Source organism: Triplophysa rosa, linkage group LG20, assembly GCF_024868665.1.
Source record: "Triplophysa rosa linkage group LG20, Trosa_1v2, whole genome shotgun sequence".
Lineage (NCBI taxonomy): Eukaryota > Metazoa > Chordata > Actinopteri > Cypriniformes > Nemacheilidae > Triplophysa > Triplophysa rosa.
The window spans coordinates 4,741,548-4,872,129 of NC_079909.1; the positions used below are offsets into that span (position 1 = coordinate 4,741,548).

Sequence of the window (130,582 nt, forward strand, 5' to 3'; positions counted from 1 at the left end):
GCAAATAATGACAGATTTCGTTTGTTGGGAGTGGGGGGGTAAGCTTTTGCTTTAAGCCATTTACAAGCTTTCAAAACAGATATGACACAGGCTACTGATTTTTAACTGTTTTGAAAAATGATTACATCCATTTAAGAGGAAACAGTTTATTATATTTTTCTTTAAATGAGTTTGCTGTTGTCTGTGTACTGCACAGTTGACATGTTACAGAGAAGAGGAAATGTCACACTGAGTCTGCACAGGACGTGAGTGATGTTATGACGCATCCAAACTAAATCGGTCCTATTATAATCAACAAACCTGCATTGATTGCTTTTAATTTTTGTCATTATACATTTAAATTACCTCTGACTGTCAAAAATGTGGCCTGGTAATTTAAAACTGCAGTCGGTAACTATTTTAGCTAAAAATAAACAAAATAATGAAGATCAGTGTTTAGATCTTACTCTGTTTCATAACTGTAAGCCTAAAATAATGATTTGTATGTTGAGCTGCAACTGAAAGTGAGCTGCAAATTTATGTTTTAAACAAAGATGGCGATAGAGAGGCAAAAGTTATGGATTGCAGCTTTAAATCATATTATATTTCTATTCAAATGTGCATGTACATGCTGCTTGAAAGTTGTGTCAAATTGTTTTGCTGTTGTAAAACAATTAATGCAAAGTCAGTGTTTTGTAACTTTTCTGTAAAAATATACAAAAAATTGTGTTTAGAATTGTCTTCTTATCTTGCACTCAATTACAGTTACAGATTGCAGCTTTACATTGAATAAATTAAATATTGTATTTCTATTATATTTCTATCTTGTGTGAAACCTTTTTGCTGTTCTGTTTGCTTTTTTTCCATTTAAGGTAGTGGTATCTTCATTTCTTCTAGCTTTTTCTCTCATTGTATTGTTTAACCTGGAGCTCACAGCCCACAAATCTTCTGGGGTAGTTACTTCGCTTGTAGACACAGCGATAGAACATCAACCCAGTAATGACGGTAAGATGCTCATGTGCGCTGGTAGGAATAATAATATCCATTTCATATTTTTCATGACCTCTACGATGTCTCAGACACAAGATTTAATTTCATGCATGTTGTTGGAGAGATTTTATGTTTAATATTTCACACATGTTTGCATTTGATTTGTCAAATTTAAGTGAAGTACTGTACGATATAAGCGTGTGTGAGTGAGCATGCAGGGCTTTGAGTTTGTACAGTAATCTCTAAACCACAGGGGTGCTGTTGCCAATATGACACTCATTGGTGAGCTGTTTTATTACTCTATCTGTAATACAGTCATACATCTGTTCCTGCTAACTGTACGATTCTCAGATAATAAAATGTGAAAAATCTGATTGGAGCCAAAAACTGAAAGGGATCTTACAAAAGTGATATGGACAACATAGGAATCAATAGATAAGCAATTAAAATAATACTGAAAGCATGTTTAGTTGAAAACACTTCAGTTACAGAAATAAATAATAATAATAGCAACAACTATCATTAATATTATTATTATTGTTGTTGTTAATATTATTGCTATTGTTATTATTGTTATTATTAGGGATGCACCGATACCGAAACCAGTATCAATACCGGGCCCGATACTTAGCTCATGTACACATACTCGTAAAAATGCACCGATACCAATGACCGATACCTCACGTGACATAACTTACAGAACTGCCTGTAATATGTTGTGAATTTTGGTTTGAAAGTTTGTGACAAGCTCATAAAATAATTTTTCATGATGTGTTTAAGGTGGAGGTGTAAGTTATGCTATTTAATTCGTCTCACTGTTGTGAAAAGGTACAGGCAACAGAATCGGCGAGTACCAGAAAAATAATATTGGTACTCGTATTCTGTCTTTAAAAAATGGTATAGTGCATCCCTAATTATTATTATTATGCCGTTGTTATTATTATCTTGTAACTGATCATGTAATACAACTACTGTAATGTCCATCTTTTAAAAAACTGTTTATTATTTTATCTCTAACAATTTGAAAGAGGCATTTTGTATAATACAATTGTATAAAAACAATATGTACAGTATAATGTACTTAACACAAATTATAATCATAACACAATCTACTACAGACTAACCTTAACCTTGACCTAGAAGAGAAAAAAAAGATATATAGTTTCTAAATATTTTCTTACATTTGAGGACATCATCAAAATAAGGTTTTGTCAGCATCAACAAACTTCTGTTGCCAAAAAGTAACCCCATGCACACACGCACTTCTGTGCTCCTCGAGCATATCTCCAGGAGCTTGTGAACTTGTTGAAAATAATCTCCTGAGGAGAGATGAGCTCCTGCTGTCCCATCATTCCTTTCTCTCGACTCCTTCTCTCCACCTTTCTGCTGTCATGCTTCACCAGCTCATCTGCCTCCATTGCTGCCTATGAATCTAAAGTGAGTCGGATTTAGCTCCGCCCCCCATTGAGTGACAGCTCAAAGTGGCTGTTGCACGCCCGCCTCGCTTCTTACTGTAGCTGTTAGAGCTCATCAATAAGTGATTGACATCTTCACCGGTACAGGGGAGAAAAGTTTCTCTATTGCATGGAATCATGTGTCAGAAGTCATGATAACCATTTAACTATACAATCATATTTATTGTTATACTGTACGTATTAAAATATTTTTATTTGTTGTATTATGGGGCTGAATGAAATCTTATGAGATCGACTTGGATAAACGCATGTATGATTTCCAGGTAAATTTGAAGTTTTCCAAGGTTTTAAGGAAGCATCTTCATTTTGTGTGTTTATCCATGCCGTGGCCTGTGGCATCCTCTCAGGGGGTTTAATAAAACACTCTGCTTTAGAATTGTATGTATTGTAAAAAGAGCTACATATATTTTTTAATTGCATTAATTCAAATAAAATCTATATGGAGTAACTTTAGGTCTTTTCACAGAAAACATACAACAAAGAAAAATCTAACAAAAACACAACAATCTCCTTTTTCATTGTTCTTGAGTTTGATTATGTTTGATGTATGATAATTCATAATGTACCAAATTTCTTTTGTTCTGGCTTTATGTGCAGAATAAATCTGGAGTCGACATAAAAGTGTACAGTGTGAAAAAAATGGAATCATTAAAGCAAATTAAGCTTTTATAAAGAAAACTTTATGTGTAGTTCTGCACAATAAATCTCATCATGCCTCATTAATCTGTAAAAAACAGTAATTGTCTAAAAACTTTTTGTCTTTGTTTTGAACTGTATTTTTTACATTTCCCATCCATTCTGAAAGTTCAAAGTAATTATTTAGCTTGTGAAAAGTTAAATAAACTAAAACAAATTTTATTTGTGAACTTTGTGTTTGAAAATGTGTGCTTATGCGTACTATTTAAGTTAGGCTTTGAAGCCCAGATACATAAAACATATGACAGGCATTGTTGCACCATTAGACTGCATGTTTAGGATACATCAGGTAATATGGTAGATGTTTCTCATATCATTTATCAATTAATTAATTGTGTTTCTGTGTTGGCATTTAATGCCATATTTTATTATAATCCTGTTTCCAGACATATTTTTTACCAGTAAAACAAGCCAATTGTTTTTGAGAAAATTTGAGTTTTAAATTTAATAAAAGAGAATATTTAAAATAATAATCATGTGTGCATACTTTCTCTCTATCTCTCTTTCTCTGTACGTATTAAATCCAGCAGTCAAACGTAATCAACCTATCTAAATACTGTATGCACAAACCCCCCCTAATAATTATTACAAAAATAATCAGGGGAAAATAAATTATTTGTAAAGTATTGGTGTGTAGACGTGCTCCATTAGAAAGTAATAGTGTCCTAGCTGTTTATTAGTTTATTTAAACATCTTTTTTGAGTTTTCTCAGTCTAAACTTCCTGATGTCGCTGTTATTTTCTGCTTGTACATAATTACATTTATATAATAGATTTGAAAGCTCACTTATAATACAATTTCACTCCCGGTATGAAGGCAGTGACCTCTTCCACGTGTTTCACGTCAGAATAAATGAGAAATTAGACACAACACTCTTAAATGGAGTGAAATGGTGTGTAACAGGTTAAAACGTGCCTTTGCTCTCTGTAAAACACAATGAAACAGTCCCTGAATGAAATGAAACCATTAAGCTTGGAGACACATTCGGCAGGGTAATGGCTTCCATTAGAGCATATTAGACTTGTCGTTTTTTCATCTGCCTTAATTTTCGATTGATTCAGTTTCAATATATTTTAGCGCCACTTCAATGACTGTATATTGAGATATTATTTGAAGGCTGATTAGAGACTTGTTCTTCGTGGAATTAAAGAATACCATAAAATCCTTGAACACGTGGTTTTGTATTGAAGGGAAATAACTCAGTCTAATGGTACAGGGCGACGCCAAGCTCTTTCACTCCTGTAAAATATTCTGATGTCTTAAAATGTTAATGAACATCAATTAATTGCTCGTACAGACCTCAGTAGAGCTGTTAAAGTGAACAGACATCTGTCTCATAAAATTGCAGCAAGTTATCAAATGCTTTACATATTCAACAAAACAAAATATTAAGTGCTTGAATTTGCCACTGCTGTCTGTCTTATTCTGCCTACGGTTATTTGTGTTCTTATTTATTTGTAGCATGTTTGTTGTTGTTGTTTTGTTTTATTTATTGCGGATTTAATATTCATTTTTCAATTCATATATAAACTTGTAAAAATTCACACATACTATAAACTTCAATCAAATACATTTCATGTTAAAGGGAATAGTGGATGTTTCCTTTGAGTGCACTTACCAAGACAGATACTAAGGCTAAAAAATTGACAAGTCACTGCCAAAAGTGATGTCCAACTTTTCTTCATTTGTATATGATTAAAGATGTAACCTTTTGTATTAATGTTGCATAGTTGGAGGAATTTAAGGAGCATTGGCAGAACACTTGTACAACGTTTTTGAAGACAGCTCAGGAGATGGCTACAAAGTTTTAGCACAAATATTCACAACGAATAAAATTGTAGTCAGTGTTTGCTTTATTTCATAGAAGCTTTCTGTTTTTCTATGCATTTTTATACAAATTCAGCGTTAAAACAAGCATATATATTTTATATTACTGACACATGCTGTTTTCTATTAACTGCTGGTGGGCATAGAGTATTTCTTAAATTTGATTTGTTCAAGTCAATAAAGGTGTGTATCTGTTTTAATACAAATTGAGCTTTTACTTCCTAGCTGCATTTGCTAGGAGTAGGAATTAAGAAAGATCAATGTTTCTAAAGTTTCAGGACAAAAGCACATTTACTTTATTAAATCTCTGCACTCTTCTTTTTTTGTACACAATTTATCAGTGTACATTATTTAAAAGAAAAACAATCCTAAATACCATTTCACTTGTTAATGTCACGCTCTCTAGTTTAAAAAAATGTGAATGGCTTTTTATATCGACAACCCAAAAATGAAAGTTCAACAGAACAAAAAAAAAGATACAATATTTTTTCCTACAATGGTAGTAGTCAATGGTGTCCCAGAAATGTCAGTTGCTAACATTCTTCCAAATATCTTTCTTTGAGTTCATCAGACCAAATACAGTACATGTATACAGGCAGTGTTGGGTAAGTTACTCTGAAAAAGTAATTAATTACTAGTTACTAATTACATATTCAATAGTGTAATTAGATTACTGTACAAATTACTCTCTCCAAAAAGTATTTAGTTACTTATTACTAATTACTTTCTATATCCTATATCAACCTTGATTAGTTAAGTGATTTAAGGATAGACATGAAACGGCTTATTTAATTCATTCAAATAAATAATATTAAACTACATAAAGTAGTATTATTAACTGACCAAAGTATTACAAATGTGAGAATTATACATTAAAGCACAGATTTCAAAGTTAGACTTTGAATTTTGATGTCAAATCCACTATTGCACACACATATCACACAAAGTATTTAGTTTAATTACATCAGAAGTAACTGTAATTAAATTACAGGAAAAATAACAGTAATCCCTTACTTTACTTTTTCCAAGGGAAAAGTAATTAAATTACAGTAACTAATTACTTAGTAAATAGTTACACCCAACACTGTATACAGGTTTGGAGCAACTTGAGGGTGAGTAAATGATGACAGAATTTTCATTTTTGGGTGGAGTATCCCTTTAACACAAATGTAAAATAGAAGAAAAGATGATATAACACAGACATCAGATTTTTATCAAGTGTCATTGTAGTATATGTGAAGAACTCTATTGTAATGCAAAGAGCATGATAGTGTATGATACTGGAGCCATTTGCTATTCTTGGATGCTCAGAATGTCATTCTTTACATTAATAAGCCGTAATTCTTTTTACTGCAGCTTTTGAAGCATCAGCGAAAGGGCACCGGCGACATCAAACTCACTATAATCATGAACAAATCTCAGCAAATGAGTGCAGTCAATTTAAAGTGACAATTTACAGCTGTGTTGTGACATCATAGTGGGAGACAGACACGAGCCGAGCGCACAACATGACATTTATTGAGAGGGTAATTTTAGACTCGTCCCTTTCACACCGCAGTCAGCAGGACCACACGGCACTCACAGTCTGCACTGAGAGAACCAATCTGAGCATTTTTATAGATTGTTCTGTTATATATCTTGTTCTGTTAAACACAAAAGAATATATTTGAAAGAATTTGGGAAAACAAACACTTCTGGGGCACCTTGGGCTACCATTTTTTGACCACCCCAGAAATCTCAGGTGCTAACCTTCTTCTAAATATCTTTCTTTGTGTTCAACAGCACAAAGAAATTTATACAGGTTTGGAACTACTTGAGGTTGAATAATTAATGACAGAATTTTCATTTTCGGGTGGACTATTTCTTTAAACTATATGTCTGGAGTCAAATTTTACTGCTCACCACAGGGCCGCATTAATGCACGGGTTTACCTGGGCTTGAGCCCAGGGCCCCGGGATGAGGGGGGCCTCGGTGATGAAGAAAAAAATGATGGAGCGTCTATTTAAGTTATAATAAGTGCAAAAGCCCAACCTGTTGGTAGAAACTATTTACATTCCGCTCAGCAATATCTGATTGTAATAGAGAAAGAGTAAGAATGACAACATTGGAAAGAGCGACTCTAGTGGCCTAAGATGTAAGTTACCATCATTTTAATAAATATAATGATGTACACTGTGTGATTTTGCATAATGTTTAAGCCACAACAATACTGAGGTGCAAACAGTAGCTGTCACTATTTATAATCATAAATAGCATCTAACTACTATTTACACTTAATCCAAAGAAAATACAGCTATTTTATTTTGCGTAAAGCATAACAAAGTTAGGAAGGAAGACAGGTTCGGCTTTACTGGGGCTTGTGCGTTTATTTACTCTCCGACAAAGTTCAAAACAAAACCTGCTCTTCCTGCTCATGTTCCTGCACTTGCACAAACATTCATAAACAAAGACAGTTGGTCGTAGCTCTCTTACAATGTTCAGCATACGCGCACAAGTCCTCACACTAGTTTCTCTCTCTCAGCATTCTGCTTGTTGGCTGCTTTTTCTCTCCCGGCTTCCGAAGCCACTCACTGCAACAAGTCAGGTGTGTGTTATTTGCACTTATTACACGGCTCGTTGGAATGCTTGATTCTGATTGGCCAGTAGCGACATTTGCAGGTTCGTTATTCCCAGATAACAACCTCTCAAAACTAATAACACGCAGTAACCCGGATGCAGCAAATCATTTTGACAGTTTTTTGACAAATTAAATATAAATATGTTTATATATTTATAATATTGAATAAAATGTATGACATTATATTTACAAATGATTAAACCAAATAGCCTGTTCGTGACATTTGAATATATATGTTTGGAATGACATGGGGGTGAAATATCTCTTTAAATTTGATGTTTCAGAAGCTATTTATAATTTAATTAAATACCTTGTATTTTGTACCATACACTTTAAAATACTTTGATGGTTAAATCTAACCTAAGGGGACATTAAAGGCAACTATTGTACAAACAGGCCCTTCAGACATCACTCTTGGCCAATACTGTATAAATTCATCTTTCTGACAAACATATACATAACTTATAGTCTGTTACCCATTTAAAACTATCATGTGACAAAGATGAATAAATGAAAGAATCATCATTTCTGAGTTAACTTTTCTATGTAAAACATGTTTTTAATTTCATTTCTGTCTGAGAGAAACAATTGCCTAATTAAATGATCATTTTTATTTCATCTCAGTGCGATGATATCTGAGTGAGCACTTAAAAAGGTAACTTGCTCGACACATCTGCAAAGGTGTGCAGATTTTGCGCTGATAACATACAGTCGTCTTTTATCAGCGTATACTGCAGTCAATGTTCAAACACACAGAAAGTGACTTATTTGCCAAATTAATGTTGAAAAGAAAAAAAACTCTGAATATTTTACAGAAGCAACCAGGACTGCAGTGTACCCTGAAGCCATTTTCATTTTTTGACTTTTTTTCTTATAACCATCAACAGATCATTCAAATGCAGGCAGATTTTTCACGTCGCATTGATAAATCCCAGCTGCATTGTATCAATGCCGTATCATAACCGACATCTACACAGACACCTGAAACTCAATAAAGCCAAAGAAAACCACAGAGAGATTATTCGCAGTGATCACCTGCTCGCCCGGTCACCTGGTGCTCTCTCGCCATCAGCAAGGCAATATGCGATCAATATTCAGCCAAACAGCACACCTGCATTCAAGGTTGTGCTCCAAACCTGATTCATTAAAGACAACAGCTGCAGAGGCGTAGCTACATGGTACCATGGGTGGCCACGGCTACCCCTGAATGATGGATGGCCACCTATCTGGCCACCTCTGTTGTGCGAAGCAGTTTTAAGATGTGTGTCGGAGTTTAAGGAGAGCTGCGCAGATCATTTAGAATATGCACTGAAAGTAACGCGAGAACTCTGCTAACCGCTTCGTGACAGTGTACTGTCTGTGTACCATTGAAGTTCATAGCGAGCAGAAGGATCAGGTCAGTAAAATCAGTCTTGTTTAACTGGATTTCATTCTTTAATTACATTTTCGCGAAAGTTTAAGTTGGGGTACTGCGATGTTTATTTTCTATAAAAAATACTAACTTACTGCAAATGATAGCTAGCAAATAATTTTAAAATAATGTTAGCACATGAAAGCATTGCAAATAAATTGTTTACTTTACGTTCTTTATGTATGTTTTTGACCAGCAAACTATGTGTAATCGGTGTAAATTACAGTAGAAGTTAAAGAATTTCTGTCTGTAAGGATTTTTTGGTCACCCTAATAAAATCACTGGGTCTTTCCTGGCCACCTCAAAACAAAAGTTCTGGCTACGCCCCTGAACAGCGGTGTCTAGTTTCGGAAGGCTGCGTCCTCCGGAGGTCTCATTTGAAGCCTGATACGTCATCGAGGCTGTCTCGTTTCATAAAAGCAGGCAGGACACTCCGTATGCACCCTTCTAATGCGACCAACTTTCACGAGAATTTGGAGGACACATGAGGTGTATCCTTCGTTGCTAGAGAATTCTTTGCGTCGTCCAACATAAGTTATTTGAATAAACGGCAGCGGCTGCACATTCAATCAAATATGTGGTGTATAAATGTTAACAGTTTACAATTTGTATCACTTTTTTTCTATCTTGGCAGGCATATGTAATTAGGTTTACAAGCATTTAGTGATTTTTAAAACATGTAAGGCAAATTTTTTTATATTAAGTCCCACAGGTGTGCGACTGCAACGTTTTGTCATAGCAACATGGTACTTCCTGTGCAGTGTTGGGTAAGTTAATCTTAAAAAGTAATTAATTACTAGTTACTAATTACATATTCAATAGTGTAATTAGATTACTGTACAAATTATTCTCTCCAAAAAGTATTTAAGTACTTATTACTAATTACTTTCTATATCCTATATAAACCTTGATTAGTTAAGTGATTCAAGGAGAGACATGAAACCGCTCTTTTAATTCATTCAAATAAATAATATTAAACTACATAAAGTAGTATTATTAACTGACCAAAGTTTACAAATGTGAGAATTATACATTAAAGCGTGGATTTTAAAGTAAGACTTTAGATTTGGATGTCAATTCCACTATTACACACACACATATATTACACAAAGTATTTAGTTAAATTACATCAGAAGTAACTGTAATTAAATTACAAAAAAATCGGAGTAATCCCTTACTTTACTTTTTCAAGGGGAAAGTAATTAAATTACAGTAACTAATTACTTAGTAACTAGTCACAACCAACACTGTTCCTGTGTCCATTTCTGCCAGTAGGTATGTCCTACGAAGGACGTCTCATTTAATTCTCCGTATACCGCATCCTTCAGGGGTGAGACCTCCGGAGGACACTAGCTGCGTCTGAATTCGCTCACTTGTTTACTCATTCACCATTCCCTACATAGCGAATGCTAAATAGTCCACTATTGAAGTGAATGTAAATGAGTGAACAATTTCGGACACTGACGTAATATATCCTGCGTCTGACAGTACTGTCGCGGACATTCGTCATAACGTGTGTATACACCTGTGTGGCTTTATAGATTGTTTTGTAAAATGGTAAAGTTCATTTTTACATTATTTGTCACGTGTAGGCTATTCGTTTTTAAAGAGAACAAAACTAATTTTTGCCACGTTTATGTACAATTACACGTATTACGTTTCATAAAATTACTTAATATATTTAAAATAAAAAAACTGCTATATATAACATTCATTTAATTTAAATGTTTATTCTCAAAAAGTAGAAAAAACTGTCAACAAGAACGAACACAAGTGTGTAAACGTCAGAGATGGCAAAAGTACACACATCCTTTACTTAAGTAGAAGTACAGATACTCATGTTTAAAAGTACTCAAGTAAAAGTTGAAGTACTGACTAAACTTGTTTACTCAAGTAAAAGTATAAAGTATGGGCTCTAAAATGTACTTAAGTAAAAAGTAGCCAATACTACTACCTGTTTTAGAGTCACGCTCGTACCTCACAACTGAACTACCATTATGTAGAACACAAGCATAAAAAAGACTGATGGAATAAATCTATTTGCCACTACCTAGGTAGTGGAAAAAAACACAAATTTATAATACAATTATGATGTAAGATAAGAGTGTAAAGGACAAGCGTATTGATAATAATTGTGACAGAATTCCCTTTGTCTCAAGTTCTCAACCATAATTTTAGCTATTCTTTGTGTTGCCTTCCGCCTTGGTCCGTGGCAGCTTCTTAGACTACTAGCCTATGTCTGCGATGCGTAATAGCCAGGAAATGACTGTTTGGTACTGTGATTGTCAAAACATTTTATAACAGAATTTCACTGCTTTCAATTTTAGATTAACTGTCCCTTTAAATTTTAAGCACAGACCATTCATGGACATATCATTATACAAAGGTTGTAGACACTTGGGAGATCTTGTCAAAAAGAGAAAACTGAGAAATAAAGAGATAATTAATTAGGCAAGTCAATTTACTTGGTAACCATTACTGTTTTTCTCGATTGGTTAAACACATTTCTTGAAATTATGCCTTGCTTTAAAATATTAAATGTTTAGCCTCTTACATTGTACGTTACACTCGTTCAACATTAAAACTGATGTCAGTGTTGCTAGATTAGGTGGATGATTTCCAGCCCAAAGGCTCACTAAAACCTACTCACTCCAACAAAAACCAGCCCAAAATTTTAACTTCCAAAATAATGTGATAGTATTTTATTGCAATGTCAATCAACGTTGATAAGGATCGTTTTTTATTTCCTTATAATTTTAATCATGACAAGATGAAAAAATATAATAAAAATCAGGAAAATAGATCAAACAGATCAAACAAGGCAAATGCATTAAGAAAATTAGAAAATAAGACTAATAGGATATGTCCAGAAACCACTTCAAATGGCAATCAGGAAATTAGCGCATTTTTGTGCAAAAGTGCCCACTATAATTAGTTCATCGAAAGCAACGCAATGAGCAGGTATTTTTCACTCGTTCATGAACTTAACGCACACACGATAGCAAAAAATATGCAATTCATACATACTAATGAACAACAGCAACAATAATGCGCTTAACTTAACGAGCTGCCTTAACTTCTGACAGAGCTACAGTACATCTTTCGTGAAGTATATGTTTGTAGAACATGCGAATAGCTAAATAGCTAAATTACATATTTAAAATCTGGTCCTTTCGCGCTAAAAAACCCTACCATTCACGAGTCACCACATGATGCAGAATATCACGCTCGAGATCTGAGAACGGTTACTCCGTCTTCTTTGATTTGATTGGTCACCGCTTTGCTCTGTAAACAGTAACTCCCGCCTTCTTACATTTGATTGGCTAGTGGCCACCTCACACAGCGCTTCGGCTTTTAGGCAGACCTATCATTAGGTTGAAAAAGTCACGCAATGACAAGAAATAATATTGATTGTGCATCAAATACAGATTAAAACGAAAGTAACGAGCATGGTTTGAAAATGTAAGAAGTAGAAAGTACAGGTATTTGCGTAAAAATGTAAGAAGTGAAAGTAAAAAGTCGTCAGAAAAATAAATAGTGGAGTAAAGTACTGATACCAGAAAAATCTACTTAAGTACAGTAACGAAGTATTTGTACTTCGTTACTTCCCATCTCTGGTAAACGTACATTCGTGGCATTAACGGTCACTCTCCTCAAGCTGATTCTAATCAGACGGTTGATTCGCGTTGTATCATGGGAAATATGAGTGAGCGAGTAAACATAGGATGTACACTCAAAATCAGAATGCGTTGTGGGTAAAAAAGTAGTGAACAAATGTAGGGAATGAGTTGTTTACTCAAAATTCGGACAACACTACAAAATGGCGGACGCCCCATAGTGCACTAGGTCTAGGAGCGAGTTCAGACACAGCTCTTCTGTCCCTGAATGATTTTTCAAAGCCTGAAATATAAAAAAACGTGCTAATCTGCAGCACATTCTTAAGCGTGAAGCAAAAGTGGCAGAAGTTTCTGTATTACAAGAAATAATGGGTTATACAATCTCTTGGAGGGAGGGTTTGAGCATCAGTGACATATAAGGATTTCTAAATTATTAAAATCTGCCAAAGAAACGTAATTAATCTGTTCAATTTTGAAAAAAATAAATAAATGAATGTTAAGTAATATAACCTTCAATTAAAAAGCAATAAAATAATATCTGTACACATCACACACGAGCACCTGAATCATAATTTTCATTATTTCATTTGTGATGTTGCACAAAGTACTTTGGCTTTCTTTCATAGAGAAACTTCTGAGATGTTAATATAGCTTTTGAAACTTGTTTTAACCTTCAGAGAGACAAGCGCAGAACTTTACAAACTGCATGTAGTGCAATATAAGTTCTGGCCGGTCCCTCATGCACTGGCCTCTCGCTGGAGCGCAGCACACTGTTCACAGCCTCATGATGAGGGTTTATATTGCAGCACATGTATCAGCTTACATTGGCTTCTCACTTTCACGTGCATCACTCATCTAAAGAGGATAAACACAGCAAACCGCCGAGACACAACCTCAGGTAAACACTCTCTCACTTTTAAATGTATTCTGTCAGTGTCACACACAAACAAATCACCAGTGCATAAATAAAAACGTCATTGAACCTTCATTAGACAAAAATTCACATTTATTTTTTGTTAAACAAGTGTTGAACTTTACATCCTTTTGATAATGGGCTCCTTAACATGTTTATCATGATGGGTTCCTTAACAATGCTTATGAGAATGAACTACGTCAACCAGTGCTGTAAAATATTCACAAAAAGACTTTCAAACTATCATTTTTCGCAGAATAATTTAATAAATAAATATCCAAGCCCTCCGATCGCTACATATTTCATGCGTTGCACAGATTTGCACAAAGTAAATTTGTGCAAGGCACAAGATCTTGGGAATCTTCAACTAAATGAACAAAAGCAGCAAAACATCTTTTTTCAGGAAGGGATCAGCACCTGGCGTCGCCATTGCTTTCTTTCGTGCATTTGGTAAAATCCATTAAACGCTCTTCAAAACTCTGTACAGTCATCTTTTCGAAAACTCTTTACATTTAGGGTTGCCATTATTTATTTGTATTTTACACAATCCATACAACAAAATATATATTTTTGTTCTTTGCTATATCATAACCCCCTATGCTTTCGATTAAGACTGAGAAAATATAAGGCCTGGGGTTTGATTGCTAGTGGTCATGTGAGATATTGTTGATGGTTGTGATAAAGATCCGGCCAGCAAAATTTTTATTCAAGTAGGGCAATCTCTGCATGTCTTTAGGGTCTGGAATTTCGATTTTTGAATAATAATTATAATAATAATAAAAAACTGCATTTTAAAGAGAAATGTGAACATATGTACAATCTTTATGTATGCACGTATGCACTGGGACAAGAACTCTGTAATATTTTTTTGGTTGGTTTTCATGTTTTTATGTGAAACTGTATTCCTATAACCAGGCCCACATGGAATCTGTGCACGTGGAGAGCTGGAACATTGTCACAAAGTTGAACACATCCCCCACCCCTTGAGTGTTTCGTTTATTAAATATTCTTGGTAATTCGATAATTTATTCATCTACCGACAAGCGACAGCAAAAAAATCATTTCCATGAACAGCATATCTGTCTTGCTTCCTGTATAAATATCTAAACATACATAAGTTCAATTCAATTTACATAAGAAGGAAAATTGTGTGCTTTTTTTACAGAAAACATATCAATTCGGTTTTTCAATTGTTCTTTTTCAGATTTGCCAATGGGTAAAACAGGACAACAATACTGATTAAGAAATGAATTTTTACTCTGTTTAATACATTTCACAGAATTCCACCCGTCCAAAAAACCCAGCACCCCCCCAAAACAAAAGATTCCATCTGGGCCGGCTATGACTCATCCGACAGCAGCGGTTCATCTCCAGCATATGTGCAGTTATGTGGGAGGCTAAAAACAGGAAGATCTCTTGGCTGTCGGTGGATGGGCGGGGCTGTGTACATGGTGGGCGGTGCTTGCAGTTCGTTTGAAAATGACCAGCTTTAAAGGCTTGTGACCAGCTGCATTTGTCCCTCCCGTACGTCCCCCTCGGGGACACAGTCGTCTTTCGCGACGGGGACGATGAGGCCCTCGCTACTGTCTCTGCTCATCTGGTAATACGCGTGCAGATTCTGGCCGGACCCCAGGTTGGGCATGCTTTTATAGTAAACGTCCTCGCTCGGACTGTGTTTGGCGGGCGACAGGTCCTGCCCAACGTCCGGGCTGCTCTCCGAGAACGGCGAGTCTCTGAGGTTTGGCATGCTGGTGTACACCGAGTCTCTGTTGGGGGAGGGCAGGGCGCTCTCGGCGGGAGGCGGGAGTTGGCTGATGAAGCCGTGGGCTTGCGGAACAGCCGCGTCGGGCCTCGCTCTCTCCTGCGTGTGGTACAGGAGCGAGTGAGTTCGCTGGGGGATGAGGGGGGCTTCTAGCGTGCGAGGGTGCGTGTGGTGCAGCCCCAGACCCCCGATTTCGCTGTCTCCGCCCACCTGCACCAGGGACGACGTCTCGGAGACGACGGGCCCCTCCCCTCTGCCGATCCCGCCCCCCCTTTTGGTGCTGATTCGCGACTCGGCGGCCCTGAGGTGGTTGTGCACAAGCTCAGAGATGATCATCTTTTCGAAGGCAGTGTCGTTGAGACTGAGCCCGCAATCCACCACCTGCACGCCGTCGCCGTAGTTATGAAGTGAGTAGCTGTTATTAAAGTTACCGTTGAGTGGTAGAGTACCGAACGTGTTCATGTCTCTGCCGCTGATCACCGAGTGTCCTGTAAAAACACAACGAAAAGAACAACTTTAGTCACGTTTGCTTAAGTAAACACGAAAACTAAAAATGTTTAATGCTGTTTAGAGCCCACGTTTTGTATTATAACCATGAAATCCGACAATCCGGCGGGGGAATTCACAACAGTTAACAAAACAATTGTCATAACATTATTACAAAACAATTGTCATTATTTTCAGCGTCGGCGAAAACAAACGAGGTTAATATTGCTTTAGATTAACGTTAATTTACTTTGCGCTATTACAAAAATAAAGCAGGAGGTGTTTGGAAACAATAAAATAACATATGTGTACATCATATGATTATGGCATGCAAAATTGGCAGAGAACAGTGTTATAACTGGGCACATATATAATTCAGGTGTCTGGATCGCAATGGAGAAGCAATATTCCTGGTAAAGTATGTTGTAATCGGCTTCATTCTCTACAACTGTACCAGCTTGCAGAATGAAAAATCTGAGGACGATGATCGGCACAGATTTTTTGGCCTTGTTTATATCGTTAGCTAATTCGCATGATCTTTTTGCGAATCAGGTGCCGGAATGACGTCGACGGCGCACGCAAGCATATGAGCGCAACCGACTCCTAGCGAACTCCCCCTCGAATTTGTGGTTCCAAATTATTCTCAATCAAACGATTCTGAACAATTTCGAAATGCTGATTTCATCTGCATCCCAAACAGCATTAAAAATGACTCGGCAACATCACACACACACAGACGTAACAGAGACACAGATGTGTATTCACAGATGGGAGAGTGGCGACGCTCACAGAATTCATCACGATCAGCTTTCGTTTGAGGCGGTTAAGAAGGTGGGGGGAGGAGGGGGGAAAGAAACGGAAAAAAGCCAAATTAGAGAAAACACAAACAGCCATTTCTCACACTACAGGGAGCCGACAGAAGCGAGAGCATCCAACAGACAGGAGAGAGAAAACTCACTCTGCAACTCACATCAAGTCTGTCTGTTCAGGCCAGCAGACCTGAGCGCTGCTGATGAACGAAAAGAACACAAAACAAAAAGAATGATTTATTGTACAACATGATGAGCCGTCACTCACGGAAGGAAAGCAAAATTACAATTTTAGCGCAAGCAAAGGGGTTCAGCAAACGAAATTAACATCACAATTAAGGCCTTTTCCCTCAGTGAAATGTCACAGGTGTGGGTTTATTCGTCACGTGGTAATTTGAGCTGGTGGTCTACGTTCGTTAATGCTTAACTGCGTCTGAAGAGAGCTCGGGACGCGGACGGTTTTCAGAGGCTCTCCAAAGAAATGAGAAGAGAAAGAAAGCAGACAGCAGATGGAAAGAGGGACGGTCATTTGAGGAATGAGATTTCTGCTGGATATCGAGACAGGAGGACTGAGGGAACAGGGGGGCTTTTAGTGACAGGATTCTTTACCAAAGACAACTTATGAAGAGACAGACAGATGTGTTAAACGGGAAACATTGAGGCAGTTTAAGAAAAGATGGTGCCAGAAGAAAATACATACATAAAAATAAACCAATAACAAGCTTTTACAGTAAAAATAAAGTTTTAGGAAAAAACAGATACTCTGACTGTCAATTTGGATCGGACGACGTTTGTAAATTTCTGCGGAATGCACAACTTTTTAAAATCTCGACACAACATTTCCATCTATATAAACTTAAAACTGCTATGAAATGTATTTGTTATGTATTTAAATAAATGCTGCAATATTAACTAGTATAATATACAGTATGCTGTATTAAATGAAACAAAGCTTGTGTTGTTTCTTGTCTGTGGTCTACCTGTTTTTAAATGATATTTGGCAATATATGTGACCCTGTCTGTGAAATTCAGGCTAAAGTCTCATCATAAAATGCTGATATTAGGAGCATCAAATTAAATGTAAAAAATAGGTAATGTGTGTTTATTCAACCCAGTCTCAAGGCAGTTCGTGGCATAGGCAGGAAATTTGGAATCTATTGATTCATGTTCATGGACACCAATTTCCCCCTTTTTTAGTGTCACTCAGCATGAATTTTAATACACAGACCGTGTGTATGTACAATTATATATTTATAACCTGATATCAAAAGAAGTCGTGCATATTTAAAGTGGTGGCTAACCAATAGCGTGTATTAAAACATGTTAGACTGAAAGTCGTGCTGACTGACATGAAAAAAGGGGGAAATTCGTGTCACGAACACGAATGAATAGATTAGAGTTTGTGACAATGTCACGAATTACCTTGAGACTGTGTTGGTTTATTACTATAAGCGGTAGATTACATGACACACTTTGGGATACAGTACTCGTGTTTCTCTTCATAATATGATAAATGTTGAAATTAATTATTTTATTGACAGGTTTTATTTTGCACAAAAAGTAACTTTAATCTTTTGTGTGACCTTACTGAATATTAAAGATATGAATATTAAATAAAGATGTGAATACTAGAGATATCAAGGGTATATTTTCACAGAATTTTCTTTACGTTATGTAGAATGATTTTATAAAGAAAAAATACATCAATAATAATGTTTCTTTAGTTGCTCCAGTGTATACAAAATGTTGCGATGAAAGACATTATTGAGAAGAATTAATAATTGTAATTACAGACATTAAAAGTGTATTTATTGAACATTGGTGTCTTTTATCCTTTTGCTGTCTGCAATGTTTCTGCAACGCAAAAAGCCACAAAATGTCACGCATTACAGTGATAAACCTTTACCACGGTTAAAAGAAAAGCATTTTTCTTTTACAAACGTCGCTAAGCAGAACACAGTGTACCATGGTAAATCACTGTAACACGTGGCCTCTTGTGTGTTATTGCTTAAATCTAAAGTACCGAGAAGAATTCAACAAGAAATCTTTTTATATTGAAGACATTGGTCTCAACATCTGCAGCCATTCAAGTGCGCAGAAACTCTTTGGATGAATTCAACTCGACGTCCAATTTTCTGTTTTGAATGTTAACCGAACAAAGAGAGAAAGCACTCCACGGCTGCTTTCAGTAAAAATCTTCATCGAAAATGATGCGTGTACATTTAAACTTCAGGAAAATGTGTGCGACGCGCATGCATCGTGCCAGCATCCCGGAGAAATGCAGCGATGATGAGAACATCGGCGCATGGTCGCTAACATTTGCTCATTCTAATGATCTTTGAATCATGTGCTAACAGTATGTGAATGATCTGCTGATGAGAACTGAGTGTGCGAGAGCTGAGACTGCTGCTAAAATCATTACAAAGTACAGGCAAATGTAAAAGTGATGGCATACTTGTCTCTCTGTAGGTCACTGAGGAAGTGCAGGAAGGGAAAAGAGAAAAGATGAGAGTTAACAGTGTCATGCAAACCCACGTTACACCACAAACGCTATTTACAATTGAATTCATTAAACAGAATTATTACGAGTATATTCTATCATATATCAATTTAAAAATATATATACTTTTGGACACTTAAAGCTGCTAATTCATAACTTTTGCTTCTCTATCGCCATCTCTGTTTGAAACATAACATTGAAGGTTACTTATCTGTTTGTTGCATCAAATTCACTTTTACATGAAAATGTTATTTAAAATAAATATTGTAAGCGAACTATTGCCAGTTCAAGCAAGTAGATTTTATGTACTGTACCTGCTGAAAAGCAATTTCTTTTTTAACCAAAAAGTTACGGATTGCAGCTTTAAGATACATTTAAGTTTCAATGTCATTGCATCAGGCAGCAAAACATCATAACGCAAAGACATTCATATCTCCACATACTTTCACTGTACATCACAAAAGCCTCATGCATTAAAACATCCCCAGTGCTGTTAAATCACCCATTGAGCTCTGAGCAGCCAATCAAATCATCACAGGCAATTTCTCCAAAACTTCCAGAAACGTCTCTGATTAGTCTGGGTGATTTCTCAGCATAGAGGAGCCGCTATTACACAGTCTTTATGAGACGTCATAGCAGCACATGCTTCAGATCAGAAAGAGCAAGAGACAGTGTAGCGATTAGTAGTCACACCTGGTGAGTGAAAGACCGGCACCGTCGGCGTGTTACATACGATAGTTTCAGCCAGTAATGTGTTGTAGGGGTTATTAGTGCCCTGCGGTCTCAGCAGAGGGTTAGTAAGAAGATAATTGCCCGTCATTCCTGAAGCGACAAAACATAAGACGACAAACAATATCATGACCTGAGAAGTCCATTAAAAAATGTCACGAACAAAATACGCTGAGGATGTGTGTCTGAATTTTGAAGATGAAACTGAGAAAACACGTACGCTAGCTGCATCAATATTAGGATTTTAACTAAAGCAACTTGACTAGATCAAATTAATATCTATTCGGCACAATTGTTGTTTTTTAAGAAATGAATGTCAGCCGTTTAAAAGCAAAATAGTCTATAAAAATTAGCCTAAGACACCTTTAGTTGTTAAGAGGTGCGTAAATAATTATACTTCACAAAATGTTTTTAACGACGTTGATATGACGTAAATACAACGTTCAAATGTATTTTACTCCTTTATCAGGCATTTACAATCATACAGACACAGAATTAAATTTAAATTACATTTTCGATATTTTGCAAGTTAGTGTGTGGAACTTTCTAAGCAAAAATAGTAGAAGTGCTTGAAAGTGCGATCAGCGTGCTAGGTGCAGCTCTTTTATATTCCAGCCTTTTGGCGAAAGAGTTCTACACTAGTTCCTAAATTAAAACTACACCTTTTCTCCCGTTTTGTTTGTGTGCGAGGACATTGAAGCACAGAAATAAAAATGCCAGCGTTTTGTTTGTTTGGCTTTTTTTGGTGAACAAACGCATGCATGAAGGCAGCGGAGTGTTTTAGAGCAAGCCAAAGCAAACGGCTCTGAATAATGCAACCTTACCGCAGGTCATCTAGAGTTGAACATCATCTTCTCATCACATGCATTTCGGCCCTGGCTAAATAATAAATGACAGTTTTTTTCTCCTAAATTCTTGAAAGAGCTGAAGAGTTTTTTTACTGATTCATTATTGGGAGTGTGTAAAACAGGCCCAATATGGGCTTGTCCGATCTTTTGAGACCGGACTTTCAGGGGGAAAATTCACAACAAAAAAAAGATGTCAGATTAGGAATTGTGTTTGCGCCGTTTACTGATTTTCAAAATTCCTTTAGTGAACAAAATGGGAATAAACAGCACTAATAGGAGCTACAATTCATTCTTAGTGAATTTCCCCCTCAGTATAAAAAGTGAAATATTCAAACTTCCAATAGACGGAAAGCATCCGTATTTCATACAAAGTCTCCAATAAGCTCACTCAAAATCCATTTTCTCTTTCCACAATGACAGTTAATGGCTCCAGTATTGTTGGCTGTACAATGACGTGATTAAATATGGAATAAATTACATACTCCAACATTATTATGACCAAAGTGCTTCAATTAAACATGGTCGAATGACCGTATATCGTTTAGTCTCGTACTGTCACTTGAGAAAGAGTTTCCATGAAATCCACTTGAACTGTTTGTGATGCAGGACTGACCTTGATTTAGTGTTGATGTGCTGTTGATATCTCCTGAGATGAAAGAAGATTCGGACTGTTTTCTCACTGTGTCGTTCCACATTCTTCTGATTCGACTCTGTTAAATGAACAAGCGCCCGTGAAACACAATTACTCAGAGCTAATTACTGTGTTTTGTTTGGGGCCAGAGTTTCACTTTTGCAATTTGAGTATTTTGACATTCACATTACAACATTGATTAAATTACATAAATGACTGGTCCTGGGTGCTGACTGGTCAATAAAAACATTCCAGTCATGCAAAATTACATAGTGTGTTACAGCACGGCACACACGGAGGCCATCCATTAACCCTGGTATGAAGCAGGCTGTTCATAATAAGCACAACTGGATATCTTTAACTTAAAGGTGCAGCGAGTTATTTATAAGAAACACTGTTGATATATAAGAGGGATGCCTAAACAAACACACCTCTGCCTTTATAGCTCCACCCCTAAAATAACAACAGTTGCTCACAAAAATATGTTTGTTTGGCAACAAATGAACAACTCTCATTTTTATAGAATATTGTAGAGTTTTTTTTATAAATAACTTATCTGTACACTTCATTCTTTTTTTTAAAACTCATGTTCCCTCATAATATTTAATTAAATAACGTTAACGTCCTCCCCCTTCAAATCGACCTCTCTTCACTTCCTGTCAGGAGTAAAGGTGAGAGGGGGCGGGGCTATCGATGACTCGTTTCTTAATGATTGGACAATGATCCAATCAGTTCTCCATGGACGAAATCAACTCCCACCCTACATTTTTTTCTAATTTCAGAAGCGGTCTCATTCGGATGTACGCCACTATACGGAAAAGAAGATAATCACTATTTCTGTTTCGTTCGCTCCGAAAATAAAATTTCAATAAAAATGCATTCGTCAATTTTATAGCATTAGAAATCACTTTAAACAGCAATGAAGCAATCAAGCAATAAGTTAATATAGGTTGCTTTATCGTGAAAATAGTTTAAATTGTGTTGTTTGGCCCAACATCCAGCCGAGCCAAGAAATTGACAAAATAGCCTGGCATCTCATGCCTTATTGCTTAACTACCCTAATAAACTCATTATGCAGTTTTAAATATATACGTGGATATGGCATGTGTTATAGCGTACCTGAACGCTCAGTAAACACAGCTCATGATACGATACACTACGACATACCGCAATAAGTTAAAATGTAAAACAAAATCTAAAATGTAAAACCTATGCGAGTAAACCACGAGCGTCAAGTCGCAGCCAAGAAACAAACTAAACACATAAAAGATGCTCCCTAGCAGATGCTCTCACGGTTTCTTGTACCAACGTCTCTCGTAGCTGAAAGTCACATTAAACCCGTGGAAACGAAAACAATGAAAACTGGGTCAGTAATGTTTGTACCTGAGTAGCAGAGGAATAGCGAGCGCTTGTCCGCGTCGTCGAGGTCTTTGTGGAGCTGTGAGAGCTCTCTGTCGGTCTCCCGGTGCAGCAGTACGTGTGACGGAGGCATTTGCTGTACTCTCTCCGAACCTGCGGTTCAAAGGGACGTGTTTTTGCATAAGCTTTCTAGCGCGCGCCTCGTTAAAGTCTCTGTATATCGAGAGCTACTCACTTTCTTCTGAAGGAGACAGTGGAAGGTGAAGATAAACATGCCCTGGAAGGTGTTAAATATGGTGAAGAGGTATGCCAGCACCACAGACGACTCGCTGATGAAGAACAGCCCAAACGTCCAGGTCAGGCCCAGGAGACAGAGGAGAGCAAAGCCGCCCATGACCCACGACCTTAAAGAGCAAACGAGAGACAAACAAACGGCGTTAGGAAGGGACGTTTTCTCAAACAAAAATGAATTGCAAGTAAAATATTAGTCATACGGTCAAATACAGGTCCTGAAAATAATTTGGACTGACATGTTGGGAAATGCAGTGGAACACACCGCTGGAAATTTAATCAATCCTGTATGAAAGGGGGATTATCATAAAGAAGGTTTTAATCAGTACCGAGGCAGTGGAGTGTGGAGACTAGTTTTGCATGCCGCACTACTGGGTAAAAGACGCATGGTACTAGGCTGCATTCACACAGAAGGGAGAAAGAAACTGCAATCATCTCTGATTGGTCCGTTTTAGTGAAGGAGGCGCTGACAACAGGTCTCGGCTGGCAAAGGAACCAAAGAGAGCTTGCTTTCATCAGAAGAGAGATGAGAGATGAAATGAGAAACGATGATGTGAAAGCATGAGGAATGTGAGGATATGTGAGGATTTGAGGACATTGGGGATGATGGCATGTTGGAGGGTTTTGGGTATGAAGGTATGGGGTAGGATGGGTTTGGGATATGAGAGTATGGGAACATTGGGATATAAGTGTTACAGGGTAAAAAGGTATAACGCTGATGTTAAATGAGATGTATCAGGGCCGGGGCTAGGGGGGCATAGCCCCCCCAGATTTTTCTTGGGCCCTCCAAAAATATCCAGCTGAAAATTAAAATAATACAAAATAAATACTTATTATTAAATATTTAATAAATACTTCTTTGTATAATCTATTAAATAATGATCTATCAGAAAAATGTAAAAATGAACCGGCCCTGGTAGGCATGAAGCATATTAGAAGAATGAGAGCATAAAGATCAAAAGACCATGAGGGGACCAAGTTAAGATGACAATGTATGATGGCCCGAAGTGGCATTAACATTAGGAAACCAGTAAAGCCAAACAGACAAACAGCACAGAGAAACACACTTCTGGAAGAACCCAACAAACAGACAGTACAGTCAAATGAGGGGGGAGAAACCACGAGGCGGTGGCACAGACGTCTAAGCTAACGCTCTTACTTGATAAATGGTTTATTATCTTCATAGCTAGAGAGCGCGGCCAGCAGAGGAGAGAGACAACATTATATCAGGCAAATCAGAAGGGTTAGCATAAACGTCCAAATGTAAGAATTCTCAAGACGAAAAGAAGCAAATAAAGCTGGACAATGCAAAAAAACGAGTTAGATTTTGAATTCGATTTCTGCATGAGAAAAGACAAAATGTGCTGAATTAACATACTTGTCCAGGGTATGGCTTCTTAAAGACAACATGAAATGACATTCGCGATGCAAAGCACTTCTGGAATTCGACTTTTGAAACCGGATATTTGCGAGTGTGACGTTATGTTCTGCACAGCAAAAAAATGAACATTTTATTTTATGTTGTCTTGTTTTATTTATATGAATTAAGAATTAAGTAAACAAATCTAAGAAAAATATACTTGCATTTAGGTACTTTTTTCTTAAGTACCTTATTTTTTTTCTTAATTTTTTGGTTGTTTTAAATATAAACTTATTTCTTATATTTTCTTTCATAAAACAAGAAAAAAAATCTTAGGTCACTTTCCTTGTCAAATAAATGTATCTTGATTTGACAATTTTACATTTATTCTTACTAAGAAAATATTTTTTCGAGACAAATGCTTTTATCGTTCACTGCTATGTGTCAAATGTTGTATTTTACATTTAGTCAGTAATTGTTTAAATCTGCAGCATCGCATTGGCTAGCCCCACCCACTTTTTTGCATAGCGAATGCTCATTGGTCCAATTCAGCTGGAAACACATCAGTTCGCTTGGTTAAGCAACATAGACAATAACAATAAATTTAATTTGAGTGAAAAGCAAATAAAAAAATATATATCATTTTTTTGTTTGTAAAATAATGACTAGCGACATTTATTAAGAAAGCAAACTGAGTCCATTTTGATTTCATGTTGTCTTCAAAACATTTCATGACTGCATGACAAGATCCATCATAAAACGTTACCACCACATTTTACTTTCTTTCTCTACGCTAACAGCCGTATAAAAGTTTGATTTATCTGCACCGTTGTACGCTTTTGGGGGCTGATCCACTAAAGGGGTTCTCTCAGGTCAAATGTTCCAGTACTTTGTCTCTGTACAATATTTAAGGTGGAAGTAATGTTTTATGAGCGGCCCTGTAAGGTGTGATGTACACTGAATCTTACCCAGGCAAATCAGAATTATAATAGCCATCGCAGACGCGATAATTACTGGTTTGGGTAAGAGAACAGACAGAGGACAGAGAAAGAGAGAAAAGGACAGAGAAATAACAAGGAGAGATGGGAAACAGAGAAAAATGAAAAGACTTGCAGCAGATTAGCATGCACGCAACATGCCGCAATAAGCCCAGAGTTTAGAGGACTGTTTCATGTTGCCCTGTGGTGATGGGTGGAGAGAAATTTACACAACATATGGCCGACACAATGCCCACGAGCAACAGATTTGTCATGTTTGCTCTTCATGTTTGCATCATAGTTAAATATAATTAAATACACATTTTAACCCAACGGCTGTGTGTTATGTTTAAAAGGTTGAATAAAATGCAACCACTATAACACATCACATGCAAGATATATACTTTACAAAAGCATCCCTTACAAAAAAGGACACTCAAGTGTGCTAGCATTAATGTATTTTAGTGTGCTAGTGTACTTTTTAGTGTACTAAAATATGAAAGTATACTATCAGTCTACTTTTGGTGCACTTATCAGAAAAAAAACTTCATTCTTCTCAGAAATATACCTTAAATTACACTTGAGTGTACTTGACGTATACTGTCAGAAAAGCACAAGTATATTGGGCCTATAGGTGTAATCTTTTGATCAAGATACTATGGTTTACTAGCATTAAATAATACGTATAAGTATACTTATACGAAAGTATGCACAATATGCAAACTACTAAACTATTAGTTTACTGAGAGTATACTTCAAATTGTCCTTTCATAAACAAACAAAATATGCTACTATAAAGTGCTCAAAATATGTTAATATAAAGTATTGACCTAGCTAACTTATTAATAATACGTTCAATTGTAGTATACTTAAAAGTACAAATAAAAACAACATATGCACTTAAACTTTTATGAACTAGAACTAAAGTATGCATTAAACTTAAAGTATGCTTGAAACGTATGCTTTTATAAGCTAAAAAGTAGGCCAAAGTTGTCAATAGTAAACTGATATTAGTATACTTACTACATAAAGCATACTCAACATCTACCTAATAAAATAAGATTGAATATACTAAATAAAACTTTAAGTATACTTCTTTTAAGAGATGGTACAAAATCCAACTCTGAAACTCACAACGTGAGAGAGGAGGTGTTTAAATTGACTGTAAACCAAAACTAAATATTGCATCAGCCAGTTTATATTTTTGCAATCGTGTTATGAAACTCCTATTAAAAATGTCCAAATGCATATTAAAACCCGATATGTGGGCGTTTGTAATATTCAAACGATAAAGATGAAATAAACGTCACAACTAAATATTCTTTCAATCACACTGGACACCAAAGCGTTCACTGTTCATGGAACATGTAAAGCGCCTTCTGAGCAACGTGCATCATAACATTCTCTACACATAAATACAATTGAATAAACCCATAAACCTCACATGAGCCAAAGCCTAACAAAGATAATTGCATAATTAACAACAATACCAAAACATGTCACATATTATCAAACACCAGTAATCTGACATGCACTGACACGCCAGCAGAAAGAAACCAAGAAAGTTGTGTGTGGTCAACCCGCACTGTTTCTCTGTACTGTGTTCTCTGCCACAGAACGAGATCTGCCTCTTTGTGAAAGGAAACACATGGAAGTGCTTCCACACACACATCTGAATACAGGGAGCTGTTCCAAAAAAGAGTTTTGTGGTCACTGGAAAGGAAGCCCAGCGCAGAGGCTGTCTCCATCATTACGTGCTTCTCTGGCTGCCGCTCGCATTAATGGACGCCGTGCACCTGAAGAGAATAACATCTGTCTGGACACCATCTCAATTTAGTGGATGCACTTAAATTCAGCCGAGCGAAAGCGACGAGGCTTTACTCACTATGTACTTTGTGATGAAGGAATGGGGTTCGTTCCTGTTCTACATTTCAGATTAGCGGCGGCACACATTCGCAGGAAATGTCGCGGGAAAAATCCTGACTTACTTTATGTGCTCCAGGCGACTGGAATCGGGTTTCAGCGACGTGGAGTGTTTCATCATTTTGTACATCGTGATGAGCAGGAACACCAGATTGAGCTGCGGGAAAGCAAAAGGCCTCTGTTAATAAATTCAAGCAAAGTTAGGAGATGAGATAAGTGAAGTTTTATTGGGAGCATTAATTGAAAACGGCCATCTAAGGGTCCCTTCAGCCAGCGCCTAATGCAATAACCATCTGGCATATTGCAGGACGAAGCCGAGATGACTGGCGCCAAATACAGTGTCATTCCATATCAATGCTAGAAAGCAAAAAAAGGCAATAAACCCGTTTCACCGCAGAATGAAAACACAAATAGTTCAGAGAGGCTCAGGGACCACACATCGGGAAACGGATATTTGAGATTTCTATAAGAAAAGAATAATATATGAGCCTAAGGAACAATTCAGCATTATACATCTCATCTGCAGACTTGTGAGCCACACCTGTGGTTCCAACAGAAAGTCATTTTGATTCATTTCTCATGTAGTTTCAAAACTACAATCATGCACACTACATATCATTCACCATTTCAACACCCTCTATATAACACTAGATGAAAACACAACAGATTGTAGCATGAAAGATGTTTACGTGTATACTTAGCATTTTTTTGTGGTTTATCCGAACAGGATGACAAATCCAATTTCGTTTTCAACGTTCTCATTTTTTGCCGTCTGCTGGACCTCCGGCATGTTTCGTGGCACACTGTGTAACAGAACTTCCCAAAATCCACACTCATCATGATTTCGGACGCCGGTGACGGCACATTTTCTGGTCTAATCCATTTTGTGGAGCACAGACAGGCGAGGACGCGGCAGTCTATCATTTGCGGCGGCTGCTGTAAGTGGCGGTGTCACGGAGCTCAAACGAGCTCTTCACTTCAGCTCCTCGTTCAGCCGCGCGAGCTCATCATTCCGCCATCAAAACAGTGATGGCGATCAATAACGCGCCGCTCGCGCAATCAACCGCCAGCGCTTCACAGACCTGCCGCCTATAGACGGATCGCTTCACAGGACGGGTGCCATTTGTGTCCGTTATATGCCTATGGGTAAAAAATGACTTCTGGAATAAAAAGCTGATACTGGATTTTGCTACGCGTTTATAGAAACAATCTTGAAACGTGTTACGAAAAACAGTTACTTTATTTTGATTTTTTTAAGATGGCTTTTTTGGCCTGTCTCTGTTTTTTCCATACAGTATACTGTATATTTGAAGAGTTTGGTTCCAAAATGAGATAAAAATTCAAAAATCATGTTTTTATTGTGTTTTATTGTGTTAGTTAGCTGTATTTTTGAGTTATTATGGCTTAAACCAAAACAAACCAACTGCAGTTTGATTGATATTAATTGCAACGCACAATAAAAAAAACTGATTTTTGAATATTTATCTCATTTTGGAACCAAACTCTTCATTTTTAGTACTGTATTTACTATGTATTATTAAAAATGCTGTGTCGTCAAGGTCATGTCAACCCTATTAGCATATTTTTTCATTTTTGAAATAATAGGAAACGACTCCATAAATAGTCCAAAGGGAAAATAACGGCTGTAATGACATTGTCATCCTTTCAAGAATTCTCAAGGACACTTTACGTTTGTCTTAAAACGTTTTTAATGATAAAGATAATTGTAGAAATACAGCATTAGTAACCATTTTTTCCAAGAAGCACCTAGATCACACCCTTCAGCACGAACGTTGCAATATCAAATTATACTGCATTATTTTATTCTAACAAATTCGTTTTAATTGACCTTGACATGGCACAATGTAAACCATTAACATTTTAATGATTTATTTGATATATTAATATATTATTTCATTATTATTTAATATATGGGTAGTTGACAAATAAACCATAAATGTGTCCTGTGGTGTGACAGCCAGAATTTAGAAAACAAACTGTTAATAATATATTACTTTATTTTATTAATATTTATAATAGAAAAATAGAAAAAAAATTGTGTATTTTTTTACATTTTGGACACATTTATGGTTTATTTGTCAACTATCCATATACAGGTTGTTCGAAAATACAAAGAAAAGCTTTACAATCGTTACCTTTTTAAAATTGATTTTTTAATTGTTAATTGTTAAATTGGAGTGGGGGGCTACAGCTGGTTATGTGGCTATAAAAAGCCTCTCACGTCGCTGGACTGCTGACAGTGATCTGATGGAACGGGGGGATGTAAGGACGCTCAACCGAGGGAGCGGTAACCTAGCAGAGCAGCCACTATACTACTGAAGCTCCATGTTCCTGCCCGTCCCATGGGCTTCCTTTCCCTCAGAAAGCTTTTCCTGAACAACCCCCCCCCCCCATCTCCGAAACGTCACCGCTAGCCAAGCAGAAGATCCTGAACTTCACTCGGGGACAGCCGCATGCGTGTGTTCGTGTGTGTATGTGTTTCTTGAACTCTGGTTGAACCTGATGAAATATTAAAGGTGCAGATGGAACTGTCTGCATGAGGCAGACGTGTCACAGTCCACACGTGTTTTAACATCCCCGGCACGAGCTAATGGTTCCCCAACGCTCATTAGCTCGATGTCCTGGTCTTCATAGAGCTCATATGCCTGGTGTCATGTGTTTGCTGCTAAAACAGTGCAGGTTGCCCGGGCATCTGCCAGTGATCTGAATGACTACAATCTAAACCGCCTATAAATAAATGTAGCACATTGCAGACTTCATTTATTCAATATTTAGGTATACGTATATACATAACATCCAAATCAGTGATTCAGCGTGTTGATGCCGTCACGATCTGCATTTAATGTAATGTTTGAAGGAAGAAATATAAATGTGTGGGTTGGATTTCTGTCACTTAAAAGCTCATCACATTTCTTCGTATAGTGCTTCCAGTGTAAACAACTTCATTGATCATCCTTGCTGAACAAAAACAGCTTACACCAGCATAAATTTCACTGGATGGCAAAATTCAACGGGTCAAGTCGGTTGACTAGGATATTAATGGTTAAGCTTAAGAAAAAGACTGGTAGTGACATTAGCACTACAAGAGCGATGCGGGGTTTTTTTGTGTAGAATTATCTCGATAACACAGCGACACTAACACTGTTGTAAAAACCATCTCAGACCAACATGCTGGCTGGTTTATGCAGATCTGGTGGCAGCCATGTTGAAAATCTCAATTTCAACTGGTGATGTTGGTCGATCAAGGATTTTTTTTACAGAGGAAGTTAGTTTTGGGGCCATTCTGTGCCATTTTAGGACAGGACAGTAGATGGCGAAGAGAAGGGAATAGGAACGGCAAAGGACCTCAAGACGGGAACAGAACTTTTGAGCAAGCTTGTCGCTCACTAGGCCATCCACTCCAACGACCAATGAATTTCTGCTAATGAACCTAGTCGAGCATGCTTATGCTAACACCAGCATCCAAAACGCTCGTATTTCAGCGAGTAGAAAATGGACTCAACTAACTGAGAACTTCAAGGAGCTGTGCAACGCTGCTTCAGCATCGAGCGAGAGGATGCTGAAAATAGAAGTGGCATAATGAGAACCGCAATGGGCTCCAGCTAATTGAACAGGATCACGGCGTTCTTACCCTCTGCACGGCGAAATGGGTGAAACTCTGAATAATGAGACTCGCTCTGGCTCTCTCATTGACAAGGACAAAGCCGATCTGCTGAGAATCAGGGGTCGGAGGTTGGGGGAAACCTTGGTCTCGCGTTCCCCTGAGAGGCTGCGGTCTTTGTGCTTTATCTAGCATCGTCAAGCAGCTCGAGGACCGGGAGTCCTGCCTGCTGTCCGAGCGGACTGCGCGACAATAAATCAGCTTCATAAAGGGTCACGAGGCTCGGCGCTTGACGACGGGAACGTGTATACAGATTATCAGCGACATCGCAACACATGCATCAATGCATCCTACATCGCAGAGTTTGTAGGCCTTCTGTCTAGAGCTAAAGTACACGAACGGTTCTCGTGGCGCATCACGCAGCCTATTAGCATCATTATAGCGGTTTAAGGGCCGGCATTATGTAAATGAGGTTGGCGAGAGGAAGTGCAATGTAATTGGATGACATTTGCCTGGAGAGTGTGCTGATTGGCCAATTAACAGAAGTGTGTCATTCCTCAAACTTTCAGTTTCAAATTAACCCACAGTCTTGTCAATGCCCATTTTCTTTACTCAAACATTTCTAGGGACTTTTGGGCAAATACTGTGTAAAAGAAGCATAAAATAAAAAAAGAAGTCCATTTTAAATTTTTAAATAAAAAATGTAAATATTTTATTTCATATTTTAAATATTATTTTAAGCATTTATTCATTTATCCCTAAATACGTCTAAGTATTTCACAATATTCTAACAAATGCAAAACAAATTTAATTATTATTATTTAAATTATTATTTTATATAAAACTTTATATTTATATATACAGTACAGTATATTATATCTCTGGTTATTTCTATATTTCTTCCTATAAAACCATAGATTGTCTTATCTGTCTTTAAATCTGTTTCCTGCCTTATCCTACAGTCTTCCCAACAAATAGCACTTCATAACCATTCAACAAACACAGCATCCAGGTCAGTCGGTGTGTTTATACAACCATAAATTATATTATAAAGTCAAGCCTTCACAAACATCTCCGCTCTTCTCTCCATTTACAGGAAATCAACGATTTTTTCATCCGCAGAGATTAAAGGGCAAACAGACAGTCAGACAGATGTGAATGCCACCTGCCGCAGTCTTTCTATCTCAATGTATCTCCAGCTCCCTCCGGCCTCCTTCCTCGACCTCCTCAATCTAGTCTGGGGCTGTAATCTCTTAGCTAGCAAATAACAGCGATGCTGGAACCGCAGCTGTGTCAATCCGTGACACCGCAATCTCACCGCAAACAAACTCTGCGCTTCCAGTTATTGGATGGTTTCTTAAAAGGTTGAGTCACGAAAATAAACGCTTTTGTTTTGTATTTTTGGCCGCTCTTTTCTCGTTCCGCTCTCGTCCCCTGGGGGTCACAATGACCCTGCAGCGCGCCACATGGAGTAACATTCGAAGATGACGTCACGCTTTTAAAAGTCGCATTGTATCAAAATGATCCCAGTCATAAAAAACATTAAGAGCAGCGCTTCCGAACCTCTCCGCGGGAGGCATCGACTTGGTCTGTCGAAACTCAACCGATCTAAGCTGAAATCGATGGGCTGCAATCTGTTGAATAAGACTGAGGAAACAAAGACAGCTCAATGTTTTCGCACCAGAGGATTTCGTCAATTGCTCTTTAAACCGAACTGCAGGGAAATATTGTTCTCTATCTGCTTCGCACTTGACACATGCATTCAGCGTTCAACGGCACATAGGTTATCAGGAGGTGAACGTACCATGATAATGAAGGTGACCGGTCCAATGAAACTCCAGATGAAGTGATTGTCCATTCTGAGCCAGCATCTGCAAGACAACAAATTAACAAATTTACATTGTTTGTTTTGAACAGCGATGTTTGCATATGCAAAACTACAACCAGTGTGCAAGAGTGGTTGACACGGCGTTGCTATGATGTTGCTTAGGCATTCTAAATGGTTTTAGTGTTAATATGACATGGCGTGTGGTTGCTAGGCAAGTGATGTTGAAGTACTGAGGATTTGCTAGTCTTTTAGCATGTTGTCATGTAGTTGCTATGATGTTCTGGGTGGTTTCTAGGGTGTTGCTAGGCAAGTGATCTCTTTTAGCCTGTTACCAAGGGGGTGCTGATATGCTATTTGAACTCCAATGTGTCCTGAATGCCCTTTTAGCATGTATTCATGTGGTTGCTATGATGTTCTGGGTAGTTTCTAGGGTGTTGCTAAGCAATTTACCTTTTTCGCATATTACCATGCGGGTGCTGAGATTTTATCTGAATTCCAGGGTGCCCTGAATGTTCTTATAGCATGTTGTCATGTGGTTGTTATGGTGTTCTGTGTGGTTGCTAGGGTGACTTTTTTTGCATATTGCCATGCAGGTGCTGAGATGTTATATGAACTGTAGGGTGTCCTTATTGTTCTTTTAGCATGTTGTCATGTGGTTTCTATGGTGTTGCTCAAGTCAAATACGCTCAGCCCCTAAATCTCCATAACATTCAGGTCCCCAGATATGGCTCGGGTTCATCCCTCAATGCAGGTCTAGGGGATTTTTTGCTCACTTTATCATCCGCCAGGGCAAATCTGGGGTTCATTTCAAATCCCTAACCCTGAATATGAGCAACAGTAATTGAGATGCTTGCCTTTGCAAACACCACTAATAAACATGCACATCTAGGACGGTGTCTGTTACCTAAACAGACTCGCGGGGTATAAATTGCAATGTTTTTTTTACGGGTTGATTCGGCATTAGTCTGTTAAACGCTGCACAAAGGCGCAGATTTCCCGTAACGGATCAAGTTCCTCTAGTACGTGACCTCCAGCAGGAAACACATAAATTATGTCAATGTTAAAAGATCTGTAAGAAACCGTAGAGATATTAGAGACTAAAGCAGTTGTACAAGCACAGCTTTTAAATACGCCTGTAAATGATGACAAACCTCAGAGTTTGGCATTAACACGGAGCGACGCAGCGAGCGGGGCCAGGACACTTCCACCTGTTTTGTGTGTTATAAGGAGGAACCCAAGAGCCAGTGCAGGGCTGAAGCACTGCCATTAATCTGCGTAAAAGCCTCTTTCTCATGCGGCCCTCGTCTCCTTTAGAGAGCATTTACAAACAACAGGTCACCAGAGGCTATTTGAACAAAAGACACTAACACATGCAGCCCTGCCTGGAAACCGCATTTTGTACTGTAAGGCAGTCTCTGAAGACTCATGTGTGTGTGTGTGTGTGTGTGTGGTACCTATGGAGGCGTGTGTCGGCTCCTGCAGACAGCATTGCATTTGGAAAAAGAAAATCAAAGAAAACATTCAAAGTCGCTTACGCCTTCTTGGTCCCGTAGCTCCTGTAGTCGACCGCGGCAGACACACCCACGACCACAGCGGGTAGGATATATCCCGCCATGTAGAAATACCTCCTGCGTGAATATTCGCTCTCAAAGACCTCCACTATCATCAGATAGAGCTGAACCCCCTCCAAACACATCCAAGCGAAAGACGCCAGAAAAAAGTAATGGAGAATTCCTGCGATTACGGAGCAGGCCATCTGAGGAACAAACGCGAGGGTCAAGAACAAATGCGTTTAAAGGAAAGCTTTTAAAAACAGGGTTTAAAACACACGCGGTGGCTCAGAAATGTAATATTCATGCTGGTTTTATACAGTTTTGAAAGACTTTTCTTTTACAAAGGTTTTGATTTAATCACACTAAAAATGTCAAGTGGCACAACCAAGTAAAATATTTTCCTTGATACACCGTGAATGCTTGCATGAGTGTACACATAGTTTCAAATATATTTTTCAAGGCAAAGATGTTTTGTTAAGTTTTTACCATTTGACAACCTGAATTAATTTGTCCATTTCATAAAACAGCTATGAGGGTCTTCAGGGGTTCTCTGTGTGATGGACATTTCCCTTTTCATTATTTTCTTATCCCTCACATTTTTTGTTATTTTTCAGCCATAACATGAAACTTGCAGTCCACCTTCTTGACATTTTATAACACCACAAATATCAAAATAATCTCAGAAATGTAAATCACATTTATCGTACAAGAGGTGTAGTGGTGTCATTGCCAGACTGCACTGCGCTTTTGATGTTTTTCATTAATATGTCTGAGCCAAAAATGTCTGTCAAAAATGTTCAGTAAGTCTAAAAAAACAATAAATAAAAGAATCAAAAGAAAAGAGGTCGCCTGCAAGTCTCTACGGGTAAGACATTTCTATGAGAAGAGACGAGACATCACATTTGTCAAAGTAACGTTACCCTAGGCTCCGTCATGTCGATGCCGATGAGGAAGATGAGCTCTGCGATGAAGAGGCTGATGCACAAGTTCTTGTGAATGGTGTTCCTGTCACTCTGGAGACCACGGAAGAAACAGAATGTGAAGATGCTCATGGCAAGACAGATGAGGGACACCACGATACCCACACGACTGATGACACTCAACAGGAGCTCTTGGACCTTATCTGCACCCTGACAAACAAACACAGAGAGGGAGAGATGGAATTTCAACACAGGTCACATTTCAGAAAATATATTTCAACATCAGACAACTACACATTTACATTTACGCATTTGGCAGATGCTTTCATCCAGAGCAACTGACAGTGCAATCAAGGGTATACATTTTTTCATTGCAATGCTCTACCAATAAGTCTGATGTCTAATATTTGTCCAAAAATGTTTTGTTGTGTTTCAATTATCATGGTCAAAGCAGAAAAAGACAAACTCACCTTTGCACAGATGAAATAGATTTTGATTGCAAAAAAAAACTAAACTAAAAAACAATGAAAAGATAAACTAGACTAAACTAGACTAAACTGTCATTTCTGTACAGTACAAAAAGAAACACACTAAGCTACATTAAACTAAACAGAACAACAGAAATAAATCTAAAATAAACAAACACCAAAAACTAAAAACTTAACTTAAACTAAACTAAACAACAAAAATAAATACAAACACAACACTAAACAAACACTAAAATACTAAACTAAACAAAAATAAATACAAACACAACACTAAAAATACTAAAATAAAATAAAATAAACAAACACTAAAAATACTAAACTAAACTAAACAACAAAAATAAATACAAACACAACACTACAAAAATACTAAAATAAAATAAAATAAACAAACACTAAAAAATACTGAAGTAAACTAAACTAAACTAAACACAAAAAAATACTAAACTAAACTAACACTAAACTAAACTTTCAGTTAACTAAAAAAAGTACATTCATATTTTAATTACTAAATTAAAATAAAAACCGAACCTAAACGCAGACCATGTTCTCTTTATTATTCCCTATTTTTGAGTTTGTTTGGGATCCAGTGAATTATAATCTGAATCTGGAAGGCGGCTGAGTGCCGAGTGCTGTTGGTGCGTACTGTATTATCACAGCTGGGCTTCACAGTAACACACAGACCAAAGCTGAAATATTTATAAAGATCACAGCTTACCAGCAGCTCTTGATGAGCCATGAGCACCGCAAAGTTAGTGAGATGGCTACAGGAGCAGGTGGTGTGACTTTTATTGGCGTGGACGAGCTTGCAGCCCTGAGTGGACCAGTATCCCATCATTGTCCTCTCAGAGTAGTTCCAGAAAGAGCAGTTCGAATTGTAGTAATGTTGCATCTGAAATCAAGAGTTATGCACTGATGTATAAGAGTTGTCTCTGACAATGGCACATGCACAGGAACAACGTAAGAAACAGGATCGTACTTCACTCGTAATTCACAGAAAAACACGAGCTGTTGGGTTGCCATTCCATCTTTCACAAGACACGGCGGCCAAATCAAACACTCTTTTGAATGCGCAGTGTGTGTTCGCACATAAACGACTAAAGAATCTAATAAGGTTAAATGAGTGCGAAATCTAGCATGGGACCATTGATTATATGAGGTGCTAACAGGGGGCAGAATGGTTTGAAGGCATGTCTGTGGAAATCACACAATTACTTTGATAGAAAGCAAAAATCAAGCCGGCTCTCCTCTGGGAATACTCCTGACACTTTAAAAGAGAGCCAGAGGATAATTGGTCCTCTGGTAATTTCATCCTGCATTGTATAGCTAATCTGGGAGCTAATTTTCCACTCCAAAAAAAGGAAATTGCATCGTTTACATCCTAATGTCGACAAACGAATTAGTTTTCATTAAGAATTTTGTCTAGGCTGGTAATAATCATTGGTTCAGACTTTGTTAATTTCGTGTTCGATGGCTTGAACAAACCCACTGTGACCTTGTAGGCTGTTTGAATCCAGACTGCTTTTATTTCCGCTCTTTCTTCGGCGTTATCTGCGTTATCCTGCTGTTTTTACGATCGCTTTGTTTGTTTATTGCTTGAACTCACGTCGATGTGCTCCAGGGTGAAAATCACAGGTTCCGATATAAACACGCGACTTGACTCCTTGTTTATGGAGGCGGCGATGACGTCTGAATTCACTGCCACCGAAAGGTTGCGTCCGTTCCCCTCGTGGCCGAGCTTGATGGTCGCGTTCTCCGTGCTCAGAAACTGCCCCAGGTTCTTGTAAAGGGCAAATACCAACTTGGCAACCCCTGTACAGAGAAAATGAAAATAAAAAAACTTTTGTCCACATCAAACTTTATTAAAGTGGGATTACTAAAACAGAGATTATATTTTGACTAACTTTGACAGCTTTTTTGCACTTTGTTAATGACAACAAAATTCACAGTTTTCAGTAATTTAGCATAATTTAAGGTGACAAAACTAATATTTACATCATAAAATAATTCATTGTGAATTACATAATTGTAGTTATACATCACAACAAAACTAATATTGCTTTTTACTTCAGCTGAATTAAATGATCATAAATAATAATCTTCAAAAAGGTCAAATATAAAAATGCTAGATCGTAAATTGTTTCAAAACATCTTTTTTTTGCTATTGCTATTGCATTAGAGTAATGACGATAAGATGTTTTGTAGTACACATTAGATTTATTTGCAAAATTTTCATAAATACAATAGTTTTCTTAATGCAAAACATAATTTCTTATTTTAATAGCTATTTTATATTTTATTAAAATATTATATTACGTTTGTAATATTAATGTCTATCATACAGTATAGAGTAAATACAGTACACATTGGCAAACATTACAACCCCTCCTCGCACATTTTCAAACGTCTCTGTTTCCAAGTTTCAAACTTCAGTAAGTGGAATATAATTTTTCCTCAAAGTGACCCAGCAGCAGGTTGCTTAAGTTTGAGGAAAACAACATATGCTGAGCAGTATGTTCACGTTCACGTTCAACTCTTTCTCTGACCATGAGAGCACTGCAATCTCCATAGTGACAGAAGCAGTTGGATGTAATATGTTCTCATTCTCAACAGATTCAATACTAATGCGGTACAGTGATGGCAAGCGTGTGAGGGTTTGTGCGTGGGTTGGACCGTACCATTACGACTGTTGAGTTTCACCGTATTGGAAGATAACTGGATAGAAATACCAGCCCTGCCGACCTGGGGAAACCTGAAATCTTGAACCTGCCCATCTGTGCTCAGCACGTAAACATCAAGAACTGCAAAGAGAAATCATGTTTCATAAAGTTAGTTCATCAAGCGGAAACAGAGGAGAAACACGTGAGGTTTACAGACGTGTAATACAATGCATGTTTTATGTCATTTCACAGTGAAACCACTTCAGGTCCAATCTGAGCAGCCGCAAGCGCGCAAAGAGACTAAATAAGCTGTTTACACACTTGTCAGTTCCGTTCATTTTGCATAGGCTATTTACTTATTTCCCGCACTTACTTATATTACTCGCCGGTACTTTCACGATGGCCGGCTCCATTAAATTGTCAGCAAGGACGAAGGCTCCTTCCTCCAGGGTGTCCAGTAACATGGTTGCGGCATGCGTCTGCTCCGTGGTGTTCATATCGCGCCAAGATTTTAAAGCCTCCGGTCTGAGTAGGTTGTCGACTGTATCCACGATAGCCTACGGCCCAACGAGATGCTTGTGTCAGCACAAACCACTGTAGTGAGGTCAAATGTCAAAGCCTTGACTTTATCAGAAGCTGTCTGCGCCCGTGCTCCATTGAAATCAAACATGCACACATTGTTATAGGTTGTTATCAGGTGACACACATAAAAACAGGCTGCAGAAATGAGCCCGACATGCTTTGTCTTTTTCAAGAGTGCCGTATTGAATGTCAAAGGCTCCTGGGGCCGACGCATTTAAGGTAAAGAGAGACAGCCGGTCGCGACGCATTATAAATGCGGACCGTCCTTTAAGATAAAGACGCATTTGTTGCGAGTCATCAGATTTAAAATCACAGGCCGCTGTTTTCATATATCATCCGTTATGATCCAGCTTTCACCGTGGAAACACTTGGGAACATTTATATCGTTGTGTCCCTCGGTTTCCATAATACCATACATAAAATTGAAGTGAGGAAATCTGCCACGTGCTAACACTGGGAGAAAATTGCAAAATGAAATTTTCTATAAAAAGGATGGACATAAAGATGAAGTGTGTGATGTTTAATATTAAAAACTTTAAAACAATCATTCTCTGTGTCCATATGCCTACTTCCTTACTATAAAAATCAGTATGCAAAATGAGTAGAATCTCCAAATGCACAGTATTCAAACAACAGTATACCCGGTGGGTCTACAGCATTCACTAAGATTATTCAGTATGCGTAACATAGACACTATTCTGTCCATGTGTCCTGTTCTGGATATGGAAGTTTATAAGTAGGCACTTAAACTCAATGCAACACTTTCACAGTACACAAAATTTCAAGATGTCACATGCACTGCAAAAAAAAATCTTCCTGTTTTTCAGTACAAATATCTAAACATTGATAAATTAGGATACATTTGTACTTGAAAAGCAAAATAACATATATTAAGTATTGTTGCCATGACAAACAAATCTGGGGTGCATTTCCCAAAAGCATCGTTAGCCAACTATGGTCGCAAGTTCCGTCGTTTCAGCGTAGTTCAACAATTCATGTGTTTCCTGAAACCTTTGTTCCAACGATCAATCGCAAGCAGCATCGCAAAGTTGCGTGGTTGGAGCTACAGGTCTAGAGCTGTGGTTAGAAGCATCGTTCCTTATTATTATGACAAGGTAAGCAAGCAACATGCAATGCATGTATATCCATCATTCTAAATATACAAATTCAATGTTACATCTTTTAGTTTGTCAAGAAAAAGAAGCGTTGTTTTTTTTTAAGTGCGCATGCGCCTGGAAGTGAGCATGCGTCTGGAGCTACTTGCTCTAGGACCCTGGGGAATCCCTGGGCAGAGTTACGCAGGAGGAAACTTATGAATGAGTTAAATATCGTGAAATAAAACAATAGAGAGCAAAAATACGATAACAAAAATAGTTTTCAGATGCAGTATACATTATTTACAGCAATCTAAAACGGATTAATTAGAAGACGGTATTACTCCACCACCTCTGTGACGGCAACTATGTTGTTGAACCAATGTGGTTCAAACGACAGGCGTGCGACAAAGTTACTATGTTTTCGGGAAACAGTCGTGAGTAGCTAGTTAGTTTCTCAAACGATGCATCGTACTATGCGAGTTAAGTCGTTGTTCGGGAAACGCACCCCTGAATGGTCCTATCTGCCAATGGGCTAAGGAAAATATAGTTAATTTAAAGGAAAACAACATCATTTTTCTTACCCAACTGTTTTTTCATAAAACAAGACTTAATATCTTATGTACTGTATCTTCATTTAAGATAAGATCAATTCATTCCGGTAATACTTTACAATAAGTATTTGTTATTATTAGTAAATGGATTAACTTACATGAACTAACTAATGATGATCAATATTTCTACAGTATTTATTTATCTTAGTTCATGTTAATTTATTAATACATTTTTAAAACCAAACGTTGTATCTGTTAACTTTACTTAATGCACCATGAACTAACATGAATAATTATATTAACATTAACAAGTATTAATACATAGTGAATAACTATAGTTCATTGTTAATTCATGTTAGTTCATGCATTTGCTAATGTTAACAAATATAACCTTGTAAAGTGTTTCCTTCATTTTGACACATTTTTCTAAAAAACAAGACTTAAAGGAGTCATATGACGGAAATACGTGTTTTTCTGTGTCTTTGGTGTGTTATAAGTTGCCCATGCATGTATTAGACATGTAAAATTGCTCAAATTCAAGTGTCGGAACAAAAGATGCATTCTATCTAAAAGCAAATGCGAACCCAGACCTGCCTGAAATGCCTCGTGTAACCACACCCCGACGAATGTACGTCACTTCGTAACATGATTTGACTTAAGACCGTCCAAATCTATACCCAAGTAAGGTGGGTGTACTTGTAAATCTCATTGTATCGTCACCGCCGCAGCCATGTCGCGGAGACGCTGTGTGTTTCGTTGCGAAAAGAAAGACTCTTTGTTTGCCATGCCAAAAGATGAGACAACTAAAAACGAATGGTTACATTTTAATTACAACACTGTTCCAGAAAAGTACAATCCGAATGTTCAAGTTTGTGCAGCGCATTTCACCGAAGATTGCTTCCTGAACCTGGGAGAGATCAAGGCCGGTTGTGCATGAAAGCTATGGTTAAAAAGTGGGGCCATTCCAACCATTAAAACTTCGCTGGCGCTTCAGATTCGCAACCTGTAAGTATATTTTCATTGTAAAAGACTTTGTTACGGACTAACGCGAGTTGAGTTTGTCATGTGTTTGTGATCTGCAAATGCAGACACGCGCGCAACGTGAAAAAAGACAACATACGTCCTAATAATCAGTAATAATGTTCCCACTAGAGGCAACAAATGTCGTGTTTATAATGTCTTTTTATATTTAGTATTTATTTTGGGTTTATTGTCTTTGTTGAGTCGCGACGAGACGTTGCGAAACACTGGTTGATCAAGAAGGGCCAAAGCGCTCGCGTTATTTATTATGTTACCAATATGTTTGTTTATACTCTTATTAACCTCATATATAAAAGGTTAAACAGTTAGCTATAGTTTTTAACTATTTAACATCATATTTTTTTAATAAATCCTTACCAATCCTTTACATCCTGCTCAAGTTGCGCTGGCAAAGTTGATATATCGGCTTGATCATCTTCATTTTCCGTATCAGATTCAGGCTCGAATTGATATAAGGAAGTACCGATGACATTTGATCACCTGTCAGTACAATTGCATGGGAACATGATGTTCCGAATATGGTAAGAGGCGTTACATTTCCGTGAAAAGCATGCAGTATTCGACCAATCACTACGCACTGGTTAACTGGCCAATCATAGCACACCTCGCTTTTCAGAGCGATGAGCTTTGTTAAAAATCAGCGCGTTTCAGAGAGGCGGGACAAAGAGGAGATACAAACATGCACGTTATGTGGAAAATACAGCGTTTTTGAACCTTAAATCGTGTACACACATTGCATTACATCTAAAACAAACGATAATATTAGTTTTAGCCCTGTCATGTGACCCCTTTAAAATATGAAGTCGTTTCACTTCTCGAATAGACCTAGCTTGATGTAGGAATATTTAGATATTTGTACTGAGAAACAAGACAGAACCACTAAGAAATGAATGTTGTCCAGTGTGACATTGACATCTAAACAAAGATTTAAAGAAAGATGACAGCACTTGCATTGTGTACTTCCAGGAGGACATGTGTAAGCCAAGCAACTGCCATTCAGATGAATGAAATGTTAACTGATAGGTCTCGGCAGTAGGCCTGAACAATGAAAGGTGAGGGAGTGTTTCAAGTTCGGTGACACTAACTGTTACACACTTTATTTTTAAACCTGAAAGCTCAATAATTATCTTCCAGACAACAGTTTAATGCTGAACATTGAACTCCATTGAGACACAATAGTATCCTCAGGTTTAAGTGAATGATACAGAGTATATTTTATCTCACACACTTACACTCAAACACACACAAGTCAACAGGCTGCTAAAATATTGATTCATATCGCTCTGATAATTAATGTTCATTGGTTTCGCACCTTTGCCTCACATTAACATTGATTCGAATATATCTGCTTTAATTACATTTTCATAGTTTTCATTTTAAACTATTTTCAATTGCTCAGTCCACACCAAACAAAAATATAACATCTAATATATGTTTCTCCACAGTCTAAGGTTTCACTGGAACACACATTAGCTCATTTATTTACCCTGCTTTGCCTTTCCAAAACAGCATCTTGCATTTCACATAATGTACAAATCTTGTTATATAGAAATGTTCCTCTCTAAATCACCTCTGCATTGGTACATCAAAGATCTTTAAGCAGCTAAAAAAGCTTCAACAAATCCGATGTTGCAATCACATAGATTTCAAACACCGCAAACTGACATCTGCCCTTTACAACCAATCACATCAGAGCGCAACAACAATGCATGCATCGCCAACCTGCGAATCAAGCAAGTCAACAGACATTATGACTTCAACATTGAAAATGAAAATACACAGAAACACTCACACACACACCCGCACGCACGCACAAAGATAAGAAATAGGAATAAAAATGCAGCCACACAATTTCCAAACTACTAAAATATGGAACCACCACTGTTGATGAAATGCTGTGTCAAGCCTGCTGAAAGGACCTGCAAGGTTGGTTTATGCTGGTCTACACTCTCAAAAAATAATGAAAAATAAATGAAGATGCTATTGAAGAACCATTTTTTGGTTAAATGGTTCTATACAGAACCTTTGACATCCGAAGAACATTTTTTGCTTAAAGTTTTTTTTGTGTTTAAAAAAGTTCTTTAGATTATAAAAAAGTAAGAAAGAAATTGTCATTTTTTGGAGAATTTACAATTATAGTTCGAGTGAAAAGTCAGTAAAAATACGTACGCAAAGTAACCTGCCATTTTATGCTTCAAACAGAGATGGCGATAGAGAGGCAAACATTATGGATAGCAAATTTAAGACAGTTGAAAAGACGGGGGAAGACAACACCATACCAGCATCCAAAATACATCACACGTCTATGACCAACCGAGCTTCTCCTTTCAACTGGGGACAGTGTGAATGAAAGAAACATGCTGAGAAACAATGGCAAGAAAAGAACGAGAGAGGACAGAAATGACAAAGAAGAATAGCACAGACATACCTTCATATACGCCCTGCACGTTCTTTCTCGTTTTTGAAGCTTTTCGGTTTGAGAAAGGACACACACAAGAACAAAACAGACCAAAGAAACACACTTAGAAAGGTTGATGGTACACCGATGGGGTTTCCAATCCACAAGCACTTCAGCAACACATGTTAAAGATGAATGTTAGGGTGTACACTCTACAAGGTGGCTTTGAGTTGAAAACAACAGGCATATTTATTCCACAGCTGCTCTTTCTTTGAAAACTGCACCGCTAACTCATAATATGCATATGAGACATATGCAATCCAACATTTAAAAGGGACTGAATCAGCTATGGTTCGCAAACATTGCTGACATCCATGTTTATAGTAGGATGAGATGGCACATATTCCTTTGACGACACTGAAATCGAACAATCACTGCCCTGATTTAGGTGCTAGGACTAGAATGACCTATTCACCCCAGGAACGATAACTATAAAGAAAACAAGATAATGCAAACTAGAGCATCCACACCCACATACAACAGCATTGTTTATTCTAATATTGTGTGCTTCAGTTTCATATTTTAAATGAGCGAGGCCTTTAAATCCAATTTGTTTTCAACATTTTAGCGTTTGTTGCAATTGCAACAATATAGTTGATCTGTATTCTTATTGTTATAGTTGGGGTGTGGACTCTGGTATTCTCTTAAAAATGTAACATTTCATCTTTATAGTTATAGTTATCATCCTTGGTGTGAACAGGCTCAACATGACAAGATTTCAGCAACAAGCAATATTTCTGTCCACACTGAGAGAGAAAATGCTATGTGAATTATAGAATAAAACAGTATATCACAGCCAATCATAATGGTGGGCGGGTTTTTTTGTGTATTTCTACACAATGCACATCACAGTAGGAAATAGTAGACCTGTGAACACTTGGATGGGTGATTTTAACAGAGAAGCCAAATTTAAATACATTGAGAATTTACGATGGGCGGGGCTACCAAGTGTGATATTACGGATACTAAAAGAAAACAAAATGTAGTGTTGCTTGTTAGTTTATTGCTTGTTGCTTTGATGCATTGTGTCTGGTTAAGTGAAAATGTTAAAATTCAGCTTAGATATAGGGGTTGGCGTCAGAAACAGGATTTAGGGGTGGAGCTTGTAGATCATGGTATGAAGAAAATAAGGGTTAAAGGTGAAGGGCAGGGTCAGGGCTGTAACTGATCGATGGAAACACTGTCCCAGGAATATGCACTATGCTCGTGTCAATTATGTTGGCTGAGGGCCATGTGTCTCCTGCAAGAATCAAACGATAGTCTTGCCAGTGGGCTGTGGGGTGTGACCTCACTCAGATTAGTGACCATCTCTCTCTGCCCTATATATCCTCTGGCTATAATTTAGTAGGCAATACCAACTAACTGATGCTGAAAGATACTGCATTTACATTCTCTTGGTGAGTACAATCCTTGCTCCAAACATGAGTTTCCAGATACACTCTCGGCTCCACCCACTTCTACAATTTTAGCCAATGAAATGCAGGAAAAGCAATACAAGCAGCTGTACAACACATGCACTGTATAAAAGAGATTTCAGTTGTCTCTGTAATAAACTGTATTGTCTGTGTTGCATAATGTAAAATCAAGAAAATGAGTGTGGATCTTTTGTTTTTTTCTACAATCAGAGCACAGTGATTTCTTCTTTTTCTGATTCCTGTATTAAAAACAATGCTTCTTTATACACACTTGCTATAACTGCCAGACTCTATGGCTTAACAACTAATGTTAAACAGTGACCGAAATAGAGGTGAAAAACAGGTTCATATATACAGTATACATAAGTATAAAACCAATGAAGCAGGTTGCTAACTATTTTTTTCTGAAATTAAAATACACTTGTTTGTTATCTTTTTTCACAGTATCTGCATCCCAATTCTCATACCTGTACTATGCACTGGATTGGAAAGTCCACAAGACAAAGTTTATATTCTGAGCACATGTAGCATACTCATAGCACATTATGATTTGGTAACTATAATCTTGCATACTTCAAAAAGAACGTCAGTTGAGTGATTTATGTTGGCCGGTGCGTTTACACTAAAGTTGGCGTGTGACACATTGAGATGAATGCAATACTTTCTATTAAGCAAGACACTGCTCCGTATAAAAAATCCCATCCTGTCAGGCACGTGCACAGATAGGGCTCAACCTATGCAGAGCACATGACCTTCTGGCCCTTACACTCTGAAGTGCCCCTTTTTTGGTGGTGTTTTTTTTTTCTTCATAAAATCAATGCTATCGGTCACCCTTTACGTCTGTCTGCCTGTTTCACAAATATTTAGCCGATGAAAGGTTACAAAGAGCTTGTGACTAAATCTTGTTGGATACGCATAAACTGTCAGTAAAATCTCGTGGCTCTACCCCCCTCTTGACTGAATGAACTGCAGTTCCTTTCACAGCAGCTGAACGTCTTGCAAGGGTTAAATAAAGATATTGTTGTTTGAATAAGTACAGCGTTTTCTTTACGCAAGAAACATTATGTCTAAAATGTTCATATTTTATGTATTTGAGATCTGAGACATTTGGGACCAGAGGGCTAGCATTTGCCTGCACTTAATAGCCTGTGCACACAGTAGCATTTCATCTTTTATAAACTAGATTTTGGCCAAATGTATTTTACAACAGGAAAACTGACCACCCATATAGCTACAACAACGCTGTAACCTGTTGATTAAAATGCTGATGTCGCCGTTTTAATGATGACAGACAAACTGCACATTTGCATAGATTCGCTGGTCAAAAACCTCGGAACGTTTGACACAAAGTGACTGAGTGATCCTCGTCACCTAGGTAAAATATAGATCTAAGAAATGTCTTTGTTGATTTATGATTGACGATACACTTAATTTATTAATCAATCATATTGTACAGTCACATGGTTAATTCACATTCATGCTGTAAAAACTGATTTGGACAGGGCTTGAAACCAGCTTTCATATGAAATCAAACCCTGTCATTCAACTTCTGTATATTTCCTACCTGTTAGACTACATGTTATTAATAGTTAATACATCTAAAGCTTTTGAGACTAATATTTTGTTTGATTTAAATTGTCATTAAGATGTGACCAATTAAAAGGGGGACATTTGCCATTTTTTAGTTTCAGCACATGCCCCTCAAAAGTTCTGTGCACGGCCCTGCAACCTGTTAATACCTTATTGAAGCTGCGGCCGGTCGAGTCTTTCTCGCTTGGTCGCAGTTCCTGTAACTGAGCGTCGAGAATGTCCACCAGCTGTTCCATGAGCCTCATGGTAGAGCTTATGTCACCGGCGAAGATGGCTCCTTTGGTGTGTTTGGCCAGCTCATTCGCCAGGTTGGCTGCGTTTTCCCCGCTCCGGATCTGAGAGATTACACAAATTAACCTCACAGCATGGCTCCGAAAAATATCATTTCGTATCTACGAGGCTCTTGGCTCCCATTATGACATCATCACGCTGATTCAGCGGCAGCCCCCTCCCAGCAATTACAGCTATCATTAAAAACCGGTAACAGTTTCGAAGTGCAGTTGGAAACACTTCCCGAGTTCAACGGCCGAAGCGATTCCGCAGCTCTCGCGCAGGACGCTGGGCGTCCCATTGCGCCCAATCTATTCTATTTACAGGAAACGTCTCGCATTAACACCAAAGCGCACGCTCAAGAGAGCACCGGATCATCCATTTGGATGTTTGAAGGCTGTGTGTCTTCATCTTAAACAGTGATAATAGAAAGAATGAGCTGCAAAATATGGCACAGGAGAGCGTTTTACTTTTACGACCGTGTGGTCTGTAAACTGACGCATTTTCGCAGCTCATTCTGGGAGATGGAAATGTTTTGAAACTACAAACCTTCTGAGCGACTTGATTCACCCAGTGGGACGTGCAGTTGCTCAGATCAGGACCTTTCGGGTTCCAGGTCCCCGTGGACAGAACACACAGGTAGGAGGCAGTGCCTGTTCAGAAAAGGACATTATTATTAGCGGTGCTTGCTGAAGCAACCCTTAAAATCTCATCGCTCATATTTTAGACATTTGAACAAATCAACATTCAATTGAAAAACGTATCATTTCAATTCTGTTTGTAACGCATCCCCTGCAATTTTGTTCTGGATGATTCGTAAGCAACTGGACTGAATTGACAGTAGCTTACTGTATGATATAACAGATGGAGAAGATTATAGAAATTTGCAAGGAAGTTTTACTTTTGTTGGAATTATCTTTGATCTTGGCTTGACTAGTAGAGCAAGAAGCTAGCAATGCCAATGTCATGGGATTAAATCCCTGGGAACACACGTGCTGATAAAATGTATAGCTTGAGCGCACCCGCAAATAGCTTTGGATAACATCTTCCAAATGCACAAAAATTTAAACGTAAACTTGCTTGGCAATCGCATCTGAAATCTAACAGTTATGCTAATGAACTAGATTACATTGAGGAAGAGATCTTTATCGTCATTATTATCAACAATCTTCACAGAGAACAGCTGCATGTCTCTTTCCCCAAAAATAACAGACAGACTGATAATAAATCAAAGAGCTGTAAGTGGAAAACCACTTTAACAGGTACGTGTCCCCACCTCGAGTTCCTTTGGGACAGGGCCGTTCCACCAGCATGCCTCTCTGTGTCTGAGGCCACAGGATGTCCCTGAGCTCCACGCTCTCGCAGAAGCGCTCCGGAGGAGGAAAAGACTCCAGCGGGGGAGGTGTGGTGGTCTGGGGAGGTGAGGCTGGAGATTTGGGCGTCTTGTTAATAGCTTTGGTCCCTACAGTGGTAACCGTAGTCACCTGACCTCTCTGCTGAACGGTCGTCGTCGTAGTGGTTGTGGGTTTTAGTAACTTGGGTGTCGTGGATGCTTCAGAGATAGCTGGAGCTGAAAAACAAAATAGGAGTAGATCAGGTAAAAAAGTTCTATTTTGGGTTTTGATATTGCAAGCCCATTTCTCATCTGAGATGCCTGAAGACAAATACGATAAACATATTCTTTTCGTTCATCCAGAGATATAATTCACACCACATAGTGCTTAATAAAAGAAAATAATTACTAGCCTATAGAAAATATTTCAGCATGCCTATAAGACCTTCAAGCTTTATTTTATCTCTAAAGTTTATTCACTCGCTGAGTTGCATAGTTGCGTTAACGAATATTTTCTCCCGCCCTCAGTTTCTCTATCACTATATTTCATAATTGTATTATGTAACTAATGTAACGCCACGGGCTGGAAATACAAAGGCCTATTTGTTGGGTACATGTATCAGCATACATCGAATAAAGTTTGCAGGTCACATTTTATGCGCATCCTATTTCTAAAATTGAATCATGTTTACATGTTTAACAAAGTAGTTCAAAATTTACGCAATGATGGGAACTGGGAACAGAATTATGTTTTTTCCGGCCCTGTTGACTTTCAAGAAACGAAAGTATCTTAAAAAAAAGCATCACCCCAAAATAAAAATGTGGTCATAATTTATTCACCCTCATGTTTTTTTAAATCTGTATGTGAGAAGATATTTTGAGAAATGTCTCAATGGTTTTGTGTCCATATAATGGAAGTCAATGGGGTTCAATGTTGTTTGGTTACCAACATTATTCAAAATACCTTCTTTTGCGTTCTGCAGAAGAAACAAAAGTCATACAGGTTGAAAATGACATTTAATGTACTACGAATGTCCATCAATGTACAGTATGAATCAATCTATCTTTTCAGGTAATTCCCTCTCATGAAAAAATCACTTCAACCACATCACTATTCAGACTAATAGCAAAATTGTAGTGAAAAAAAAGGCAAAATTCTGGAACAAAAATGAAGTTAATGGAAGTGAGTAAAATGAATTATTTTAAATTTGCTGTTGTGTGTATTGTCATAGATCAAAATTAATCCAATATTACATCTTTATAATGAATTTGCATTTTTAAGAATTGCAATATGCGTATCCTGTATCCATACTGTACATACATAAAATGTCTGGATAAAAGACATCGGAAAAGTCTCAAAGTCTCAAGATACATAATTAAACTGCTCTCCTTATAGTGTGAAAAGGAATTTGGTTTGTGCGCAACTCCGAAATCTTGCAGTTTTATGGCGTCAGATTTATATCACCAGGACTTGAATGGAATTGAACTAGTTATTACTAGACGCCATACAGTTTAATGTCGATTTCTTCATTTACAGAGAAAAAGTCGACTCAGTTGACCTCGCACGGCCCGACATATCCGCGTCTGAACCAGCGGCATGTTCGACAGTAAAGAAACCCCTCTGAACTGCACCTGCTGCTTTTATCGGCTAAGCAGAGTCAGTGACTGACAGCATGCATGTAGGAAAGCCATTGATGAAGTGGACCATAGAATTGTGAGAGATCTGAGCGCAGTGTGTGTGTGTGAGACCGTCTCCATGTACCTCTGCGAGAGAAAGAGAGCGATCAAGTGAAAGCAAAAGCTTTCTTTCTGAGGTTAGACGTGACCTACTGTGAATTAGTGTCAACTGACCAGTCAGAGCTCGGCTTCAGACGAAAACTGAGCAAAAACCACTGCAGAGTCGTTACCTGCACACCTTGATCTTTACAGTTTTCACCCATGTGTGTGAGATTTGACATGGTTGGCGTGACTCAGCTTTTAACTCCAGATTCTGACTGTTTGACATGATGGGTGTAAAACAAGTTTAAGCTTCGAAGCTGGTTAAAGTCAATGTGAATATGCAATTGATTTTTACTTTTGTTGCCCTTGTATTTTGAGACACAGAAAAACACTTTAGGATAGGGCTGTCAAACGATTAATCGTGATTAATCGCATCCAGAATACAAGTTTGTGTTTACATAATATATGCCGGTGTTCTGTGCATATTAATTTTGTATTCATAAACACATACACATAAATGCATATATTTAAGAAAAATATAAAATATAACTATTAATAAACTTTTATTTACAATTTCAATTATTGGTAAATATAAATTAATACATTTAAAATTTCCTAAATATATAGACAAGTATGTGTATGTTTTGTCTTTATAAATACAAAATGAATATGCACAGTACACAGATATATTTTATGTAAACACAAACCTTTATTCTGGATGCGATTAATTGCGATTAATCGTTTGACAGTCCTACTTTAGGAGGTTACTTTATTACGTCCCGCGTTACCAGGTGCTGTCCATGGCGGTGGTGCTGAATTAATGGATATCGATCGTTCAACAATCAATTATTCACTCTATTCAGGGATTTCTTCACTGCGCTGTGTGAGGTAGCGGTGTTCTTTATAAAATAAGCACTTTAGAAATAGTTGAAGTTGCATTTATTAGGACTCCAAAAAACAAACCAAATTGCAAACTAAATCCAACCATGGATATTATTTAATTGTGAAATGAGTGTGCGAACCCGCAATCTCATGTCGAAATGTATCAACCCCGCTACACTAACTGGCAGTATGATCATTTATATCAAAGGTTCTCAAACTTTGGGTTATAAGGAGGGTCACGCAAAGCCACACAGCTGTTGCGGTGCATTAAACATGTTTATTCCAGCAACTAACAATTAGGCTTGTAAAGTTCACACGTTTATTGTGCTTGGACACTGGATGCACAAGCAAGCGCATTTACAGCGCCAGGCACGTATCTTAATGGCGCGTTTATTAAAACATTAAAACATAATCAACATTATTAATCCCACTTACAATATCAAGGGGAATAATATAAACAAGTATGCCATAATTGTGCAGCCCTACAATAAGGTATTTGATATCGCAATTAAACTTATTCATTCACGACAACTAAAATAAAAAAAGTAAAGAGAGTAAATGTGTTTTTACTCAATTAAGTATTGAGTATTTACTCAATAAAAGTGCAGAACGCGGAACATATAATCAACAGCAACAGCAGGAAAAACACCTAGAGCTGAATTGAGGGGCTGCTCCGTTAAGTTTGTCTTGACAAAGTTAGACCAACAAGATCCAAAAGCTGCTGAATTTGCTGCCGTGGCAGGTTAACTTTTCTATAATTATAACTGCAGCATAAATTGTAGCCAGGTTTTCACGGATTAAATGCACTCAAATTCTCCGCGGATGGCGCTGTCTTTGATTTAGCCAATAAATGTGCTGTATCCCTGCAGTTTGACTAAACTTCCTACCACAATCTTTCTCTTTAAATATACTCAAAATTCTTTGGTTTGCCAGCTGATGCACCTTCAGATAATATCATTAAAAAGCTAACCATCAGTGTAACGACAATTATATCCTTTGCATTAAAACACGTCAATATACTGGTTTATTTAACTTTAGGATTTTATTTGAATAGGCTGCGATGTAAAGAAGCTTTTTTTCACAGTGGCCACTAGGGGGGTGAACTCTTAGCAGTGATAAGGTATAGCTAAGAGCGCTCCAGACCAACCTTCCGAACGTTTGACTTACAGAAGGTATTCTTAACTAAGAGCGTTTCTGGAAACACATATGAACGATAAGGTACATCTTAAGGGATAACTTAAGAACGACGTAGCGATAAAAATGTTTCGGGAAACGCAGCCCAGGTCACTTTTTTGCAGAAACATGTGAAAATAACAGAAAAGATGCTCTGTATTTTTTCAGACCTCAAATACTGTTTCTACATGTATTTAGGAAGAGTTCAAAAATGACTTTTCAAGTGTGCATGTGTCATGCTGTCAGTCTTTCAAATTGCTGTTGGATGACTTTACGTCACTCCTTTCAAAGAAATTCAACAGAAACTGGACTAGAATGACCACAATACGTCTAGAAATGCTGATTAAACGAACATTTGGAATGGTCTCTTTTTCCGTGGCTGTATGTACCCATATGATATATATCCTATATGATGTGAGTGCCAATGCACCATCATAATAAATTACAACTGCGGTACTGACACGGTAAAATATGCAAGTGCCATGTCTGGAAAAACACTGTGCTTTAGAGTCAGTAGACGTGTCCTTCATTTCTGAATATAGAATACGGGCGATAAATGGACACTTCAGTCAGTCACCAGTCTCATAGATTCTAGGTGTCTGTTATTATTTTACAGAAAGCCTTCAAAATCAGATTTATGGGTATAGCTGTATTAATTTTCGCTTTGGTGTAACAAAGGCTGTTCTCTTAAGCCCGACTCGCATTAAGCTCAAAGGAGCCTTCAGTGCGCACTGTCAGAAAATGAGAAATATTATCTTCACGCCAAGGAACAATTTCAAACCAAATGTTGTGGTGATAAACACACAAACATACTCGTGAGTCAGAATCACACACACATACACATTTGTTTTTCTATCATTGTGGGAACTTTCCATTGACTTTCCATTGTATTGTTTCTCTTAGCTAATGGTCTGAGCTAATGTTCTATGCAGTACCCGCTGCACAAACTTGCATTTTTACATTTTCATTAAGCTATTTGGAAACCGTTGACTGGATCCTACAATCTAGGTGGTAGGTAGGAAATAGAGGTGGGTGGGGTTGGAGGAAAGGGCCAATGTAAGTGAGACTGGCAAAGAAAAGCAGACAGAAAGAGATTTAGAGCGGCTGGCAGAGAAAGAACGTTTATCTAGCAGACAGGAAACAGCCGTAGTGTAAAAATTATATTTCAAGAGAGGTCTTTAACAAAAATAGAGGCTGCTGAGAAATCTATCCATGTGACTGAAATAAAGTCACATCCATTAGCAGTCTAATACAGTACTTTACAAAGCAAGAAGCCTCTGGATTTTTCTGTAAGCATCAGCGGTGTAATGTCAGATGGCTAAACTGCCAATTATCACAACCAGTGTCAAAACTAATTCCATTAATGATGAGGAAAAATAAGATTAAGCAGCGAGCAGCGTAATGTGTTTTCCACTGCCATTCCGATGGCAGAAATAAATGCCTTCTGCTATTTTCCCATCAAAGATCCAGTATAAATATGCTGGCTTTAATCGTTTTCTTTCATGAAATCTGCAGTATGGTGCTATTTAGTATTTATATCTGATGATCTGTAATGCCTGAATCAATCAATCATGTAATATAAAACTACAAAGTTCAATTAACATTATAAAATGAGAGCTGTGTCGGGTGTGCGTTTCTTTATTTGTGCTGTGTATATTTGTGAGTGTCTATATATTTATGTGCATGTGCTCTCTGTGGTTGTTTTTGTGCTATTGTTTCTATTGATTAAAACAATCACAGTCAGACGATTTATGAAATTGGCCAATTTAACATAACTGCATTCATAGGTCTAAAACACAATTAAGACTTCATTTCTATAAATTAATCAGCCAGTGTTAGTCCGGACCTACTGCAGTCATGAATGCAAATACATACAGTACTCTATATGATCCATCTACCAATCATGCACCGCTCATTGGGGTATCGTTGCGTTAGATATTAATAGTCTGCTTATTTTACAGTAAAACATCCAGAATAACCATGTTCTGTACAGCAACATTATTGCTGTGGTTGGATAAAAGGTCCCTTTGGCTATTGATACACTACATTGATCTACTGTAGGGCGGGAGTCGAATTTGACTGGCCGCAGATGACATACAGTACACTGCAGCACAATGTGTGTTGTTCGGTAAAGGCGGCTAGCAAAAAAGAATTGTTATCAGTTGTAGCAGAATTAATCTGATTCTTTATAATATATGTGAGAGCAAACCAGTCTACCTGGAAACAAAAATGTATTTACATGCCCAAGGGATAGTTCACCCAAAAATGAAAATGATTTCATCAATTATTCACCCTTACGTCATTTCAAACCAGTATGACTTTCTTTCTTTGGCAAAACACAAAAGAAGATATTTTGAAGAACAACCTCCGCTTGTCCCACGGCCAGCTGTGCGCTAGAGCATCCATGCCGAGGGGGGCCTCGGGCGGGGAGTACCTTAGCTGGCAATGGGTGGTGTCCAGGGAGGCGAAGGGGTCTACCTGAGCCCGCCCGGACTGTACCCAATGAGCTGGCTGCGCGGGGGTGGAGTCGCCACTCTCCGCGAGGCGTCAACTGACGAGAGAGCACATCGGCTGTCTGGTTCAGGTCGCCTGGGATATGTGTGGCTCGCAGGGAACTGATCACCTGCGGACTCCACAGGAGGAGGCGTCGGGCGAGTCGTGTTAGCTGCCGTGAGCGAACGCCACCCTGGCGGTTGATACACTATGGGAGTTGTGCTGTCCGACCGGGCCAGCACGTGCTTGTCCTGTATGAGAGGTTGTAGCCCCTCCAGTGCAGGTAGCACATCCAACAACTCTAGGCAATTGATATGCCCGTGCAGGCGGGGGCCCGTCCACCCCATACACTGCGTGCCCGTTGCACACGGCACCCCAACCCTGCAGGGAGGCATCTGTCGTCACCACAACATGCCTCGTGACCAGCTCGAGAGGGACCCCCGTCCGTAGAAAGATCATAGAAGACCAGGGGTTAGGGTGCGTCGGCAGAGGGGCGTAATCACCATCCGCCTGCTGCCGGTGTGCCACGCTCTCCAGGGAACTAGACTCTGTAACCAGTGTTGGAGCGGTCTTATGTGCATCAACTCAAGGGGTATCACCACCGTCGAGGATGCCATGTGCCCAGGAGCCTCTGAAATTGTTTCAGGGGGACGGCTGACTGCTTGAATTGTTCCAGGCAGTTCAACACTGACTGAGCGCACTCCCGCGCTATAATGGAGACAGAGTTGAGTTCCATATCAAGAAAGAGGTTGCTCTGCACAGGGGAGAGCTTGCTCTTTTCTCGGTTGACCTGTAGTCCCAATCGATCTAGGTGCCGAAGCACTAGGTCCCTGTGTGTGTACATAACAGGTCTCGCGAGTGTGTCAAATGAGCAGTCGTCGAGATGGTTTAGTACCCGCACACCTCTCTCCCTGAGGGGAGTGAGGGCAGATTCCACGATCTTCGTGAAGACTCGTGGGAACAGGGACAGACCTAAAGGGAGGACTCTGTACTAATATGCCCGACCCTCGAAAGCGAACCGTAAGAACGGGCAATGACGAGGGAGAATCAAGACATGAAAAGTAAGCGTCCTTCAGGTCGATTGCCATGAACCAATCTTGACATCTGATAGATGCCAGGATGCGCTTCTGCGTGAGCATCCTGAACGGCAGCTTGAGTAGGTGCCTGTTCAAGGTACGCAGATCTAGCAACCCCCTTTTTGGGGACGATGAAGTACGGGCTGTAAAACCCGTTAAACATCTCGGCTAGAGGGACGAGCACGATCGCTTCCTCTCCAGGGGGGTGGCGACCTCGTCCCAAAGCACAGGAGCATCCTTGCCTCTGACTGAGGTTGAGAGGATGCCCCGAACTTGGGCGGGCATCTGGAGAGTGACCGCGTAGCCGAGACGGATCGTATCCCATAGTCACCGTGATGGTTTGGGGAGCTCTTGTCAGGCTCCCAGGGACCGAGACAGGTAGGCTAGGGGTACGTTCTGCTTCATCGACCTCCCGGGGGGTCGTTCGATGGCTGGCAGTGCGGATCCCTCACCGTGGGGGGGCCCCCGGAGAGGAGATCGGCTCTGCAGTTTTTCCTGCCTGGCGATGATGTAGCACAACGCACCGTCGATTGAGAGTGCTTAGGCTGATGATTATCCTCGACATTGGGTCTCGCCGCAACGTCGAGTTGCCGAACACCGTCGTGTAGAGGGTGAGAGCGGCTGTGATAATATCCAGACGATGATGTAGCACAACGCACCGTTGATTGAGAGTGCTTAGGCTGCTGATTATACTCGACATTGGGTCTTGCCATGACGCAACGTCGAGTTGCCAAACACCATCGTGTAGAGGGTGAGAGCGGCTGTGAGAACCACCCAGAGAGAGAGAGAAAAAACCTTTAGAAGTGGGTAGTTGGGACGGGGCAGGAACCGTACCGGATCGACCAACCAGCAATGGAATGGCTGGGGTCGGGCCCAAAAGGTGTTCTCGATCTCCCTGGGGTCTTCCCATGAGGGCCGCTATGGCTTCCGCCGCAGCTGCTGATGGGGTGTGGTCTCCTCTTCGACGTCTCCCGGGGGGCCGCCGAGTGGGGGCACCGGAACCGGAGTGTCGAAGAGGACCAGGGCTGCTGGGAAGCAGAGGGTGCACAGGATCTCGACGGCCAGAGGGCGGCCGAGTCGCGACGGGGGAGGATATGCTTGATATCCTCTGTCTGCTCCTTTTACTGTCGAGAACTGTGGCTCGGCAGTATCACCAAACAGCCCCCCCCCCTTGCGAGATGGGTGGGTCGAGAAAGCGGACTTTCTCGCATTACCCATCTGTGCAAGGTTTGGCCAGAGGTGTCTCTCCTGGACCACATGTGTGGACATCGCCCGACCCAGGGCCCGCGCGGTCACGTTGGTCGCCCGTAGAGCGAGGTCGGTGACGGCGCGGAGTTCCTGCATAAGCGCTGGGTCGGTCTTACCCTCGTGGAGCTCTCTCAACGCCTTGGCCTGATGGACCTGCAGGATGGCCATAGCGTGGAGAGAGGGGACAGCTTGGCCCGCAGCAGAGTAACCTCTCGACATCTTGGATGCCGAAAAGCCTACGTGCTTTGGACGGGAGTCTAGGTCGAGCCCCAAGGGGACTCGACGTATCCTCTAGCTGCCCCACCATCGAGGGAAGAAAGGGTGATGGAACTAGTTGACGTGCACGACGCCGAAGGGGGCGTTCCAGGTCGTACTAAGTTCCTCATGCACTTCCGGGGAAACATGGCACTGGGGCGAGTACGGCTTGGAGCCGCTCTCAACCCCGAGGTACCATGTATCCAGCCGCGAGCGTTGGGAGAGGCAGTGCGGGCACTGCAACCCAACGCCGGCGGCCCGGGAAAGCATGGCTGACATTCGTCGTCCACTTCTTCCTGGGCTCGACCCCCCCGGGGGAGGGAGCTCCGAGGAATCATCAGCGTCAGATGCCAGTAAGTCACCCTCCGATGCTGCAACAGACCTCTCATCATCACGCACCATTTCCGAATATGTGGGACCGTCTCATGGGGAACGGTCAGACGAGCAAGGCGAGGTGCGAACGGTCCGCGAGCCAGTGGCTGATGGATTAGCGCTCACAGTAATCCTCATATCACCCTCGCTGCTCGCCGTAGCGGGCGGCAGGGCCGTAGTCCTGCCGTCACGGAACGGGAAGCAGACAAGGTGGTGGCTGAGACCCGTGGGAACACAGCCACCAGTGACGCAACGTCTGAATCGTCAACCGCCCGCAGTGCGGGCAGGACGTATCAACAAGGGCTGCCCCAGCGTACTGGAAGCAGACCTCGTGTCCGTCCCCCTCCTCGATGAATGTGTTGCACCCACGAGAACAGCGGGACATGCCACGCTGGAGAAATTTGCTCTTTTAGAATGCAGACGGTGTGGCACCGTCTGCTAGCTCGAACACCTCTGGAACCGCCGAGACGCCCAGGGGAAGTAGCCGCAGGAAGGGACCGTCCACTGCACCACGTCGTAGAACCGGCAATCTGGAGTTGCTAAGTAGTAGCGAGAGTTGATCTTCATAAGCGAAGGCTCCGAAGAACAAAAGGTGAATGAATGAAGCACGCCGTCTCCCTTTTATACCCGGATTTCCGGGGGCGGAGTCCGGCATGCAAATTTCATTCGCCAATTTTCATTGGCCTTTTCTAAGTAGTCGGAAGCGATTGGTTCTCAGGGACGAACCCCATCTGTCGGTTCGACACAACGTCGAGAGACCGACAGCAAGGGAACCATGGTTATACAAACTGTAATCAATCTGCCCAAAAACATGGTTACTACACTTTTACTATAATAAAAACATGGCTAGTTTTCGTAAGGGATATCCCAAAGATATATATATTTTTTATAGTTGTCATTTTTTTCCAAATGCATTTTGATAAATTACGACAGAAGTGTTCATTTTGGACACTTACAGTAAATGTTGTAAATGTTTCACTTCCTGTCAGAGTTTAAAAATGAAGAAGAGTCTTTTGTCGGGAAGAGAATTTCGGGAACAGGATTTTCTCAGACAATTAATCTTATAATCTCCCTACCCCTGAAGGGGCGGAGTTATCTTCTATCCTACCCTAAAGGTGAGGGTCTTATTTCCCCCTCCCATGTCTTATCCATCTCTAGTGGTGAGTTGCATCAGCATCTTAAAATCAAGGTAATGCCGTGGCTATCGAGCTAAAGTGGAGCAAACATCAACCCTACAGAGCACAACTCCGGCGGCTATAAGAGCGAGCTGATTATTGAGATGATGATGAGATAATCACCACATCTAAAATAGAGAAAACACATCAGTATCAAAATGACGGCAGATTAGATTCAAGTGGGGAGGGGGGATGGGTGCCATTCGGCTTGCGCGGGAGCTAATGCTAGTGAAATTAGCATGTTTTTGTCTGTCATCAGCACTGATTGTACACCTAATTGCTTCCCTTACAGGCAGCTAAAGGAGAGGCTGTACATATATTGGCATATTCAATCAGCCTCATAGTACAAGAGTGAACCACGAGTGGATAACATTGTGGTAACACTTTGAACATTTCCTTAATGAAAGATTTGAATCCTCAGAGGTAACACCCGAGAGGATGTTCAATGAATTTCATATCTAAGCCCTAATACTTTGCATTTGAAGAGATATTGAGTTGATATTTCTCATTTAATTGCTTGCTTGTGCAGGGGTGAATTGGTACAGGATTTGAATCAGCGCCAGTAATCACAACGGGCGAATGGAATGACTCAGGTGGTTTTGCTGTGATCTGAAAAGGAAGTCTTAGTGAATATAGTGGTTATGAATACCATACGCCGCCTCTGGATGGGTTATGTCTCTGTTTCAAAACCTATTGAGCTGACGGTAGGCTGAAGGTAGGCGGTTACCTTCAAAGACAGAATCTTAACTTTGAAATTCATTTCATAGGCAGCAACACAGTGAATTGGTTGGATTTCTCAAAAACATCATAATGCTAATAAGCAGTAAACAATAGACTTCAATAAAGAGTACAAACCGTATCATGCCAAATTTAGATTTCATCTTGTATTTTGTATTAATAGTTTTTGTATTGACTGAAATGTAATTACATGAATTTATCAATGGTTTTCATGTTTTTGTATGACATCTTGGATGAATATCGCATCGCATATATCATTAGATTACAACACCTGTTTTATTACTTTATTTTATTAAACTACTATTTTGAAAGACGGTCAGAGTAGGGGTGTCACAATAAACCGGTACTGACAATGACCGTGATATTAATAGCTGCGGTTATTGATATTGTTTATACTACACATATGACTTCACTGTGTATTTTATAAAAGAATTTAGTGCTATAGTATCTGGTTGACATTGCAATAAAGAATGTGATGATTGTGCACCCATTTAACATTTTGTCTTAAGAGCCACAATGGTAACAAACTCTCTCTCTGCTGCTCCACTAGGGGTGTCAAAATGCAGATTATCAATATTCGTTTGATACAACACATCATAATATCGTAACTACTACAGCAATGAAAGAAAATGGTTACAAACTGTCTCTCTGCGTCCCTACACTCATATGTGTAACTCACACACATAAAACAAAATTAAACATGAATTTGACTGGTAGCATTATTTATTTTTATAACCATATTAATACATTGAAAAAATGTAGATAAAATTATTTTTTGGCCATGATAACCACGATAACAATGTAGAGAAAATCTAAATATAGTGACAGCCCTAAAAAACATCAGCATTATTTATTTTTCTTAAATGTCGCTATTGTGAATTATTTGGGCATGATACTTGTGTAGTGACATTCTGATATTGTGACAGGCTTAAATAAACTCAAGCATTATTTAATCATTTAAATTTAATAGATAATATTGTTTTTGTGAATGATTTTGGCCATGAAACTCATGTAGTGACAATATGATATTGTGACAGCCCGAAGTCAAAGAAAGATCTATCCTTTAAAGGAAGCATTTTTCCTAGCAAGATAAATTTCTGCTGCGGAGACATTTAGAAAATTCTTAAGCTCCACTAATCTGCGTAAAGTTGTTTGACCTCTACACTTACACAAGTCTTACTGGAGTACGGCAAGAGTCTGAAGGCTGAGCTGGGATTATGGTGATTACAGTTATTATTTTTTCAATGTAAAGATGATCTGACACAAAGTCTGGGCATCTTGTCCCTGCTCCTGACAGCTAAATTAAAAACAGTCAGCGCTGACGTGACCTTTGGGAGCGATCTGATCCCGCAGGAGAACCATCTCTCAGCACAGACACATTCGGAGGCTTGCAAGCACACACGTTAGCTGTTTATTTATAGGCGGTTAGGGAACGAAATTCTCCCTATCGGGGCGATCCACTGTTGCCGCAAGGCTGCCGACGTACCCGTTCAGAAAGGTAACCCTCTACCAATGAGAATAGCGGTTTACCTCTCCAAGGGTGGGCTGGAGGGAGTTCAGCCCCAAGAGTCTACACACTAGGGAAGGTTGGCTTTGCTTTTGCCTTTTGAAGCCCCCGTGGGACGCGTCTCTTATTATATGCTAACAACGTCTATGATGTTGTTTACTGCTGAGACCCATCACTTCACTCCAAGATGTCGCTTTGACTAGAGAAAGGTTTCCGGAATACATCAAACACATATTAAATCTGAAATTAAAACCCAGTCAGCCGTGACATTTGACACACAGACTTGGGAGCCGGAGGAATAGCAACTCCAGCGGCTGAAATCGCAAGACCGCTTACACAGATACCCACAGGGACCTTGTATACGGATAAGAAACAGGACTTACCGTGAGCTGGATCAGGAGGTCCAAACACCAAATTGTAGCGCAGGATGTAGAAGTTATTCCACACGTACAGCTGGTTGTCTCGAGGGTTGTATTCCACAGCGGCGATGTACTGGTACTGGTTGGGGAAGTGGATGTCCACGTACTCGCCTCGGTTCTGTTTGGTGTTGTACATGTAGTCAATTAAGCTCTTGCTGACCTCGCTTTCATTGTCTTCGTAGGTGGACCGGACCACGTACAGCACGCCGCAGATCATGAAGGCATTGGAGGCCGACCGCTTGTCGTAGGTGGTCTCCCAGGTGGCTTCGAAGCGAAGGGTGTAGGGGTTGAGTTGACTGATGACCATCATGCCATTGTTCTGCTCAGTGGCGTAGATCACCCAAAGGCCGTTCTCATCCACGGCCAGGTCGATGTCCGTTTTCCCGCCCCACTTGTACGGCGAGGTGTCATGATAATTGGCGTTATTGATAATGGCCTCCCCGCTTTTAATTCTAGTCCGCAGGTCAAATTTGACAATGTTACGTGTCCTCTCCTTGTTGAAAAACACCGCCCCGTCGTAAACCACAAATCCCGTGCCGTCGACCCGATGGGGGAGTTTATAGGTCGTGGTCTGCCGAGAGTTTTGAAAGTCGTCGAGCGAGTTGTACTCGATAAGCGTATCTGTTCTGTAAGGGGTCCAGGGCATGAAATAAACCTTGTCTCCCGCTTGCAGGGGGTCTTTGCACCACGACCCCGCTTGCTGCTCCGCCTCGTATAGAAACGACGGATCTCCCACGGCTTTCAGAGTTCCGGGACAAACAAAAACTAGTGGTGGGAAGAACAGAGCAGAGAACAGTCAAACGTAAGCGAACCAAGCTCACGGCAGATGAAAGCAGAGGGCAAAGTGCCCGTCTGGCTCTACATCGGTCTGCTAACTGGGTAGTTGGTGAAGACAGAAACACACACTAAGAAATCTAACAGCTACCCACATTCACAAGCAGTGAAAGGTGCGACGAATCTGGATCTGAAAGTTATTCAAGCTTAAACGGAAGTAAAAAACAGTTTTATGTTTCCGTAAGCAAACAGTTTCGGCTCACTGCCGCTTGGACATACTGAAGGGAGTGATGGAAAAATTAAACCACAACCAAACACAAAGGAATAAAGGTAAGAAAACGACAAATCTGCCCTGCAAATAAAAGCAGACAACTAAATAAGGCTTGAGAAAGACGCAGAGGAAAGCAGCATACAGGCAGTCTGTGTCCTTTTTCCATTGTGTGTTTTTTACGCTTTACCGGAGAGAGTCTTTCCTACGGGCCTAATGTCACAATCATGTCACAGCATAAAGTGTTTCCTTTCTTCTTAACAAAGACATGATAATCCAAATGTAGAGAGGGTAAAGTGAGACAGCGAGAGAAAGGCAGAAAATGAGAGGAAGAGAAAGCGAGAGATAGTAGAGGCAGTGTAAATCTAGTTAATCTAGAGGAAACCTGTTACCAGAGCATGCTGGGGGTGTGGAGTGGGGGCAGGGGAAAAACAGGCAATAAAAGAGTGTGGAGGACAGGTAAAGGAGAGGGGAACGGGGCATTCGTACCCTCTGCATTATCACTAATATTTAAAGGGATAGTTCACCCAAAAATAACAATTGTCATCATTCACTCATCCTCGTGTCATTGCAAACTCCTTCTGATTTTATTTCTTCAGTAAAACATAAAGGTGTCACAGTTTTCCACACAAATACAATGAATGGAGATTAAGTGGCGATTCTCATTTCGTCCACAAGTTCGTTATTTTAAATGTAGACATGCGGCAGGCATGTGCAAATAGGGAGCAACACGGTCACGACGCGCACATTTTTCTAGGCGCGTCAGCGCATCGAGATGGAAATAGTTAAACTTTTCAGAGTGCCTTTCCGTGCCATTTTAGATGTGAAATGTGAATCACCCCTAGGGCTTTCAAGTCTTAGGGAATGATTACACAACAATTTTTTTGCCATAAACAGTAAACATTTTATGCGGTTTGGCTGTTTACACAGCAATGGATTTTAGGGGCCTGAAAACACAAACAATTGAAAACAAGCATGTTCCTAAAAACCTTTTTTTTCTGTGTAAACCACAAATAGCAAACTTGTGAAAATGATATCATGTGTTTAGTCTATTCACTGTGATAAATAAATATAAGATTTACTTAATTTTTTGTGTAAAATTGCGCAAAATTTGCACACAGTGTGCAAAATCTTTACAAAAAAGTAACATTTAAAAAAAATGTGCAAAAAACCTTGCAAAAATATGTACAGTAAAATGTACATATTACATTTAAATATTGAGTGATGTCTTATGTATTACATAAAGTAAAGGGTCTGTGGATTTTAAGTATGAAAAGAAGGATAAAAGTCAGGACTTGCGTTAATATTATTAATTCTTTCCAGCAGAGACGCGTTAGGACCTGCGGTGCTAAGGCTTTTAGGATGGAGATACTTTCCAGCAGAGAGACGTTGGAGAGAAAGATCTTCTAAAAATCACCCCGAGGAGGTTGCTTTGATTCGGATCAGTATGTGAGTAATGTGTTTTTAAAACCAAGATATGTTGTTGTTGTAATATTAGCTGTGTAACGGAGCAGTTTTGAGCATCATTGTTTATCTGGAACCAGTGTGCTGCTTGTATATGCTTGTGTCGTCTTCGCTTATTGTATTCATTTGTATTATTATTTTCATGGTCTAGCTATGATAAAGCTAAGCATTTCATGCTTGCATTGCACAGCACTTTTGAGGGCAGAGCTAGCTAACAGTAAATAGCAATGCTGTTAAAGGGGTTTGATCTGACAGTAAGATAGCAGTTAGGAGTAAATTAGTAGACGTTTTTCTCCCTCTTTGTAAAGTCAGGGACAACCGGACTACGCAGAGGGAGAGGAAACATGCTTTGTAGAGCTGTTTGTCCTTTTAGGGCTACCGTACAAAACATGACAGCGCAACATGGCGAATTCAATGCATGTAGGCCCGCTCTGTATGTAGATATAAACAGCTTATTATAAGGTATTACAAACATAACGGATCATTACGTAAGGTCTTTAAACACCTCTGAAGAAATAGTTTTGTATATCTCTTTGCGTTATTGGAATTGAGAAACGTCCGAAGGGTATTAAAAAGCACTTTTTGGTTACACCTGAGCGAATAGTGTTTCTTTACAAAGTGACATCGCCAACTACTGTCCTGGCATGCATACTACAATGTTTTTTAATAGTTTTAATGGTCTGTGTAAACAGAGATTGCTTTGACAATGCTATATGTGAAACATTTCTCTGTGTTTTACTGCATTTTGTTATGTTAACGTATCTTTAAAACAGAGTGATTATAGTTTTGTTTTTCGTTTTATTTAGTCTTATTAATATTTTAAATTAGCTTTTATTTTTAGTTCTTTGCTTTTGTAATTCTATTATTTATTTGTTTATTTTTATGCTGCTATATATGATCAATTAATTTTTTTGTTTAGTTTTTGTTTATTATAATAATTTTAGTGATTTATTTTAGATTATTTCTGAGGCAACACTTCAAATTTTCATTTAGCTTAAGTTTTTCCAATAATTGTATTCCAATATTTTAATTGATTTCAATAAACAGAAACGTATTTAAACTTGTAATTTTAGTAAACTAAAATAACCTTGCTTTAGAAGAATACAAGTGTTTGATCATTCATAAGAGGATTCGTTTTTTTTTGCGTTTTAAAATTGTAATCTTTTCAATAAATAACTTGATTAGGTTCTTATTCTAGCTTATTGGAAGAGAATGTTATCAGTAAATAATGATTTTAACGTGTTTTACAAACCAAGTATCATTTGGTTTCAGCAAACACAGTCTGTGTAGTATGTACTACTTTTACTTAATACTTAGGCTATGTGGTATCTTTCTAAAAGCTTTAATAACTGCTTTTTGAATAACATTCTCAGAAGAAATGAAATTATACAGCATTGAAAAGACACGAGGATGAGTAAACAACACCATCATTTCAATTTTTTGGTACACTTTCCCTTTTACGTATGCTTTATTATGTTCTTTTCAAGCTTTCCTCCAATGGCTGCTCGTGCACTAAAATACAAGACTTTTTCTGCTACTGCCTGCTTTCAGAACAGCAAGAGTGGGCACAGGAAGGTTTTACAACCACAAAAAATATATTACAGAAAGAAAAACAAGGAGCTGATTGTGTCAGTGATTTACCTTTTTGCTCCACTTCTATTTTAAGCGTTGGAAGAGAGAATAAAGGAGTGCAGGGGGAAAAAGAGATTAAAATGAATTAACCATCATGTCCATGATCACATGCAGTTAACATGTCATGAGGTTACGCGCATTATGCACAGAGCTACAGCTGTCAGAGGAGGAAGAAAACGTAGTTAGACACCTTCAACACATGAAAGAGAGACAGGTTAAAGGGTCTTCTGTCACGCTACAAAAGGACAGCGTATGTGGCATTGAAGACGAATCAATCTGCCATTATCGAGGATAAGCTGGGGGGGAGACGCACGTGCAGCATTCTAGATAGAGCCGTATAGATTTTCATAAGAACTCGGGGACATCGACCAGGGAAATCTGAATTCCATGTGGACAGATGGTAAGTCGGTGCTGGAGGGAAACTCAAAACCAGGAATATAAAACTTTTCCTCCAGTCTACGGATCTTCTCCGAGCACCCGGTTCCTGTCGTCCCTTCTGGGCTTCGTGCGAATACTTAAATAGTCTGGACTGCAGCATGCAGTTTCAATTTCCAATTCATAACGTTTGTCAAAAATAATGGAGCTGGCCTGAGTTTTCTTTTCATTTCATCAGTGGCGGCAAAAAGTCGGTGGAAATCATGCATGTGTCATTTCTAGTGTTTCTGGAAGCCAAAGTGGGTCTTATTCAGTCACCATTGTTCCATAATTTCATAAAAACGTACTTAATGTTATGTTTCATAAAAAAGATCAGTATTGCGTCTTGGCTCTTATTTTTAGATAAACATGGTGTCGTGTTTATCATGTCGCTCATCTGTCAGCCTGTACTCTTGATTTCAGTTTTGGTTATTAAACACCAATCGGCCGATCGTGTATGTATATATGTATACTTAAGCTATTGGTTTTTCTTTGGGTTGTCTACAAAAAGTCTCATGAATATTCGTAGGGACCAATACACTGTCCTTATAAATCACTCCACAGTAACGACAGCAACATAAAGACCAACAGACAAACAAACAGACAGACTCTCAACAGTCGTCATCACACATACTGTATCTCATGAAGAGCTTTTTTCTGAAATATGGTAATTAATGTACAAAATTCGACATTTAGCAAGCAAACAATAGCTTCTTTCCTCGGATGATCGATCTACTTCTCCAGGCGAATTGTCTATGAAACACTAAACACTGTCACTGTTCTGATTAGCATATGGGTGAATCCAGAACATACCTGGATCATAATTTATCCCAACATCTATTTTTCTATAGAACATGAAGTTTATTAGGAGCTTTTTAGGACACAGGTTCATTTTTTATGACATTATGCAGCACCCCACTGCCTTTACAAAATACTGTAAAGTATTAATTTATTAACAGACGGCAATCTGTTTAATATTTATAAAAAAATACATTATTTAAAATGACAAACACTATGTATTATGAAAAAATGCCTTCAATGCCTAATTCAACATCTGGACACATTATGGTAATAAAATGTTGGGGGAAATGTGTTTAATAGTCCTATAATCCAAATTCGTCCAAAAAACAAGCCTTTTATTTTATTCTTTTGATTCTGTGCTGAAATATTAACCCAGATATGTTTGTATGAGATTCACCCATATACAGTAGATACATAACAGTGAATAATCTAAAGAAATGGTGCAGGTGTGCGTACAGCATTGCATTAGTTTGCACCCACATACCAAAACGATCTGAATTCAGGTTGACTGTAGAACAAAGAGTGGCTATACAAGCTAACAAAGGATGTTTAAATGAATTTTAATAGTTATATAACATCCCCAGTTTAATATGAGAAAAGCGCTTGTGTCTACATAGATACTTATATTAAGATTGTATTTATAGTTTTATTGTTATTAGTGAGGTAGATTAAAAACAAAACAAATGAAGATGCCATTTTGGTGACGTCCATCCATGAGGAAAGTCGCAACAACGATCTGCCCGAATCACTGGCTGAGTATTCAGTACAGTTAATACCGCGGTAAATCCTGTTGTCTGAGATGCCGTCGGCCAAAGAACATCGAGCACATTCCACTGTTGCCACCAAACAAGAGCAAACTAAGAAAATAACTTCAAGCTTCAAATGTCGCCAAGTTAAAAAAGCACCAGCCCGAGGGTCACAAGAGCAGGGTCTGCAGTCCTGGAGAATCAAAGTGTGATTAGTAAATATGACTGTTTCCATCCCGTCTGGAAATGCCTGGAGGAGGTAATGCTAACGCATTAAGACATTAAGACAAGAAACAATAACAACAGCAAGTCGTTCGGCGACGGTGCTCGGATCCGAACAGAAGAGGTGATTACAATTGCAGTGGGAAAGCTGAAAAACACAGAACCTTATAAATCTATAGCTTTCTTCATGGTTTCTTCTGGGACTTTAACTTCAATAACCAATAGATGCGAACTTAAATTAAACTAATATAAAACACCAAACTCCGGCAGGCCTTTGTTGTTTTGGGAGGCTTGGTAGGGAATGTTTGTCTGTACGTGAATCTCTGGAAACGTTCTCAGAGACGACAAGGCAATTCAATCAAAGAATAATATAACTATCTAATTGTTTAATGGAGCAAAACAATCCATACTCTTAATGTAATGGGAAATATGAGAATAGTAGGAGGCTGTTTGTTTGGAGTTTGTTCATGTAAGATCTATGTGAAGTCATTTGTCTTTTCTGACAGTCACGTCGTAGGCTGGTTTCTTTCCGAGCCAACGCGAGGATCGAGCGCTAAGGTGAAACTTCTCGGTGCTTATCAGTTGGCATGACGTTGGCGTATGTTTTCTGGCCAAATCATTTTTTAAGCGCTAAAAGATACAGCACTTGCCATTTTTCTATACGATTACAACGTACTCTATGTGCCATCGACAAGAATGATCGATGGTGAATGTTGCTTTATGTCGTGCGTATGACAGTAATTATGTTGATGGTGGTCGACTACAGAGAAACATTCCCGCTTTCCACAGGGAGAAAAGCATTGGGGTTATATATTGAACTACTGTGATTTAGCTCTTAAAAACCTTGTCAAAAACAAACGAGGCAAGAAATGAACGTTCTGTACCCTGCATAAGGTTTCTGAATGTAAATAAAAGACTGTGGGAATCATTAAAATGAAGCATTACGTCACCAAAAATGTGATTTGCATTTCCTGAAGGAAACGCCAGTGATTGCAAGGCAGCAAAATGTTGAGACAAGTTTGAGGCAGGTTTAGAGTTTGGTCTTTGGTTGTGTGGAAATTAAAGAGGCACTTTGTCATATCACTCAGCACGTGTCTTGCTTTTAAAGAAGCCACATAAAAGGCGCCTATAGATTGTACAAATAGATGCATGAAGAGATCAAACACAATTCAGCATGTGAATCAACACAAGAAAGATCGAATTAGTATGCAAGTATTATGACGACGTCAACGTTGTTGGTTCGATTGCGAATGGAGAGATTTTCAAGGTTTAGATTTGAAATGAATAAAAAGCACAACGTATACAATAAAAGACCTTTCCTACAAAGGTTTGAATGGAGTACATTTTCAGAGATAAATTGCAGAACTGTACGAGAAATTGAGAAGCAGAAAGAAGAGAGTTTCAATATACGCTCTTAAAAAAAAGGTGCTTCAAAAGGTTCTCCGATGCCATAGAGTTCCATAAAGAACCTTTAACATCTGAAGAACCTTTCTGTTTCACAAAAGGTTCTTTATGGTGAAAAAAAAGGTTCCTCAGATGATAAAAAAGTAAGAAAGAGATGGTTCTTTAAAGAACCTTTGACTGAATGGTTCTTTGTGGAACCAAACATGTTTCTTCTATCGGCATCGCCGTGAAGAACCTTTAATTTTTAAGAGTGTAGCGCTGCCTTGCAAGCACTAACAATACTAATAATAATACAGTGGCTTTGAAAGTATTAGGACCCGTTACTGTAAGCCTTCAGATTTACCGGTACTGAAAATAAAAATGATTTCATGTCAAAAAATTGAAAACACAGTTATTGAACAGAAAGTAGCGCTAATGTGATGGTCAAGTGTCTCATCAGACAAAAAAAGAAACCGGACACTGAATCTGGCATGTGTCCTCTGGCAAGCCATAGCTGTCGAGGTCACGTCACATTTCTGTAACAGCAGCTTCTCTCTCAGAGCTTTGACCGGTGTGAGACCTTCTACGTTCACTCGGTTTCTGAAGACAGCTGCTCTAGATTGATTTACAGCTTTATTGCCATTCCACTTCTATTGATTTTACTGTGCTCAATGGATATTCAATGACTTGGAAATCTCCTTGTATCCATAACATGCCCTATGCTTCAGACTTTTCATTACAGTCTAAGCTCAAAACTGACTCACCAGAATATAGACGATTTGTATGAGAATCAATTAAAACCCCTTGACTACAAACAAACGATTCACATTTGCATGTATGGATCAAATAGACACTTTTGTCCAAAGTGACACATTTTTATCAGTCCATGTGCTCCTTGGGAATCCAACTCATGACCTTTTCATGTTAGCACAATGCTTTACGAGTCTAATAGAGAGAAGTCAATAAATCTTTTCTTGAATCTTTTTTGTTGGCAAAAAAGATGAATTACATCCCCTGTAATTCTATACCATAAAAACTTGAAAAAAAAGAGGGTCAATACTTTCTATTGTCACTGTATTATTATCAAGGACAAAAACTAGATTCAGAGAAAAATACATTTAGGTGTTTTTTCGTAAATATGGGAATAGATTAAAAATGGTTTATACTTACTGTAGGGAACACATTCATACTGGACTTCAAGGTACTTATACGTTCCTGGGCAGGGGTCAGGAAAGACATCTGGTCCGGTGATGACGATGCACTGCGTTCTGTTGTTACACCTGCACACAGAGAGAGAGAGAGAGAGAGAGAGAATAAGATTGTGTGAGTGAAACACAGACAATCAATTAGGGATGCACGATAAATTATCGCCCATATCGGTATTGGCCGATAAATGGTCATTTTTTATGTTATCGGTATCGGCTGATAATAAAATTTATGCCGATATATTAAAGCCGATAAATCTTAAATCATATTTATGATGTGAATATTTATAATTTCAATGTGTAAATTATAGGAACAAAAACATATTGTTTGAATCAGACTGCTGTCTGAATGCTTTCTGTCTTGAGACCTGTTTGAAGTGGCTATTGAAAACATTTTTCTGGAAGAATATCTATAATTTGTTTATTAAATATACCAGAAAGGCTTGAAGGTTAAAGAATCGTTAACTAGTGTAAAGTATGCTTGGTACATGATTTTCAGGGGAAAAAAGAAGTAATGGTTACCTTGTTTTCTACAGTGTCTTAGGGAATTTTATATTATATACAGATACTGTATATCGGCCAATATACAGGTTATCGGCTTCCAATGTTAAAGAATTATCGGTTATCGTTATCGGCCAAAATGTACATATCGGTTCATCCCTAGAATCAATTCATTTGAAAGGAATTTTACCGTTCAAAACAAGTTCAATAGAAGGTTTTTATGGCCAAATGTTGATTACTGTTATTTTATACAAAAACTTTCTTGATTGTTCAAATGATTTTTCACAGACTGTGATGAATAAAGCTGTTTTTTTTCTTACTGTAAATTTTGTAAAAACAAAATTTGTGTCCAAATGTCAATAAATAATTTGCGTTTCGTTTCCTTTTGTGGTTACATAAAAGTAAAGAGATCCAGGCAATAAATCCTATCCATAAGATTTAAACATAATGCATACAATAATTAAATCACTTTCTTATCTTCTCTGTGCAAAGTTATAATCGTAATCTTTTAATTTTGTTGTCATGACGTGTAAAGCCACAAATATGTCTGTAAAACAATGCTTACGAGCATCAAACTCAACACACGTGGATGACTTCAATACATAACCAGACATTCTTTCATCTAGAAAAAGACAACCTTATAGACAGAATAATAAAATAATAGTTTCATGCATAACCAAAAAGCATCTTGAAGCAAACCTCAGAAAGCAGGCCAAGTTTACTTCCAAGTCTGTTAATAAAACTGTTTGTGTAAGCTTTAATTGTGAAAAAACGACATTTCATATTTTGTAGTCCTTCTTTGGGCACCACAAATACCATCGATAAAGCTTGTTTCAAAGCCAGAACATTCTTTAAACCAGTCAGTTGTTTTCCATCAGCCCAAGAGTGACCGGACCATCTCAGACGTACAGTGAGCTGACGGATGAACCAGCGGCAACCCAGAGCACAAACCACATGAAAGAGGCTGAGAATTAGCAGAGCGAATAGATGCCAGAGTGGCCCTTTTCAACTCAACGACAAAGATAAACAACCTCATCTATGAACATTCATACCTGCCAGAACATGAGTTATACATCTCTATGAATCCCCCCCGAGGCCGGGCTCATTGTGCCAATGATGGATTCACTTTCCCTGTATCGCCATTTCACTGACTGAACTAAACGTCTCTCCACTGCCTGTTTAACAGGAAGTCATGCAGAAGGCGGTTTATGTGGGCCCGAGGAACTAAAATTAAGCACATCAATAAAAGATAAAGCACAGAAAAGATATATATATATATAGGATATGTAGTATATAGAGGGAGGAGCTGGAAAGGTATAGCAGCGATGCTGACCATCAATCTGTCTGTGTGTCTGTGTCATCCGCAGTCTAAACCTGTTAAGTTCACTGGACATATACGGTCGGTCGATTGCTCTTTAAAATAAAGGGTTTCAACATGAACCAACAAGGATTTCACAAAACAAACAGGGTCTGATGTCCCTGGAGAATTTTTTTTGGGAAGCGTTTTATTATTTTAGTTGCTTAGCTAATGATGCATTATGTATCTGGTAGTAAAAAAAATCAGAGATCTAGATCAAACTTGAACTAAAGGTCTTACAGACTAATGTCATATCATGAATTTTATTAAATCATATTTAAATCATATACAAAAAATCTGTAAAAATAGGGCACAATATACTGTATTAATAAGAAGGAATTTTGCACTGCATTCAGTTACATTTTAGCATTAACGGAAATGTCCGTAAAATAAAGGAAAATGTAACTGGTAATTTTCTGCCAGTAATTTATCCGTTTTTTACGGGATTTATTTTTTACAATGTAGTCTTCTCAAACCTGGTACTGTCAAAGATAGTTCTTGATAAGTTTAGGAACTACAAAAAAAAACTAAGAACTTTATTAGACACAAGAAATACAATAACTATTATTACTAATTAAGTTAAGGGATATTAACAACAAAAAAATAATTTTATAGAATTTTAATACCTTATTTTTCACATATTTTTAAAATGCAGTAAATTGTAAAATTGCACAAACTTAGGAGTTTTCCTAAATGAACTAAATTCTATTATACATCGTATAATATAATGTATTGCATATTTAAGTACTCGTGAACTGGAAGTTGCGATCGTTTTTACTTCCGTATTCTGACACATTTCTGAGCTAAAAGGAATTTCAAAGGAGAAAATTAGTGGGCGTGGCTTGCGTTTTTCACTGCGAATTGATTGGATGTGTAAAAACAGCTGTCGCATTGATTTTGAAAGCATTTGGTCAGCAGACTGATGGTTGACGGGGAGGAGTTAACGGATGCTCCGGCCAAGCCGTCTAATTTATGTCATTTGAGATGGATAGTCATTTCAGGGGCGAATTTTCAGCATTTTCAGATTTTAACTGAAGATTATGAGGGTCCATGAATTTTAAAAAGAAAATGACCCAAATTGATAAGCTATTTACTATAAACGCTGCAATATTTCATGAAAAAATAAGAATTCTCATTTTTAATTTCCCTGGGACTTTAAAGTAAGAACCAATATGTAGATTACACTGTAAAAAGTCCCATAAAACACATACAAAAGTTAGATAAAATGTTTTTGTAAAGTTACGTTTTTCATGGTACCGGTGCATCCCAACTTTTTTGCCAAATACCAAAACTAAGCTAATGTACTCGTAAACGTAAAAAAGCACCGATACCAAAGCCGATACCTCATGTGACATAACTGGCAGAACTGACTGAAATTTGTGCTTTGAAAGTTTGTGACAGGTACAGGTATCGGCGAGTACCAGAAAAAATATCCACTTGGTCTTTAAAAAATGGTCTTGGTGCATACCCACAAAAAAGCAACAGGATTTCAAGGAATATGGGTAGATATAAATACACAGAAAAACAGGAGATATAGCAAACATTGACTGCAATATACTCTATATATAGACTAAAGACGTGTTCTCATCCCAATATCCCGCAACACACTGCCATCACAAAGAAAGCTTTTGCACAGGCAAGCAGAACTCTTTTTTTTATGTGAAAAATGGAAAACTCGACTTTTTAGGACAGTTCTCTTATGTGCGGCCTGTCAAAGACGATTTCCATTCACACACCGTTAATCACACGCAAAGATCAACATCAGAAAATCTGCATTGTCTTGCAGTTTCTGAGAATACAGTGGCAGTTCACCATCTTAACCGAGAGGCAGGGATGTGCAAACAGCATGTGAAGGTGTTGGGTTGGAGATTATAAAGCGCACGGACTGAATCAGCCTGATGGCGTTTTTCCGCCCTGGCCTTAGGGCAGCGCCTCTCTCTGCACTTATTTCTCTTTACCTCAGCATGTAAATATGACAAATTCATTTGTCTTGCATTCTATCTGCTAATACACAAACAGAGATTTGCTTTTATTTTGGGGGGAATGTGGCACACAAAACAGAGCGCAGCTGTGAATTCCCACTGGCCATGTTTGAAGACAGGCTTTGGTGAAAAAACCCGTCCCTCACGTGGGATTTTCTTTATTAACGATCTCGTGTGTGATAACAGATGAGAATATCAGCATGTTTACCCATAGAAATGAATAATGGATCTAAAATTATAACACACAGCCAAAGCCGAAGCCGTAATGTGGCGATTGGCTGTTAGGTAATTTGTAGTTGTAAAATAGTGAGACTGTGCCTGATTCATATTTCATTCCGTCGCACTGTGCTGTTCATTTACATAATGTGCCATGTGAATAAATTATGACCACAAATTACCTTAAAAGAAGGGGAAAAATTAACAAATAACCTGTAGAGTGAAAATAATGTCACGAGAGACTGATAACGCTTTCTTGTTTCAAAAAAGCTCCAGAAACCAGCTGATTAAATCCTTAATATTTCTGACTGTGATTATGATTTTATTGAAAAATTGATATTGACATTAAACTGCTTCACGAGTCCAGCTGGCTCATCTTCAGCTTTAAAGAGTTACAAATGAATACCGTGCACGTGCAATCCGTCTGGAGAAATAGTTTGATGTTTTGTTATTTCCTGCAATGACACTCAAACTTTTAAAAAATGTGCCATTAATGCTCCAAATACTTGGCCACTGTATGCAAAATTCTCATTCTCGTAATGTTCCTGTTAGCCGAAAGTTGGTGTTTGCTCTTCACACCGCGTTCACACATGAAGTGCTTTCACAGGACGCCCCTCATTAGACTGATGGCTCGCTCACAAACGCTCTCTCAGGATATGACAACATTTACAGAACAAATCTCACTCATTAAATGAAAACAATAGTGCGGGAGGATGGAGAGAGGTGATCTGCTCCTCACCGATATGCGAGATGGCGTATCGATGAGAGATGATTAAAACTGCCAGCAGGAACACACAATTCACAAATGTGACCAATTTGAGATCTCAGTTATTTCTCCTGGACCGAACTGAGATTAAATGGAGGGGCGATGGCTTATGGAGACTATTATATTTTTTATATTATATTTCATCTCCTGAGAAAAAGAGTCTAGTTATGTTATAGTGCAAGCTTACAAATGTCCAAAGATGTTAAAGTTACTTTAAATGATCTGAGTTATGCTTTCCACAATCACTGTACAGCTCTGTACACTTACTGTCCGTAAATAACTTTCACATATTGAATTTTAGTATAAATATTTAAAACAGTGTTAAGACGGTAATGAAACATATATGATAAGGAAGAGAACATAAACGATTAGGAGTATAATGGAGCAATATAATGGATAAAAGAGATAGACATACTGTAGATAAAGAAACTTTTTAGACATTTCGGCAAAACTTTACTTAAAGCATATGTGTATACTGCTTTATAAAAGTAGTTTTAATGTATCAATTATGCTGTTAAATGCACCTTTTAATGCAATGTAATTTCTCACAAATCATTTTAACTTATACATTATAACACTTATCAATTCATTGTAACACTTTGTATTAAATTTTTATATTTAATGGATTACAACACACGTTATGAACAATTCTAATGCATCATACCCTTTAATAACCCTTTATAATGTATTAAATATAAAGGCTTTAAGTAAAGTGTTACCGAAAGTTCATTATCGATCTTTGTCGTGACTTGAGTTTGAGGAAACATTAAAGGGGTCATATGACACGGCTAAAACAAATATTATCGTTTGTTTAAGATGTTATGCAATGTGTATACAAGATTTTAGGTTCAAAAACGTTGTATTTTCCACATACCTTGCATGTCTGAATTTTACGTGTCTAATACATGCATGGGCAACTTATAACACAGACACAGAAAAACACGTATTCGCGCCATGTGACCCCTTTAAATATATTTAAAAAATATTTTACTATATTTTATATAAATTCTGATTATCTTTTGTTTGGTTATTATTTATGAGCTCAAAGAGCGAGCTTTAAAACGGGTGAACACTTAATATTTGTGTGATCACATTATGCGTGTGAATTTCGGTATTGAAGATCAAGACCAAAAATCATCTAAGAAAGAAAACTGCTTTGCTTTGATGGTGCAATTAATAATATAGTCAAATAATGTATCTATAAAAACATCACATGAAGTTAAACAAAGGGACATAGATCATAAAGCACTACTAAGACGTTGCAATGCCTGCTATTTGTATTTTCAAAAAAAAAAAAATCTAAGTTGTCAATGTCAAAGTAGATTGTAGTTGATACAGCCATCTGAATATGAAATGGAAAAGTAATGGTATGAGGGTTGCGAGCGAGTCATTGACAGATGCAGTCAAAATAAGCATTTATTGTCTGGATTTTCAGTTTAAGAAGAAACAGATTGGCTCTGATCACTCATTACTGTCATATGCTTGTGATAATTCCATTAAACAGAGCCGAGTGGATCACATTGAAAAGGGCAGAGCTCTACTGAACCAGCAGCTCATCCAGTCATCCAAAACAAAGACACATTCACATCGAACCGTTATTGGAAAGCAAGACCGTACAGCTGAACGTTGGCGCTCCTCGTACAAGAGCAAACAGCGGTTTCAATGTCTGCTCTGAATGAAACCGTATTTCCTCGATCCGCTCTAGAAGCCAGCAACCCAAACCTCACATATCTAATTAAATCAGCCATCACGGGCATTATTTAAGACTTTATTACCAGGCCAGCAAAATTCCCACAGCACTGAATTCTTAAACAGGTGTAGCTGTTGTTTCTGGAAGCCCGTATTTATGGTGACTTATGAAAGCTTAATCTGCAACGCTTGAAGTATTCGCTAATACCATATGTACAGTGAGAGTGGCGGACGCGGTGTGTGTGCTCAAGCCGGTCTACTGAGAGCCACGCGGACGCCTCTGTCACGGATATTAATGGTGTGAATACAGAACAGATTTCCCCCATACAGCTCTGCGGCCGTTCCCACGTGTTCCCCGAAGCAGGGTACTTAGCAGAGCAAGGACGACGGGAGAGGGAGAATGAAACTTTTCTTTGATTCGTTTCAGATCTGTTGCTAAGGGACGGGTTCAAGAACATGGAATGATATTTTGAAACAAAGCTGTGCTCAATATGGTTATTAGCTGAACGAACTGTGAACCGGGGCAGTTCGCCCACAAAAAACAATTCTGTCATGTATTCGACTCTCTTTTCTGTGAAACACAAGAGAAGATATTTTGAGAAATGTCTCGGTGGTTTTGTGTCTACGCAATGGAAGTCAATGGAGGTCAATGTGGTTTGGTTATCAACGTTCCTCAAAATATCTTCTTTTGTGTTCTCCAGAAGAAAGAAAGTCATACAGGTTTGCAATGACACGAGGGTGAATAAATGATGAAAGAATTGTCCTTTTTGGGTGATCTATCCCTCGAGTAAGAGATGCGATTCTGACCTGTGATAGACCTTGAAGCTTGCGTGGGTGATGTAGGTTCGAATCCAGTCTGCGACGCTTTCTGATAACATTCCTGACTTTGTTACTCATTATAAGGGTTCAAAATGAAAGTTAAAGGCGCACCAAATGTGAGTAAAAGTTGGAAACCTCTTCCGGCTATAACTGTAAATGCAAAGGTACAAGAAAGGGCCAACACACATTGATGCGAGAATGGTTGATCAAATCCCAGTATAAACACATAATAGGCCTCAACGAAAGCCCGGGGGACACGACGCGAGGCGTTTGCATCAATTCATTCTATATAAACCCTCCACATAAATCAATATTAAAAAAATTAAAGTTTTCGGCGAAATGAGGTAGCGTTGAGTGAGGGCTTGAATCTATTATTAATGCGACTCTGGCAATGAAAGATTGCGAGGCCGGTGGTGATTCATTATTTGACCAGAAATCTAACAAGATGAAAAGTGCACAACAATGCAATTTCACATCTGGACTTGCGCAGACCTGAGGAGGCAAATCCCAGCCTGGAGTTCCTGTGTAGATTAGCACTCACTTGAGATCTCTAATTGCCTCCAGCTGAATGGACTAATTGAGACGCTACACTTTCAAACCTATTCCTCCACCAACCTCGCAGAAAAAAGCAGAGCGGAACTCGATGCCAATCCCGGCAGTGCGCTTCATCAAAGCCCCCGCATCACTTCCTGTTTTTTAGCGCGAGCCCGCCGTCTAAAAATCAAAAGGAAGCGGATGCGCGCACGTTCGGATTTGTTTGGTTTGGTTGCTCAAATGGCGGAGGGAAATATTCTGCGAAGATGCTTGCATTCATGGGCCGTGTAATCAGAGAGGAGCAAATGAGAGAGGAGATGAGGGTTGAAAAGAGAGTTTTGGAAAGGGAAGGACAAACGCGTTCAGACTGAACTTGCCTTTGAGACATGATCTTGAACGCGTCGGGGAGATAGCAGTTGATGTTCTCCATTTGAAAGGGGTCAGCGTCGCAGATCTTGTCGTCCGTGCGGCCGTAATTAGCGCTCTCGATCATGATGACATCACTTCCTGGACAGCGCAGGTCGATGGGGTAACCCTCGCAAGACAGCTCACGCCTTACCAGTCCAAGTGACATGGCTGCCCGGCTAAATCCTGAAAGAGAGAGAGACACTTTAGACCGAAATACAACACACAACGTCTAGAAGTGTCAAGTTATCAAACAATAAAGACAACATCAAGGTTAACTTCACGAAACCTTGCAAGAATGTGTCTGGTCATTTTTTACTCCAAAATACAAAGGAGGAAAATAATGTTTATATCCAAATCCTATGTTAATGACAATTATGTTTATTGCATACTGTTCATATCACGTAGTGTTTTGAAGGATTTATAAATAATGGTAGTGTGTTTGTTGTATTGGCTCAAAATCATGTTTAGGTGGAACAAATTTTCCTTAATCACTCATTACTCTCATTTGTTTATGATAATTACATCAAACTGTAAAGAGCGAAGATCTACTGAACCAGCATATACATTCACATCGAGCCTTTCTTTAAAAGTACGGACAGCAGAAATCAAATTATAGTGTTGGCAGCACTCGTATATGATCTCATTCTCATTACCGTCATATACATCATTTAAATTGTAAAGTATGTATACATCATGCTATTATTTGCATATGTTTTTACTGTAATACAGTGGAATATTACTATATTACAACAGTGGGAGTCTGATGAGATTCGCGAGTCATAATAATGAAAATTACAAACAAAATCTACAGTCTGGAGTGCTTATGTAGTAATGATAATCTGAAAGAAAAAAAGGCCTTTATGTGCATGTAAATAATGTCTCATTGAAAAAAGATCATTCTTTTTCATGGAAAGTATACTGTATGTTTTCTTCTTGTGATTCTAGAGGCGAGATGTGATTTGACAGGGTGTATTTTTCCTCAGATACACCTAGAAATCAAAACATATGAAAAGACCACTTTTGCTTTTGCAGATATAGACAAAACATTTTGTCTTGATTTCACATTTCTGAGGGGTTCTTAAACAAACACACACTTAGATATTCAGTTCACCAAAATGAAGCAAAAAGAAATCAATATAACCGGAAGAAGAGAATTATTTATGAATCAAAACAAGGTGCATGCAACAATCAATGCAGAGTTAAAAAGCACAGACAAAAGTATTTTCCCTGTTTAATGACAGAGTAGAAGAAACCAGTCTGTGAGGAAATCAATCCTTCAGCCGTGTTCTGCTAATGTGCGGCGCATCAGATGTCAGTGCACGGAGTGAAATCTGGGACTGTGCTCAGAACAGCAGGTAAAGGCCATTTCCCCCATCGCCGTAATGTCAAATACAGATAATACACTTTCAGCCAATCGCAGCCGAACGCATCTCTATATTTAGAAATTAATCTCAACGGCAAAACACAGATGCGCAAACTACAGGAGAAATGATCAATTATATGCTATAACTGAAAATTACATTTATTCATCTGGCCAGGTGTACAGTATATTTAAAAAAAGAAAACTAACCACCAAAATCCCATTCGCATTTGTTATAATTACATCGCCATACAAACACCACAAACATAAACAACCCGAACGAGATATTTATGCTTCGAATGTTTATCATCATCATTTTTGATTTGCTTGCTGCGTCCGTACACCTGTAAATGCTGTTAAAATGTGTCTCTTTAAAATAATACATAATATATTAGACGGATACATCATTTGAGAGAAAGACAGCTCTTTAATCTATATGTCCTACAGCAATGTGTTCACATTAAAGTAAAACTATATGATTCATTTATTCAGGTAAGCGGAATTAAAAAGTCAACATCTCGCCTTTGCATTTGGTTGACTCATGTTTTCAAATGAAGAGGAAAATAATCTGTCCGCTGAGAAGCTTCTCCTGTAATTATTCAGTCAGAACGCAATCACGGTGCATTTTATCCACTGCATTTCCCCTCTGACTTTGACATGCTGAGATTTTTCAAAGACACTGACAGCCAAATGGATTCAAATGACTTTAAAAAGTCCATTCAGTGGAAATCAAATCTCGGGTTGTTGAACCAGGAGAATTATTGTTGGGCTTTTTCAAATCTTTCCTCATTCATTCCTGCGACCATTAGAAATAAAACGCGGCTGAAAGTTTTGGCTGATGACAGGTGCCGCTGTCATTCCACAGCACGTGCTGTTAAACATTCAATTCGACGGGGTAAAACTATCCGTGGAGATGACATGTCGATTATAAAAGAGATAGAGACCAGTCGAAGCAGTGTGGTACAGTGCTTTCATCGCGGTTAAAGGGAAAAAAAATCACACACTTTCTTCAACAGACCACAAAAGAAGATATTTTGAAGAATGTTGGTCACCAAACAATATTGGCCCCAGTTGACTTCCATCGTATGCACGCAAATGCACAGAGACATTTCTCAACATATCTTCTTTTGTGTTCCACAGAAGAAAGAGTCAAATACAGGTTTTGAACGTCAATAAACGATAACAGAATTTTTATTTTGGGGTGAACTGGCCCTTTAAGTTGAGTTTCTAAACTCGAACCTATAAAAAGTCACCACCCCTACAGTCTTAAACCAGTAGTTCTCAAACTGGGGGACGTGGCCCCTGGGGGGGGCCCCGAGATGGATCCAGGGGGGCCACAGATTTTGTGGCATTTTATGAAATATAGAAATTGATCATAGATTTTATGCAATCAAACATCCAAAAAATAAGACCACCAGACAAAAGAATTGACGTTTCAGCATTGCATAACCGAATATGTTTTTGTTTAAATAAAAATGTTAAATTCAAGATTCTAAGTCTTTATTTAGGGGGCCGCAAAGCGATGCACTCTACACAAAGGGGGCCTTACAACAAAAAGTTTGAGAACCACTGCATTAAAGCACCACAACACTCGCTAGTCAACACCACTAAGGTCGATTCCTCAACCGTTGTGAGCTATCATAAAATCATGCTTTATGCTAAAATAGCATTTAAAATGAGCCCGAACAGAGCTCATGGATATTCAAGTCGAGATAAACGACGAGGTTAAGTTTAAGTTTTATCTTGATTTACTCTCTGCCCCGTACAGGTCTTTTCGCTCGATTGCTTTAACATTTAAAATCATTGGCCCTTTTCCACTGGCCTACATTGCGCTGTACTCTAATGCGACTCTATCGGGAGGTCACAACGGTGTTTGAGCAGATCAATCGGGCTGCGGCGGTGTCCATCAGACCGGTCCGCATTATCTCACTCTGCCCTTTCGACTACAACCAAACAGGAATAGCACAGCTAAATCCAACCTTCCCCCACCCTCGTTCACCTCATCCAGGCTCTTGCATTTCTCTGAGCTGCGGTTCCGCCGCACGGCAGCAGATTTGATCTCCTCGACCGTGCTCCATTCTTTCATTTTACCAGAGCAGCAGGAAACCAGAGCATGTCGAGGGCGTGGAGGGGATGTTAATAAGAAACTTCGACGTGTTTCTGCGGCCTGGCACGTTGAACTTACAACGCGCGACGCTTATCAAGCGTCTGGGAATCGCATTTGGAAACACGTTCTCCTCGCCGGAGTCCCTGGAACGCCCACAGCTGCTTCGTGCTGTCGGCTGGAGCCCGGCTCTCTGAAAGCAGGACAATTGATTGGGCCTCGAGTCACTGCTGACTCGCACTGTTATGGATTGATATTACAGGACACAAGGTCAAATCTATACAGAGGATGACTACCAAACAGAACGGTTTTAGATACAAGGGGATAAAAACACTTTACGTTTCTATGTAATTAACTTAAAAATGGCACGTCAAGCAAACAGGTGCATAAGGTAACGCATATTAAATGACTGTGAGGAAGGTTCCTGCTGGTCTTTTATAAGCTTATAATGATTATGATTGATCATGTGTTTACTTTGTTATTAACTAATGAACCGCTGCGATTCTTTGTGCAGGAAATAGGACGCATTACTCTTGATGTGCAAGCCGAACGCCCACTAACAGTCTATTAAACCATCAGATAAAGTCTAAAGGTCAATGATCATTCAAACACGGTAGATAAATCTACCCTTCACGACCTGCTTAATTTCCAAGCGGAATACTCAAGAGAATTGACAGAAGCGTGGCTACAAGAGGAACTATACGCAGCGTGAACACGTCTTTTATGTGTAAGGTTACTGTACAAAAAATGTAGAAACAACGATATACACCAACCCCTGCTGTAGAACTGTGCACCAGACGTGAATGAAAGCTCAAATCATGCAGCTTGTTGAAGAGAAGTGTGCTATTACTTTTTGATGAAACTTGCAAAAGTTAAAAGACTTGCAAAAAAGCCAATTCAATAGATTTACATTAAAGACGAGAGTCGAATCTGTGTGCTAGAACATAAAGATGCGGGGTCTGTTAATAACCACCTACAGCAGCAACCGCCCAAACACCCTAGCAACTGCCTATCGATGCCCTGACAACCACCAAAAACAACACCCTAGCAACTACATAGCAAAACGCTAAACATATTGTGGCGATCACCTATGACAGCATCAGGAACTTGTAAAAATGTAAAATTGTAGTCTTTTTAAAAGTAACTTCGTACTACATCTCATAACCTTTTTAAAAACATGTTACAAAGTGGTTAGAAACCATACAGAAAAGACACAATTTTCTCTTTTAAAGGGAAAGTTCACTCGTTAACAAAAATCATTGATCAATTATGCACCCTCATGTCATTTCAAACCTGTATGGCTTTCTTTCTTCTACAGAACACAAAAGAAGATATTTTATTGAACATTGGTAACCAACCAACATTGAGCTCTTTTGACTTCCATTGTATGAACACAAAACCACTGAGACATTCCTCAAAATATCCTCACATACAGAGTCACATACAGGTTGAGGATGAATAAATGATGACAGATCTTTATTTTTGGATGAACTCTTTAAGAAGTAGCAAACAACATCAGGTCAGAAAGGAAACTCATTTAGATTAGTACACAGTAACGTTTCTGAACTGAATACAAATTTCTCAAGGGAATGAGAGTCTTTCTACTTATTGGTGCCGCATGGGGAGATTTGGACAGCAGATTCTCATTTCTTGCTTAATTTCCTTTATCATCTCAATAAAGCTGAGGATTCACTGCTCCTTTTGTCTCAAAGTTGGGCATTTTAATAATTTCCGCTCTGCTTTTGGCCGGTCCGGGTCAATAAGCAGTCGTGGCCAGACCGCAGGACGTACAAAGTCCATTTGAAAGACATTTGCCCCTCAATTACACGGACCCAATGTTTCTTGAGAGATGCTCAATAACTACTCGACCTTCACATGCTCAGTCTTGTGTAACATGACCAGGGGGATGGTCAGCCGTTTAACAGCAATGGTTTTGACAAGCATTTGTCGGTTTTAAATTAAATGTCAATTAACTGTTCATACATTTATGATTTGAATGGGGAGGGTGTATTTTTATGTTAAAATATACACAAAACATCTGTAAATGCTGTATGTCTGTCTGTCTGACCAATGGAAGACACGGTGGTAATGTTTGAATTGCTGTATTTTACTGCATAGCTACTTTATATTCGCAATAGTTTTGATACAGTAAAAATACCAAAAAGTGTAGTAAATACAAATGGTCATGTGATTTCAACCTGATGCATTTTTGATTTCAAAATATTCTGGACATAAAATATTTGTAGAGCTCTGGATGAGATGTGTATAAAAGCTGAACATAAACATTCTCAATGAAATTCAAATGAAATTTTAGTGTTTCTTTTGGCTTTCCAAAAAAGCCAGCGGAAAAAATTGACTCACTCGCCTTTCTTGTGGGGATCCAAAAAAAAACGTCTGTTCGGCCTGCTTTCATATATACTTCATGCTCAACCTGTTCAACCTTTTCTCACATCAGTACGACGAGACGCCAGGAAAACAGGCTATCGCTCCCGTATGTGAACTGATGCTTTTAAAAGCGAACGGCTCTCCTGCTCTCTCCTGATTAAATGACTTGGACCTGAAACAGAGGCAGTAAATAATATATTAAAGAGAATGCTTGATTTCATTGCCATGGCAACCTCTCCAGCAGTGCCATAATCGCTATAATCTCCGCCTGAGACGTATCAGTCATTCTGGTCAGTCACCACAAGGGTCGCTTTTCAATTCCTTTCAGGTAGATAGGTAGCCAACTCTGAACTCGGGGCGAACGGGCCCCACGCCGACACACAATGGAGTCCTTTCAGAGCTCGGCCTTATCAGCCGCACCGCTGTACATGACTCCCCAGATCTCCTCAGTGCCACTGCTGGGAGAGCCTTTTAATCACGGCTCGAATACACCTCCCATTTAACCTCGCCGAGTTCTGTTACCTTGTAAATGTTTTTAAGCATACAAGGTGCTTTTGTACCGCCGAGATTCGTGGCGGTAAAGCGATACATATGTTTTTAATTACACAAGATGATGTCTGATGTCGGGGCAGAGAGGTTTCGATGATGCATCTTATTACACCACGTCCGAAGGCTGACTTTTGAGTCCAATCCTTGAGAAAGCGCCGCTGCTAGCGCCCCATCAAATGAGCACTATGAACTTGTTTTAAAAGCATCGTGATTTTGATCTGATTACACGCTTGTTTAAAACACACAGCTTGACGCTTTTTTATGTCTTTTGTAAGCATGCTTGTAAGCTTCCGGGCTTTCTTCCCAGCATCCTCAGCGGGAGCGTCAGGATCAGCTTTCCCCATGACGGTAAGTCACGTCCAATGCCCAATTCCCATGATCCTCCTCTAATTCCGTCATCACCTTTGGGGTGACATTGACCCGTTCGCTGAGCAACAGCCAGGCAAAAATGCTAATTTGACGAGCGCAGCGGGCGGTCTCTTCGGACCCATAATATTTTAATCTCCCCAACGTGGCAAATCAATCGGAAAGTGACCATCTGCCTGGATGCGAGTGTCAGTGCGGCGGGCTAATGAACACAACCCGAGTGATAAAGATCAGAATCATCCGCCCCGCCGTAAGCTCCCTCGCTCGGACCGCCGAGGAGCCAGATGACAAACAGATGACTCATGTCACCGTGTGACCTAATAAAGAAATATTACCGGACTCAAGAAAACAGCCCACGGAAGAGTCCCTCTTGCTCCTCGTGTAGGATAATATAAAGTGGCCGTTTCTGTGTTTGTAATAAAGTTGAGGTGAGATGGGAAACTGCTTTGATGGTCTTGCGGGAACGGCCACCGGGCTGACAGCAAAGAGTTTTAATATGGTTATTCAAGCCCGACACTGCACGCCGTCCCACTGAGAACCAAGAGAAGGACCTCATCATGCCTGCCAAGCCCCGTTAATGTACTTTGCACTGTGCTTTGTCCTGTCAATGGCTACAGCTGTTTGTAAATGAGCTTGCCATTTCAAAGCCGGCCGGCATTATTACACACTTGTGGTCGACGACGTTGCTTACTGGGGGAGTTTTAGAGCAAGAGAGGGACCCGTAATACCCTGAATCAGCTTGCGGCCACTGGAGACGCAGCTTGATACCGGCAATTTTTTGTTGCTTTCTTGTCCCCCGCCTGCGCGAATACTAGAGAAATCTAGAGAAGGCGAAGACGCCGATGTGGAGGCGACTCTTCCTCTCGCCGTAATCCGGCAATATCCTTTAGAAGGGTATGTTGTCTTTAGAAGTCAGATCTCACCGGGGGACGACAACAGGGCAATGCAAATACCCACGACAGGGGAGATGCTCGCGGGCTGAACGTGATTTGCGAGGGGAAACAGGACGTTTTATTGAAGCCCCGTAAGCCGTGATTAAGGAAGCAACCCTCAGCGTTGGTCCGTGCGAATATCTTCAGCATTCCACGGCTAGATTTCAGCATTATGACTTTAATAACAAGGCAAATTTCTAAACCCGATATTATCAGGCACATAGAGAAAAAAGAAAGAGAGCAGTGGGGACTTTAGTGATACGGCCACTGTAACCGGCCACTCACATTGCCCTGATGGATCACTGGGCCTCAGCACACACTACAGTACACTGAAATCAGACACTGCAGAATCACTCGGCGGTTTAGGGAAAAAAGCATACATAAAACCGTTGCTCAGCTTTCGGCTTCTGGCCTCATTGGTATTCAGCACCACTATTTGCCCTAATTCATTTGCATGTTTCTCCTCCATAGCAACAGCAGGAGGGCTATCAGGAGGATCTTTGATATAGGTACATGCTGGTTAAAAAAACACAATGTCATTTAGCTCGGGGTAAATGTATGAAATATACCCCGCTGGTGCTTGCATTATAAGGACGAGTCTTTTGTAAAAACTTGGCTGTGAATTGGTTGTCATTTACATACGGTGCAGCCCCCGACTTCTTAGCATAACGCAATAGCACATCGTGGCGTTCAACATAATGGACGTACAGAAATTAATGTATCCCCAACCTCCAAAAAAATAGCATACTGTATGCTAGTTACAGAGAAAATTACCTACGTGGTGTGATTACCCTCCAACTTACAACAATTCCTGTCTCCGAATGATTTACGATAAAAAAAATGAGGCGCCATCAGAGGCTTTCAAGTCTAGCTATCAGATAAGGAGTGACTATACGTTGGGACGTCTTTGTTTTTCAATGTCATTAAGTGTCGCAAGCTAGCCCGACAACCTCCACGCTGACTCCTTCACAGACACACTCGACGCTCGCACATGTAAATCAACCTTTACACTTAATTAAGCGCAATGGGCCACATCAAGGTCATGAAACATTCCTTTATAGTCGTCTACTGAGGGAGCATCAACTGCACCGCCAGCGTGTGGTTTTCGCAACCCGCTTCAGATGTGAAAACCCTCAAGGGGCCCTTAGAACGCAAGGACACGCTGGAACAAAAAGGCCCTTACGACACCTGTGTTATGTGGTTTTCAGTTCACACACAATGAGCATTCATTAGCGAGATATATGCGAGAGATAATTCCACCTCTGGATCTGTCGGCTAGCATTAAAACGTTTCCACTGACCAAAATGAGTACTTAGCGGCTGAATTCTGACTTAAATACAAATGAAACCGCAGACCCAGTGTGGAGATATGTAGACATTTACAGAGATATGTAGAACTGAAAAACAATTATGATTTTACACCCTGTTAATGATCCGTGACATCTGACATCCCAATAAACCGTTTTATTCCGATCAGACTAGCACTGCAGTCCACATGTGTTGAAGACTTGACTGGGTTTTTGCCCATTATGACCAAATTCAAATGGGAAAACAAGTTTCTGCACCCATGGTGGCTTACAGATGCCTTAAATATAAAACCTCGCTAATGGTAAAATCATTTGTGGTGTTTGCTCAGGCAAGCATCACTATTACTAATCCTAATCATATATTTGAGGAGGGACCTGAGCCATATTCAAATACCAGAATGTCGTATACACAGTTTAGACTTGAGGGATTATGCAACGCTTTAGCAAGCACATAGCAAGGTGCTAAAAAACAATCAGAGTCCCCTTGGCAACCATATAGCAACACCCTAGCAACAACCTCCAACACCCTAGCATCAGTAAATTCTGCATGGGCAAGAAACCAGCACTTATGTTTTCTTCAATAAACGTAAAAATCTAACAACTACAATATAATTATAGCATTTTATGTCTTTAATTACAGTGTTTTATACACGGCTGTTATTTTTATGTCACAAATAAGTACGGAAGCAGTAAACTCTAGTATAGACTCGGATCTCTCTGGATGCGGTTAAAACTTTTCTAAAGACGTATTTGACAAAGGCAGACTTGAAACTTAAAAACAAAAAGTACTTTTAAAACAGACACAGAGAGGTTAGGGATCTACTGCTGATATTTTTAAACACAAAAATCCATCGGATACGAGACACCTTCAAAAAAACGTTCAAGGTTACAATGAATAAATAGATAAATGTTAGCAAGCAAAAGAAGATTGAGGAGAATAATGTGCAGTATTTGTGTGTGTGTTCCTGGCTGAATGTGATAATTGTGACTCTGGATGTCTAGAAAGAGGAGAAGTGTAACTGAAAAAGAGATATTTTAACTAATGCATAAACATTAGTCACAATTTACAATAAGATAACTACATCATGACCTAAATGAACAATGCATAACTCTCATTTCAACTTTTACTAATACATAATAAAACCGAAACACTGTATCTGCTTAATGCACAACAATCTAACAGTAATAAACAATGAACAGTTGTTTTATATCAACTAGCATTAATGCAAATATTGCAGTAGTAAAATATTGCATTTGTTGTTCATGCTATTTATTTGTTTGAGTATTTTTGCAGTTTTCTCTCAACTCTGATGGTCTCATCTGTGGATGTGGAATTGCATGCAGTTGATTTTCGGTGCCAGCTGCCACATATTTAACCCTGTTAGAACGTAAAATATACTTTATGAAATATAATGTTTGTTCAGCCACCCTGGTGGAATGATTCAATCTACTGCGAAACACTTAACCTGTTGGATTGATGCATTACATGAGTACTATGATACTGTAATGTGTAAGTTTAAAGTCTGGTTTGTGTCTTAAAAGTTAGGGAACATGATATATTACGTGAAAATTCAATGTTTTGAATACCTGCTGTGTAGGGATAGGAAAATAATCGATTAGGACAGAAAAGTATAAATGAGATGTCTTTCATAGTCTCTTCCTCCAAGACAGCAATGAGTACTGTCAATGAAGATTCAACAATGGCTCAAATTGTTCACAGATTTGCCCAAACACCAAAATATTAAAAAAATGCAGAGCAATGATATTCCCATGAATTTCATAGCTTTAAACTTTTACATATGTCAACGAACCGTCACCTGTGAATTACAACAAATTCATTGTTTTTGCATACTCTTATTCTACGACTTTACACCATGTGATGTTTTTTTTTCTTTACATCGTGTACATTTTGGGATTCATTTCAAAAACAAAAAGGTTTTATTTACAAAGTGCAATGGAATCTATCAAGCTCAATATCTCAAAATGCAGATAAAATGCAGAACCGTATAATTTCAAGGTGGCGAATCGTCTCATTTTTTCAAATGAATTCTAATACACAATTGTCATCTAATGGCTGGAAAACACTACAAGACTTTAAAAACACTTGCAGACTTTTGGAAAGTTTCAGATAGAAACACACTAACTGATCAAATCTGCAGACTGGAACAGACTTTCTGCAACAAGTTCAGACTGAAAATCTCAGCAAAAGTCTTATATTGTATTTTAGCCTTAACTGACATATAACTCCATTTAAATTCCTGGGTTATAAAAACAGTAAGCAATGAAACTTTCCTTTTGTTTGATAAACAAGGTCTCCCTTAAACCCTTTGAGAACTCGGGTTTTGCGGTGTGAACGGAGCAGGAAAGCTCTTTGATGCCTCTGTTTTATAAGGTTCATGGGAATTGGCTTTTGTAACACTATTCTAAGTGCATGAATGTGAGGTGTTGAACTTCTGGGCCGGGTTGTTTTAAAATCGCAGGCATTTGGACTCTTCAGCGCATAACAGGCCCCTGCTGCTGTCCGGCGAAAAGAATGAGTGTGTTTGAAAACGTGTCTGAGGCTGTCTGAAAAATATCAGAATGTAGTCAGTCACTCCGACTGCATGAGACGAGGCACAGATGGCCCAGAACGCTCGAGGAGCTACAGTAGAAAGAAATCTCACATGAATACAAGACTAAACACCAGATTAGTCCCATTTTTGTATATATACAATTGTGGAATCTTATGTCAACTGGGGAGGTTTTCCACATTAAAATGTCACGTCCAATAGGTTTTCTTTTAGAGAGGAGAAACCGTGATGATCAGGAAATCAATGGAGCTGCTGTTCCAATCATGGAGACACACAACAGATTCAAGGTGCCTCCTTGAGGAAAAAAAAAACACCGAAAGGGGGTTTGAACTCTGCTGTGGAATTTGAGCACCAATTTTGGGCTTTAAATGAAGCAAAACAGAACCGTGCTGGAACGTATCGTAACCAAAAATCTTTCGAGCTGTCTCTTTCAATGGGTTCTCGTCTACATGACAGAAACCTCTTAAGATTGTCTGAGGAAAACATTTTGCTCACTCATTCACAAGTGTTTGGGGAGAAAATCCAATAGTACGTGTGTAGTTCTCTGTGGTGCGCTCTATCGGGTGAATAAAGTGAAGTATAGCACACAAAATAGCCTATATAAATTATTGCACATACAGTATATACAAAGAGGATCAAATGGTACCATTCCAGTTGAGAGCTTCTTTAAGATTGTAAAAAAGATCACAACAATTAAAAAAAAGTTAATTTAATATTGAGATATCTGTTAATAAAAAAATCTGATTGATACTACTATAGCATGCTAATGTAGTAACAGTGATGACAATTTCCTACTGACAAAACTACAAAAATAAATAAATTAGAGAATAAAATGGAGACTTTCAATTGTCCCTACAAACCTAAATTCTTGAAAGGATTATAATGACCATTTTAACAGCCTTTTTATCATTTTAATAAGGAATAGTTCATGTTAACAGGGTTGAAATACACAGCCACATTCATTTCTCACCATAAAAAAAAACACATTTTTGCAAACACAGCAAGGACTAGAAAGAAAACAAGAGATGGAAACAGGCCAAAAACAGTGTTGATGTGTTCAGAGAAAAGTCCATAACAACACAAGTAAAAGCTGGCATCAGCTACTCATTATTAAAGCAATTACTTGCACTTACGTTAATGAAGAAAACAGCCCCATTTTGTAAAACGACCCAAATATCTGCGAGGAGGACCCTTTGTTTAAAAAGCTCAATTCAACGGCACGAAATGTAGACTCAACAACAGCAACCCTTTGACCTTTACTCTCATCTTGTTCTCGGGAATGTTTCTTTGCCGGTGTCTAAGCCACGGAGCATTTTTTAAACTACAACAGGACACAGTTCATTTAGCCGGGCCGGCGTGAACAAACCTCCCTGTGAGGAGCAGAATCTGCTGCACATTTTCTGCCATCGATCTTACAGATGACATCACTGATACACTCGCCGCTGAAGTACGACTGCAACATCTGCCGTGACGGCCACACAAATGAGAACTGTTGTAATTTATGTAGCAGGAAACCAGGTGGTGAGCTGCTCTCGTATCCGCTTCTAAAACCGTAAGCTATTTAATGACGAAGCCACCCGTGACTGGTATTTAGCTGTTAAAGGAGCAGTTCGCCTTAAAACTACAATTATATCATCATACACAGTATACGTAATTTGTACCTAAGTTTAGCAAAATGTCAGTGCCAACGTTTTCCACAGAACCTGTGCTTTACACATTTGGCATTTATTTATTTACAAGTTTAAGTTTTTTTCACTTTTATTTTTTTTATATTATATTTATATAAACTTTTTTTACATAATAGTAAACTCATTAAAACGATTGAATAACATGAATATAACTTTGATAATTATGTCAAAAGCAAAATATAACATAAATAATTAAAGATATTCATATCCTGGGATCTTAATAACAATTTATCCTCTTTCTCTAGCCCAAGGAATCCATTTAATATTTTAAAAAATGCTTCAAAAATTGAAATAATTAAGTTGGCAGAATTATTTTTATAAATAAACTAATTTTCAACATTAAGACACAAAAGATGTTTAAGATTATGAAAAACATTTGAGTTGACCCGGAACATCTGAATGGTAGTTTATATAAATCACAACATTGTGTTTAATTGTTCAAATTGTTATTTAATTTCCACTAGTCTCTACATTTCCGTCATCTTGATTTTAGTCATCTAGAACAGTGATGATGGGAGATTTGGGAAAGAAACAAAATAAAAGCGAAGACAAGCAACAGCGATGCATCTTTTCATCTTTGTTTTCGAAGTTTGGAGACTTGAACGTCTCGAAGCAGATCCGCGACCTCATCTCTCGGCACCATCCATCAGTCTGATCGAGTCTTTCAGACTCGAAACAAAAACAAGACAAGTGACACAAAGATTGTTATGAAGGGGGCCTGTATCTCCAAGCAATATGATATATCACCCCCGAAGATCTCCTAAACAACCACATTACAGAAAACCCTTCCCGAACGTCAGAAAGCCAAATCATAAATATTCCATAGCACAATTCTGGTTAGATTTGAGATGCGCTTTAACAAGGCGATAAGGTGGAAGGTCTGAATTCGGGAGGTCTGCTGCGAGCTCCTGCTGCTCTGGCCATCACTCCATAAACCAGCTTGACACCAAACAAGATAAGAGGGAGCCGAGAGCCGCAGACACAACACAGAGACTCATGCGGGTTAACGGCCATATCCTCACTGACTCCAACCTGCAAACAATCTGGAATCTGTAACGCGAGATGGCCTTCATCACTGTCAATTTAAGCTGGCCATAGTTGTCTTCTCAGCTGAAACTTCCCCTGAATGAAACACATTTCTCGCTAACGCCAGCAGTGCTGGAGAAACTCCTCTCAAACTTCAGCTTGCCTGTTCAACTATTCTGTTCAAGTACAGTCATGCAAGACTTTTACAACGCTGCACATACTGCAACAAACTAACAGAATATTGTTTAGAAAATAAAATAAACTTTAGCGGACAATATAATGAAAGTTAAAAATTTTGATTTGTTTTACAATTTTTGGTCACTGTGTAATCATTCTGTTGTTTACGAGATTTGATGCCTTTATTATTATTTAAAAAATGAATTTTAAAGATGCACTTAATACAGATACAATAAAATAACGAAATACATGAAAATAAAAGTTTAATTGAATTCAAAATAAAACAATTGCTAACCAAAATATGTTGGGCAATTTACATCAGCACCTGCGGTTTTGGCACCAATGAATAATTTTGGTAACCAAAATACAAAAAGCTGGTAACTTATGAAAAATCTTCCTATTAAAAAATCAATAAAACCCAAAATAAAAATCAATAAAACAAAACCAAACAAAAGTGCAGCTGCAACATTTGTTAAACAAAGTAACATAATAACCAATGTCTATAAAATGAACATTTTAAAACATTGTCAAAACAATTTAATTTCTAAAGTATCTCAGATAAAAAAAATTCAGTGACTAGAAAAAATGCCATTTATAACATAGCCGATTGGCTTTCATGCAAAGTAGCCAGTCACATGAATAGTGTTCTGTTCAAAATAGTCCTGTAGTGTGTTAATCTCCTTTATTATGGCCTTATTAGGGCTGAATGAAAAACAATGCAAATGAACCGATAGGTGAATGAGTTTCAATCATTCTCTCTCATCACAACCTACACCACATAAACCCAAAACCCCTTTATAACACCGAAACTGTCTTTTGCGGGCTCACTCTCTCTTTACAAGCTGCAAGAAACAAAAATCCCTAGCAAATACCAAACCGTCAATGTTTTGTATCAACCAAACCACTTGGGAAGAGCCGGATAACATAATAACTAACACGTGACTGTCCCGGTCTGATTTCGTGCATGACAAACACCAATCATGAGACAGATGTGAAGAGGCTTAATCCATTAAACCCAGCATCTCCTCCCGGTTAAATCCTAATGAGGATTTAAAGAGCTCGGCCGCAGGGGGCCGTCGGACAACAGACACACCTTGCTGAGCGGTCTGCCCCCGACCCACTGTTCTCCTCTCTTATCGCACGCATCAGAGAGGAGGGCTGATGAAAGACGGTGAAGACGAATGCGGGAGTATTGACCCCCCGGCCGCTCGGCATTATGGGAAGTCTGATCCCTAGGCCTGATAGAAAACCCCTGTAAGAGGGAAAACAAAAAACAGAAGACGAGGAGAAGAAAGGCACAAAGAGAGCCGTGTCGTCTGTATTATAAAACAAAAGGAATCCGAGATCTGAATCCGTGATCTTTAATAAAGGAGCGTTCGGAGAGGCAAAATACGGGTTTAGAGAATTCAGATATATTGATATTGACGGAGCGTCGATATGAACACAAAGCCGCAGAACCGAGGCCGATGGAAATTGGCTTTGGCCACTCAAAGATAATCAGTTTCGCTAGTTTAAATGTTTCCCTACAAAGTGTAACTGCACAGATGGGATTTTGAGGCATGCGAAAGGCTTGTCCACACTTGTTCATCTCTAAAGGGAACGACACGTTTTCACAGCAGGATCCACGTCATTTAACCAGAGCCTTCAGCAAAAGAACCAAATCTGTGAGGAATCTCGTGTTTTAGTATTAGCTCAGAAATAAACAAATAATCGGAAGTGGGTTATTATTATTAGGAATGTCATGTGCGAACAACCTCTACACATTTGCCCAAAGCAGAATTTAAATGGATTTACTTCCAACTTTAAACTTTTAAAATTTCTACTTTTAACTTTAAACTGAAGGCCAAATATATGCTTGTGTTAAACAATACATCGATTTAATAAATGTATTTCTGCAAATGTATTATAATTATATAAATTAATATAATATAAAAAAATGCACAGTGTATATTATTCTAAACAGTATATTTTCTTCTGGATGCAATTAATCACGATTAATCAATGAACAGCCAAAACAGCGCTAGAATAGCTGTAAAATCACAACACAAATCATCTTCCTTCCTAAAATATTCGTTTGACACACGTGGAGGCACGTGCACAACCCTGTCAATCACAGAAAGCAAGAGGACCCGCTCTGATTCTGTCTGTGTGTGAGTTGAGACTGCAAAACGATCCAGAAACAGAGGAAAAGACACGAGAGAGAGAGCGAGAGAGAGCGAGAGAGAGAGCGAGAGAGAGAGAGCGAGAGAGAGAGAGCGAGAGAGAGAGTGAGAGAGAGAGAGAGTGAGAGAGAGAGAGAGCGAAAGAGAGAGAGAGTGAGAGAGAGAGAGAGAGAGAGAGAGAGAGAGAGAGCGAGAGAGAGAGAGAGAAGAGAGAGAAGAAGAGAAGAGAGAGAAGAGGAGAAGAGAGAGAGAGAGAGAGAGACGAGAGAGAGAGAGAGAGAGAGAGAGAGAGAGAGAGAGAGAGAGAGAGAGAGAGAGAGAGAGAGAGAGAGAGAGAGAGAGAGAGAGAGAGAGAGAGAGAGAGAGAGAGAGAGAGAGAGAGAGAGAGAGAGAGAGAGAGAGAGAGAGAGAGAGAGAGAGAGAGAGAGAGAGAGAGAGAGAGAGAGAGAGACCACTACAACAGAGGAGGAAACAACAACTTAACAGATTTCACATTGACGTCTACCCAACCCTGGAGCAAACCATGTTATATTATACACTTTCATTTCATATGATACACAAAACGTACATTTCTGAACTAAAACAAGCCCGGATATATATAGATCTGCCACTCTAGACGTGCGTGTGACATATTTTTACAGTTAATCAGCCGACATTCAACTGAGGTGTTTAAAGTGTAGACAGACAGCTCATTTCAGTCAGAGAGACAGATGGCTCATTTCCGACAGAAAGAAAGACGGCTCGTTTTCGACAGAAAGACAGCTCATTTCAGACGGAGTCTGAAGGCATGAGGGACAGAAGCTGTCCAAATAAGAAGCCCATTTAGGGAAGAAAAGATGATTTTTAAGGTTATATAAAGTAACCCAACTGGATGGTACAGAGAGTTATATATTATATGTCTAGTGTGTCTACTTTACTTGATTATTTTCTTACTTTATTTAGAAAGCTGATGGATGCAAAGCCGGTGTAAAATAGTCATAATCACATCAACTGTATTTCATCAGAAGATGGGAATATTCACCCAAGGCCCAGGATTTCCATACACTTGACCTAGAGTATTTATGCGTATCATGTTCACTATCCGAAATTCAATGGGCGTGACCTTTAAATATCTTGAAAGATTGACCAAATCTCCAGCTCTGAGGCAAAAACCACAGTTGAAATGGAAGCATCACAGGTCAAGATTGCAATCGGCTTTCACAGCGACAGAACATCATGAAAAGCTATTCACACGCTGAAACTAGGTAATATATTCGGCTAATAACAGAGGCAGGTGAAAGTTAGCTCTTCATAAAGCAAAAGTTCAACCTTTAATTCTGTTTTGTCAAAAGGCTACAGCGACGAGAGCGATGTTAATGCTAAAATATGTGATTTGGCTGTCTAAAAGTCGCACGGAAGCTGGTCTCAAATGAATTAAAAGTGTTTTTATGAATACAGGCGGGCGGCTGGCGGTTCGGGTCACGGTACCCCGTCATTCGTTCTGAATGAGCTCGTGGCAGAACGACACAGTCGGATATTATTCGGTCCTTTCCATAATTAAAAAAAAAGAACAGCTCGTATTACTCACAGTCCTTTGGCGGCAAATTGGCCAGACGTATGCGGCAAAGGTTTCTTTCAAAACGACTTAGCCACCTCCTGAAATAATCCAGTGAGAGTGTGTTCAAAGCAAAACTGTAATTGCTGGTAAATGATGATGTTAATTTTTCAGACAATAAACCTGCACCTCATTATGGTAATAAGAAATGAGTCAATAAGAGTCCTGTTGACTTTCATAGCCAGTAATCCTGAGCACAAAAGCCAGAAATGTTTTGTTGTGGAAATATTCTCAGTAAGACTTGACACGCACACTACAGTACGCCAGCGTGTACTTTAAGCGTGCAGTCCTTTCAGGAAGTGTGCCATTTCTGCACAGCTAGCACTGTCAAACAAAATGTAAAATAGGAGAAACATTGACAATTGGTTTCCTGAACACGCTCCTCCGTCTTAAATTGGTCGCCAAAACAGAAAGTCCAGTCTTAAAGAGACAGTTCAGCCAAAAATTCGAAAAATTCTGGCATCATTTACTCACCCAAAACCTGTATGTGACTCTTTCTTCAGTGGAACACAAAAGAAGATATTTTGAGAAACGTCTCGGTGGTTTTTGTGTTTGCACAATGGAAGTCAATAGGGCTCAATGTTGTTCGGTTATCAACGTGCTTCAAAATATCTTCTTTTGTGCTCTAAAGAAGAAAGTCATACATGAGGGGAAGAACTTTCATTTTGGGGTGAACTGTCCCTTTAAACTCAGTCCATTGGATGATCCAATTGAAACTGAGTTTGAGGGTTTGAGAACCCTTATGCTTTCTAAATCAGATAAGAATTTCTTACAAATATTCATATAACTGGCCATTTTAGTGTTACTTAATAAAAACGAACACATTAAACATCGTCTGTTTTCATTCCAAGCCATACTATTAGGACAACGTTGGCGCTTTTAACATTTATCATAAAATCCTGAGAGATGAATCACTGTTGCGAAGCAGAAATATCACTAGGATTATCAAATAAGCATTAGAGGCTCCGACTAATATACCATTCAGCATATATAGGCCTGATTCATTTATAAAACAGCACAATGCCACATTTCATACGACGGCAGACGTACCATCAATAAAACGGCTCCACGATATTTTATCAACGCTTTGCATATCAGCTTCATAAAATACCAAAAAGAAGGCAGCTGGAGAAGATGCACAGAATACAAATGAGCTACATTCAAACTTATAGACAACGTTCGGCCCACGAAATGAAATCAGAGAAAGATGAGATGTGAAGTTTCTAGGATATACACGAGAGGGACAGGAAATAAAGCCTCGAGCAATCAATCTTTCCAAGTTTCTGCACAAGCGAAAACTTCCTGCCATTTATGGCTATGGCAGTAACCCATTTAATTCAATTATAAAAATGCATTAAAAAGATATTACGGCGGGGACAGAGTGTAATGAGGCGTGTTTACTTGAGGATATTGTTTATAATGAGCAGTTGTTGGGTTTAGGCCTATAGTTAGAACAGGACATACGAGTAAACAGACGCGGATGAGATGAGGGAAAACTCTGACAAATACAGAGGCAGCAACACTGTGTGGTCTTTCTTTTAATTTAACGGGGAAGAAAAATAAGGCGGGCTTAGTGTTAATGCGCACGGCTTTCCGTGAACCTCGGGCTGTGTGTGTCGGAGAAGAAACAGTCATTATTTATCCCAGCTATCCGAAATGGTGTCTGCCTCGAACCGAATACAAGCAAAGAAACTTCAACTCCATAAACTCAATGTGGACTAAATCTGATGATGTCAAACAGATATTGCAAAAATATGAAAAGCCAAACTTTTCACGTAAAAACAACACAAACACTGATCAAAATGGCAAAAAGCATTTGGACACTTCCTGGTCGTCAAACACTTCTGTTGATATCCACCTTATTTTTGAACGTGGAAGTAAACGACGTGACGTACTTCCGTTTTGTGTTAAGACTTCCATATTATTAGCCGGCCGGTGGAAAACAATGGAAGTGTGTCGCTGCGAGAGCACGCTCAAAACGCTTTTAAAACAGCTATGATGAATATTTTTTGCACACCCGCGATGTATTAACGTACACGGTGGGAGGATGAAGTGGCCTGATATATCTTGTGAGGATTTATTCAATTACTTCGTATTTTCTCTCGGAGTTGACGGGTTTTCGATGCGCAAGCATACAAGCACAGACGTACCAGTAACGTTACATGCACAGTGGGAAAGTCTGTCGAAATTTGTACATGACGGACCACGAATTCGTGTTTTTAAAAGCAGATTTGAATTACCAGTCAAAGTGGCAGTCAAACTAATAACGTAAGAACGGAGACTGCAGGTCTCCACCGTGCTGCAGCATCCATCACAACTTTTTTTGCTAAATTAATGAAAATGTAATGTAATGACAGGGCAAGTCCTGTAACTGTTAGTCATGCAGCTGCGATCCTCTGGCAGGTAGGTTTGCTTTAGCCTATTAAGTTTTTAACTGATAAATACGTACAAATGCTAACAGCTACATTTTAGCTAACGTTACTGCTAATATTATTATACCACTATACCGTTTTAGTTGTGCTAACTCTCCCCGTAAACTCCTGCCTTTTAACGTTTATTAATAAACGTTAGTAATAGTTTATTAGTAATTGTAGTCAAGTAGGTCAATTGTCCAGGAGAAAGGGAATCCAGTAGGCTAATGAATAATGGATGCAGATCATAGGCGGCATCCAGATTCAGCTCTGGTGCGTGTATTATCATCAAAGCAAATGTTTTGTAGACATTTTTTGCATTTGTACCGGCTATTATGGCAACCTCCTAACTGCACACCTTACGCTTGTACCCTTGGGTTCCATAATAAATATTAACTTGCCAGTCAAAACAGCACACTTGTCTCACTGGCAATGCGACTGTCATTAGCTATAGTGGCTCACCGGAAGTCTAAACACAAACAGCTCAACGATGGCGGCGCCCACATTTACGCCAAAAATAAGGTGGATACTGTACGTCCACTAAAGGTCACCTCATCACCAGTTTTTGTATAAATGAAATCTAATGTAATGACATTTCCAAGTGTCCAAATACTTCACATAAATAATGTCTTACCGTCAGAACTCTGCACAACCGTCAGGACGAACACCAGGCCGCAGAGAGCCAAAGACCTCCGTTCCGCACATCCCATCCTAGCTTTGACCGGTCCAACTGCCTTCCACATTTTTGTGTCGAAATCACTGTAGTCACAACGATCCGGGGAAGTCACTCTCACAGATAACCATCATTGACCTCCAAGCCTGCAAGAAAACCACAGCAGACTGTCAACGTTCAGCGGTCGATGAAAACCTCCTCGGGCATGCAGACTTCCTCTGTCAAACTTCTGCAGTTTCTCTCGCCCGAGGTCCCACCTCAGGATTTCTGTTTGTCGCTAGAAAGGGGCGGCAAATTCACACAGATTTACTCCCGGGAGCGGAAACCCTCTGTCGGAAGGTGATTGAGACCTGAAACACCACCTCCCGCATTACAAACAAGGTGGAGAAGAAACCATTTATCTCAAAGTCTGGTCTCCACTGTTTATCTGACCCTCTCCCCCCAAACCTGTTCTTCAAGCATCCTGAAACTGGTTTGTTTGGCCCTCGGAGTGTCCACTAAAGCCACGTCTCCTCCGCCTGAGAGCCGAAGATGACTCGGTCACACACAGTACCTCATCTTTTAAATGTTTTCCTTCTCTGCATGTTTACACCCTCCACCGGTCTCCCATAAAACACACTCACGGCCTCATGGGAAACATCGTCACTGCGGTAACGAGCCACTTAGGAGCCCATTAAAAACAGTGTGCGCGTCCCCATAGTTTGTTGAACATACACTAAATATATCTCACCACCCTTGAATACATCATTGCATTACGAGGCATTTCCCAATGTCTGCCGCTTAAAAAGCACTGGAATGTGCGTTTCTTTTGAAGGAATTTGAGAAGAAACAGCAAAGGTAAAATTGAAACTTTGGTGAAAGATAACGATGTCTTCTGAGCTAACCTTATGAAAATTACATTGAAATTGAAAGCTGATATTGTTTTTTATAGCCCTGTATACAACAAAATTGACCACTGCTCCTTTTAGTGTTGAACAAATATAACAAATACACAACAATGGACAAAAAACATAAAAATGTAAAGTTAGAGTAGAGAGTAGTATGTACTGTACATTGAAAAAAAATACTGTAAAAACTGTAATTTCCGGCAACTGGGGCCAAAAATACTTGAAATAACATTTTTTGTAAAGTAAAATGATATGTTTTTCATGTTATTTTACACCAGATGTGTACATTTGCTGTCTGTTTCTTTAATCTTAACATTTTCACTGTGTTTTTTTTAAATATGTGAAATTTTGTCAAATAAAGCAGCAGAATTACAGCTTTTTAAAGTCTCCATTTTTCATGACGCTTTTCAAAAATCATTACTATCGGTCTCCCTTCATGTTTGTGTGTGGATTTTGAAAATATTTAATGAATACAAAAGTACTGAAAAAACCTTTCAGTACTAAAAAGATAAACAGTTGCTGACTAAAGTGACGGAGTGATAATATTGCACATTGACATTTCACATTTAGTATAAACAGTACACTTAATAATACATATTTTGTAGAACATTAATATACTATAAAAATATTTAACCATGGTTTAAATATAGACACCATTGTTTTAGGGGTTTATTTGTATTAAAACTCTAAATGAACCATTGTCTCACTGCAGTAATCTTTGTTTAAGCATGAAACTGTATAGCACATCTCATGTTCATCTTTAGCATGAATCGCTCTGGATGAAATTTACTAAATGTAAATGATATTTGGAGTAATACAAGTATGGCAATCAAACCAAACACTTTTACTATAATAATAATAAAACCACATTTCATTATAAGAGCAACCTTTAAGCTTTATATACCACCATTAGGTGTGTTTATGAGGTGAGAAAGCATTAGATTAAGTAAACATTGGGAGCCTGTTTTACATAAATTACACCAAGACATCATTAGCACTAGCAAAATAGCGGCGCCAAAGTAAACAAAATTCCAAACCAACTCTGAATCTTAATTTTCCTTTCACCTTATAGTACGAGTGCTTGTATGAGTTTTGCTGAGGTAAAAGGTAAAAAAAACTATTGAAGCCGTCGAAGGGGCGGTGCACAGCAGGTTAGCTGTGAGGAAAATAAATAAAAGGGTGAGGGTTGATCCCCTAACACAGATGAGGGGTGTTCGACTAAATCAGCGGTAACAGCTCCGTACTTTCATATCACCGTCTCACGCTGTGAGCGGTTAACATGCTGATCAGTCTCCAGAAGTGGAGTTGCGGCCGAAGGCGGCGCGCCTGACTCCCGCGCTCCTCATTAAACACGTCGAGGTCTCTCCCCTCCGCGGGAGGCCTTATCTCCCTAAGCTGAGGCAAAGACCGCCAATCAACACCTGTTAAGTGCTTCAAACAAATACCTCTACACGAACGCCGACACGACACAGCGGGGAGGCCTGTTGTCGCCGTTCTGTGTTTTGCATTCGCGGATGAAATTAAAAACTCTAATCATGACAAATTAGGGCGGCTTGCATTCATCTAAGGATTCAGGCAGCGATGTTTGATCCCTGCATGTCCTTTGATTTACGGAGGGAACCGGGCTGATGTTTTAGGACGAAAGAATGACTGAATTTGCCGCTTATGAAAGAAAACAACAACCAGGTGTATGTACCTAAAGCTTTTGAAACTAAACGGAGGTCTCAGTTATGTGCTGTATCGAATATACACTTTATCCCAGAGGAATTGGAGTACAAACGAAACAACACAGCGAAACTGATGTAAATAGCACAGTTCAGATAGTTGGGAAGAGTTTGATGAAAAGGTTCGAGTTATATGCTCCGACTTATATTGTGGACTTGGAAAAGCCGCGTGCACAGTTTGAGACGCTGTTAAGATCTCTTCTGAAACTCCAGAGGAAGACATGTGCGATTACCGGGATCTCCATATGCGCTCGGTGTAATCTCACTGCTGTCTAGAAGAAACAATTGAGATATTAAAGAAGCCATCGGAGTGATTTTTCTTCCCTATGGATAAGGACTGTGATGGATGGGAAGGTCCAGACCCGAAGGGCTTTTTCACAGCTGTGTACATCTGCTCCAACAGACCAACAGCACTCGGGGTTTCTCAAGCGAAATAAAAGAGGAACTGTTGAAGAGCATTCCAGTTCTCCGAGCGAGAGGAAAGCCGTTCAAATCAGGTCTGAAAGGCCAGTTTGAGATGTTAATGTGGAAACCCAGAAACAAAGGGCAGATGTGTAATTATGCGCCTGTCTTTCCCCCGAGAGGCAGTCAGACCTACCGGAGAAAAGAGGAGGAGTCTTCCATTCAGAGGGATGGGCGCTGGAATAATGCACAAGAGGGGAGGCAGAGGGAGGCGGGGGGAGTTTACAAACTTTACAATGCGAGATTGACAGCTTGCAAGTCTCGCTTGACCTCTGAATTAACCCCCAAGCTTTCAATGAACTACAAAAAGAGCCGTGAGATTGATGCTCAAAGAATATGACAACTGTATAAAAAATGGGCTCATAAACATGGACACGCACTCCCACAATAGCACACACACACCATGCCGCGACAAAGCAGACAAACTGACAGGCTAAATATTCACAATATGCCATTAGCAATGCACACCATCGTGGAAATCTGCCCGTGAAGGGTTTGTTTGTGATGTTTCTGTATCTCTGCTGAAATATCAGGTCAGCGATCAGATGACAGTGTCCCGTTGAGGCAGAAACGCTAGAGGAAATCGATCAGTGGTCTAGGGGTGGGCCGCTTAATGCACAACACCACACGAGTCGTCCAGAACGCAGCCCATCTGAATCCGCTGTCGTGCATTTCACCTTTGCCATCCGGACGTTGCTGGTTTGGTGCAGCACGAAAAGAACGACGAGAGAACGTATTGATGTGACTTCACGTGATGGATGCGTTTGGGTCATGTAGACGCACGCTGAGAGATTAATCGCGGCTTGGCTAAACTATGACATGCTGAAGCCACAAATATGCCCTCTGTTTCAAAGCATTTCAGAAATGTTCCGTTATAGGTCTTTAGAGTTTTGCTTTTTGTTTAGGTTGGGTTTATTGCAATATTTGCGTATTAACTGTACGATTATTATTGCTGTAAATAATATAAAAACAATAATGCTGATGATAATAATAATAAATAAATGAATATATATATATATATAAATGACTGATTGAATGAATGAATAAATAAATAAATATTATCAATAATTATAATTAAAAAAATACATAACTTCCTATTATTTTAATGCAATGTTTTAACTGAGAAATTCACCAAACAAAGTGTTGTGAATGGGATATGTTTGAAAACCTAATGCCCTCATAAAGGTGCCCTTGAAAAACTATACCAGTGTTACCTAAAAATAAATAAATAAAAAATAAGTAAATAAATAAATGAGAATATCACTGTCAAAGACTCACGAACAAAGAACTAAAGACCCTCCAAACGCTTCTGCAAAGTAACGGCTGGGAAGACATGCCATGATCTTGCAAACCAAATCTACATGGACGTGGTAAGCAAATCCAAATCGAATCAGATAGCCGTCTTGCTCTGTTCAGAGGGACTTCCGCTGTTTTTAATGGCATTTTAGTGCATTATTTCAAAGGCGGGTCCATTTAACCCTTGTAAACCGAGTCAGTTTACAACCAACCCCTATTGCAAAGATATTAGTTTAACTGGCCATTTAGCTTCCAAAAAAGATCTGAAAAAAAGATACACGATTATACAAACGTGGCAACAAACAAAACTGCACAAATGAAAGCATGTAGATACAATATTAAGCCGTATATGACAATCTAAGTGCTGAGAAAATACTGCCTGTGAATCAAACGCCAATCCTTTTAACTTCTTTTCAGATTCTTTTCATCTTTCTCTCATAAAGATTCATCAATCAAAGGAATCGCATTTTGCATATCAATTCACCACATGAGCAAGTGAAAGGAACACGTCCAGTAAAAGGCAAAACCAAAGCGCTACTGAATTTCTATAAAGCAAAGCTTTTAAAACTGGCTGCTTGAATTCTGGTGAAGTTGCTATAGAAATAGACACTCTTCAGTAGAGATTACAGAGTGCCTCGTACATATACAGGAAGGGGGTAGTTTACACCTCTCTTCATTATTCCGATACACAGCTTTCTAATTCTGGCAGTAAATGACATACACACCGGCGTAATAACGTGTGGAACGCATCAGAAATCCTATTAAAATGGCACGCCGTCTCTCAAAGATGATTATAATGGGACTCGACTGCTATGAGTTATGAGTAAGTAACTTTTAATACGGTCTCACATATTGTTAACAGTAATTTTGATGTTTTCGTGGACAAGGAGTGGATTATCTGAAATGAAATGTAAAAAAACGTCATTTCCATTAACTGATAGCGGCAAATTCCTCCTTTAAGGTTGCGCACGATAAGGAGGATTCGGTCCCGTCGTGTTTTCCCGAGGTGCCCGCTTTTTAACGGTAATGGAGTGACATTAATACGGGGAGACGTATAAGAAGGTCAGAAAAAATTCCGAGGACCACCATTATACGGGTATCTTACACGGATAGCACCTGCCAATCAGCGGAAAAAGTCCTTGACACTTCGAGTTTCCCCTTCAGTCGGGACTCGGCACGGCACTTTTATTGGCAGGAAAATGCAGCACTTACTGCGTCTTTGCATCAGACGGGCCCGTATGAGGGGAGAGAATGGGGGCACGGCATCTGTCTCCACGGCACCATAAGAAAGCCGCCCGATGCAAGAGGTCACGAAATATCCGGCGAGAGAGGGAGAATGGGGTTTGTGCAGTCTTCCAGACAAAACCTCGCAAGGCTCAGCATCTCAGTTTCAACAAAATGCATGCATTTTTAATTCCCTCAAAAGCGATAAAAGCACCGTTGCTGTCAAATCGGTGCAGAAGCACAGAAATGCGTGCATGTAAGCGTGAATGTACACAAGCGACGGTCCCAAACATGCTCCATCATTTTGTGTTATATGTTCTTATATATTTATACTCCTGCTTCCATCTAAGAGGTAAAAAAATACATTACCAAATGAGTAAATAAGTAGAAATGATAAATGGAAAACAATAAATGAAAAAAAATTGAAATTGATTGACTGTCTAAGTGCTCTATATATGACAAGTGGTTGAAAAGACTGGTGACATCAGCCGAAAAATAAATGTTGTTTCAGGTTACTGAGGGGGAGCACAATCACATTTGGAAAGATTACATTTTCCACGGATGAATCATGCACAAGAAGACCAAGAATGTGTAATAAAGGAATAGTTTGCCCAAAAATGTGTTCACTGTACATGAAATACACAATAAACATAAATGTAACCACAACTTTTAATAGTGGAAAAATATTCATTTTATCTGAACTATACATAAAAGCTAAAATTATAAGCAAATGTTCATTTTGGATGAACCATCCTTTAAAGAAAGTGAATAGGGTTCATTCTTTGCCATTTGGTTATTGAACAACATCTTATTCACACACACACACACATACACACACACACACACACACACACACACACACACACACACACAATCCAGCACATCTGTGTGCAGATAGACAGTGTCTCTCAGACAAGAGCAGTTGTATGAGCGTAACGCCTCCTCTGTCCCTCTATTAAGCACCAGATCATCAATTATTCAGCACCACCGTGAGCCATTATTCAACAGGATGATTAATTTTTAAGATGGCAGAAGGGAACACAAAACATAAAGTGAGGGGCATTAAAAGAACCTCTTGAATGGGTGACATTAGGAGCGGGGTGGCACAGAAAACCGATGATTGATTTGGGCGGCGTGATTGATTGATCTCCTTCGAGAGGAAATACTTTGGAGATGAGTCGAGATGCGACAGTTCACACGCTAGCGGAGATGATTCAGGACTATATATGAATATTTACAGACGCTTACTCCGGCATAGGCTGAAACCGGAATGTTTTAAAAATCAAACTTAAAGGCGTGAATGCATTTTTTAAGTTTCCGGATTTCCGCAGGCATGCAGTCGTGAGGCTGAGAAGAAGCTGAGAACAGTAAATCGTTTAAAATCGGCAGGCAGATAAAGAGGGCGGAGTTCGCTCCCGGAGAGAAATCAACCGTCAGGTCTAAATCTCTCCTGACAACGCAACCAGCAGTTAAAGCCTCATGCTAAACCTGATGCTACCATATTGACCTTTTTCCAAAGACAAGATCAAAACTCCAAGGCCATTCACTCTTCAATGAGTTCAAATGTACGCCTGGCTTTGCATACAAAATATATTGTGCCGTACAACCAATACCAGCATAAAAACTGCTATTCTGTTTTTCTTTACAGTATAGATTTTACACATCAGTCTTTTTTTAAATAAATGTCTCATACGAGTCAGCGGGCACTCTGCCCATGGAGCCCCCCGTGCGTCGCTGGGGGCCTGTGGCATGTATCTGTAGCTTTGATTTCAATGGAGCTAAGATTGATGCTCATTGGACAACAGAACTCTAAACATGTCATTGTGGGTCCCACCTGGACTCTGTGCTTCTCTGGCAGACTGTGACAGCATCTATTTGCATTGGAAAAAGCATCTAATTGTTTGTTAGACTTTAGGATTTCAATCATTTTATTTTTGTCCTGTCTAAAAGTCTGTGTTCTCTATAGAATGATTGGATGAGCTCTCAAATGGGTGGTGTTTTGTAACAAAGGGGCAATAATTGAAACAGTGACATATGACTAATAGCTTCATTCTAACCCACGGCATCAGTTTACTGTTTCTAATTGGACTTTCGTCTAATTACATTTGCACATATTATTAGCTTCGTCAAATGTTTTTAGTCATTTCAGCAATTAGCAGTAAATAGAAAAACTAAAATGATGAATAAAATACATTTTTGGCCACTGATAAACGACATATTACACTTGTTTATTATTTTTGCTAACGTCCATTGAATCCAAAATAATAAACCCTGTAAAGTCTTTCAGCAAGCCACTTCATGTGGCTTGATCTGGGTTTATGCGCTGGACTGACGTGTTTATTTGGTTAGAGAAAGAAAAAGTCAACAGTTTAACGTTAGCAAAGGAAGTGAGCTTAGGTTTTCACCGTCACCTCACACCAGCTCACCATAACAGACGGATGCTTGGCAAAATGTGCCCGTGGGTCTCCACTCGACCGTTTCTGTGGTTAAACGGGACAAATTGTGGTCCTGCATGGCGCTCATCAAGACATTCCACTGTCCCATCTGCTTTTCCAAATGTTTTATTACAATATGGATTATAATTTACCGATTACATCACTATTCCTCCCAAACCACTAAAATATATCTATTTTTGGTTTTAGATGTTTTTACATATATGGCCATGACGAAAAGGATTTTGATTTGCACATTGAATTCCGGACCAAACATGGGAAACTTTCTATGTTCTAATATGTATAAGGCTCTGCTTAGATTTATAAGCTTTGCAATGATTTTGTAACTGTTAAGAGACTGTTAAAGTTGAAATTTCTGAGCTAGTAACATTACCAAAAATGCATTACAAAACATTGCATACATGATGACAGGTTCCTCAAACACTGCCATTGGTCAGTCTCATCATACGTTATTAGCAACCTACATAAGAATGTATTTACATTTTTTTTTTCATTTTTAATAATTGCCTTCAAAGGCAAATGCGTACTGTTTCAAGGATTTCACAGCCACCGAATGGAACAAAATATTGACAAAAACAGGAGCCACAAATGCCTAGGCTCTCATATGCCTCGAGTTTGTTTGTGTGGTGATTTGATTGGGATCTCTCATTCTGATCTGTTTAGACTCAAGATTCCAGTGAAGAGAGCCAGGAGAGATTGTGTCAGGATGGTTAGCCTCATTTACATGTGTTAACTAACGCTGTCAGCAGTGGAAGTGAGACACAGCTGTCCCCGCACCAGATTGAGACCGAACCCGTTTGACCCCTGACACTTTTCAAACTTTTCGAGGAAGCTGAAGGTCTAAATTTCAGTCCTACACATTCCAGATGAAGAGTACAAAAGGCCAATTCACACTTCAAGTAGTGGTCAAGTCACCAACGGAAAGCCACTGATACTGAAGGTTGGGTCTGTTTAATAAATGGCTGTAACAGTTGGGTATAAAAATCATGCAATGATGATCATGATGTAACCATAGTTTCATACTAATTAAAATCATACTTCAACAAATAACAAAATGACTAGCTGTGTTTTCACAGACTGGGTCACATTAAAGTATTTTTGTGATTTGCTGTTTTCTAAATAACATCATCCTACACAATGTAAAGAACATTATATGACCTTGATAACTTAAACATTGTCTGAGTAATGACAGAATTCATAGTGAAACTAATGGTTAATATCAAACTTTGATGCTTGTTATTTCATAATTAGAATTTGAGACTTTGGTCTGGATTTCACAGACTGGGTCACAAATATTCTTATTTTCTTTTGTGTGAATTCAAGTCAAAATTAGTATGAGATCAAGCATGTCTGTTTTACAATTGTAGGCTTTCAATGTGTACAATTTATGAAAAATAACCACGTTTTTATCAAAAAATACAAGTTGCTAGAAAATAAATGTTGCTATCACAACATCCGATTTTTACTACACAAAAATAGTGGCCAAACGAATTCACAATAACTATATTTGTTCAAATGTAAATAATGCATTCAGCCACATTCATCTTTAATTTTTATTTATTTTGTGTCAACTTTATTTTTGTGTCAAAACCATTGGCGCTGTTTAAGATATTATCAAACAAACTTACACAGACATCACAGATTAGCACGGTTAGCTTTTACCCTCGGATTAGCCACTGTTTTATCATCCAAGCTAACTAATTAAAAAATCACTTTTTACTACATTATCGTTTGCATCATTCTACATATATCAGTTTCTAAAAACCTTTTTGTAAAACTCAGACGCCCGTTAAGTTATTTTTGCGGCTTGTGGTTTTGGGGCTATTTGTCTCCCAAATCACCGCTAGTTAGCTGTTTTAAACATCAGAGAATGTAAACAACAGATATGCTAGTCATGTTTGTCGCACAGGCTGAAATGGCACAAGAGCGCAGCACAATCAAACAGACTCGGCATGGAGTGACTGAATTAGCCTGACTGAACGCATCTTCATAGCCTCACGCTCCATCAATGCTAACAAGCCCACGCGCAACTCTGGCCTGGCAACCATCACGCAGATAATGTGTGACATAGCACGATACCATGTTTTCTTTCCATTTTCCTCCTGTTTATAGTGTAATAAATGCATGATGGGATTGGGAACAGTGGTTTGCTGGGGGGCCTGAAGCCTTATGCTAAAGCACTTGTGAAATGTCCTGAGGAAAGGTTTGGAAACCGTCGCATAAAGGCGTCTCAGCCTCATTCTGTTAATTTACTGTTTGACTGTGACAAATTCAGTGCGTAGAGGTGTTATGTGGTCGACATTGGAATCGACAAAGGAAAACGTTAAAATACGAGCGGCAAATGTCTCTCTCGCCTGCAGAAAATAACAACAAACTGTATGAAATAATGATGGACATTCAAAACCAGCGGGAAAGCGCCGGCATCCGAGCTCATTTCGGCTGAATGATGTTTTGTTCATAAAACGCCGAGCGAGTCTTTCAAATTTCCCTCAGTTACATTTCATATCTGTAGCCTACGCTGATATGGTCTAAGCAACAATATCCCTCAGAAATTAGATGGGATGCTCAGGGAGGCGGCTGCACTCGATAGCGCAACGGCCCCAAAGATGTGATGTCGATGGGTTTGCTGTCATATAAGTTTTTCCACCGCTTTTCATGGATCTTCAAATGGCTGCTGGTGCCGGAATGCTTTTGGGAGCGGTGTCATAAAAAATGACCCGCGTCCACGGCGACAACCTCCCAGCCACGGATGCACAACCTGTCCAGAAATCAAAGCCTGCCGTGTCCTGAGGATTCTTCCTGATATAAATAGATTACCAGCGTTTCAACTGTCTTCTGCCATCCTCAGCAAGGGTTTGCAAGTACAGAAAAATCTTTCGTGGCCTCTCTCTCTCGTCCCCGCCTCTTCTTGCGGCTCTGCTATGTTGTGAGGATCTCTGCCATTCAGTGTAATTTTCCACAATCTGAGTCCAGGGCTGGATATCATAAGCACACTCGGGGGTGACAGCGCAACTGTCTTGAAAGCAGAGATCAATTCAGGAATCACGCTTCACATCGAGGTCAAAAATAACAAGGCACGGCTCCTTCTGATCACAACTTAGGTTAAGCTTTAATAAGGGCTGACCCTACAGTATTCTAATCATTCTTTTAAATGATTCATTCATTTAAAGAAACAGTTCATCCAAAAATGAAAATTCTGCCATCATTTACTCCTCCTCATGTCAGTCCAAACCTGTATGACTTCCGTTCATCTGAAGAACACAAAAGAAGATATTTTGAAGAATGTTGGTAACCAAACAATGGCGGCAACCATTGACTTGACGCACTGGTTTTGTGTCCGTACAATAGAAGTCAAAATATCTTAGTCATACAGTTTGGAATGACACGAGGATGAGTAAATGATGACAGAACGTTCATTTTTAGGTGAAGTGGGATTTAAGTGTAGATGTTGCGATCATCTTTGTACACGTATGTCTTTAGAAACATGAGGGATATTATAATCGCAGATTTCACTACAACAGAGACGAAGGGTAAAATCACAATTGCTTTCTCTGTATAGAAATAGATTTTTAGGGAAAATATATAAACATTTATAGACAGGCCTATCACGGGTTTAGACAGCAAGCGATTTTATATTATTCTGTTAAGGTGATAAGTCAGTGTGAGTTCGATTTTATAAAAAACTTTTCTTAAAACGTAATTATTTACCCAAAGCCATATGCTGTTATTTTTGTAACTTTGTTGTGCCTTTTAGAAGCAACAAAAGCTCATAGTGACCACGTCCGTAAGGCAAAAACAAATACAGCAGAGTAGAACTTTTCCAAATGATTTGTGCCCTATATTCAGATTTTAAAACAACACGAACACTTTGTGAAGGAACAGCCCAAAATTCCACTTAATATTCACAGAAAATCTTGACTTCAATCATAACACCCGAATCAAATTTCAGATCTTCACCTAAAAACAAGACAACTTGCAACAGTCAATACTCGTACACTAATACAACATACACTATTTGATTATTTTGTATAATTGATATACAATTTGATATAATTAATATATTCAATATTTTATCATTCCTGATTCATGTACTGTAGGTTCATAAGTTCTTTAATACTAAAAGACAACAGTATACAGTAAAGCACACAATCTTGTACCTTTGTCTTTTTTCTGATTTTAAGAGTAAAAGAACTTCCAGAAGCAAAGCTGTTGTAAAATGGACACATAAGGTACGTTCATAAGCGTGTGTGAAGCTCGCTTCAGGAAAGCACACAATATAAGATGAACCTGAGCTCCTAAAATGTTATTCAGGACAGGAAACCATTTGGTCCGACAGAATGAATTAAGCCAAAGCAATACAAGATTATCCAATTATAAGCCTAGTATGGCTTTAGCAAAGGTAATTGCTTCAATGGAACCTGCGATTCGCACGTGCCCGCCGGACGGAAAGTCCAACAGGAGAAACAACCGCGCAACAAAAGGGTTCTGCTTTCCGTATGTATTCTGAGACACAATGTATGAATCGCATTAAAGTCTGTGAATGAAAGCCCACGCACCCACTCGCGCACACACAAAAGATGCGTCTGTGCTTCGGCCGGGCATGTTTTCTCTTCTCCTAATTGCAGTGAAGTAACCAGACACACCGCTGGAGGTTGGTGAAGCAAACAGTGAGCAGATCTTATCAGGACACAAGAAAGAAGACCGCTGGAGCCGCGGCGGTGTTGCGGGGGGGCACTCGGCTGGGGGGGCTCATAGCCCCCGGGCTCATAACGCTCCGCTTGGAGAGTAATGTGTGTCAAAAAGACTCAGAGAATGGAGATAAAGTATCACCGTCCATCACTGGAGCCAATAGCGGTTAGAAATATGCCTTTTAATTATAGAGCCAATAGAGAGCCCTATATTTTGCTTAGATAACTTTGATTCGGTCACTTTCCCTTACCTTTTTTGTATATGACCACATCATTTTGTTAAAAGGATTGTCTTTATTTACTCTTTAACAACTTTGTTGTTTCAAATGTGCGACTTTTGTATGTGGCAACAAAATGGGATGTTAGGCGGAATATAAATGACCGACAGCTTCAGTCCCCATTCACTTTCACTCTTTCAAATATCTCACACGAGACAGAAAGTCACACAGATTTGCCCAAAATGATTGAATTTAAGGTTATGATGTAGATTTGGACGTTTCTAAGGATTTCGTGTATCAAGTCACAAATCGAATGAATACATTTTAGCAGAAATCCTGTGAGATCTGTGGCGAGTTTTAAAGCTCTCCTGGCTCCGGCGCGTGGAGCTAGACGAGCCACCTTACCACTGTTTGTGTTAACAGTGGCGAAATTCACACCAGACATGTGCGAGTTATGCAAATGCCATTAGGAAGTGTTTGACACTTCGCAGTTTTTTGGCGATCAGAGGCATTTCAGCAGGTGCCACAAACCAAAGATATCAAAACCGCCATGTGGCTGAAACACTCCTTTGCATAAAATGTGATTCATGGGTAACAATTGTTAGGATTTTAACGCGAATCTGATCTTTAGTGTTATGCAAAATGATCACGCAAAAACCATGCGTATCAAATAAATCTCCATCTCACTGCTTTTGTTGCAACTATCCAGCTTGACTCGTTATGCGGCGCATGTATCAAGCAGAGACCTGTGGCCCTTCCCGAAGCGGTTCGGACTGGAAATGCATTGTGGTCATTATAGCCAGCGTGATACTTTGAGCACTCGGCTTATGTCATCTGCCGATTAACCCTGCGCTTTACAGTCCGAGGGACGACACGTCTGCTCCAGTCACGTACGGCTGTGTCATGTACCGATCTCATTCATTTCTGCATCATTTCCGTTGAAAACCCTGCACATAAGGAATCACACTTCAAACAAGACCAAATCTCAACTCAATGCTCTATTTATCTTGGTTCAAACATGTTCTCCATATTCTGGAGTTATTCCCTCAAAGGTAACGGCTCTCGTAGCGTTAATTTGTTAATGTCAACATACGGCGGCGTTTGCAACTCAATAACCAATAGCCGAGGGGAATCCGCGTGTTTTAGGTATCCGAGTTCGATGAAAGATGAGTTTTTTCTTCGTCATAACGTACACTGAAAAATCTTTTACTGTAAGAGCAGAAGCACATATTAAAGAAGCGAATGAAGTAAATTGCAGTTTCTTTCTTCACTGCGAGGAATGAGGTGTCACGCACACCTCAGATTGCAGGTAGGATGAAAATCGTATTCGGCAGGAGATTTGCCCCGAACGATCCATCCCTGGACTCCCACGCTGATACGTAAGGCATGGCAGAAAAAAAAGGATTTATACGCATAAATCTGGTTTGTTCGGGCAGTTAATATTACAGCTGTCATTTCTCAGCCCTCCACGGGTGATGCATTGGGTTAAATGGGCACACACAACACCTCATGGCTGACAAGCCGGATTTGAGGCGAGCGGTCAGGTGAGCATTGTCAGAGACACTTGAATGCTGTTTGTATTGAGCACATCAGCACTAGAGGAAAGACTAATGACGGTACCTTCAAGTAATTAACTCGGCTCTGCAACCTCGCTGTTCGTCTGAATTAAATTCCTCGTTCATTGCGCGTCATCTTGCGAAACACGGCCGTGGGGGCGGAGCTGTCGGGTGTCAGTCGCAGACTGATTATCCAATCGGTGTGCAGCGCTGGCCTAAGCAAACGGCGTGTCAAAGGCCTCACGCCTTAAATAACTCCAAATCTGAATTTAGATGAATGTAGTGCAGTACCAGCATTGATCTAGCTCTAATGAAGAGTGTGATGTGGAAGAACCCCGTAGTGCTGATCTATGAACAGTATCCTGTTTGAAATCCTCAGTTTAATCAGTACAAGAGTAGGAAAGAAAAGGTCAAAGATCAGCCCTCGGCGGTCAGCATCAAGTCAACCACAGAAGAATCCTGTGGTCTCTTTTGTTTGCAGATCCAAAACATCTGAGACACGCTCTATTGTCACCAGACTTCATCTTAAATACGTATAAAACACTATTATTACAAACACAGAATGTCTTTTGTTCCGATTTAAACAAATAAATACAAAAGAGGTACATAATAGTTCCATCATATGCTCTTATCTTGCAAACTTTGAATTTTGTTGCGAGTTTTCACAATATATAAAAAAATCGCAATTTAAGTCATTGTTAAAGCAATAGTTCACCCCAAAATAAAAAAAACTCTTTCATGCTTATGTCAATCTAAACCTCTACAAATGTATTTCTTCTGCAGAACATAAAAGAAGATATTTTGAAAATGTTGGTAACGACACAGACCCCATTGACTTCCATTATATGGACACAAAACCACTGAGACATTTCTCAAAATATCTTTGTTTGTGGTCCACAGAAGAAATAATCACATACAAGTGAATAACTGATGACAGAATTTTTGGCTTTACTATCCCTTTAAGGGTCACATTAGGTAGCAACAGCTTCTTTAGGTAACTTCTTTTATTTCTACTGTTATATAACTAAATATTCTGCTTCAACACCCACAGGCCTCTCTCTATATACGAACACCAAACCTTTTCAAAATGAATTCTTTCATATTCTTTCATTAAACAATCAAGTCTTTTGATGTTACGGGCTTGACACATTGATTTTAAATCAGCGTATGTGCTGCATCAGCACCTGGTCCAGTTGAACACATGGAGAGATCATTTTAAGAGGTGTTATCTACAACAGGAAGTCAGGTGATCCACAAACACAAAGCTCCTGATTACAAACTGCAACTGCTTTGATAAACAACCACATGAACTGCACATGATCAGTCTAACCTCTGACCTCAAAATGTTTCAAACATACCACTTCCTGTTTAATTTCAGATAAGATTAGATTAGTTTGCTGAGGATTAGCAGAGTCTGCAGGAAATGACTTATTTTTGTCTTTTTTGAGATAGGAATGAGTACTACCAGTCAAAACACACCTGACTGATTTTATGTTTATGATCGTATAAACTTTTCAAATGAAATGCTAACACATGTTTACTTTAAATACAAGTCGTGCCTGGGCATGAATTTCGGAAATTGGTTTAGAGATTGTCCAGAGTGTGCACAGCAGGCAATGCAAATTGAATTTACTTTTGTTTAACTTGTTTTAAACGACATAATTCCCATATTTCCATTTGTGTTATTTCATAGTTTGATGTCTCTTGGATTTAAATTGAAATGCAGGGGAAAAAATACAGTATATAGCCTATATATTTTTTAAATATATCAAATATAGGGGGTAGTAAATGAAGAGTTTGTTTCCATGAGATAACTCCGTTTTAAAAAAAATCAAAAATCATGTTTTTCTTATTATGTTATCATGTTTTTATTGTGTTTTATTGTGTTAATTAGCTGTATTTTTTTGTTATTATGGCTTAAATCAAAACAAACCAACTGCAGTTTGATTGATATTAATTGGAATGCACAATAAAAAACATGATTTAAAAAAGTTATCTCATTTTGGAAATAAACTCTTCAAATATTTTAAATAAACTCACGTTTAAATATATATATATAAATATAAGGAATATTTTAATGGTTGTGATTAATATTAATAATAATAAAACATTGTTTCTATTAATTGCATAAAAAAGAAAGTAAAAAATGTAAAAAAAAAGAAAATCAAATAAAAACCTTCCAAAGTTTGTGTGTTCCTAATTTTTGACATTTCCAGAATTTCTCACAGCTGAGTTACAGAAAGAGAAAATGACACTGTAGCCACTGAACATCTCTCTTCAGCGTTCACAAATAACAGGTGTGTCTGCTTGAAAATGGGCCTTTCAAGCGTCCCCCTGTAAGCCAGCCGAGACACAACCCTTCTGCAACCAGACGGCTGCTGTCTCTCTCTCTCTCTCTCTTTCTCTCTCTCTCCCTCTCTGTGTGTGTGTGTGTGTTTGTTCACAGATACTGTTTACCTGGGTCCCTGCATTCTCCTCTGTGATGGAGAAATTGATTTTTTTCTATTTTTTCTAAATAGCAATGTATGCTGGGATAGCTAAGTCATGCCCCCTGCGTGTACACAGAACAAAAAGTGTGTGCGGTTCTGAACTGGAAAATAAAATCGCTCTGCTGTCCTCATTTAAATAAAAATTCAAATAAGCATGCATCGATAAATTCTAAATAAATGTAACCCACAATAATCTTTTATGAACACAAAGTCAGCAAACTACAATGCTAGCTAACAATGCAATAAAATAATAACAACAATTAAAATAAAGATACTTAGTATTATTTGTACCTTGAAATTACCGAATGTTATATTTTGAGATTGTGTTGTAAATATTATTTTAAGTGGCGGACTATAAAAAGAACCTTTTTGTTTGTTTGTTTAGAAGTGCAGAGACGTAAAAATAACAGAAAGTGATTGGGTGTGTGTGTCGATGTGTTGTGTGCAGCGCTGCCCACCGCCTGTAGCTGATTAAAATGGCAGCCTGTGTATAAAGTCTCTGCCGTCCCACTGTCACACCAACCTTTCGCCAGCAGAAACAAACGCCTGACAAAATGGCAGAGAAGGCGTCCTGCTTTCTGCTGATTACCGATCGTAAAATAAAAACCACCGTAAAACGCAAAGGTATTTGACCCACCAAAGGCGGTGTGAGCACTTTACATAAAACTCCACGTTTTTACAGGGCTGTTTATTCTCCCGCAAATTGCCGAGCGTTTATCAGCCCAGCACGACACTCTGTAAACACTACAGAATCAAAAACAGGGATAGAAACAATCTGATTTGAGATTCTTACACGACTGAAAGTAGTTTTATTTTGTTCGCTTGGTAACCGCAGCATAGTGCCAATTATCCAGCACACCCATTTTAAAGGAACGGCGATGACTTATGTACTGAATAACACGTGCGTGCTGAACTGACCACCTTTATACATCAAAGAGCATATGAGAATTTGTTATTTAAGTTCTCTAAAGCATAGCTGGAAATGACGGGGCAGTTTACGGACACAGATTGATGGATCTGGTGATCACTAAGTCCAATTATGTGATTCTAACGCTCTGATGTTCAGAGAACAATAGCTGGTCAATGGCATAACACACACGCACAGAAAAACAACACACTCCTCGTCAGATGAAAGTCTTTCCGTGTTTTTTTAAAGCTTTGCCTTGTTAATGTTTTAGGACTGTAGTGTGATTTAAGGACCCTCTGTCTTTGTGTCAGGTGAAATAATGCTCGTATTTTACACATTACTGTACGCAGAACGTGAAATGCTCTCCACATGTCTCTTGTAATCGCCATATGGTGATAACGTTTAAATCTGAGTACAGGGCCACAAATCACATTTTCAAAATACAAAAAATTCTTAATATTATTTTCTGAGAACAAAAGCGAATATATATCCACATCAATAGAAAACAAAGGCAGACGACAAAGAACAGTCCAGAACCCTAAATGAATCTTAAAAACACAAAAATTTGACATTTACACAAAAATTTCCAACCAATCCAAAAAATATTTAGTAGATAATGTCTGCACTATGTAGACTAAGCGAATTAAGAATATTCACGCTGTAAAATGTCTAAGTTGTGGGGTTACAACAGACAAACTCTCACAAACACAACACCAAACACTCGCGTGCAAAATTTACGTGTAGGTGTTTCTTTCATCTCCACGTTGCCGCGAATGCAGAAAAACACAATTTCCCCCCCAGACTGAAAATACCTAGGCAAGTTCTCTGGTGGACCTCATAATCTCACTCGTGTTTGGCTGTTTTCATTTCTCAGATGCATGAGGAGATGAACAAGAAAGAAACAAAGCCAAGGAAAATATACCTTTAAAATGAAAGGGATGGGATAGTGTTTTCACACGCAAACACAAAGACGGAGAGAAATGAAGTACAAGCCCTGGTCCCCTCTCATCCCTCCTGATCTCAGGGCCTGTACTGAAGCTAATAGAGCACAGGGCTCAGACAGAGCTCACGCCACTTTGAAATGCTAATGGAACGGCTTCAAACAGAGTTCATTCACACTTATAGAAAATCAAAACATTTTTGGGTCGGAGAGTGTCTATTTAAAGCACGGACAGTGATATGTACCAAACCAGACCGCAAACCACTGCATGCAAAAACTCTTAAATATGAGATATTGTTACTCAATACAAAACCATACGTGTTACCTTCAATATTTTGTAGGTTTACCCAATAAAAAGTGCAGAATTGTATTTTTAAAGCCATGATTCTATTTCAGTTTTTTTAAATCAAAATATGTTACACTAGACATAATCATAAATTCAGACTTACAAAACACTCCAATTCCCGGCAATATCAGCTGCACCTTTAGCGCCACACTGTCCCGAAATCAAGCACGATTTTGATTCAGGCAACTCAGTGTGGTTTTTTTGGGGGCTCTCTCACGTCATGCACCACATTTCAAACAACACCGAACACACACACTGACGCTTTTTTAACGTGCCACACTGATCTAAAAACAAGCATGACTTGTGCAATGTTTTGGCAACACTTTATGTTACAAGTGTCCTTTAAATGCTATTATAGTTCATTACTACAGTAATAACAATGAAAAAGGGTAATTATCATTGTCACACGTTATTACACGCTAATTACATTATTACACATATGTAATTACAACATAACTTGCAGTGCATGTAAAGCAAGCTCGATTTCTTTATACTCCAGTGTGATGCTTGTTCCAGAGCAGATCGGAGTGTGTTCGGGCAAAGAAGTGACACAGACCGGATTGCGTTTGTCTCTGTGTTGGCACGGGAGGCCCGGGCGCGGATTAATTATGAATGTGGGGTTAAAGGATCTAATTTTACAGCGACTGCTCACAAGTGTCCATCATTAGATTTAGAAAAAGTCAAGTTCAGACAATTTAAACAGCGCTGGGTTCTTTCGGTTCCCCAGTTAGCTCTCCATCACTGCTGTGCACCCTGAGCCATTCTTTTCACATTAATCATCCTGAGGAGTTAAAAACGAGCAAAAGGAGACCGAAATTGCTTTTAATTATAGACACAAGACCTCAATTTAACAGCCCAAGTCAAGCTTTAGTGAGTTCAACAGTTGATGTAGGTCACCGCACGCTTGTTATAAGAAGCAAAAGGCACGGACAATAAATTCAAGTGTGCAGACTTCAACAACACCTTTAAAGAATTTCCAATGGAATGAAATATCTCGATGGGATTTATTTGAAGACCCCAGATCCCCCCCTTCCCACACTAATAGTTTCCATTCAAAGAGAGTGAAGGAGAGAGAGAAAGAGTGCAAGACAAAGAGAGAAATGGCAGCCGACCAAATCAATCCACATCTGGTTGTGTTTTGATTAACCATTTCTCAATTAGCCATGGTCCCCCTTTCCATCATTTTAATTACTCTGAACAGAGCAGTTTTGTTCTTTTGGACTCATTTAGCTGAAATCTAACTCTTCTAATATTTTTCTGACTGGGAAAATCGAAGGGAAATGCCTGAACGTACAATTTCATTCATGCCTGAAAGACAATCATCGATATAAAAATGTGAATATTTAAAGAAACACACATGCGCACAATATCTGCAGTCTATCAACAATATCATTTTGCAAACATGCATGAAATGACATGACTCTCGTAATTTATCACTCGTTAATCTTTCGCGTAAAAAAGTTTGAGCGTAACCATCCCAGACTTAATAAATCACCCACTTCAGAGCAACAGGATTTACAAGTATAAACGCGCATTATGATCGTTAACAACAAAAAGCATCTTACCTTTTGTGAGTGAACGGATAAAGGTTGAACAAAAATCAGATGAAAACTTTAATTAGAAGAAGCTAGGGAGCAGCGCGTCTCGGCGCACGCCGCACACATGCTCCGCTCATACGGGACGCGTCTGAGCCTTTATCTGAGAGCGAGCGGTCACATTCCCGCAGACGAGCGCGCACTTCTGCTCTCCAACGCGCCGGGATGAAGGGATGCGGGGATAGAGAGAGAGAGAGAGAGAGAGAGAGAGTCCGTCCGTCCTGCTGGAGGAGAAAGAGGGGACGCGGCCTGTGCGCAAGGCAGCTGGGTAAAAAAAAGACCAAGCGAAAACAAAGCAAGAAAGAACAAATGCACAAATGCAGTCCTCTTGATTTATCTCAGTCCCGTGCGCGTCTACGCTGGGTTTGCTGAGTTCCGCTCCAGCCGGAGAGAGAGCGGCCCGCGGCTCCGTGCGCGCTGAGCTGAGCTACGAGAAAGCGGCTGCGCGGAAAACCCGGAGCCGGAGATAAAACGGATCCGGAGTCACGGAGAAAATAATCACGTAAACATATTATCATCAGTCCGACCTAAGCAAAGGCTGTTGCGGAAGACGATTACGCAGAGCTTTAAATCGGATTATTTATTTAGTGTATACCACTTTTGGCCATTTTCCATTGGATTTGAACTGCTACATGGCCCTTATTGGGACGGAGTGAAGACAGAGTCAATCCCCCATGCTGTGGGCAGGCCGGCCTCTCAGCCAATGACTGCAGATATCTGCTCACTGTAATTCAAGCTCGCGTCAAAAAGAAAAGGCAGAGAAGCGCAGATTTTCTTTTTCTCCTCAACTTGGCCTCGACCAGAAAGAATGACTGTTGCAACCGTGCCGATAATCCTCAGAACAAAAGGCACCGAGCAATTTTCAATGAATGAACGCGCATATGACCCTGAAACGCAACGCACAGTAAAGGGATGAGTTGAAAAGGAGAAACGCGCAGTTGGACTTTCTCTCGGATATGATCGGGAGAAAAAAATACACGAAAACCCTCCACTCCACACCTGGCTTTAATAAAGCCCTCCAGAGATATTTCAGTCAAATACAGCAGGGCACATTTCTCCAGTTCACTCATGGAGCAGGTGAAGCTTACCGCGTAACAGCGCGCACTTATATTTTCATATGCATAACTTTACATAGTAATAGATACATTTTGGGGAACAAAAGAGAAAACAGATGTGGGAAAGGTCATCCTGATATTTTTCTGATGTTTATGCATTAGTTTTGCCCAAGTAAAACCACATGTGTGTTGCATTCTTGCAGTCAATGGAGCTGGAGCGCATGCACGCACAAGAAGCACACAGTTTCTGTTACAAACCACCGCTTTAATCTAATTATGCTGAAGTGTAGTGTCTCCACAAAAAGAAAACTAAATGCTTGTGCTTTGCTATTAATATTATATGTATTGCGATGGAAAATAAGGAAAATGAACGTGCAGTTTAAAGGAATCAATAGACTACAAAAAAAGGAAAATGCATTCATCAACAAAATCTATAGAAAGAGCTTCTCCTGTCTTAAAAATAGATATACATAGATACACTTAAAAAAACAGAGAATCTTGAAATATTTGCCTGGCTGCTGCTGCAAACAACAACAACACTCCTACTACCGCCAACACCACCACCATTACTACTACTACTACTACTACTACTACTAATAATAATAACTTACAATAATAATAATAATATTAAAATGAGGAAAAAGGTTATCCCTCTGTGTACAGTGCAGATACAAGAAATAAATGTAAAATAAAGGACATCTGTACTTCTGACATACAATTTTTCAATTTTGCATCAGTATGATTTGAGCTGAACTGTGATGTTTTCTAATAGGATTGACATAATGAAAACAACATTTCATCTGTTCAGATCGAAATCAGGTTGATTTAAGCTGATAAAGATGCTTTCAACATCCTAGAGGATTGTAGCACAAATAAGGATTAGTGTGCAGGTATAAGCTGTGTAACAATATTCTAAACATTATTATCAGGATGTGGTCCTGGTTTCTCTGACGTTGCTGGGGCAAATAAAAAATCTCTGCAAAAATAAATAAATACAAACATTCCCAAGAAAAAATAAAAACAACCCACACATATTGTCATGTTTTATTTACATTGGTCTGTATGTGTGTCATTTTTCATTTCTTCAAAAACATTTCCATGTTTTTGTAATCTATGGTTTATACATTTTTGTATATGGGAAGCAGATTTTTCATCCCCGGACTGATTTTATTGCAGTAAACATGAGGGGCTGCTGGTGTAAATGTGGCTGTCAGTCACACTGAGTATTGTGCTTCATTTCACATTCTGAGCACCGGCAGAAAGCAACTACTCTCCACTCACAGGACGTCATATGTCGACAGTTCACTTTCTCCTAAACTTTATCAATTATTTTAGCATTTGTTCCTCCATTTTTATTTAAAGGGATACTTCACCCAAAAATGAAAATTCTGTCCTCATTTACTCACCTTCGAGTTGTTTCAAATATGTATAAATTTCTTTGTTCTGTTGAACACAAAAGAAGATATTTTGAAGAATGTAGGACAGCAAACAGTTCTGGGGCACTTTTGACAACCATTGTAATTTTTCCTACTATGGTAGTCAAATGTGGCCAAGAACTGTTAAAAGCATTCTTCCAAATATCTTTCTCTGTGTTCATCAGAACAAAGAAATTTACACATATTGACACAGACTCAAAGGTGAGTAACGATGACAGAATTTTCCTTTTTTGAAAAAACAGTTTAACTGTTTTCTAAAAGGTCTCAATCCTCAACAATACAGAGAAGGGTATGGTTATAGTATGCATAAGCTTTGTATAAAAAATATAAGTCTATGGAATGTCTTTAGATATGTAATAGTACGCTTATGATTTTTTTATATATTTGTTTATGTATTTTACTCTATTCTCAATATTTTATTATTTTGAAACAGCAATTTCATATCCATTTATTTATTTTACACTCGAGCAATCTTTTTTTGTGTGTTAGGTTACTGTGTCGTGTTTTTGTCTCCTTTATTTGCTTTCAAAAGATTTATGCTAAAACATGAAAATATTAAACTGTACGAAAGAAAAGAAAAATCGCAACAATCAATTTTTATCTATTTTTTTCCCTTAGACACAAATGGAGAGATCAACTATATTTGGTAGAAATGTAAAAAAAACACACCAAAAAAGGGAAAAAAGAGTGCAGAAAAATATTTTTAATAAAGCAGTCCAATCCATTCAGACTGCTGTCAAGTCCTCACCCCCGAACATCTCATCGCATTCCTAATTTCACTGTTTACTCAGCAGAGACAGTAAAAAAACCTCCCAGGCCTCAAAAGAAGTTCACATTCTACATCCTTTATGAGCACATAGCTTTCTGGATTACACAAATGTCAAATAACTGACCTGTAAAAAGGACGACTCACAAACAAATGCCAGTCTCCCACATGTAACGCTAACACAACCTTCAACAGCTTCGTCACTATATTACACTGTGATTTTGTATTTGCTCTCGAACCCTCTCTCTCTCGCTCGCTCAGAAACACGATATCTGCTAAAACAAATATCTGTGAAACAAATCTAACTAGTGCTGAATGGTTTAGCAACTGTTATTAAGGTCACTGTAATTTAAAGTCAGTGTTACATCTGAACTGGAGGGCTTCATGCGAAGACGTCCACAGGCAAGTAGAAACAGATGTGGAGTAAAGGCACATCCAGCTCGGCCCTTCTCTGAGGTCCGCTAGTTAAGATTAATATAGCCCAGACATTAGCATATACAACTGCCGTACGATGACCTCGGAGACTCCAATTCATACTATTTACACAAGAGGCCAAAAACCACATTCTGCAATAACGTTGTCCCTAACCCATTAGGAAGCTGGGAGTGACTTTGCGTCTTATCCAAACTGTATAATTATCTGAAGTTTATACAATCGAGATTTCATCTTTAGAATTAATATAGACCGAAATGTCCCAGAACCATGCAATGGAAACTCTAAATGAACTTAATTTATTTAATAATATACTTACTTGCTTTTGTTCTGAATATTTATTATTGTAGGCCCACCATACACCATTAGATTAAAACATACATTTAATTGGCAATGAACTGAAGCCAGTTTCTGCCCCAGAGGGTGAAGGCGCATAATACAATATATATATATACAGTATATATATTAGGGATGTAACAATATTATCGATATCGTGTTATCGCAATAGCAAAATTGTCTCAATATTATCATGGTCACATGACTGTATGAAACGATAGGTCTTCCGGGCATAACTTGAAGAATTTTAGAAGAAATAATAGATGTTACCTTTGGCAAGGTCCATCTGATGCAATTATTTTATTTTATAAAAGGGATTTTTAGGTCAATTGACCCATTTCACACTATAACTCATATCTCTAAGCAACAGTTATGATTAGAAGATAAAGAAAAGAGGATGCTTATGGCACGTTTCCAAGTCATCATTAGTCATTCTAAATATAGCATCAAATACAGTACAGTGGAATTTATACCGAGGTATTACCGTACAGTGAGATTTTGATATTGTTACATCCCTGATATATACTGTATATATATATAGACAATTATCATTTTTATAGTAATTTGTTACTTAAATAAAGTACTTTAATAAATCTGTAACATTCATGCATTTTATATAGTCCAATATCTTATAAAAAACATCTATTAAAATACAAAATAAACAAAATATTATTTTATTTTATAAATATCAGAATTGGACCTTAAACGGACTCCAACCAATTTTTGTTACACACATATTTTGTTGTAACAAACAAACAAACAAACAAACAAACAAACAAACAAACAAACAAACATTAAAAGTAAATACTGAAAGTATTCTTAACTAAGTATTATTAATTAGGTATACTTATAAGTATAATTAATTAATTAATAAACAAACTAAATACATATTTACAATAAAAAAAATCTCTGTGCTATGTCCTGTTTGTAACATGGTCAGTTCCTTTTGTTGTAAATTAACATGAGACCAGTTCAAGAAAGCTAGTCGTCAAAAGCAAATGTGACACTTACAGGTCTCCTCTGAGGTCAATAATCTTCAGAAATAATTGCCTCAATGTTTAATTGAGAGAAGATGGAAAATGTTTTATAATCATACATAATTGTAAATGCGCAATCCCCTGTCCAGCTGTGTACCCTTGATTAATTCCATTCGTTTAAAGAGAACTTCTCATATAAAAGATGATAATTATAAAACTTTTTGAACACATACAGCTTATTTCCATAAAACATTATTGTTCTAAATGTATTCCTTGAGTGCTCAGTTATGCATAAATTGAATGAAATGAATGTTTAAACTCATCTTAACTCCCTAACAACAACGTAACCCTAAGAAGCTCGTGGGACAGTGAATTTCATTTCCTATTTTCGTCCACTAATGCAATTAGTTGATTTAAAAGGACTTATTCACATAACAGTGTTCTGTGATTGACAACTGGATGGTCTGGATATTATTCAAAATAGCTTCAGATAAAAAGACTTAACTCTGTAAGATCAATTTTGCTGTCCCGGAGTCAATATTTTGGTGGGTATCTGTGATTTTCATACAATTTATATAAACACTTTATATTTTAGGGATGAACTGCTTTAGTGAATTTGACTGAATTCAGAATGGTTCAAAACAAAGGCCTGATTTTTATTTTTTTGGAGTCTGGTTAGGTTTGGTTAACCCAAGTTCATGCAAATGCAGTCTGGTTTGAATCAAGTGTAAGCTGCTTTCTTTGTGCCTGTTTGTATTAGACATGAAATATTGAATATATAAGAGTTTCAATACAATGCATTTAACTACATTTGCATTTCCTTACTGAAATATCATTGCATGCACAGCTGCAAAACAATAGCACTAAAGTTTCAGGTAATAGAATGGAAATTGCATAAACCCAAATACAGTTAAAGCAAGAAAGGGATGCTGATAATAACTTTAAAACGATAAAGACTGCTTCTCTTTCAAATGTAACACTTTTTCGTTTAAAATAGGGACATTCAATACATTTAAAACTTTCCACAACTTTACAAAAGCTGAAATTTCCACGGAACAAAGTTTGAAGTCTTTATGTTGAAGGGACAGTTCACCCAAAAATAAATATTCTGTCATAATTTACACCCCCTCAAATTGTTCCAAATCTTATTGTTTTGCTGAACACAAAGAAAGATTATTTGGAAAAAGTAAGCACGTTTCAGTTCAGGGACATCATTTACTACCATAGCAGAAAAAAATGTACGCATGTTGTTTTTGTTCAGTTGAACACAAACTAATATATTTTGAAGAATGTAGGAAAGCAAACAGTTCTGTGGCACCTTTGACTTCCATTAAAATTGTTCCTACTATGGTTATCAATGATATCCCAGAACTTAAAATCGCAACAAAGTAATTTATACAGATTTGGAACAACTTGAGGGTGAGTAAATGATGACAGAATACATTTTTTGGGTGAACTATCCCTTTAAGTGGTTGAGGCCAAATCATTTTAAGACATTTATTGTGAGTGATGCTTGCTGATGGAAAATGACTGGTTACCAGGGTGTTGCTATGCAGTTTCTAGGGTGTTCTGGTTGGTTGCCTACTGGCCAAAGCAACAAAGCCCACCCCCAAATATCTAAGCTATTACGGTCTCTAGATATGGGTCCCTTCACAATGTAAGTCTATGAGATTTCTTTGCCCAGCAGGCAAAAATCATAAAACTGTTTGCTTAGAAGAGTAATAGCACACCTCTTCTCAACAAGCTGCACAATTTGAGATATAATTCATCTCTTTAACACAAACAGCGCTGGACGAGCTATGCATCAAAGTTTAAAATGTATTAAAATTAAGATTTTGTCCAAATGCTTGGAATATCATTATATTTATTCGACACAACCAATCTCATGAAAGTGCCGTTACGATTACAACAAAAGTACAAATAAAATGGCCGTCCGCATAAAAACGATGCGCGCTGTGTCACCATATATCAGCGAGTACTGAAACCGCCGTCCTTCGGTTGTCTGCGGGAACCAGAGCAGAGATTTATTTAAACCGTTAACAAAGAGAAAAAACATTTGCAGTGAGAAGGCTCTGTGACCTTTGACTCATTTGAAGATTTGCCACCTACCAGAGGACAGTTGTACACACAGCCAGAGGATATAACTACAGCAAAAGAGTATGACCTCTGTACGCCTCAAAGCTCCAAATCACACAGACCTTCATTTCTTCCATGAAAGACATCCCTGCTGCTTGGACTTCACAGCTGCAGAGCGACTCCATTGGAATATATTGGATTATTGGGAGAGCCGAGTGCACTGTGGAGTCTGCCCTCGCTGGGGTTGATTTTAATGTTAATTTACCACTGCAGAGTGTCTTTGGCAATACAATGGCCTGAAAGAGCGAGAGACATCCCTGTCAACAAAATCCCAAACAGCGTTATGAGGTGGCCGACTCCTTTTCGCCACAGAAAGAATCCTCCAATCACGTCTGAGCCCGAGCCCGAGTCCCAGTCAAACTTTGTTAGCCCATTACACGGTACCGAAAAACAGTACGCGTTCACTTCTCATTCAGCGTGACGAACTGTATATTTTATCACTCAGAAATGCACTTAATGTAACCTTACATTCAGTAATTTTGCTGCATTTGGCTTGCACTTAGTAAGAAGCTATTTTCTAGTTCGTTTACTTGAGTGGGATTTGTTGGAATTGGGTTTTGGATGTGTCATAGTTTCATAGTACGGATTTCTACACGAGGAGGTGTTTGCCAGCCCTTCAGAAGATGTTAGACAACCTTTAAAACTGAAGTCCGCGCAGATTCTTTTGTGCATAAGGTAAATGAAAAAACTAGTTTCAATAGCACACGCAGTCAGCAGTTATCTTACTGGGAATAAATTAGTTTACAATTGGTAACGAAGTCAGGAAATGGACGCGGCGGACGACACAACCAATCTCATCACTCTCCAGTCCCGCAGTTTCGCCCGAACCGGTAAACCTATTGCTGCGCTGGTGGTTTTTCAGGGTTTCATAGAAATCTGAAATGCTATCAACGTTAATAAAAGAAATCTGAGGGAACATATTGTCATTCCCTCTCGCCCGAGCGTCCGCAGAATAAATTAGCTCTCACAGATTCGCCCGTGTGTTTGACGTAGAGCACCATTGCTATAGTATTTCCAAAGAATGTCATATTGCAGATATGTGAAACTGCTGTACGTGAAGCCGGGAGCCAAGAAATGTCACTCCTTTGACACTGTACATATTTCAGAGGATTTTCATTTCTGTCAGAAACAGCTCCCTATACATGCCAGGAAGCAGAAAGCCCGCAAATGATTCAACTAATTTTTCAGAAATCCTATGAAAGCCGTTTCCCTCGTTCTTTTCCAGAAAACTTCAGCCAGCCACAATTAGCAATGAAGCCATTATTAAACTCACGTCCGTATTGAGTTACAATAATTGCTATATTGACAAAAGCATTGGGGCCCTTTCGGGCTGATTATTCTCTCTATGGTTTGCCGTCGGGCAGCTGTTGAAAGGCTTGGTTGCACCTCTGAGTGACTGCTTGTCAGCAGAGTTCTCTAGTATCAGACAGAAGCCAAGCTCAGGTGACTGGGAGCCCAAACCATCATGAAGTCTTGCAGAGGGTCCCTGGAGCCCGGCTGCATTTCCTTACCATCACTCAGCTCGGAAGCATTTCATCCACGGCTCTCTCTAGCTCTCATTCAGCACCGCGCCTCACGTATTTTGCGATCGGCTCTACGAACGTTTGGGCATTAAGTGACATATTATTGCCCTGATTTCAAGACTTAAATAATTTTCTGGAATCGCACGATAGGCGTAAATATGTGCACGCTTGACAACTCTTGAAGGACCTTTCAAATTAAGTGTATTATGATTCTTTATCTCTCTTGTGGAATAGTGGCTGTTCTTTGGAGCAGTGTAAGCAATGCCATATGGTCTATTGAAAGTAATCAAAGACTCGCATACAACATTCTGTCCCAGCGTGCTGAAGACATGATCAATATGCAGCTACGATTCAGGAATCAGGAAACCGATTAGCGGCAGTGTGAATTGATTCTTCCACACCCACACTGATCTTTGTATTCTCAGACTGATCGTTGCATGCAATTTTCTTATAATTACTTACACTAATCTCCCCATATGCATGCTGATCTCTCATTTGTGCCATGACTACCTGCATATGCCAACTGATCTCTCACCGTTCTTCAGCTGATTTCTTCATGCACCCTTCACTGCTCTGATCTCTTCATTTTTACTCTGAGCTCACCAAACTGATCTTTATTTTAACATACTCTGACCAAACTCACTCTGATCCGACCAAATTCACTCTGATCCGACCAAACTCACTCTGACCTTACCAAACTCACTCTGATCCGAACAAACTCACTCTAATCCAACCAAACTCAATCTAATCTGATCAAACTGATCATTATTTTAACATATTTGGACCAAACTCACTCTTATCTCATCAAACTGATCATTATTTTAACATATTCTGACCAAACTCACTCTGATCTGATCAAACTCACTCTGATCTGACCAAACTCACTCTGATCTTGCCAAACTCACTCTGATCCGACCAAACTCACTCTGATCTTACCAAACTCACTCTGATCCGACCAAACTCACTCTGATCCGACCAAACTCACTCTGA

The 130,582-nt window shown here is 39.0% G+C and overlaps 1 protein-coding gene across 16 annotated transcripts; it reads right to left on the bottom strand.

The window, feature by feature from the left end:
- Positions 1 to 13,611: 13,611 nt before the first annotated feature.
- adgrl2a (adhesion G protein-coupled receptor L2a) lies at positions 13,612 to 121,577 on the bottom strand. Of its 16 annotated transcripts, XM_057361688.1 has the most exons (27): positions 120,902 to 121,577; positions 100,108 to 100,292; positions 78,813 to 79,026; positions 70,537 to 70,646; positions 61,627 to 62,427; positions 48,549 to 48,842; positions 47,822 to 47,925; positions 47,152 to 47,337; positions 43,968 to 44,006; positions 38,642 to 38,825; positions 38,287 to 38,409; positions 37,215 to 37,420; positions 36,327 to 36,500; positions 35,124 to 35,333; positions 34,186 to 34,406; positions 32,627 to 32,693; positions 27,266 to 27,357; positions 25,269 to 25,313; positions 24,100 to 24,126; positions 22,885 to 23,053; positions 22,674 to 22,802; positions 21,273 to 21,369; positions 19,776 to 19,904; positions 19,038 to 19,055; positions 16,744 to 16,782; positions 16,563 to 16,580; positions 15,725 to 15,775 (listed from the first exon to the last, which is right to left on the bottom strand). In XM_057361688.1, exons 2-25 carry the CDS (start codon positions 100,214 to 100,216, stop codon positions 16,745 to 16,747), a joined length of 3,786 nt encoding a protein of 1,261 aa, XP_057217671.1. In that variant the 5' UTR covers positions 100,217 to 100,292; positions 120,902 to 121,577; the 3' UTR covers positions 15,725 to 15,775; positions 16,563 to 16,580; position 16,744. The 16 variants fall into 16 exon arrangements, 14 of the variants coding, with proteins under 14 accessions (XP_057217660.1, XP_057217661.1, XP_057217664.1 ...); XM_057361686.1 differs by lacking the exon at positions 16,563 to 16,580 and having other exon boundaries at positions 15,660 to 15,775; XM_057361687.1 differs by lacking the exon at positions 16,563 to 16,580 and having other exon boundaries at positions 15,662 to 15,775; positions 16,732 to 16,782.
- Positions 121,578 to 130,582: the final 9,005 nt, after the last annotated feature.

Excerpts from the sequence above, each read along its gene's own strand:
- adgrl2a (XM_057361677.1), bottom strand. The coding sequence starts at position 100,216 with ATGTGGAAGGCAGTTGGACCGGTCAAAGCTAGGATGGGATGTGCGGAA. Across the intron at positions 47,926-48,548 it reads CTGTCCCAAAGGAACTCGAG|GCACTGCCTCCTACCTGTGT; the intron begins GTGGGGACACGT and ends TTTTCTGAACAG. Across the intron at positions 21,370-22,673 it reads GCTATTCCTCTGCTACTCAG|AGTCGAATCAGAAGAATGTG; the intron begins GTACAAACATTA and ends TTCATTTAACAG.